General features: G+C 47.7%; 2 protein-coding genes and 1 pseudogene across 2 annotated transcripts; 2 read left to right on the forward strand and 1 right to left on the reverse strand.

Annotated features, from left to right (window-relative positions):
- Positions 1–17,785: 17,785 nt before the first annotated feature.
- On the forward strand, positions 17,786–61,442 carry Mapkapk2 (MAPK activated protein kinase 2). The gene is made up of 10 exons (XM_028876496.1): positions 17,786–18,349; positions 55,451–55,590; positions 55,783–55,847; positions 56,115–56,194; positions 56,621–56,747; positions 57,274–57,349; positions 57,734–57,858; positions 59,125–59,210; positions 59,327–59,407; positions 59,907–61,442. Exons 1-10 carry the CDS (start codon positions 18,101–18,103, stop codon positions 60,042–60,044), a joined length of 1,167 nt encoding a protein of 388 aa, XP_028732329.1. The 5' UTR covers positions 17,786–18,100; the 3' UTR covers positions 60,045–61,442.
- LOC114698140 lies at positions 42,442–42,540 on the forward strand (annotated as a pseudogene).
- A 30,986-nt stretch (positions 61,443–92,428) lies between the features above and the next one.
- On the reverse strand, positions 92,429–97,457 carry Il10 (interleukin 10). The gene is made up of 5 exons (XM_028876480.2): positions 96,614–97,457; positions 95,767–95,826; positions 95,335–95,487; positions 94,291–94,356; positions 92,429–93,234 (listed from the first exon to the last, which is right to left on the reverse strand). The coding sequence occupies exons 1-5, from the start codon at positions 96,776–96,778 to the stop codon at positions 93,142–93,144; spliced, it is 537 nt and encodes a 178-aa protein (XP_028732313.1). The 5' UTR covers positions 96,779–97,457; the 3' UTR covers positions 92,429–93,141.
- Positions 97,458–142,753: the final 45,296 nt, after the last annotated feature.

Raw genomic sequence — 142,753 nt, forward strand, 5'->3', positions numbered from 1 at the left:
AGTAGATATGAGGCGCTGGGGAGCTTGACCCATTTCTCTTTTAAACCCTAGAATTATGTGATCGGATTACCAATCAAATCAGTGTGAGAAAGGACTGGAAAGAGGTGAGCCAGAAGCCTATCAGGAGGGTCAATAGTTCACATGGAAACTGTGGGTGCCTGAAGAAGGGCAATGGCCAGTCATGGAAGCAATGGGAGGTAGGATTAGCTGGAACTGGCGATTGGCTGACTGTTAAAAGAGAGTAGGATCTAGACTGCTTGGCTGCTTCTGCTGGGGGCAATCAGATGGGGAGCCATACCGTCTTCTAGCAGCTGGCTGCATGGGCAAGAGAATCATCTGAATCATGTTTATCAATTTGGGGATGGTGGGTTAGCAGGAGTGGGAACTTTGGAATTAGTACAGTCAGTCGAGAGAGGAGTCTAAGGACATTTTAGAGGCCAGCGGGTGAGGGAGGAAGCTGAAGGAAGCGGAGAAGTGGGCAGGGCTACAGAAGTAGAATGCAGAGTGACAACCAGCAGTCAAGGGAGCCGAGGGTTCCGAGAGTGAAGGTTGGTGTCAGGTGTGAAACCCAGCAGGTGCAAACCCACGCAGTGAACTGAGCTGAGGAGAGGGAAGGACTGGCAGAAACGTGGAGCCACTCAGGCCAACGAGACGTAGTGGGGACAGTATGGATGGCTTGGAAAGTATGTTGCTTTCATAAATAAGCTGGGGACGGGAATCCGAAAGTTTTGTCTTCAGTTTTGAATAGCAGTGGGACGTGGCGACACATACCTATAATCTCAGGACTGGGAGACACAAGCAAGAGGATCAGAGAGGTTCTTGGACTAACCTGGGCTGCATGAGACCCTGGCTAGCCCCTTCCCCCACCAGACTTTTTTTTTTCTGTTTTACCCCAGTATCTTTCTTTTCTCTACTGAGCCAGGTCTCGAGGACATGAAGTTTGGAGCTGCTGTAGTCCCCTTAAAAGATGAGTCAGTGAGCTGAGTGGACACCGAGGTCCTGTCCACTGCGAATTTCAAGCCCTAGGTTCCAGGTGTCTCTTGATGGCTTGGTGGAGTTGCTGCTGATCTGAGAACACCTTTCTTTGGTCTTTCTTTCACTTCATATTCAGTCCCTGAAGTTACTCAGGTTACTCCCCAACCCTCCTCCAGACAGGGTTTCTCCATGTAGCCCTGGCTGTCCTAGAGCTCACTCGGTTGACCAGGCTGGCTTAGAACTCAAAGGTCCGCATCCCAAGTGCTGGGACTAGAAAGAAGCGTGTGCCACCATGGCTGGGCATCCAGGTTACTTTTCAAACAAGATCAGGGTACCCATAACCTTTTCAGGATGTTGACACGAGCCACCTGTCCAGTACTGTCCTGGGAAAGTTGTTTCTTCTCACATCATGTCTAATCTGTTTGCAGTTCTTCCCCACCCCCCATCCCCACCCCCGGAGCTGAGGACTGAACCCAGGGCCTTGCGCTTGCTAGGCAAGCGCTCTACCACTGAGCTAAATCCCCAACCCCTGTTTGCAGTTCTTGCCGCCTCTCTCTCAGCAGGGCTCTAATATTCTGCCCTCTTTTCTACTGCTTGCCAATCCTTTCCTTTCCCCTCCTCTAGAATATTACATTAACTTGATAATTAGACTTCTTGCTTCTACCCCCGCCCCGCCCCACACCCCCAATTTTCCAATCTGTTCATGATACTCATTGTATTTGGGCTTTTCTTGACTACTTTTTACAGCTTTTCCTTCTTAGGTTGCCCCTTGCACAGGCCGGGTACTTCATTCACAGTCACCTGGGGATGCCTCCGTTTGTGCCTGCTGGGTACTTATGCAATAGCTCCCTTGCAAATCTCTCTTTCCTTTCTAAAGCTTGCCAAATTCCAGAGAAAAGTGTGTGTAAATTCTAGGGGAAAGAATGCCATCTGGAGTCTTGTTTCATACTAATATCTGTTGCGGTAGTGCCCGCAACAAATACCAAAATGAGCAAACTGGAAAATCCTAGGGAGATTTGCTTCCTAGTAGATCAGTAGGGGTAGTAACCTTGGTGAAAAGCCATTGAGAGAGCTGATGGGTGTTTCTTGGTTGGGAGGCTTGCTTGGCTGGACTTCACCCAGAGAGATGGAGACTAGACTTCCCCAATCTTTACTTCCATGGAAAGTGACTAGTTTGTTTAAACACTCCAGATTAGTTTTTTGTTTGCTTTTGCAATACTGGAGACTAAACCTACAGTCTCACACATGCCAGGCAGGTCCTGTGTTGCTGAGACACACCTCTAGACCCCCTTTGACTTTTCAGTTTAGGAAAAGATCTAAGATGCCCAGACTGGCCTTGAACTCTCTCTTTACGCCAGGCAGGCCTTGAACTTCTAATCCTCCTGTTTTAGCCTCCAGAGTAGCTGGGATTAAAGGCCTGCAGTACCAGGGCCAGCTTTAAGATTCTTTGAAAGAGTGATGGCCATAGACTTCAAGGCTAGCCTGTGAACCTGGGCTACAGAACAAGGTGTGCGCGCACACACACGCGCGCGCGCGCACGCACACACACACACACACAACACACACACACACACACACACACACACAGAGGCCATGACTACTTCTCTTCGGGTAACAATTACAATCAAGGGTGCATTTTCATTGTTTTGTAGGTTACTGCTCCAAAGCAGACGGGAGGTGTAAGGAACGGAATCTTTGTATAGACTCATTCATGACAAGGCAGTGAATGAGTGGCTGACTATGGATTAGGAAAGGGCAGGAACAACACCAGCACTTTAGTAGTAGGCTCTATCAGAGTTGCTCAGTGAATTAGTGCCTGGAAAGTACTTAGAAACTTATCTGGTGTGTTGTGAACGCAATGGGAGAATTCACTATCACAGTGACTCCCTCCCTGCACTGATCGAACTCTGACAATACGAGGTTGATTGTTCATGGGGTCATAGCAAGCTTTTTACTTTCAGATTTTTAACCTGCCACCCACCATTCAGCCCCAGGCTTATGACTATCCTTTGAAGGAAACAAAATCCAACAATAATAATTACACCACAAACAAATGTGTAATTATCACATCCTCCCTGTCCCTTTGTGCAACTGGAGAGTGCTTCAAAGTGTCCGAGTGCTTGTGGCTGGACGTCGGTCGGTTGGAGGAGTGAGCGCTTGTTTGGTTTTTGTTCCTCAACTCAATTAGAAGCTCTTTCTTTTTTTTTTCTTTCTTTCTTTCTTTCTTTCTTTCTTTCTTTCTTTCTTTCTTTCTTCCTTCCTTCTTCCTTCCTTCCTTCCTTCCTTCCTTTCTTCCTTCCTTTCTTTCTTTTTTGATCTTAACCTGCTTATTTTATTCATTTCAAGAAGATCCTTAAGCCACTGCTTCTTCCATTTCTCCCCATCTCCTCAGATCCCTCAGAGGTGGGCAGGCTCTAAGGACTGTGTCACCATGGCTGCCAAGATGTCAAGCTAACGGCTGCTCCCGTTCCCAGAGCCCAGGAAGCCCTCAACCTTTGACCTTAGCCTCTACACCTTGGCTAACCTGTTCCCTTGGCCAGAACGTGGCGGCAGCTTTCTAACCTTTCATTGCTCACAGCACATTCCCACTGAGAGGGAAACCATTTTTTCCGAGGATGGCTCATGGCTAGCAATCACATTTTTTTCTTCTTGATAGAAATAGCTGTGGTTTCCCCTTACAACCGTGTAAGTTCCCCCTGGAGCTGGAAACTCCCTTCTTGGTTGTAGCTCTTTCTTCTGACCCAATATGCAACTTTGGGAAGTTAGCTTGAACTTCTGCACCTCCAGTCCCCCCCCCCCCAAAAAAAAAACCACCGTGGCAAGGGGCCAACTGGAGGATGTAAAGGTTTAGGGAAGGATTTCTTTTTGGAGGTACTTAGAGGCAGGGATTTACAAATGCCTCTGGAAAGAATAGTCATTTAGGGAACTACCGACTCATTTAGATGGTTGCTTTTTAAACTATGTATTCAAAGATAATCCTGTGACACCCACATCTCCACACCCCAACACTAAAATGTCTTTAAGTTTATGAGTTTATTCGTTTCCATTGCTAATGGCTGCCCTCAGCTTGGATCGACAAGGTAGCTATGCTGTGGCCCCTCTCCTCTTCTGACATGCCGTAGACTTTTGAGAGGCCTCAGGTAAACAAGGCAGAGGTATGCTATGGAGATGTCATCATTATGATGACTATGACTGTGCTTGCCATCTGAGGAAACAGGAAGTGAAACTGCCCACTGATAAATGTCTGATCCTATCTCCTCCAAAAGGTAAAGAAGCCAGCCAAAGCAAATGCAGCCCAACCACAGACTGTAGCAACTTCCAGTGCTGGGGTGTGGAGATGTGGGTGTCACGGGATTATCTTTAAACACATAGTTTTCAGAACCATTTGTGATCTTCCGACATCATCGTCATGCCCTCCCTTCCTCCTTCACGGGATATCTTGGGGGCACGTCCCTAATACTTCCGGCCCTATTTCCTAGAGAGCTTCTTGTGATTCTCCAGAAGCCCACGATTGATTTTCATGATTTGATTGGTTCCCCGGGCTCATACCTTACCTACCTAGGTCAGGACTGAACCATCCACCATTCTTGTATTCCCACAGCAGACATACTCCATCGGTCTGAGTCTTTCTTCCCTCTCCCTTCAGGAGGCCATGCTTTCTTCTGGCCTGGCTGCCTGACATTCCATCTGCTTGGGTGATCGCTTGTATCCTTTATCTCTTTCAGGAATAGATTGTGAATAAATAGTAGTCAGAAAATAGAGCATCTGGGCCATCGTAATCACCCAAGAGCCACAGTTCATAATCCCATTCTTACACTTATTACAGCAGTATTCATAATAGCCAGGATGTAGCAACAACCAAAATGTACACGATCCAATAAATAAAATTTAAAGACAGTGCTGTATACATAGGCTATTGTCTTAGTCAGAATTTATATTGCTGTGATAAAACACCATGACCCAAAGCGACTTGAGGAAGAAGTTTATTTGGCTTAAACTTTCATATCGCAGTCCGTCACTGAGGGAAGTCAGGGGAGGCACTTAAGGCAGGAACCTGGAGGTAGGAACTGAAGCAGAGGCCATGGAGAATGGCTGCTTACTAGCTTGCTTCCCATAGCTTGTCCAGCCTGCTTTCCTATAGAACCCAGGACCAAGGATCCAGGAATGGTACCACCCTCACTGGACTAGGCCCTCCCACATCAATCATTAATCAAGAAAATGTTTCACAAGCTTGCCTCAGGCTAATCTTAGAGAGGTGTTTTCTCAATTGAGGTTCCCTCTTCTCAGATGACTTGTGTTAAGCTGATATAGAATAAAAACAAAAACAAATAACAACAACAACAACAACAAACAAAAACTCCCACAAAATCTTTAGCAAGCTGAACTACAATTCAGCTTTTTTCTTAAAAGGGGAATTTGCAATACATACAACATGGGTGAAACTTGAGGGCATCATATAGAGTGAAACAAAAAAAGGAATATAAATTCTGCAGATTTCACATATATGGGGTATCTGAAAAAGCCAAATTCCTACCATCAAAAAAATTTGATGGTGATTCCCAGGGGTTGGTGGTGGGGGGAGAAAGAAGGAGAAAAGAGTGGGTATCAAGTTTCAGGCAAACGGTACCAACATGCTCTCGGGGCTGCTGTACAGTGGAATCTGTAGTCACCAATAAGGTACCGTAATAAACTTTGAAGTGTGTCAGGGGGTAGCTCTCATGTTAAGTGTTCTTACCACGATGGCATAATATGGCACGGCGTGGTACAACATAGCATATCGAAACTATCCTAGAACAGAACGGGACACAGTCCACATGGAATATGTGACTTGAACGACACTCGGTACACCTGAGAAAAAGTGACAGTCTTGTTCTTCCTACTATTTTTTATGAGCCTAGACTAGGAGTCCGGAAAAGCAACCTCGGAGGTTGAGGTGGGGGCAAGGCTCACGGAGGGGATCATCTGAGAAAGAAAAGCCACACTATGATGCTTTTGGCCACAAACTCTGGTAGCTGGATGGCACGCTCCTGGCTTTGGAGAACATGCTAACTAAGATGACGGGAGACAGGACTTCGAAGAGACTCACTGGGCCCGAATCTCTTCATCTGGGCCACTGGAAAGCTATGGGTGACAGCCACGTTGTGACGTTTTCTGGGGCACTGGATGAGTCAGCACGTGGAGCTACAATCATGTCAGACCACAGTGATTGCTCACTAAATGGGATCTATTATCATGACCTTTTAAATTTGTTTTTCTGTTGGCCATCAATCATCCTCCAGACTATTCACCCAGTAAAACTACAAGTGTCCCATTTTGTGACAGGCATTTGGCGAGTCACCAGGATGATACAACAGCAAAAATCTCAGGATAGTCTACTTCCCCAGGCTCCTGCCAGTTTACATTCCTATTATCTTCTGTCCCCCCTGGTGTTGGGGATGGAATCTAGGGTCTCTGCCATTGGCCTGTGTTCTGTTATACCCAGTCATTTCTTGACAGAAAGCAGAGCATACAGTAGGTGATATTTCATCCAATTCCACCCTACCCCCCATTCTGTGAGGAGCTGGGCTCCAGGTATCTTGATCAAGGAAGGACAGGGGAAGCCAAGATCTCTCCCAGCTCTCTGTCTTGGCGAGGGAGGTCTTGACTGGGCTAGTGTTAGGGAACTCACTGGTCCTCTTATTCAGCAGTTCTGTATAGGTTCCCCTTCCCAGGCCCCAGGCTCCTCCACAAGCTTTCTGGGAAGCTGAAGGAAGCCTGCTGTGTTAGGTAAACAAGAACCAGATTCCTGAGCAGTGATGTGGGTGGGCACACTGGTCCAGGCGGCTGTGATCACATGGAGGGATGAAGAAATACCTCTGGAGTCCTGACCTACCTGGGGAGGACCTGAGGGAGAGGCTGCCCATGGACCTGTTTTGCTCCCATTCAGTTTTCCTTGGCCCGAATTAGAGGGCCTTTCCACCAATAGGATCTTCAGATGCAAATAGCCAGCCAGCCTGTCATCCTCTGGTACTTCTCCTCTGCCTTCTCACCTCTCTCTCTGTCCCAGGTCCACCTCCCACCCTTGGTTGCTGCTCCTGTTCTTGTTCCTGGTGGGAGAATTCTGAAGAACATTGTTGTCCTGGGAGGACAAGCAGCTCCCAGGCCCCAGACTCGAGCTATGCTGGAGCTGGTACCTGTCCATAGGTGGCCAAAGCTGGCTGAGTCAGGAGGCTAGGTTTTCTTCTGAAATAGGTGACTTAGGGGATAGTTTCGGCTTCTCTGAGAGATTAAGGTAGAATCTTCTGGACCTTTGAACTATCAGAATGTATGAGAGAGAGAGAGAGAGAGAGAGAGAGAGAGAGAGAGAGAGAGAGGAGAAAGAAGGTAAGAAGGAAACCATTTCTGTGGTTTCCTATACTCTTAGTGCGACAATCTAGCGAACAGCCTTACCTTGGCCCTCATGGCAGAAAGCTATGAGACACCACACCAGAACGATGGCCAGGCTTCAGGCTCAGTAAGGATTGCTGAAGGCTGACTTGGTTGGAGAGCTTCCAAGTGTCTGTGCTCAGTACTGTAAACGGGGTCACTGCTGAGTGCGTTGGTTCAGGAAGGAGGAGGATGAGTCCACGGTCTTTGCAGGCCTGGGAGGCTATGATCTGTCGTGTAATGGCTAGGAGGGGCCCTGAAGACCTGGGAGGTTACAGGAGCAGCCCATCCTGGCTCTCTGTTGGCTGACTCTGTACTTGGAGTGGATAGGCCAGTGTCAGGACCCGGGAGACTCAGTGTCCTCCCGGGTGCCAGATGTTGCTACTGTTATCCACGCATGTGGAGGGACAAGAGAGAGCTACTGTTTAACAGGTGTAGGATCTCAGTTTTGGAAAACAAAAAAATGTTCTGCAGATGGATAGCAACAGTAGTCGCACAACAGTGTGGATGTACTCGATGTCACTGAACTGTGCATTGTAAAACACCTAAAACGGTGAAGTTTAGAGGCTAGGGAGATATCGTTCAGTGGGTAAAGTGACTGCCACAAAAACACAAGGACCTGAGTTCGGGTCTCCAGCACCTAGCCAAGAAAAAGGTGGGCATAGTGGTGTGTCTGTACTCCCTGGAGCTTACTGGTCAACCAGCTTAGCCAAACTGGTGAACTCCAGGTGAACAACCAGGACATGCCGAGAGGCCCTGTGTCCTGGTTGTTTTTTGTTGTTAACTTGACACATCCAACGGTTGCCTGGGAAGATGGAGTCTCAATGTCAGATTGCCTTATCAGACTGGCCTGTGGGCTGTGTTTTGTGGAATGTCTTGATTATTGAGATGGAGGGCACAGTGTGAGTGGTGTCATGTCTGGGAGGGTGGTCCTGGGTTGTGTGGGAAAGAAGGTGAGCACAGCCAGAGTCAGCAAGCCAATGAGCAGCATTCTTCCATGTCTCCTGCCTCCAGGTTCCTGCCTTGCGTTCCTGCCCTAACCTTCCTCGATGATGGACTGTAACCTGCAAATGAAATGAACCCTTTCCTCTTCTAGTTGCTTTTGGTCATGGTTTTTTATCAAAGCAACAGAAACCTCACTGGAATACCTTGTCTCAAAAAGTAAGTGAAGAACAACTGAGGAAGACATTTGATGGCCTCTGACCTCCACACATGCACACACGTACATGCACATCTATACACACATGAACACCTACCTACATACATACCACATACACATTAAATTTTACATTATGAGTCTCTTATTCTCTCTCTCTCTCTCTCTCTCTCTCTCTCTCTCTCTCTCTCTCTCTCTCTGTGTGTGTGTGTGTGTGTGTGTGTGTGTGTGTGTGTGTCATCCCTCTAAAGGCACTGGGAGTCATCTGGCTCCTCTATTTGATGATAAGTGCATCACACACTTGGTACTAACTGGTGCTCAGTCAACATTGGTTGCTTTGAAAGGGGTCATGGAGTCCACAGGAGACAAAGATAAAAGTATCAGGGTAAAACAATGTGCCCTGTCAGGACATTCCACTGTCACTTGCATCTGTGACTGCCCCAGTGGAGGAGGCCACCAGAATCATTGAATGCCCCTCTAGGAATGAGGGACTTGTCTGCAGCAAGAACTTCCACAAGAAGACTCCCTTTATGATGTATTAAGGCATCAGGAGTTTAGGGAACCTGGTTTGTAAAGTCATTCACCTGGGTGTATGGTGGCGTAGACATGGTCTTAGGACAAAGGGATGTATTAGGTCCTCAGACGTCTCTTTAATTGGGAAATATGCGGGGGAGGGAAACTTCTCTACCTCTGTCATTGGATGACTGCTGTGGGATGGTTTGTATGTCAAATTACTCTGATTGGTCAATAAATAAAACACTGATTGGCCAGTGGCTAGGCAGGAAGTATAGGCGGGACTAACAGAGAGGAGAAAAGAAAGAACAGGAAGGCAGAAGGAGTCACTGCCAGCCGCCACGACAAGCAGCATGTGAAGATGCCGGTAAGCCACAAGCCATGTGGCAAGGTATACATTTATGGAAATGGATTAATTTAAGCTATAAGAACAGTTAGCAAGAAGCCTGCCACGGCCATACAGTTTGTAAGCAATATAAGTCTCTGTGTTTACTTGGTTGGGTCTGAGTGGCTGTGGGACTGGCGGGTGACAGAGATTTGTCCTGACTGGACATGGCAGGAAAACTCTAGCTACAGATGACAGAAACAAAATAGCACATAGCACAGGTCCAGCAGCCCTGATCTGGAAACCCGAGACGTTTTGAGCAATGACAGGATGGTCTGAAGTATTAGGGTTTGGAATGTTTGGGATCTTTGGATTAGGCATGTTTAGTTAGTAAGTCTCAAGCATTTTGGATACGGCTATGCAGTCTGTTTGTCTATCTGTCCATCTGTCTCATATGTGCCTCTTGCATTAGGTCCTTCCTTCCTCACACACTTACAAATGCTCTAAGTTCATGTTCCTGACCCTCTTCTTCGCCTTTACTGCTGTTCTGGATGGAAAGGCTCTGGGCACTGAGTGCTTTCCAGCTTCAGACTGTGTTTCCTTCCCTTGAGTCACACAGGAGGCCAGCAAGTGTAAGGTGGCTGGACCACATGCATGAGCATCTGGATCGTGGGCTCTGACACAGGCAGAAATGGGGAGGGTGGGAAGGCTGGTCCTTCGCCCTCTGGTCGGCTGATGACGTTAACTACCTGGTGTATTAGTTACCGTTCCTTTAGTGTTATAAAATACCTCAGACAATGTAAAAGGAGGGAAGACTTATTTTGGCTCACAGTGTTGGGGTTTTGAGTCTGTTGTAGTTGGGACTGTTGCTTTGGGGTCTCTGTTAAGTACCTCATGTCAGGAGGACATTCATAGTGGAGACCCATTCACTACATGTCCAGAAGGAAGAGGAAGGAAAAAAGATCAGCACCCCACCAAGCCCTCTGAAATCACACCCCCAATGGCCTAACTCCCCCTATTAGGCTCTACCTCCTTTTAAAGGCCCAACACCTCCCACAATCTGATAACACATGGGGTTGGGGGTGCAGGGGACGGAGGTGGGGCGGGGATAGGGTGGGGGAATGACATTCAAGATCAAAACTGGTCACCAGTTTTTTTTGAGTGACAGTGTCTTCAGTGGTGAGAGTAGCAGAAATAGGTATTATTTTAGAGTGTAACTGAGAAGGTAGAACGAGACGATTCTTTTTATTGTTTTCATTGTTGAGACAGGGTCTTACCCTGTAGCCCATGCTGTCCTAGAACTCATTATGTAGCCCAGGATGACCTCAAATTTGTAGTAATTCTCCTACCTTGGCCTCCTGAGTGTGAAAATTACAGGCGTGAGTCACAATTTCTAAGGCTGTGTGTGTGCGCGAGGTGTGTGTGTGTGCGTGCAGCGTGTGCGTGCATGTGTGCACGTGCACGCTCTGACACTGAACTGCGTCCCCAGCAGAAAGAGATGATTCTTATGAAAGTATCTGTCATATCAACAACAGTTCATGTTGACAGAAGCCAATTACTATGTGCCAAGAACAGCTCAAACTATCGTTCTCGTACTGAATCAAGGCAATAACATCTCTTCATCATACAAGGCAACGCTGATGTGTGATTGGGATTCGAACCCCTGGATTTGATTCCACCATTTTCGGCTACCTCAAAAATATGTTCTGTGATGAAGCTGTTCATCATTGTATCTTTAGGAAACCTCCACCCGTACTCGCTCACACACATCCTCTCTAACCATTCTGCCCTCCTTCCTCCCTCTGTTTACAAGTAACAAAACACCAGGCACCACCTGGTCACCAGCAAAGACCCATGCATCCCTTTCATTGACCCGCCCTAGTTGTATTCCTGGACGGCGAGTTCCTTTTTCTTTTATTTCTTCCCCAACACATTATCCAGGCTGTACATTCACCTGAGTAGCAAGGGGTGTGCAAGGTACATGATAAATAGAGTGCAGAACCCTTGATGCCGGAGCCTGGGCTGGGTCTCCTGGAATGCAGGTAGACACTTGCCAGCCTGCGTGTCTGGGACTCTGAGTTTGGTCTCATTAGGCTGGACCTGGCTATGCTGTTGACTTGCAGAGGCAAAGTTTCTATTCCTCTTTGGGTTCTTCCTCTTTCTCTTTCCATTCCCATTCTTCACAGCTGCTCCAGCTGCTCCTCCTCGTTGTTGTGGCTTCAACTGACAAAGACTGGGGTGCAGATAAGGGTATACTGCCCGTGGGGGAGCACAGCACTTCCTCCGCTAGGAGGTTCTCAGGGAAGGCACTGCCAACAGCACTTGGTTTGGTAGAGTTTCTTTTCCTGAGATGGAAAGGGAGGATGGGAACCACCGGGGACTACTATTTTGAAGTCGCTTTTCTTTCTTTTTTTTTTTTTTTTTTTTTTTTTCGAGACATGGTTTCTCTGTGTAGCTTTGCGCCTTTCCTGGGACTCACTTGGTAGCCCAGGGTGGCCTTGAACTCGCAGAGATCCGCCTGGCTCTGCCTCCCGAGTGCTGGGATTAAAGGCATGCGCCACCACCGCCCGGCCTGAAGTCGCTTTCTGGGTCAGAAATTTCTGTTACTAATGATTCTTAGGTATTTGTTGCTGTTTTGCTTTGGAGAATTTCTCATTTTATCTATGAAACTTAGTCCTGTGGCTTGAAGGTGGCTTGGCTCCTTTTGTCATCCAGTCATGACAGGGGTGAGTCCACTGAGACCTGATCTGTCGTACTAGCCACGGACCCAAAGCTGCTTCATCTGTGTGCACCTCATTTCAGGCAGTCATGGGGGGGGGGCTCTATCTTGCCCGGAGAAGCTCTTTGAACATTCTAAGACACTGACCTCTGGATCTCCACTCTACATCATCCACTCTTCACACCACATCAGAATAAAATGGGAAACTTTTACTCCTTGGTGGTTTGAATTAGGGCTTAGGGGAGTTTGTTGGAAAGGGCTCCTGGATGGTTCCAGCTATGCAGATTGGCATCAACCTATGCTATAAAAACAGAATAGGCCAAGATGAAAAGAAGTCTGTGAGATTTAAAGTGGATCCAAAAATGGGGTTACAGCCAATACTTGTTTAGGGTAGTCTTGCTTAGGAATGGGAGAACCATGTCTTAGACATCAAGGGTATGTGGATGAACGTGAGGGCGATTCGGCTATGACACCTTGGTATTCATCACCAGAGCTGATTTTGTTAATCTGGATGGCTAAAGGGGTACCCCATTCCTCCCCCATCACTCCATGTGTATCTATCTCTCTAGGGCTGTATGCTCCATCAGAAAGGACAGTGTCTTCTATGGAGGAGGACCACTCTTTGGTTAGTGATACACAAGTAGCTGTACTTTCCTGCTGGAAGCTCCAAATGGCTCTCAAGAAGGCTGTGTGGGAATATGTCTATTCATGATTTACGTAGGAGCTGTGAGCGTGGACTGTGGGTCAGAAAGACTTGGTTCTGACCTTTTGCTGGAAGAACAACCCCAATGAAGTTATTTCTCTAGAGCTCAACGTTCTCATTTATATGACAGATACTTGTGAGTAACAGCATATGCCACAGAGGTCTGTGTAGTAGGGTAGATCTGGCTGTAATAGAAACCCCTAGAACACGAGGCTCTTCAACAAGAAGGACATTCGTTTGTCTTCTATATAAAGGTCTATGTCAGTGGTTTAAGACTAAAATGGTTGGTTCTGTGTTCACTAGGACTCAGGGTCTTTGTGTTTTTTACCTGTCACCTTTCGAACTACAGCTTTCATTTCCATGACGCAAGAGGGCCACCCAGCCTCCAGAGAGTTTCATTCTAGCTAGCAGGAAAGAGAAAAGAGGAGGGAATTTTTTTTTGTGACACTATTCTAGAGATACAACACTACTCTAGAGTGTAGTAACAAACCTCTCCTCACCGCAAACAGGGAACCAATGACAGACCAAAGTGAGGGCACCAGCTGAGTCCAACGTGGTGAATCATTGAGCTTTATTGGGGTTACACACAGAGATATGGGCAAGGGGTTACTACAGGAGCAGAAATGACTCAGACACAGCTGTGTCTCCAAAGCCCACCCCAGTACTGGTGGCAGCTCATGAAGCTGGAAACAGAGTTCATTTATCAGCCTGCAGGTAGCTCAACAGGCTGGAGAGCATCCTTCTCAGGTCGTTCAGTTGGTGTGGACTCCTTTCAGGCAGCTGGGCGGGTCTCTGTTTCTCCCGGGTAGCTTCAATGGCCTGAGCTTCTTTTAGGTAACTTAGCTTCTCTGATAGTGGTCACAATGGTCTTTATAGCTACCCATGCTTGGGGGCCTATTGCATCAGGGAAGTTTTAGGGACTTCCTGGAACCTTTGAATTGTTTACTTCCTGTCTTGAGGAGCTCCCCTGCATGATAGAATGTTTCACTTCCCTTTAAAACATCCTATTGTCTCATCCTCATGTTGACATCCTGTGTTTTAAGGAGAGCCCCTCCACATTGGGCGGTTTTAACCTCAGAGGGAACTCCTCCACAAGGAGTTACGTGGGTAAAACTAAATCTTACAAAGGAAGACCTATTACACAGACCTGTGTGGCATATGCTGTTACTCACAAGTATCTATCATATAAATGAGAACGTTGAGCTCTAGAGAAATAACTTCATTGGGGTTGTTCTTCCAGCAAAGGTCAGAACCAAGTCTTTCTGACCCACAGTCCACGCTCACAGCTCCTACGTAAATCATGAATAGACATATTCCCACACAGCCTTCTTGAGAGCCGTTTGGAGCTTCCAGCAGGAAAGTACAGCTACTTGTGTATCACTAACCAAAGAGTGGTCCTCCTCCATAGAAGACACTGTCCTTTCTGATGGAGCATACAGCCCTAGAGAGATACACATGGAGTGATGGGGGAGGAATGGGGTACCCCTTAAGCCATCCAGATTAACAAAATCAGCTCTGGTGATGAATATCAAGGTGTCATAGCCAAATCGCCCTCACGTCCATCCACATACCCTTGATGTCTCCAGCCTATTGAGCTACATGTCAGCTATAACAGAAGTGGATGAATTAGGAGATGAGATTTGTATTTAGACAGGCATGTGCTAACTAGTACATCTCTATCACTGTCAAAGAGGGGGAGAATAAAATGGTATTGAGTCGTTAAGACGACTAGCACCCTCAAATACAGACATTTGTGAGATTTAAACATGGCAATCCAAGTTGAGAGAAACCCGAACAATAGCTGGGTATAGAGTCATCACTCACCTGTTGTTCCCACTGCCATCTTCATCCTCTCTGAGAGAAGGTGGAGGATATTTCACAACTATGACGATGTGTTTCCTTATTTCAACTGCATCTTGCTGATACTGTAATCCCCGGCGGCTTCTCTTCTTTTAAAAGAAGTTTCACCTTTTATATCGTTTTTATTTCATTTTGGTTTGTTTGAGACAGAGTTATGCTTTGGAGCCCGGGCTGCCCCGAAACTCACGATGCAGCCTAGAGTAGCCTCAAACTTACGTCAATCCTCCTGCATCCTCCTCCTAAGTGCTGAGATGACAGGTTTCAATCTTGCCATCCAGCTTTTAAAGATCCCTTTAAACATTCCCTCATAAAGGGAAACCGTGTAAGCAGGAAAGCAAGGCAAAGGTGAATAGAGCATGCAGGTGATGGTTGTCTTGGGTAACACACACAGGGATGGGTTGAAGGGTGGTCTGGGAATCATCTCTTTAGATGCATGCTATTGTCCAAGTCCTAGCTGGTGTTTTGGGTAGCAGGTCCACAAGGTGCCTATGGCATTATTAAATAACTATAACCAAATAAAAACGGAAACACACAGACCAATGGTCCAATAACAAACCTGTGCCATGAATCTGGGACTACAACTGATGTAATTCTATATACTTTTGGTCCTTAAATTGCCTTCATGTACACTATATTACCTGATATATGCATTTGCATGTCAATACAAATCATACTTTTTTTTTTTTGTAAATAGATTTCCAACAACAATTTCTTTTTTTGTAATGCTTTGCTGGGGCTCATACTGAGGGCTTTGCACACGATCAGCATATACTTTCTTTCTGCCCTCCAGCCCAGCCTGACTTCCAGCTTCTGAAGTGCTTTTACACATCCTTAACAACGCTCGCTTGAGCAGCTCGCTGCAGATGACCGAAAGCTCAGTGGTTGACAAACAGGACTCTGGGTTTTATTTTGTCCTTATGATACCGCTACAATGTGGGTACAGCAGATGTTATTTCCACTACTTTCTAGACAGGAAGGAAGAAATTGAGGGACTTTTGTGAGGTCACATGGCTAGCCAGTGTTAGAATCGAAGGCTCTGGGTCTCTTTGTAGAGTGCCTTTCCTGTGGCTCATCCTACTGTCCGGCTGTTCATTGGTTACTCATTTACACTGTCCTGTGCCGGATGTCTTGTCCTTTTGAGCTGTGTTCATATGAGTGTACTTTTGGGGTGTGTATGTGGAATATGTGTCTTAGCTGTCCTGTGTGTTCCCTAGGTGCATCTGGCCTTTGTAACTCCAGCAGAAACACCCCCCACCCCGGGATTTCTGTGATCCGTTGGTCCCAGGACCTCAGGTTTAGGCACTGCCCCAGAATTCCCCTTGCACAGGAAGGCAGCTCAGTATCAGGAACAGGTTGCTAGGCAATGGGAATGGAGCAAGAAGCAAGGAAGCAACGCTTGAGGACCGGTGGTGTTTAATATCTCCTGAGAGCTGATGCTGTATGCCTTGTGAAGCGTTATCGTAGATGCCATCTCATTTAATTGTTACTCAGTTATGAATGGAAATGTTAAGATTTTTTTTCTCATTTTTCCAGATAGAGGTGCTTAAGCTACCTCGCTACGGCAACTGGATCTTGCTCGTTTCTATTTTGTCGTTTCCCACTGTGCCTTGGTGCCTCTGAAGAGCTCATTCTCTTCCCAGCCTCGTGGAAAGAAACAGGTGACCGCTGAATGCCAACAAGAAGTCCTGGAGACCCCACCCTGCCCTGTGGGTGGTGCAGGGCAACACAGAGCTGAGGGAGTTAGGATGGGAGCCCCTTCCACCTGAGCCCCTGAGGACTTCCTCCTCCTCATCCCTGTGTTCCTTTCTCCGGCCCTGCATCTTCGTGGTCTCAAGTAGTGCCTTTAAAAAGTCAGGGAAACCTGGAATTGTCTAGCTCCATTTTTAGGGGTAGAAGGAGGCTATGCAGCTGCAGACCGAAGTGAGTTAATCTGCCTTCTATCCCCAGGCCCCCTCTGCCACACTGCCGACCCAACCACTGTGTCTTCCCCATTAGACTAGGATTATCACCATCTGTCACCACAGGGCTGCTGAGCACAGAGCACTGAACACACACAGTACTGAAGGCAGTGCTACCTGGAAAGGGGACCAGTTGTCGCCTTGGTCCACAGTGAGTTTTGCTGGATCCTGAGAGGGTGACTGTAGTCCTTCACCTTTTTGTCTCTGCCTTCCTTGGGACAAGCATCGTCTGAAAATCCGAACAGGGAATAGACACCAGCAAAACAGCCTTACCCTCCTGGGCTATGTATCCCAGGCCCTTTGCTCAGGACACTGCCCCAGCTCCAGAGTTTTCCTGGGACACAGAATCTCACCATTTGTAGCCTCAGGGATGAATTCCCCCAACCCTAGAATCATTCCCCGGCCATTTCCCCTTGCTATATTAACTCCATGAATTCGAAACACAATGAAAAGGTATATATAGGAGAGGCGTGAGGTCTGTGGGTGTTTTGAGATAAAGCCTGCCTTTGCTGCTCAGGCTAGCCCTCTGACCTGTCATCCTCCCGTTTCAGCCTCCTGCATAGCTGGGATTACGGGGTCTACAGTGCCCCATTCCTTTCCCATCTTGGGTCATTTTGGATTTACATTAAAAATATGTTCAAAGCACAAATTACACAACAATACATTTTCACTGAAAAACACAATCCATGAGAAAAAGTGTAAAACACCAAGCATGTTTTGGAAATCGTGACTATTGCCTGGCACCTGATCCTAGGATGAATAGCCTCGGTAACCCCAGCACTATCCCAGTACCCCCCATACCCCAGGATCCATGTAGGTAAATTTTTACCAATCACCCGTTTCTTTCAAAATAGAGCCCCCTCTCCAAATTCTCCGATGACCTATCTTCTAGATCCGAGCAGCTGGGGAACTACAGATTTTGTTGGAATTATCCTGCTGCTTTTCTGTTGCGCTCCCCCTTCCCTTTGCCTGGCCCTGGTTAAGAACGAGGATTTCTCCTTGCTCTCTCCTTGACCGCCGGCTAGCAGTCCCGGCCAACCAGGTCCCACTGCTCTCCCGCCGCTGGACATCCTCCCCTTTAAGGCCCACCCCTCCCCCATGCCCACGCCTCCTCCCCCCCAAGCCCCACCCTCGATCCTCCCCTTTAAGGACTAGCCCAGGACGCCGAGCAGCCTGTGACGCGGCCGCCGCCCCCGGGCTGCTACTTCTCGGCGCGGCGATTCCCCCCCGGCCGGGCCCCGCCGTCCCGCGTTCCCCGGAGCGCACGTCTCCGGGGGGAGGGAGCAGGGCTGGTGGGCGCCCGCGGCGCACAGCGGGACCCACGGGGCCCCGCGACCCGCCGAGCCTGGAGCCGGGCCGGGGCGGGGCAGCCGGCTCCAGCCCGGAGCAAACTTCGCCGCCGGGCGGGGCGTGGCGGGGACCCGGGCCCGAGCCGGAGGAGGGGGCGGCCGCGGCCCCCGCCTCGGCGCGCGAGTCTCCCGGCACCATGCTGTCGGGCTCTCCCGGCCAGACCCCGCCGGCGCCCTTCCCCAGCCCGCCGCCGCCGCCCGCCCCGGCCCAGCCGCCGCCGCCGCCGCCGCCGTTCCCCCAGTTCCACGTCAAGTCGGGCCTGCAGATCCGAAAGAACGCCATCACCGACGACTACAAGGTCACCAGCCAGGTGCTGGGCCTGGGCATCAATGGGAAGGTGCTGCGGATCTTCGACAAGAGGACCCAGCAAAAATTCGCCCTGAAGGTAAAGTCTGGGCCGCCGTGGAACACGCTGGGATCCGGTGCAGCTTCCGGTCACCCCGCGAGTGGCCGGGACCCGAGGGGACTCACGGGGACTGCCATGTTGGGGTGTGAGTGGGATCCAGCCGGTGGCCACGCTTGGGTCCGTCCGGGACGGCCTCTACTCGCTTCACCCGGCGCCGAGGACACGGTGACCCCATTCTCCCTCCCTCCTTCCTTTCTGCGGGCACAAAAGGCCCTTTACTCATTGAGCTGGTTGGTGGGTCGGTTTGGAGAAGTTCGCTCTCGGAGCTTTACTTTAACCCTGCTCCTTATTTGGGAGCCGGAAAGTGACTTCGCTCTCGCTGGCCTCACGAGGTCGGCGCGCAGTGGTGGGGCGCGCCGGCGCGGCGCTGGAGACTGGGGACCCCGCCTCCGTGCCCCGCGATTGTCTGGAACCGCCAGCGCCTGGCCTGCGCTGCCGGGCAGGCAGTCTGCGCCGCGCTGTTTCCATTGCTCCATGCACCGTAGGAAACCTTATCTGTAAGCCAGGCTGGGCCCAGGGCTGGTTCTGCAAAGCCTACTTTGGTCTTGGTGGCTGGCGACTCGAGGCAGGAAACCTTACTCTTGTGTTTGGGAAACGCACTCCTAATCTCTCTAGGTCGAGCTGTCTCCTTCTGTGTCTCTCTCTGTTTCTTTGGTATCGGAGAGTGGAGATTTCAAAAGGTCTGTCATTCAGGGTCACCACAAAGTTTTCTTCTCCCGAGCGTTTCAAGTTACACCATATCTCTAAAGGTCACTTGTCAGGTTTCTTTCCCTTGGGGTGTCTCAATGATTGGAGGATCGGACTACTTCCTGTGTTATATTTTTCTCTTTCCTTTCAGCCCACACAGCTTGTTTTGTTTCCAGCTATTATATACTACACGAGTTATGGGTGAGACTGTTGTCTTGTACCGTCAACTGGACTATAGCCCTGGTACTTTGTAGGGAGCAAGTAAGTCTAGTTTCTATGGTAATGTTCTTGCTATTTTCATCCTCAACATCAGATTTAAAAATAAACAAAGCTATAAGCTCTTGCTGCAGGACCTTGGTTGTAGCTTGGTGTTGAGTGTTGGGGAGGAACTCTTATCCTTGCCTTGAATACTACAGTATTTGTACTCTTCACTTTTCTTTCTATCCATATTAATAGCTAAGTGAGGAAAAGACTTGATTGGGTTGATGTGGCTCTGACCTTGGGGACTGGAGGTAAGTGAACAGTTTGACCACAGTTAACTGTATTGTTGAGGACGTGACAGATGTTCTTTCCGGGAAAGACTTCTCCCTCCTCTGAGATGCCATCTGCCTTTACTGATCAGCAGGCTGGGGACACTGGCTGTTCATTCTCTTGGATAGTTGGAACACAATATAAAGACTTTTCAACAAAAACCCTTCTTCCTTCCTGTTCTCCTTAAACACACACACCATCCTGGGTTGTCAATTCAGATTTCTAGTATAATTAACACTAGAGGTATGTGTGTGTGTGTGTGTGTGTGTGTGTGTGTGTGTGTGTGTTTCTCCTTTGAATAGTTTTGAAAGGAAAAACCCTAGCAGCATATTAAATAATCCTCATGCTTATCCTTTCTCTAGTCAGAAGTGGGTGAAGACGGAAGATGGAGTCTGTTTTGACAGGCAGCCTGCTCCTAGATCTTAGAAGCTGACTCAACTGTTAGGTTTGCAGATTTCTCATACATCTATGTGTTAAGATTTAATAACAGAGGAAGGAGGGGAGCCAAGTTGTTTGGAGAATGGCACAGAGCAGTCAGCAGCACTTTCCTACCCAAATATTGGCTAAGACATCATCACAGCCGTGGGGAATCTGGTTAAAAGGCATCCCGTTTCAGTGACACTCACCACTGAGATTTCTACATTATATACTTTAAAAACTTTAGGCGCTGAATAGTGAAATGATTTGGAAATAAGGAGCCTTTTTATGCGACAGCAAGGGCAGAAGATATAGTAGAACAGGCTACGGTGATGACCCTTTGGATGCTAAGAGAAGGTGAGACCTGTGCTCTGTAGAGTGTACTGAGCCCATGCCTAGGGACTCAGCCTAGTGTGGCCCTGCATCCTGGCTCTCGTGGGGTTTTGGAAGGCTGCTGTCTTGTAGCCCCAAGATAGGATGGGAAATGAAGGCTGTTCATAGTCTCCGCTCTTTGTACTAGTAAGAAAAACCAGAGCTTTAAAAATGATCCAGAGATGGCTTAGCAGTTAGGAGCATTTGCTGTTCATATAGAGAACTGTCTGTAACTCCAGTTCCAGGGATTTGGACACCCTCTTCTGTGCTCATGTTTATATGCTTGCTGCACACACATACATGCAGCCAAAACACCCATACACATAAAGTAAAAATAAATAAAGGGCCCACCTAGTCCAGCTGCTTGCTTTATCTTCTTTGGGAAGCTGATGTTTAGATGCCCTTGGTGGGTGCTGTCACCTGGCTTCATCATCCTTCTGAGTCATGCATACACTTCCAGTCAGTGAGAAGCCAGTGGAGAGGGCATCGCCATCAACACATTCATTTTGTAGATGAGAAAACCAAGGCCCAGAATGCAGGCATAACTTGCCTAAGGCAAGTGGTAACTCTTGCTGTTCACTTGACAGAGGCAGGGACTGAGCTCAGTTCTTCTGTTTGCCAGTCTTGGGCCTTTCTCTACTTGTAACTGTAGTGGTGTTGACAGGCATGCAGCTGGTTGCTGTTTCGGAGTGCCTTGAGCCTCAAGAGCGGCTCTGACCTATTGGTCAGAGGACATTGGTGGGTGTATGTCACCTTCCAGCTGCAATTACTAAAGTTGGAGAGGCAGCGTCTAAACCATGCCAGCAGCTCCACAGGTTTTGGATCTGTAACAAGGCTGTTTCCCCCCCACCCTCCCACCCCCTCCCCAATTAGGGAGTTTGTGATAGAAATACTATTTATTATTCTTTGGAGAATCTGTTACTTCTTTGCTAGGGACACCTAGCCTCAGTCCATCTGTGTATGAGTTGGCTGTATTCCCCGTGGGTCACTTGACCGTGTTTGGCTTCACTGTATCATGGTGACGCTTAGGTATTAGCTGAACAAATTTAATTAAAGCCCGTACTATTGTCCCACTCTGCTGTTCAATGCTGATTAGGTGAAGCGTGTTATTGCTTTACAAAGTAGGGAATGTTGTCGTAACTTATCTCTGTTTATCTTTCCATTGCATAGACTAGAGGAAGCAAGGGCCTGTAGATCCTTCCCTTTCTCCAGTGTGCCCCCCTCACGAGGTCAGTCAGGTGCCACGGTGACGTAGCTGCTCTTGGTATCCCGATGAGGAGATTAGACCCTCTCACAGTTGGCCTGGACGTGGTTGCAGGGCAACACCGGCACCCTCGCCTGCCCTGCCCCCCTGGACAGGCCATGTCCTCATTCTGTGTCCTCACTGGAGAGATGACTGATAGCGTGGCTGGCAGGGGGGGGGGCAGTATCTCGGTTTGACGTTTGCTGGATGGCAACATGAGGTGAGGAAAGTCTCGTGATCATGCCACCCAGTTTGGTTCCAGGTCGTTGGCAGTTTGTGGAGCAGTCACCATACGTTTATTAGGACGGAGGGGAGTGGCATTAGTGCCCTGTAAAATGTGGGGGGTCAGGAAACCTATTTGGAGAAGGCAGGATTGACCCGTGTTGTCTAGGGCAGCAATGTCAGTGTGGCAGTCACTGTGTGTGTGTGTGTGTGTGTGTGTGTGTGTGTGTGTGTGTGTGGTTGTTAGTAGTAAAGGGAGCCGACACGAAGGCACCCAGCCAAGTGAACGGTGCAGCCGGCAGCCGCAGTGTGAATGCCGAGAGGATCCATCTCTGCCATCCTGGCGGAGAAGTCTACCGGACTCTCCTGGCCTGGGGGCTAAATTGTGTGACCAGGAATAGAGGGTACTGAAAGAGGGACGTCTGTGAGGATTGATGATGCCAAGGGAAGCCTTGGCTGGTGGCCGTGGGGACTCGCTGGGCCTCGGAGGAATGAGTGGGTCTGCTAGAAGTCATGACGCTGGCTGCAGCTAGAGCCGAGGGGACGAGCAGGAGACCAAGTAGGTCAGGAGCGGTGGGGCCAGAAGATCAGGACTGAACTTACCCACCTTTGGGTCAAATCAGCTTTTTTTTTTTTTTTTTTTTTTGAGTCGGGAGGACTTGTGAATGTTCTAAAGAAAGGCTAGGCCTCATTGAAGTTGGGGTTCGTGGACTTTTGGACGGAAGGGTTGAATTTCTGCCTTCAGAGAACATTTCCCACTTTTGGAAGTAGACTCCAGGCATGTCATCCTGGTATGGTCGTGACCTCTCTCTCTACTGCAGCAGGACTCTGGGCCTCTCTGATGCAGGATTAGAAGTAGGTTAGTTCATGGTCCTTTTTCATTTGTGAATTCTGGGCTTTCACAGAATTTGAAAACTCTATAGTTAAAATATGGTTAGATGAGCCGGGGTGTGTGTGTGTGTGTGTGTGTGTGTGTGTGTGGTGGTGTGTGTGTGGTAGCACACACCTTTAATCCCAGCACTTGGGAGGCAGAGGCAGGTGGATCTCAGTGAGTTTGAGGCCAGCCTGAGCTACAGAGTGAGATCCAGGACAGGCACCAAAGCTACACAAAGAAACCCTGTCTTGAAAATCATATATGTATATGTTTATTAATATATATATATATATATATATATATATATATATATATATAAAATAGGTTAGGTGGCTGAAAGGAGGGGTGAGGACAAGCCATTGTAGGGCCTCAGGGTCACATATTGGTGGGGATCTGGCAAACAGTGCTCTCTTTTGGGAGGAGGATGAAGGCATGGGTGTCTCTGGTGGGGAAGACAAGGGGGATGAAGGCATGGTGTCTCTGGTGATGAAGGCTCTGGTGGGGAAGACAAGGGGATGAAGGCATGGGTGTCTGGTGGAAAGACAGGGGGATGAAGGCATGGGTGCTTGGTGGGGAAGACAAGGGGATGAAGGCATGGGTGTCTGGTGGAAAGACAAGGGGGATGAAGGCATGGGTGTCTCTGGTGGGAAAGACAAGGGGGATGAAGGCATGGGTGTCTCTGGTGGGAAAGACAAGGGGATGAAGCATGCATGTCTCTGGTGGGAAAGACAAGGGGGATGAAGGCATGGGTGTCTCTGGTGGAAAGACAAGGGGGATGAAGGCATGGGTGTCTCTGGTGGGGAAGGCAAAGGGGTGTTACCAGCAGAGCAGGCATCAGAATGGCATCAGGAGTCAAATCCTAGTCTGGAGGCAGAGTCAAGCTCCTGTTACCCACTGGAAGCAAGATGTGAGGGCCTGTGTCAGAGGGCATGCCAGCTAAGGGGGAGGCGGCAGCATTTAGGGCTGTGTAGTTTTGATATGCAGAGCAGACCTGCTTTGCTTGGAATCATGGCTCCCCCTGGGTTTTTTCAGCACAGCAGCCCACACTGGCCTGCCTCCTGTGCTTCACACCCTCCAAAGGGTCATGTTGAGGTCTCATTCTCCCTCCCCCCTCCCCCCAAGCCTTTTGTGTGTTCTGTGCCTTGGGTGGAGGGGAGTGGACAGGGCAGAGTTGTTTGTAGGGACTGCATCTCCTCTTGAGAGTTGAGTAGTAATGGACACCCCTTGGTCATCTTTGTCACCTCCTCCATCCCACCAAGGAAGAAGAGGCTGGGCTGCTCGGAAAGGCTCAGTGGTGTGTTCCAGCGTCTTGCTTGCTTGTGGGCAGCAGGGCCATATGCAGTGGAACCTGCTCTTGGCGTAGGTTTCTTAGACTGCTGGTTATCAGCAGGAGTGGCGCTGGTACTGAAGACCGGTGATCCTCAAACTCGGGTCCCTGGTCTCCTCACAAGTAGCTTTTCACATGGCTCCCCTTGTAAATGGGGGCATTGGTAAGAAAAGAAGGCCATGTCAGAAGAGCTAGATAGTACGTGTACCAGTAAGACTGAAGTGTCTTTTCTAATCATTAGACTAGACTGATCCCCCTTAGGATCTTTAAGACTGACAGTTAATATTCTGAGGCTCAGACATAAATTCAAATATTAATAAACAGAGATGGGCCTGTTTGTAGGGATTATATGCTAGATTAAAAAAAGAAAAAAAAACTGAACTAAGCAGTAATAGCAACAAAAAACAACCCTAAACTCTCAAATGCCTTGCTAACTGTGTGACTTTGAGGAGGTTGTTCACCTTCCAGTGTCCAGCTGCCTACATCCGAGAGTCGGCCTCTAGCCATCACCAGGCAAACGCTGGTAGTGTGGGGTGGTAGACGAGGCCATGCAGGAGGCCCGAGGCCAAGGGTAAGACAGATGCTGACTAGTTCTGCATGGTCAGCAGTACCTGGGCCAGTGTGGATGCCCATTCGATGGGTGTGAGATGTCCAGCCAGCTAACAATCTTTACTGACAGGCTGCTCTTTTCCCATATGAAAGTGTAGAAAGTATTTCAGCCGGCTGCCCAGCGGAGAGGATGGGCTACGCTTATGCTTGCTCCTGCCTTGAAATTAGAAGAATCTTAGTGGCGTGGCAGTACAAGGTGGAAATGGGGCTCTGGCCAGACTCTTTGCCATTTGAAGTCCGAGGGGCCTTTGGAGGCCACTGTGATTGGCTGTGAAGGCTGTGCCCTACATTGAGGCATCTGACTTGGGGTAAGTATGGCTGACTTGTAGTCACAATATTCCTGCCAGCCAGCCTTTGTCTTGGCATGAGTTTCCATTCACTCGAAGGAGGGCCTTTTAATCCTTCCAGGCTCCCTTATGGGCAAAGTGCTGTTCTGAGCCTGTAGATGGGGCTGGTTCCCAGAGTTGATGAGGATGTGAGGATTTCTGTGTGGGTTCCCTGACCCTCAGAGAGGGCTGGGGTTTAAGGAAGCCAGTGGAGGGGGCACATCTGGGGGAGACTGCCTTTCCTCTCCTTCCTGTCTGTGCCAGGCAAGAGCAGTGGTTCAGCATGCATGGTGGGATCGTGTGTGCCAGGCTGGCCTGATGTTTTTGGAGGAGGAGTGACCATGAGGTTGGGCTTGGCCTCTGGCTTTGTCGTGTTCTTGGAGACTTTATTCTGTGGTCCAGTAAACACCTCCGCATGCCAGCTGGGAGGTGGTGGAGCCTGGGACGTAGCCTCAAGGTCAACCTCTATTTGTATGGGATGTTCTCCTTCAAGATGAGAAAAGCTGCATGTTGATTCCACTGGGAACTTGAGCTTCCCAGAAGGGTCATATGAAAGGGCATCTTTTTGAGGGATGTCTTCAGGCATCTCCCGACTCGTGTTGGTTGGACTCATCTGGGAGGTGAGCATGGTGACTGCAGGTGACGACAGCTCTGTGGCCGTCCGTGTAAGGTGGACAGGAGGGAGCTGTGCTGCTGATGCCTCTCTTCTAGTTTACCTCCAAGAGGGGTCTTTCTCTGACTGAAGCAAAGGGAAGGGAGGGAACCCAGAGGACTCTTCCCGGCTCATGCTTGTGCGGACTCCTGCTTCTCCCCTGGAGCTCCTCACCCTCCCTGTTCTCTGTGGCAGGTGTTTGAGTTGGTCCCTGCACGGGCATTGTGAGTATGCTGTTGTTACTAGGAGCCCCCCAGGCCATCCTGACCGTTCACAGCCTGGCCTCCTGCCTTGGGCCCAAGACTGATACCTAGGCCCCTGTCCTAGTGTCTAAAAATAAACGCGCCGCTGCTGCGCGACCCTGGTGTCCGTCCCAGGTCCTCTTGCCACACACTCAAAGGTTTGTCTCATTTTTCACCTGTGCCCTCTCCCCTTCCAGCCTGAGCTTGGTGGGTGGTTCGGGTCAAATCTCTGTCTGGAGTGCTAAGTGATGAGCCTTGGCTGTGGCTTCTGCAGGCATCTTAGACAAAGGCTGCGAGGAGCTGGCCTGCTCATTCCCCAGGCAGGGGAGGGCCAGACAGAGGAGGTGAGCAGGTTTTTAGATGGTTAGGCCTTCGGCTCTGTTTACCTCTGGCCCTCGCCAGTGGGTATGAATCTGCCCCCTGTGCCTGCCCTGGCCTGGGACTGGGTGTGCTGCCCCTTTGTCCTCTTGCCCTACTCCTAAGTTACACTCTCCACCCCACGGTGTGGGGCCTCATGTTACCACATCCTGAAGTATGACCTCATTATATTGACTTCCAGGAGTACTGGGCCCTGGCTTTCCGAGTACCTCCTTGCTGAGTTGGGCCAAGGCCCTTTAGGGCCTCCTATCTCAGCCACCTAGAAAGGGTACAAAGAACAGAAGGCCTTTACCCTCCCACTGTGGTGGCAGAGGCGTCGATGGTGTCCCTGGAGGTGCAGCCTCTCTCTCTAACTGCTGGGGTTCTGTGGAGCAAAGTGAGGAAGCTGTACATGGAGTGTCCCTTAGCTGGAGAGTCTGCGCAGGAGATCTCCTTGATGTCTGCCTGAGCATTTGTTCCAGTCCCTGGACAGGTGTTGGTACAAGGCAGCGCTCAGGTCCATGTTCTGTGTCTGTTTCCTGGAATTAAGGTGTATTTGGGGGCAGGGGTATGTGGGCTGAGTGATAGGAGCCAAGAAGTAGGACTTGGGGAGTCCTCAGCCTCCATGGAGTTAACCACCTGGACCATGTTTCACTGACTGTCGTCCTCTGTTCTCTGTCCTCAGGACTTCATTTGTCCTACACAATTTATCAGCCATGGCCCGTTGGCCTCTGGCTGGAGGAGTTGGGTGTAGTTGCTAAGAGTTTATTTTTAACTGTGACAGAAGGGGCCCCTGTCCTCAGAATAGCATGCGTTCTCGCTTTCTCACTGAAGCCTTCTTCCTTGGCCTCTGATTCTTAGGAGAAAGCTAGTAGACTTGTAAGGAGCAGGTTCTGAAAGAGTCTGAAGGTGGAACCTGCTGATTGCTTGCCATGCCCGGCTTCTGGAGAGCTCAGGGTATGCTGTGGGGGAGTGGAGGATGGCCAGGACCATGAGTGGTGGAAGGAACTCAGAGCATCCTAGGAATGCGGGCAGACTGGTGGAAACCACTCTTGCCCTGGTGTTGGAGAGGCTAGGCTAGCAAGGGGGTATCTCATGCCTTTCCCCGCCTCACTATTGGCATCTAGGCCATTGGCAGGCCAAGGGCCACAGTGAGAGAGAGCACACTGCTTCTTCCTGTGGAAAACTTTGTGGTGCCCTCCTCTCAGGATTACAAGCATCCATGCTGTCTCACAGAGCTGGTCAGGGATGCTCAGCGGCTTCCTCCCCTCTCCTTCCTCCTTCTGTGCTGTTAGAGGAGTGGCAGCATTCTAGATCTCTCTCCTGGATCTCACATTCTCCTCACGTCGTGGACTTGATTACCATGGCTCAGATTCATGAAAGAAAGTAAGAGCGAGTGGAGGCGTAAGTAGAAAAGGAAGCAATAGAGAGAGAAGATGCGGATGGGGGACAGTAACTCAGACAGTCAGCAGTGGACTGGAGGTCTTTCCCTTCTGCTCCTTGGTGTGCTCTGGGAATCAGTTTGCCTGAAGCCCAGCTCTGATCCTGTAGCTCCCCCATTGGGTTGCTTCTGCCTGCTAATTATAGTGATCTAGCCAGATGACGCCCAGGTCTGGTCATGGCCACCCCTCCCCCACGTTGGAATGTTGACTTGTTTTCTGCCACATTCCCATTCCTTTGCATTGATCTCTGTGTCTTCCTTGCCCCCTCCTTCCCATTCTAACTACATCAGCTTTTTCTGTCCCCACAAAGGCTCATCTTTTCTCAAGTCTTCAGGTCCAAATAAGTCCCGAAGTGGAGGCATAGCGTAGTAGTGGAGCATGTGCTTAACATGTACGCAAAGGCCCTGGGTTCAATCCCTGGAATTCTTTCTTACCTCTTCCTCCCCCAAAAGGAAGTAGGAAAAAATGTAACCTGTCAAACCCAAAAGACCCTTACCATCCCTGTTACTGTACTTCTTAAGTGCATTTCTCCATGGGCAAGATACTTGGTTCAGTATTAGACTAGATGGTTAATTCCTTGGAAAATTCCATCTTTGTTTCTTTCTTGTATTATCTTTTTTTCTTTTTAGAAAATTTATAAAGTACGTTATGATGTTTATTTTGTGGGAGTTCATGCATGTGTGTGTGGGCAGGTCTTCTTCCACCTTATGGGTTCTTTGGGGTGAACTTAAATTATCAGGTTTGTCAGCAAACACCTTTACCCATGGACCCCTCACCAACCATAGCTTCTTGTCTCAACACCGTGACTTGATGCTCTCATTCAAAACAAAAGTTCAGGATTGGATGCACGGTAGGGTAGCACTCAGAGCAGGACAGTGCTGGCTGGGCTCTGGGGTGTAGCTAGGGCTGTAGTAAAACCCTCCCTGTCAGTGTGTGTCCCTGACCTGTCTCCCGACAGCTGCTCCATCCACTCAGGTCTGACTCGAGGAGCTACCGTGTGTTTCTGTTCATGTAATTCTCATTAACGTAATTAATGCTTCTCTCTCTCCCCTTCCCTGCTCTAGGCCCCCTCCCCATTTTCCTCCCTTGAAGGAGACCCTCCCGTCACATGGAGTGTGCCAACTCTCCTCCAGTTCTTGGCTAGCTCTAGACCCACAGTGGGCATAGATACAGGCTGCTGTTTCTGTCTGCTGGCCTTGTGCCTGTGTGTTGCAAGGCAGACCAGTTTCGAGCGTCAGATTGCCGGATCTGAGGTCAGAGCTCTCAGGCTCATGGGGCCACTTATCTCCCATGTCCAGTAGCTTGCATAGGAAAGAGGACCTGGGCAACCTGGTTTCCAGCTCTGGGCCATGTTTGGATTTCCCTCAGTTTCTCCGTTTGTAAGGCAGAAGGCTCAGACTTGATTAGCAAAGCTTGTGCACTGAATGCCTCTCCTTCAGTTTTCCATGCTGGGAACAGACGATGCTGGGGAGAGGAGGGTCACCTGGCTCCAAGGGGAGGTGCTGTACAGGAGCCATCCTCCACCAGGTTTTTCTCCGTTTTTGTGGGCCAGTGTTATTTTATCCTCCTTGGCTGCAGTATTTTTATTCACTCACCCAGTGTTTGTAAATGTTTGTTTTCTCCCACCATGCCTCCTGTTTTCCCTGCTGACTGGCCATCAGGGTGCCCAGATGGCTGGATTAGCCTGGAATGGGAAAGTAGTCATTGTCATCCCCTTGGGTTTACCCCCCCCCCCCCCAGTCTCTGCTGTGTGAGACGGAGAAAGTCGGAGGCTTGGAGTGTTTATTTGTTCTTGTTGTTTTAGCAGTGTGGGCTAGACCCTGAATTGCTAAGCAGGATTTGCTTTACTGCGGTATCCTTCATCAACTCCGCAGATTCAGAATGACTTACTACTTAAGGAAATTAATTAGGTTTGGTAAGATGGCTCACCGGGTACCCTGCTGCCAAGCCTGACCTGAGTTTGATCCTCAGGACCCACGTGTGTGTTGTAGCATGTGTGTGTCTTACCCCCCACCTCCATAAGATGGAAGCAATAAGAAAATTAGCAGTGCTAAGAATGACTTTTGTAGAGCCACATGCTGGCTTTGATTCATACAGTACCCTTCTGTGATTCAGACCTCTGTTGGAAGCTCAGCTGCTCCCAGGTCTCTTGAATTAATAACAAGTTCTTATGGAACAGATGTGATGGATGAGGCATGCAGCTGATGCTGTGTGCACCCTGGTTAGTCCTTGCAGTGGGTGAGGCATGCAGCTGATGCTGTGTGTACCTGTGTTAGTCCTTGCAGTGGATAGGTGCAGTGGATGAGGCATGCAGCTGATGGATGCTGTGTGCACCTGTATTAGTCTTTGCAGTGGATGGGTGCAGTGGATGAGGCATGCAGCTGATGCTGTGTGCACCTGTGTTAGTCCTTGCAGTGGATAGGTGCAGTGGATGAGGCATGCACCAGATGCTGTGTGCACCTGTGTTAGTCCTTGCAGTTGTAGGTGCAGTGGATGAGGCATGCACTGATGATGCTGTGTGCACCTGTGTTAGTCCTTGCAGTGGATAGGTGCAGTGGATGAGGCATGCAGTTGATGCTGTGTGCACTGTGTTAGTCCTTGCAGTGGTGTGGGTGCAGTGGATGAGGCATGCAGCTGATGCTGTGTGCACCGTGTTAGTCCTTGCAGTGGTGTGGGTGCAGTGGATGAGGCATGCAGCTGATGCTGTGTGCACCGTGTTAGTCCTTGCAGTGGATGGGTGCAGTGGATGAGGCATGCAGCTCATGCTGTGTGCACTGTGTTAGTCCTTGCAGTGGTGTGGGTGCAGTGGATGAGGCATGCAGCTCATGCTGTGTGCACCGTGTTAGTCCTTGCAGTGATACTGCAAAGTAAAAGTCTTTTCTACAGAAGATGAAACATGTTCAGAGTAATTAATTCATTAGCAGTTATTGAACACCAAGTGCTAAGCGTTATTTTCGGTTCTGTAAACATATCAGCTTATAAAGCCGACAAAACTCAATCTCATCTGCAGAGGCTTGTGTTCCTGTAGGGGAAGACAGAACACAGTAATTAGATGATACAACTTGTAGATGGTAACAGGTACAAAGGAGAAAATAAAATGGGAAGAGGCTCTGAGATGCCAGGAGTCAGTCTCTGTCCCTGTACCCCTCTTCCTGTGTGTGTGTGTGTGTGTGTGTGTGTGTGTGTGTGTGTGTGTGTGTGTGTGTTTAGTTTTACCTGGCAGGTTAGGAAAGGTGACTCTGTCACCTTTCCTAACCTGCCACACTTGGTCGAAGAGGTATGTCAGGCAGGAGGAAGAGCCGAAGCGGCTTCTTTTTCCTTTGTGAGACAGGGTTTCACTATATAGCTTGAGCTGACTTTTCATCATCTGTAGCTTCTGGCCTCAGCTACTCCTTCTGCCTGATAACACCCTCTTCTACCAAGTGTGGCCGACCTTGCTGGGCTCTGAGAATGCCTGACTCTGAAACCTGGTCTTTTTGTAGTTCACAGTACTCTCTCCGAGTAGTTCTTCCATGGTCCCATTATAATTCAAACATAGGTGACCTAGCACCTAATGTTTTATTTTTCATATTTATGAAATGCTTTTTTTTTTTTTTTTTTTTTTTTTTTTTTTTAACAAATTGCTACAGTGGTAAGAATAGTAGGCCTTGTCTTTAGTTTTTTTTTTTTTTTTTTTTTTGTTGTTGTTGTTTTTCAAGACAAGGTTTCTCTGTGTAGCCCTGGCCATCCTGTAACTTGCTGTAACCAGGGTGGCCTCCAACTCGGAGTTTTGTCTTCTTTCGCCTCCTGAGTGCTGGGATTAAAGGCATGTACCACCACCACCCAGCTGGGAGCTTACAGTTTTATACAAAATGTATAAAATGAATGAAAACACGCATGGCTACTCCAGTCTGCACTCTAGTCTAGAACCTCCTCTGGTCTGGTACTGAGTTTTATTAATAGATCAATGGAAAGGCTCCGGGAGCTGGTGCTATATAAGTAGCAGAGAAAGAGCCACAGGTGGCCAGTAAAGAATACAGAGACACATGGGTGGGCTCCCCAAGACGGGGCGGGCAGAGGTGGGATCACAGAGACTCATGGATGGGCTCCCCAAGACGGGGCGGGTAGAGGTGGGATCACTGCATGGTGCAGCCCACACCCCATGGCCACACACCTGAGACCATCTGTGGAGGGTACGGGCAGAACTCTAGCCTGCAGCTGGCCTGTATTGAAGTGGGTGGGACTGCGGGCTGCTGCCTTTTGTTTGACCAAGGAGAGAAGGTTTCCTAAAGGACTCTTCTAAAGAGCTGGAGAGGAAGGATGGAAGCCGGCGAGGAGTGTGGGGCTGAAGTTGCAGCAATGGTTTTTTCTCCTCCCGGGGCCTCAGAGTACTCCCCATCCTTCATTGCCAGCCCCGCCACCCGGCTTCTGGCTTCCTGTCGAGGAGAGGGCAGGGCTGGGCTGGGGAAGGAAGGTCTGTCCGTTAGCCGTTGAGAAAGTGGAGCAATGGCTTAGGCCTCCTTTTTTTTTTTTTTTCCCTAAGCGTGTGCTGTGACGAAGGAAATTGCAACATTTTCTTTTACTTTTTATAGAGTAAGAAGGAAAAAACCCATCTTCCAGTAAACTTAAAAAAAAAAAAACAAGTGTGTAGTCTTGGACGGTTTGTTGTCTGCCCCCCCCCCCTTTCTTATGTCGTCTTTGTAGGACTTGGTCCCAGCTACACTTTCTGTCCTTCTCCTCAGGAGGCTGTCCTTGGAGCAGGCTGGCTGTGTCTCTAGAGAGGGAGGTAGCCATGACTTGGGCCGGGGATCCTGAGCAGGTGCCTGTCTGCAGCTCTCCATGTGTCTGCTCTCCGGCACATGCTTGGGAGGGTGCTGCGCTCCCTGGATGCTGAGGGCTGTTTGAATAGGTGCCCAGCCAGCCCTCTTCCTGGGCCTGCGTTCATGTGGCGTGACACAAGGTTGACGCAGCTTTTGTTTCTCAACTCAGACAAGCACCTTCTTGGTAGATTTGGACTGTGTATTTAGGCGGAAGCCATGTCTGTGAGGCAGAGATCAAAACTGGAACAATTACTCATGTTAATGTGGAGTTTGGGTCACGTCTGATTTTGGCCTCTGGGCCGGAGCTGGGCAGGAATCCAGTTAGTTGTGTTTGGAAATGTAGAGATGATATATTTTCAGAATGAAAACTTTGTGAGGTTTGGAAACGTCGTGGAACTTAACTGCCTTCCTGCATTTCTTTAGTCGGATTACTTTTCTTTGTCTTGGCCTTCTGTTCTTCAGCATAGCCCCAAATTCCAGTACAATCCAGCTTTGAGACTCCAGCTTTAGTCTTCTAAGGATGTTCTGGGTCATCCTTGGGAATGAGTCTCCTTGCCGGAAGATGTTGATCGCCCAGGGCAGGTGTAAGCTGCCTGTGTTAATTGTTGGTCCAGGCAGAGAAAGGTAAAGCTCTGTGGGTGAGAGACTTTGTTCCGGCTCTCTGTTCCCTGGTGGTGCTTCAGGTACTGGAAACACAAGACTTCTCCTGTCTTGCTGTTTTCTTTGGAGTTGAACTGCCCTGTCTTCCGGCTGGAGAGGAGCAGGAGGCTTGGGGCCAATATGAGAACCGCTCTCATGTTCTCACATGTAGTTATTTCAATTGCAGTGAAGGAAGCCCTGCCTAGGTCTCCAGTGCCCAGTGGTTGGCTGGTGGCCACTGTAGTATGCAGCGCAAGGGAGAGAACATCTTCTCAATGGAGATAGCCATTCTGGTCCAGATCAGCCAAACTTGGAGGGGACTGTGGAAGAACAACTTGAAAGCAATCATTAGAAAAAGGTCTTTTCAAAGCATTTCATTTGTCTGTTTCAGGCAGCATCCCATCATTGAGATGCTCATGTAGCCTTGTGGCCCATAACCCAAACTGACCATCAGACTCACATGGGGTTAGCATGTGAAGGTGTAGCTCTCTGTAGTTGTCCTGTGTTTTATGGAGTCCTAGACTTTGCAGTGGAGGTATTCCAAAGAGAGTATCTTTTAAAGTTAGCTTGCAGAGATGGGTTTCATTCTAGCATCTTCTTTTTAAGAAAAACTTTAATTTTTATTGTGGGAATGTATGTCTTCGTGCACATGTGTTCCGTGGTGCGCATGTTAGAGGTCAGAGGTTCTCCTTGTAGGATTGATTCTCTTCTTCCATCTTGGCATGGATTCCCGGGATTGAAGTCTGGTCATCAGGCTCGCATGGCAAATGTTTTTCCGTGCTCAGCCATCTTGCCAGCCTATATGATAGCATTTCCATACGGATATCATTATATATTGTTCTATATCATCCGCCTTCCTGACTAGGAATGTGTATTTTTAGTCAGAATTGGCCAAGTCTGGCATCTGTCTAGTCTATTTTTAAATTCTTTAGTGACAGGAGCTTTACTCTTTCTTAAGGAAACCTTTCATGTTAAAAAAAATGTTATAGCTCTGTTAAGTAACAATCCTTTGGTACACTTTATCTTCTTTAGACCCATGGCAAAACTTGTGACTTCATGACTTGTGTTTAGTCTCAGCAGACAGGCAAGAATGCTGTAGTGTGGACCCTGCCAGGCACATTTTCAGGGAGCCTCAGTAGCCAGGGGTTCTGGGGAGATGCGGAGAAGCAGCACCATTCCCAGGATCCTTTGGCTGTTAGGCCTGGTTGAGAGACTGAGCAGAGGTCTGGACGCCTGGAAGGACCCCGCTGGCATGGCTGCGGGTACCTTTTGCCTCACACTGTGTCCTCCTGCTGCTCTGTGTGGTTGGCACATGCCCTCTAGGATGCCCATCTGCTTCCTTCGGAGACCTTGAGGGACTCAGCCATCTGATGGCTACTGTTTAGAGAGCTTTAGTAGGACCCCCCCCCCCACGTCCTAAGCATACACCTCTAAATCTGGTATGCAGGCAGGTCGGGTTTGATCTCGTCACCCTCCCTCTTCAGGCATTTACTCCCTTCTCTGCTGCATATGTAGACACCCCCTTTTTTTTTTTTCTCTCGACACCTTCCATACGCTCATCTTTCTGCATCCTTTTTGCTGGGGTTTTAGTCATCCTCGGAGACTAATAGATCTCACCTGCCCACGTTCTACCATTCCAGGAAAACCAGCTGTGGATGGACCAGTGGCAGTTGATCTGCCTGCATGGTTGCACAAACCCTAATTGCTGTTACCTCCACTTCCTCTCCGCTAGCTCAGCTCCAGGATGACAAGTAGTGTGGCTCGTCGTTTGGTATTCCCACATGCAGGCCCAGGGCTCAGAGCTCTTCAAGGTGCAGTGGTATATGGCAGGAGTGGACCCGTAGTTTTGCCTCTTTGTTTTGGGGATTTTGAGGAGGCTCTCGGGAGAGCTGGAGCCCTTGGCTCACCCTCAGCTCCAGTGAGAAGAGCGCTGTGGAGGGGGCCGATAATTAGCAAGCAGCATCTGAGGCTTGTCTGCCTCAGAGGCAAACTGGTATTTAAACAATAAAGCGTTTTAAATCGAGTCTTTAAGCACCAGCTTCAGCGGCAGCTACTGCTGAGAACGCCCTGCCCAGCACAGTGACAGCAGGAATGGGTGGAGCCCCCGGATTCCCATAGCCTTGGGAAGAGTAGAGGGAAGGGGTCTGGCGGGTGTTGGAAGGAGCTGGCAGGGACTTGATTTTGCTGTCTGGGCTGGGGATGCTTGGGGAGTGGGGAAGTGTTTCCGAGAAAGGCTGTCAGCAATCACTCAAGTCCAGTGTCTCCCAGGTTGTATTGATTTTGCTGAGTGGGCAAGAAGAGAATTTGGAGAGAGAGGCAGGAATAAACTCAGACATCTATCCTAAGGTATAAAGCACATGAAAGTATTTTTATTTTAAAACTTTTATCATTGTTTATTATTATATAACATGTTGTTATATTATTATTATTTTATGTGCCTGTGAGTGTCAGATTCCCTGGAACTGGAGTTACAGGTGGTTCTGAGCTGTCATTTGGGTGCTGGGAATTAAACCTAGGCTCTGAAAGAGCAGCTGAGCCATCTCTCCAGCCCAGTATTTTTATTTTTAAATAGCACTCCTTCAGTACTGTTTGGTGATCCCTCATGAGGTTTTTTTCTTTTTCTTCTGATGCATCTGAGCTGGGAGGGAGGATTAACGCAGGGCTTCCTCCCTTCCAGGACGCACAGAGCTGGAGGAATTCCCCAGCCCCTTGATAGTGCCCAGACACTAACCACAACCAGCAACTCTGACAAAGGTGTTCTGAGAAACGCATGTGCCAGGAATAGTCTCAACTTTCAGAGAAGAGCAGCTAGCTTGTGAGAGGCTTCCTGTGTGTTGGGGAGTGTTTGAGAATGCTCTGCTCTCCCCACCGTGTGTGTGTGTGTGTGTGTGTGTGTGTGTGTGTGTGTGTGTGTGTGTGTGTGTGTTGCCTGCGCGCACATGCTCATGCGTGCATCTGTTTGTACTCAACCACACAGATCATTGGTGATACCTTTCAAGGTCAGCTTCATTGTGAACAATGTAGAAAGTCCACACCCCAAGAAGGCCAAGAGATTGCTAGAGGCTGATTTTCTGTAAGTTCATCCCAAGGTACAGGTGCTGATCCAGGTGCTGTGTTCTTCCCACCCAAAGTTGGGATCTATTTAACAAATAGTTTTCCTTGAGGAGTAAGGTGTGCTGTTTTCAGATTTGAAAGAAAATCTGAGATGTGTAATTGGAATATGAAATTTATGAGGATCTGTGTGATGTCAGAAAGTGTGTCACTGCCTGTGTGCCATGATTTATCTGGCTCTTGATAGGAAAGTTGGGCCAGAGTACCCAGGAATCCCTCGCTGTCAAGGTCTGCGGGTCTTCCTCCTGCTCCATTCAGGTTTTTCTGCTGGAGTCAGGGGTGCTGATGGCTGAGCTCACCTAGGTCATGTGTAATGGTTATTGTGTTGGTGACTTACCAACATAGGTGTGTACCTTGAGGGCAGCAACCCGGGGACTCTGACAGACAGTGTAAGATAGTTGGTGAGGGTAGAGGCAGGGAAGACTCCTTAAGAAAAGAAAACTAGTTGGCTCAGGCCTGGAGAGATGGCTCAGTGGTTAAGGTCACTTGTTCTTGTGGAGGACCAAGGTTTGTTTCCCAGCGGATCACAACTGTTTGCAACTCCAGTTCCAGGGCATCCAGTGTCCTCATACAGATATAGCATGCAGGAAAAATACCAATGCAAATGAAATAAAAATAAATACTTAAAAACACACACACACAAAAAAACTAGCTGACTCTTGGGGGGCATGGCCTTATTTCCTGTGGCATGTGCACAGTTGATTCATAGGCAGAGTTGGCTTTGAGTGATGTGCAAGTTCTGCCCCTCTTACTGGTTTCTTCCGGGAGAATTTCCATCACCACTGGACCCGAATAGCAGTGTGTGTGCATTCTTCTTCCTGTTGCTTTCCTCTTGCCAAAGCTCGTAGGAGAAACATACAAGCAAGGTGATTCTTCTCCACGCCAGGTGATGAAGAGCTAATCTGGAGGTTGGGTGACCCTGAAGGAAGGGGCTGTCATTTCTCCAAGCTCTGAAGCCAATCCTGAAGTGTTCTGTGACACCACATAGGTGGGGGACTGTCTAAATGTGTGTGTGTTGCCACATGAAAGGGCCTGCGAAGGTCTCACTAACGGAAGCTGTTACTCTGTGTGATTCGGACATAAAGGACCTTCTCACGCTCTTTCCCCTCTCTAATGTATGATTAGTGATCAGCATCCTGTGGCATACTATCTGAGAAGTAACAACACAATACTCCTTTTCTGAGAGAACTGCCCAGAGAGTCAGAGACAGTCACCTGACCTGAGCCAGCACCTGTTAGAGAGATTTGAAAAAGCTGTGCTTGGGTGTGCATGTGTAGCGTGTCTGTGTGTGCGCATGCGTGCTCTGGGGGCAGGCATGGTGGAAGAGGGATCCGGCAGGTGGCTTCTCTTAAAGGTGGCCCTGCCTGGAGCCCTTTGCTTTGTGTTTCTGGGGAAGCTTTGTCCTGCCTTGGGCGCAGTGAATAGCAGCTACATCTGTCGGGCCTGGGCAGTGCAGTTTGCAGGGTGGGGGTGAGGAGCAGTTGGCAGATACTCCTGCTGGAGGCTCAGGCTGCCCCCAGCTTCTGGGTATTAGGGGAAGGGGGGGGCTGGGGGTCCTTAGGCAGCTGCTTGCTAATCCTGGCAATGGGAGGGGCGAGGTTTAGTCTGCTTTTATCTCTCTGCATTCTTTTCTGACTACAATGCCAGGCTGCAGCGGCTCTGCTGACCCTTGAGGGGACAGCCAGGAAGAAGCAGGTGACTTAGAGGTTTTCTCCCCTCCTCCCTGGCCTGGGGGCTTTGGACAACAGACCAGAAGATAAAGACACTTACTTAACTCTCCATTTTCCAGAGTGAAATTCAGAATTGTGAAATAAATTGAGATAGGTTGACTAAGGCTTGTAGAGGTTTAAAAATACTTTTTAATTAAAATAAACTTTTTCCCATTTTTTTAATTTTATGTACATGGATATTTTGCCTGTGTGTATGTCTGAGCACCACATGCATACCTGTTGCTGTGGAGGTCAGAAGAGGGTGTCAGACTTCCTGGGACTGGAATTATAGACTGTTGTGAGGCAACATGTATGTGCTGGGACTTGAACCCAGATCCTCTGGAAGAGTAGCCACTAAGCCGTCTCTCCGGCCCTTTCTTGTATTTTTTCAGAGTCTTGCTTGGAATTGTTTTTAGAGCATTGGTGGTATTGGTTGAAGGTGAATGATTGGTCCCTAGATGTCAGGCTCCCTGAGAAATTTCTGGAAGGCCTTACCCAGAGCAAACCTAGGTCAAGGGGGTTTCCAGAGCCGGTTGATGGCCTCAATGCTCTTCTGGGGCAACTTGCAGGGAGTCTGGTTATTTCTAAGAAAATCCACACTGGGGACAAAAAGGAATCGGTCCCTTCCTGTGGAAAGCATTCTGGTACTGCTGGGAGGCCTCGGTGTGGTTCAGGCTTAGCCAGGTTTCCCTGATTTCATTGCTTTGAGTCCACTTTCTCCCTTCTGAGCTTTTACAGAGGCCTTCGTCTGCCCTCGGCAAGACTAGGTGTGGCGTCTTCATTTTTCAGCTTACTCTCTGGTCTCACACATAACCAGAGCCCCAGTTACTGAAATGGGGGAGGGTAAACCCAGTGGAGAAAGGGCTCATGCTGGTCCTGATTACTTGTCCCACTTGTCCCAGGACTGGGAAGCAGCAGTATTCAGTATTAGCCATCGCAGCCACTTGGGGTTGTACTTGCAGACTTCTAGCCTCCAGGGCATCTGCAGGGACCAGCAGCTTTGACTCCCCAAGACTGGCATAGTTCTCTTGTAGAGAAGGACCCTCTAGAGGTGGGTTGAGGGGTGGACAAGGCCTGAACACATGAGAAGAGTGTGGATGACTCCCTATCAGCTGGGCATGCATCACTGCTGATGGGAAGGCCTTTAACGTCTTCCAGACGAACTGGTCATGATGGAAACTTACCCCCCGCTGGAGCTTTATTTATTCAGAAATCTTAACTTTTTCCAGGTCGTGGTAGTGTCAGCTCTTTACCCACTGTCCCTGAAGGCTTGGATGCAGGGTGGTGGCAGAGCCTGATGCTGTCGTGGCCGTCTGTCCATCGTCTTCTGGTCAGTGCCTCTGGCTGACTTGGGGTTCTCGCCAGAATGCCGTGGGTTGCAGTTGGGGAAGAGTTGACATTGCGCCATCATTGCCTCTCCCAGACCCAAGTCAGCGCCCCAGCTGTGATCCATCTGGATTCAGATGCGGGGCTGCTGCTGTTCTGTGTGATAGGCGCTCAGGTCTCCTCCTGGTGACTGGCACAGTGATTCCCGGGTAGGAGCAGGCCCTGCAGACTCCTCCGTGCGCTTCAGGCTCCTTTTTGGGGGTCTTGACCTCTGTATTAGTTACTTGGTTGTTGCTATGATGAAGTACCGTGACCAAAGGCTATTAAAGGAAGAGAGTTGATTCGGGCCTCCAGTTTCAGAGGGATGGGAGTCCACCATGGCAAGCCTGAGGCATGGCGGTCAGCATGGCAGGAACTAAAAGAGTACATCTTGAAATGCAGAGGAGGAACTCCAAGTGGGGCTTTTAAACTCTCAAAGATCCCAGTGACTGTTTCCGCCCCCAGCCCTGCAATCTCTCTGAAACAGTGCTACCTACCATCTGGGGACCAAGCCTTGAAATGCCTGAGCCTACAGGGGGCATTCCTCATTTAAAGCACACAGCCTCTGAGCTGCCACCCATCCACACATCCACCCATCCTCACCCCCCCCCCCCAGCCCCTGGCCTAGAAGTTGTTTTGGTTTGTGAGATGGTTTTATTTGAAATGTATACGCCTCCTGTAAGACCTTGAGTCCAGAAGCTCCAGATGGTTCGGGGTCCCTGGAAACCAGAAAGGCCAGGTTGAGAAAGAGCAGACTAGTTGTAGGCACTGATAGCCAGAAGTTCTCTGTTGTCCTGTTCTTTTTGGGGAGATGCACAGGGCCCACTCAGGCCAGGCATGTCTTAGATTGTGTAGGGAAGAAAACATGAAAGTGACCTGACCATCACTTCTCGCTAAGTTGGTTGTAGTGCCTAAGTTGGAACCGACTTGTGCTACTTTCTGGCATATTCTTTGATCACATGACAGTCTATCACATGTTGTCTTATGCAGCCAGATTTAGATGATCTATCTCATTGGAGTCGGGGTGGGAACAGAGACAGTAGTCTTAAAATTATTGAAACTGGACTTTGAAAAATATGAGTGAATTTTTTTCCATCCAGAAAAATATATTCCTTTAATTCTCTTTGGCTTCCATGTTGTTGTTTGTTACACACACACACACACACACACACACACACACACACACACACACACAGAGACAGACTGACTGGGGCTAAGAGACAGGCCTTCTGCTTATTGGTTCAGAATTTTGCTGTGGATCATCTGCAAAGTGGAGCATCCATGTGCAGATGGTCGAGGGCTGCTTGGACCTCAGGCCGTTTCTCTGGGGAGCAGTTGGTGAAACAGCAGGCCTCCTGTTTTTGGCTTGTGTGGAACTGCTGGAGATGTGTGAGGCTTGGATTGGCATCTGTGTATTCGGTTTCTATCTAGAAAAGTGGCTTCTAGAGATGTTATAAATAGGGGTCTGTCAAAACTGGACAGCACATGTATTCTTACCCCCTCCCTGGGTGCTGGATCCCTTCAGCCAAGGCTAGAGTGGGTGGGACTTGTTTCTGACCACAGTCACATAATGATGCAGCTGGTCCATAGGAGCAGGAGGTGGCATTCAAGGTCTAAGCATTAACTTTACATTTACTCTGTGCTGGCCAGCATGGCCTGCCACCAGGTCAGCCTGGCCGAAACTAGCACTGCCTTACACTTCCTCCCATGACCTGCCAGCCACCTCCTGGTCCCCGAGCGCTGGGAACTGGCTGTTCTTTCTCCTTCCCATTTCAGATGTGCCGTTGGTGTCCATCTGCCCAGCCACCTAGGCTCTGCCATTAGCCACTGACGACACTGTTGGTCACACTTTCCATCCTTCAACTTAGCGACCATTCACATTGTATCTGGAGGATGCATTTCATAGTTAGTTTAGACGTCAGTGCGTTTCACCCCATACTTTCAGCATACGTACACATTTGAGTCTAGCATTTGCTAATGTGTTCCACATACAACCCAAGTCTGTATAATGAAAAGGTTATTCTTCTAGTAAATTCCCCCATGCTCTTCCCAGCCATACCCCTTTACAAGATGGACATACTCACACACAACCTTCCACTCGTGTGTGTATGTATGTGTGTGCCTGTGTGCATGAACTCTTGTCCGAGGTTCATTCACATGGTTGCATGTGTTGGCAGTCTGTTACTTTTGTGCGGAGTCCCGCGCCATGTGTGGGCATGATAATTTGCTTCTCTGGTCTTCTGTGTGTGGGCTTGGGTTGTTCCCAGTTTTGAGAACAGATGAGTAGTTCCATGTGCCTTTTTGCGCAGGTCTTTTTCTTACGAACCTAATGTTTTCATTTCTCTTGGGTGAGTAGCTGGCATGGGATTGCTTGGGGCCTGGAGATTGTTGCTTCTTGTTTCTGGCCAACTGCCCTGTCTTCTCACCGTCTGAGATTAGGGAGAGCCTACTCCTCAACTGAGTGACTCTCGCAGAGACCGTAGCTCCTCCTTGGAGCCCACCCAACTTTCTCAGGGAGAGGAAAGTGGCTGGCTTACAAGACTTTACCATTGTTAACCTGCTCACTGCCGCCAAGGAAAGTAGAATTTAGTACCTTTTGGTGACACCCCGTAGAATTTTAGGACTGTTACTGCTTTGACCCCTGGACTGCCTCTTGAGGGTTCTCTTTTTCAGGCCTGTTGCGCTGGTTTATTGGGCTGTGTCGTGGGTCTCAGATCTGTGACATCAGATGAGTTAATGTGAGTCAGAATGCTGTGGATATAAGTGCTATTAAGGTACTCAGCATGACGTCATGTCAAACTTTTGATACTAATAACATTAGCTGCATATGTTCTGCTTGCCATTGTCTCATTTAATCCTTGTTTCCGTCTGATGAAAAAGCTACTGTTAAAATTAGCTTAATCTGGACTCTTTGGTTTAAAGCAGCCTTTGTATTATTGACGAGATGCATCTTTGTGGTGGGGGCTGGGGAGAGTGGGGGTGAAGGTGGGAGTGGGGAGAGGGTGGTATTGATCTATGCTGTGTAGGAATTAGCAGCATTATGGCCTCTCCTCATTAGATGCAGTTGCAGTGTGTTTCCCGAAGCCATAATGATCAAAATATTTGCCAGACACTGCCAAGCGTGCCTTGGGGGCAAACATCAGTCTAGTTTGGTGGCAGCACATTCACTGAAATTGGAACTATACAGAGAAGACTAGCTTGGCACCTGCATGTGATGCACACAGTCGTGAAACATCCATGTCTTCCCATTTTGTTCCTCCTTTACTTTCTAGAGGGTGGGTCTGTGTTAGGGATGTGGGGCAATATTCCTCTTGGAGATCATCATGTAGAGCCACACTTGGAATAATTTATTCCTACCTATCAGAATGTAGAATGAAGTGATTTTGATCTTGTTGCAGAATAGTTGCTTAACTATGTAAAGATGTGTTACATTTGTTTATGTTGCAGAATATGTGTTTAACTGTGTAAAGATGTGTTACATTTGTTTATATTGCAGAATATTTGTTTAACTGTGTAAAGATGTGTTACATTTGTTTTATTGCATTTTTTTGTTAGATGTGTTACATTTGTTTATGCTGCATTTGTTAATTATATGAAGATGTGTTGCTGTTTTACCTTGTCTGCCTAAGGCACCTGATCAGTCTAATAAAAAGCTGAATGCTAATAGCCAGACTGAGGAGGGATAGGTGGACCCGGCAGACAGAGAGAGTAAGTAGGAGGAGGAATCTAGGCTTGAGAGAATCAGAGGGAGAGGGAGACATCCTTTTTTTCAGACAGGCAGCCTCCAACCAGCCAGACAAGGAGTAGGACACACAGAATGAAAGATGGTAGAAAGCCCTGAGGCAAAACATAGTTGAAGAGAAAAAGGTTAATTTAAATGATAAGATATAGTGGGACATAAACTAAGACTGAGCATTCATAACTAATAATAAGTCTCCATGTCATGATTTGGGAGCTGGTTGGTGGCCTAAGGAAAGCTTGCTGCAAGTATCTGAAGAACTTGTGGTTTCAGTATATCTATATCCACTTGATCTCCCCAGCAATTTCATATCATTCTGTGGTGTAGCTAGATCATGTACTTTTTAAACCAGTTTTCGATTAAGAGATACTAGTTTATTTTCAACGTTTCCCCACCCCAACCAACTGGAAGTAGGCAGTTAGTGAGTTAGTATCTTTGATAGATTCCATCATTGTCTCCATTTAATGGTTGAGGGCAGTGGAGACTTAGAAAGTGAAATAATTGGTTAAGGCCCAGCAAGCTCCCAAGCTTAAAGTTGGTATTTGAACTCTTAATTTCAGAGCTATGCTTTTAATCACAATTCTTTACATCCTTCATTATTCTTAGAAGTAGCCTAATAATAAACCAACAACAAATAAGTGTATTGAAGGAGGGCACAGCCCTAAGTACAGTTTTATTAACACTTCAGCAGATACATTGTTACCCCTAAGTTATGGCAAAGGGAACTGGAGGTCTGATGTTAGAAAACTTCTTTGGGCCACTGCTCAGATGATGGTAGACCAACTGGGTCCCGCCCCAGGCACTCAGAGCCTTTTCTTCCTGGTGTCTGGAGCTGACTCCTTGAGAGGGCTCTTTCCTCTTGAGAGGGCTCTTTGCTTTTGGAAATACTAACAGAACTTTTGGGAGGTGATTTTGGCCAGTATTTCTCCTATTACATCTTTAAAAACATCTGTTACCTAGAACACTTACTGATCTTTATTTACTTTCTTGTCACTTGCAAATATGATAAGCTGGTTGTCTGTGATATCTTCAGTCAGCTCATCGGTAAAATAGTAGACAAAGCCAAGAATGATGTTGTGCCTGTCCTGACCACCTGTTTGCAAATTCCCAGCAGCCACTTCCCAAATTACCACACAGAGGCTTATATTAATTGTAAATGCTTGCTCATTAGCTCAGACTTACTACTAACTAGCTCTTACGCTTAAATTAATTCATAATTCTTATCTGTGTTTAGCCACATGGCTTTTGGTACCTTTTCTCAGTATGACATTCTCATATTACTTCTCTATGTTTTCCGGTGACTCTCTGACTCTGCTCTTCCTCTTCCCAGAATCCCCCTGTCTGGCTCTCAAGCTCAATCTCTTCCTGCCCAGCTATCAGCCAATCAGCTTTTTATTAGCAAATGAGAGTAACACATATTCATAGTATAGAAAAAGATTGTTCCACAGCATGACATTCCCGAGTTAGTCATGGGGTATATTCTCTGAGTTAGTCAGCAGATTTTTAGGGAATATTCAAATGCCATGTAGTGGGGGCTTAAGACTTGGAGTCAAATGGCAAGACATTGCCTTGGCCTCCAAGGGGCCTGTGGTGGGAGGAGAGTCATGTTGTGAGTTACGCCAGTGTTTTAAGCTTTTGCTTTGTTCTGACCAAACAGCTGTCAGAAGCCGTCTGAGGAACAGTTTAGATTGACTCAAGTTTCAGAGGGTCCAGTCTGTGGTCACCTGGCCCCATGTGCGTGGAAGAATGCGGCAGAGAGAGCTGTGTACCTGTGGCAGACAGGAAATAGCAAGACAGGAGGAGCTGGAGACAGGATACATCTAAGGACTCACCTCCGGTGATCTGCTTTCTCCAGTCAGGTCTCAACCTCTTGACTATCCAGAACGTCCCAAATTAGCACCACCGACGGGGACCCAGGGGTTAATACATGAACCCTGGGGAACTTCTTAGACTCAAATCATAACAACTGTTAAGTGCTGTGACTTACAGGCTTATGGGAATGAGGAAGAAAGAGGGGCTGACTGGGCCGTGAAGTGGCTGGAGAAGTGTCACAGGAACGGAGGACACTGCGATGGTTTTGAAAGGTGCAAAGACAGGAAGTCCTGAAGTGCCTTGTGTCGTTACATGTCATGTCACTTCAATGTTGGGAATGTTGGGAGGTGACAGCAGGTAGGAAGGACCAAATTCCGAATTTAGATTTTGTCTTGTTATCTAGTGGAGGGACTTGTAGAGAAGAAGATGTCCTAGTTAGCATTGATTGTCAACTTGACACAGTCTAGAGTCAAATTGAGGGGAAAGCCTCCGTTGAGGAATTGCCTAGATCAGATTGGTCTGTGGGCGTGTCTGTGGGGGGTTGTCTTGATTATTTATTAATACAGGAGGGCCAGCCCACTGTGAGGCATCACCCTCTCTGAGCAGGTGGTCCTGGCCTGTCTAAGAAAGCCGGCTGGCTGGGTGGTGATGGTGCATGCCTTTGATCCCAGCACTGCAGGTCTCCTTATCCCTTCTCTCCTCTGTGGGTTTGAACACTTCCTCCCAGGGTGGCCTTCTTGCTCTTGCTCTTGCTAAGGGGTGTCTGTGTGTTTGAGCACCAGATACTCTCTGGTCAGCCAGTTCAGACAGCTCCTTGGCTTGTGTCTTCAGCTGGGTGAGGAATGAGTACAGTTATACAAGACATTACCCAGGGCCTTGTTCTTAGCAGAACAGAAGTTAACTTCTCTGTCATGTGTGCTCTTGTGTTAGGGGACTAGAGAACTGTCCCATATCTGGGTCATTTTTATTAACGATGTGGGAAAGAGTGGCTGACGTCTCTTCCTTCTCACCCATTCTCCCATGTGTTACACAGACTGCTTCTGCCTTCTGGTTCTTTCTCTCTTGACGCAGTGTGTGCATTTGTGTGCTCACGTGACCCTGAGTGTTGGCTCTCAATTTGTAGGAGCTGCTTTATCTTTCACCCTCCCCTCCCCCTCCCCATCTTCCCATCAGACCTGTTTGGGTTTATGAGCATGAACCTCATTCAGCTAAAGTGGAGGCTGGAAGATGGCATTGCACTTTGCCATTTGAATGAAAACTTGGCACTTGATGTGACAGGGCAAATTGAATGAGCTCCTGACCCCCTCTGCTGTAATGAAAAAAGATCTTGGGCTGGAGAGATGGCTCAGAGGTTAAGAACACTGGCTGTTCTTCCAGAGGTCCTGAGTTCAATTCCCAGCACCAACATGGTGGCTCACAACCATCTGTAATGAGATCTGGTGCCCTCTTCTGGCGTGCAGGCATACATGGAGGCAGAATGTTGTATACATAACAAATAAATAAATCTCTAAAAAAAAAAAGAAAAAGAAAAAGAAAAAAGATCTCTGCTGATTCTTACGAGTCTCACCCACTAAATACTACAAAGAATATGTCATTTTTCTTCCTGTCACTTGAACTTCAGTGCTAGGACCAACTTAAAGAGTTTGGTGTGTCTCCTTTTCACCTGGCTTTGTCTTGATTTCTGGGAAAGATGCCTTGTGATTCATTGGAAAACATGGCCTGTGGCAGCTACAGTCTGTCCATTTAGTTAGTGCTCGTTGAGACTCTTTTGATGTCAGGCTTTGCACTGGCCTCAGGAATGGAGTAGCTCGTGTGTGTGTGTGTGTGTGTGTGTGTGTGTGTGTGTGTGTGTGTGTGAGAGAGAGAGAGAGAGAGAGAGGGAGAGAGATATGAAGAACTGCAGAGGCCCAGGAATACAGCAGGGATGGGTATCTTTGGGTTTTTTATTGCTGTGATAAAACACCATGACCAAAGCATCTTGGGAAGGAAAGGGTTTATTTGGCTCACACTTCCACATCACTGTTCATCATTGAAGGAAGTCAGGGCAGGAACTTAAACAGGGCAGGAACCTGGAGGCAGGAGCTGATGCAGAGGCCATGGAGGGTTGTTGGCTTGCTCCCCTTGGCCTGCTTGTCCAGCTTTCTTATAGAACCCAGGACCACTAGCCTAGGGATATTCCCACCCACAATGGGCTGGGCCCTCCCCCACCAATCCCTAAGTAAGAAAACACCCTTTAGGCTTGTCTACAGCCCAGTCTTCTGGAGGCATTTTCTCAATTGAGGTTCCCTCCTCTCAGATGACTCCAACCTGTGTCAAGTTGACCTAAAATTAGCCAGCACAATGGGAGACATCTAGGATGGATGAGATAGTTTAGCAGCAAGTATTTGGGGCTCAAATGCCTTAAAAACTCATTTATGGAAAAAACAAATCACTACCACCATTAAGCCATATACCAAACAGACCAAAACACACCCAAAACCTAGAGGCTGGAGTGTGAATCTTAGATTTATCTTTTACTAGCGGGTTGGCCTTGGGCAAGTGGCTTCAGTAGTCGTCTTCATAAGGTGGAGTCGGCAATAGACTGTATCCTGTAGGCTCTCAGGCTTCAGTGTGGCAGTAATGTCTTGTGTGAAGTGTAACTGACACACGGTAGTTCCATATCTATGAAAATTGCTCTTTTTGTTTCTAAGTCCTAATTTGTCTGTTGGAATAGAAAGAAACATTAGTGTTCCCAGTCTCTCACCTTCTTACCTACATTAGTTATTTTTCTGTTGCTTCGATAAAATACCAGATCAAAAGCACTCGATCAAAAGCAACTAAGAGTTAATTTTGGCTTATCATTTCCAGAGGGCTAGAGTCATACTGGTGGGGAACGCATGACGTGCTTTCAGGAATAGCACGCTGACTGACCACATTTCTGTGGCACACAGGATGCAGAGAGAAGGAAGCAGGGAAGGCTGTAAACCCCCAAGCCCACCTCTGGTGATGAGTTCAGATGCTCCGGATTTCATTTTTTTGAAGCTCTGCCAATGGGGACCAAGTGTTCAAATACTCCGAGCCCTCTGGGCCATTTCTCACTCAAACCACTCTCCCGCTGAGGCCTCCTGAGAAGTACTGTCCCTACTATGTATGCACAGGGTTCATTTCCACACGGGTCAGAAGTTGTGAGCAGCGGTGTGGTTTGGACCTAGTTTGCCTTCGGTCATAGTTTGGCTCCGTTCTCCAGGAAGTTGTGATGCCTTCTTACTCTCCTGTGCACGTGCGCATCCTCCTGTCACCTGGCTGTCCCTCAGTTCTGCTCCTTTCCTCTGGAAGGAAGAAGACCAGGCCTGTGCAGTGCACATAACCCCACCCCAGTTCAAAGCTCCTCTGAATCATTTCCAAAAAAGAAATTCATGCAGCCGTTAAAGAATCAGACAAACATAAAAAGTAGAAAAAAGGGTGTGTGTGTGTGTGTGTGTGTGTGTGTGTGTGTGTGTGTGTGTGTGTGTGTGTGTGTAGAATATGTGCGTGTCTATAAGGTCTGCTTACTGGTGACCAGCACTGTTAACTCCTTTTTTGAGATTTTATTTTATGTAAACGAGTGTTTTGCCTGAATCTATGTTTGTGCATCATGTGTGTGCAGTGCCTGTGGAGGCCAGAAGAGGGTGTTGACTCTCCATGACTAGAGGTACCAATGGCTGTGAGCATCATGTGGGTGCTGGGAGTTGAACCCAAGTCCTCTGACTGGTGCTCTTACACACTGAACTATCTCTCCAGCCCAGCACTGTTAACTTAAAAGCAATTTCCTCCAAGAAAACCTTAGGCATTCATGAGGTCGCATGTTCTTTCTCTTCTGTCTTACACATATGCATGCACACACATGCACCCCCCCACACACACATCCCATATTCTTCTTATTTATGACTTATGGGAGTCTGTTCTCTCCTTCCACCATATGGGTCCTGGGGATTGAACTCAGGTACCCAGGCTTGTCAACATGTGCCTTTACCCATGGAGCTGGTTCACCAACCTCTTTCCTCTGTCTTAAGAAACAAAATAACAGCAGAAATACACAGGGAGTTATACATTCTGTTTAGTTTTCATTTCTTTCTTTTTTTAAAAAAAGAAATTTAAGAACTACACAAAAGAAGAAAAGTGTTGCCCGTAATCCTTCTCATTTATAGTAAACCTAAATTAACGCGTTGGTGAGTGTGCATCTTGTCTTGAGGGCTATTCTTTGAAAGTTACTTAGGAAATGTGAATGCAGTTCCATTAAAAAGGACATTAAACACAGCCAGAGCACCACCTGGCTCCTTGAGCGCTTTCCCAGCCACAGCACCCCGTTCTCCGTTCTCCCCGTGGTGACGGCCGAGAAGCCGCTTCATTCTCTCACTGAGGGCACCGTGTTCTGTGGTCTGCATCTGTGTGTACACATCTTGATCAGCTCCTTATTTGTAGACATCTGGGTGCTAGCAGGCTCCCTGCCGTTCAGTGCTGCAAGAAAAGAGTTTGCAGGGCCGTTACTGGATCGAAGATTTAAACACAGTTTTCATAGGTATGACCAGATTTCTCCAAAAGTAGAATTCTTTCAGTCGTGAGTGAGAATCTGTTCCCTGAATATCTGCCAGTCTAGGAGTTTGTTCAAATGTTAAAGTTTTGCCAGCCTGGCACAGTTATGGCCCTTTAATAAGTATTCCTCTTTATGAGTTGCAGTGGGCATTTTCACTTAGCAGTTGTGGTTCTTTTTCTTTGAACCTCCTTTCTTATCCTTTATCCAGTTTTACGTTGGGTTGGTGGTCTTTGCTAGAGTCCAGTTAGCATTTACCCACTGTGCATTGCAACTGTTTGGAAAATTTGTCATTTACAGTGTGACCTTCGGTTGAGCCTCAGTCTTTTGCAGCTGCCTTGCTGGTGCTTCTGGAGCATGAAGGGGCACAGCGGGGGTCACCTCAGTGGAGGTCACTTCGGGCAGCATGGCGAGGGTGTTCATGGCTTTTGGTACTAGGATTCCTCATGTCAGTTTAACTTTGGGTGGAGACGTTCCTTCATCGTAGTTATAAAATTCAGTAACAAATAGAGAATTGATTTTTGTTCTGACCAAATGTGTGGGAATACATGCACAGGGCCCTGGTACTCTACACCCATGTACCTATTTGTCTGCTTTCATGCTTTGGATCACAGGTAGATGAACAGTATGGCGTGTCTTTCAGGCCTGTTGGCAGCTGTCAGTGGTTTGGGAGTTGAGACTCTCTACCACGGTGGCTGCGTCTGTGGCAGCATCTTACCTACTGCATTTGCAGAACAGGTTACATACAATGTATAATCAGTTGATGTGCTTTTAGGGCCAGAGCTTGAAGTGTGTGTGTCTCCTTATAGTGTAATTAAGTCCCATGGCTTGGGGTCTCATGCTTATTTGTTAATGCCTTCTGTTGTCTCCTCATCCCCGGAGCCAGTGTGGGTACACGCTGGGCACTCTAGGTTTGGCAGAGTGAGGGCATTGAATGTGTGCCCCTCTCCAGCCCGAATCTTGACGGACCTGGCTGAGGTAGCAATGATGTAAGGATGGCATGTTCTGGTTGCCGAGCTCTGAGACGTCTTCATGCCTTTCATCTTTTACAGTTGTCTAACTGGGGCTGGGTTAGCTTCTCATGTTGTGTGGAGGCTCCACTCCCCAGGCTTCCTGTGGGAAGGCTCCCTAGACATTGTTGAGGAGACTTCTCCCTGGAAGAGCTGTATGTGGCGCTAAGGTAGGAGTGAGCAGAGCTGGGGCAGTTCAGAGAATGGCTGAGCAGGCTCAGTCCACTCCTTCCTGAGGTAGGACCACTGAGGGGGACTTGAGCCTGCACCGCTGGGCACAAGCTGTTTTCCTGTGGAGACTGAGCGCTCAGGAGGTAACCTAGCCCACAGATGTGGGTGTCTAGTTGCCTGGGTGGAGGCGTGCTACAGGGGCTTCACATTCCAGTCCTGCCTCAGCTGGCTGCAAGGTCCTGTGGAGGGATTTCTCCATACTGGATGATCTCATGTGTAAAACAGGATGTTCCCGCCCCGTGTGGGCGTCAGACAGGTGAGACGACATTGCACGGACTTGGCCGTTTTCCTTGGAGATACCCCTCCCCTGAGCTGTGCCTGCTGCTCACTCAGGAGGTTGATGAGGCCTGTCTACAGACCTGCCTCCAGCCAGGCCTTTCCAGGCCTGCTTTCCTTTTGCCTTGCATAGCATCTGGGGCAACCAGGCGGTACCAAAGAAGCGTTTGTGGTCCAGAGTGAAGAGACCGTGCCCTGGCCGCAGGGAGTGGTGAGGTGTTTCCTCCGACCCAGCTGCCTCCTGGGAACGTGGGGGTCGTGTTTAGCAGCACACCACACGGTCACACACTTGGCACCTGAAATGGACTTTTGCGTCACTCTTGGCACCAGGTCGGAATCAGCAACCGTCTCTGCTCCAGCTGTCCCTTTAAGTGGTGTGCGGAGGGAGAACTCAGGGCCGCCCTGTATCCTGGGTCCCCACTGCCTGGTGCCTGGAGCTGTGAATAACCCCCAAGTGAAGTGAGTGTGATTGGGATCCCAGCTGCCCACTTCAGGGGAGCTAATAGACTACTCCGTAGGGGCAGAATAGTAAGAGCAGATCACTGACGGGCCGCCAAGAACCCATCTTGGCAGTGTGCATGCTGTTCACATGGCAGACTTGTTTAGTACACCGGGTGACCCCATAGGTCTGTCACTGGGTGTTCAGGAGATGAGGAAATGGGAGGCACAAAGGGGTTAGGAGCCCCCTCCCCAGAGGTCACAGAGCTTGTAAGGTCTGTGGAGTTTGTGTGGGCAGCTTATCCGGTGCGCCTGTTGTCCTTGTCTGCTGTGGGTGGGGAGCGCCGCAGGCCCTGGCGCCTCTCTCTTTCTTTCCCATTGGGGATTCTGTCCCAAAGGGGAAAAAAAGGTGTGTGTGTGTGTGGGGGGGGGGTTAGTTTGATTTAGAGTGTCTTCTCAGGAGATCCCATGATGGAAGATCTGGAGGGAAGGTGAGGGACTCAGAGGTGTATGGCCAGCGTCCTGGGCCCATTTTCCACACCGGGCAGTCCTACACCTCCCTCACGGCTGCTGTCTTAGAACTTCCTTCCCGGGTTGTGGGCTCCATGACCTGATCCTGACCCCTGTCACACTTGGCAGGCAGCCCTGGCTCTGGCACCTTAGTTTAGAACACACATCTTTTGACCTTTCAGAATTTCAGACGCGCCATGTAGGGCTGAGTCTAGGCACAGAATCGACTCCAGGCTTAGCATGGGTACCTTAGATTTCGGAGTTCCTCTCAGGTGCGCCCTCTCTCGGGGCCTGGGTGTTTTTAGTGGAAAAGTCTATTTTCTGGTGCAGAGTTAGGGTCCTGGGTCCTTTGTTCTCCAGTGACTCCTGCTTCTGCTGCACCTGCTGCTCCAGCTTGCCCTGGCCAGGGTCCTCTGGCAGCTTCTTGTCCCGTCTGCCCGTGGGGTGGGGCTCCAGGTGCCTCTCTTGTCTCTCTTTACTTAGCCATGTATTCAGGTTTGCAGTTTTGGCTCCCTCTCCAGGTTTGATGTGTCCTGCACTTGAATAAAAGTGGCATTGGCACCTCATGGCCCTGCCTTGTGACGTCAGCCTGTCTGACGGATGTGAAGGTCTGTCATAGCTTCGCTTATTTTTCCAACTCAGTGAAGGTCTGATAAACACGTGACTGGGATATATAGGGAGACCCTATCTCAAATGAAACAAAGCAAAAGTGGAGCTCCACTATAAACTCTGTTCATTCTAAAAATGAACACTTTCATAGTTAAGCCTCGTCTCTGCAACCTAACCAGCTTTCTAGAGAATGAAACCTAATTTCATGTTGGTTACTTGTCTTCCTGGGAAATTTTAGGTTTCCCTAGGAATTGAGAATTCTCCTAATCCTGTTCCAGTTGACTTCATCTGGAGGAGAGAGGCCTGCCTGTAGCCCCTCACTCCTGGCTGCTGTGTGGGAGCAGAGAGGCCGCCTGCAGCCCCTCACTCCTGGCTGCTGTGTGGGAGCAGAGAGGCCGCCTGCAGCCCCTCACTCCTGGCTGCTGTGAGGGAGCAGAGAGGCATTCAGTCGTGATGTCCACCCCTCCACCCCCCAGCATCGTGTGTGAGTCCAGACTGTGGACACCAGTGCTTGGATCGTGTTTAATTAATCCTCAGACAGTTGTGTTCCTGGATCCCAAGCCAAGTGTCCAGCGTGAGGGTTGATTTTCCTAAGCACACTCTGCTGCGCTCTGCCCTCTTGAGGATTTCGTCTGCTTCGGCCTTGTGGCCTCCACAGAGGGCTGACACAAATGGACCTAGTGGTTAATCTGGCTCTGGAAAACACAGAAGCGTGGCCTGGAGCCTGCTCTGACGCCTTGGTTCCCTGGCCGTGCATCTCTGATATCCCCTGCCCCCAGATGTGGAGGCGAGTGTGAGGGTGTGAGCTCCCCCTTAGGATTCTTTCTACTTTCATTCTACAGTGTGAGGAGAATGGGAGAGAGAACTGAATCCTAAGTATTTCCAGTGCCCACCTCTTGTTCACTCTTCTCCACCAGCCTCAACATTCAGATCGTCGTTCTGTGTTGGTTTTGACGTTCAGTACCTTGTGTGACCTCTGGTAATTCAGTCAGTACTTGTTGAGTCGAATTACATGCACATGGGATTGGCCAGTGCCTCTCTGTTCCTCCTACAGCATGGGAAAGTCAAAATACCTGCCTCCCAAAACAACACACTCCACACAGAGCTTGTGCCGTGCCCTCGTTTGACCACACGGTGGCAGTGTGACACAGTGGGGAGCTTGCATCCTGTCTTCTGACGCCAGCAGATAGTGGGAGATAGTAATCGAGTTGTGGGCTTCTGCACGGGAAGTTGCTTCTTCAAAGCCACTCCGAGAAATTTCAGCCTCTAGCCTTCTCTTAGACTCTGAGATATAGGGTAGAGAGACTTGGAATTTGGAGTCAGACCATGGCTGTCCTTGGGCAGGCTACTTCTCTGTAGTGTGTCCGTTAGAAACAGTTCAGCACAGCGTGGAGCACAGCATGAAAGCACGTTCGTTTCTCGGTGGAGGTTCCTGTGCTTGCCTTTGGCTGCACCTCAGCTGTCTGAACCTCCTCACCGGGTGCTAGCTTCATGGACCTGAGCTATCCTCTCAGCCCCCTGCTTACCTCGGCCAGATAACTTCATTTTAGTCAGTGCCCAGTTCTCACCTTATCACGTGTCTGGATGCCTCCGCTGCCTGCCTGTCTGTCTGTCCACTGCCTGTCTGTCTGCTCCCTGGCCTGGCTGTTTGCCTGCCAGCTTGGCCTGCACAGTGTCCAGAGCCGTTGGAGTGTGTGATGTATTGGTAAGTCTGTGTGGGTCTGTGTCTTAAGGATTTTAGCATTTATGCCCCACACTCGGTAGGCACTCTGGTAACAATGATAGTTACTACTACTGAACACAATTCAACCTTCATAGCCTGTCTGTGGACAAGCTGTTATTCCATTTTACAAAGCAGAAGTGTGTTAGGATGCCTTTGGCTCCCAACAGAATTCTACTAAAAAAGTTTAAGCAGTCAGGAAATTATTCTTAGGTTTGTTTGTTTGTTTGTTTGTTTTGTTTTGTTTGGGGGATAGGGCCTCACATAGCCCAGGCTTGCCTTGGATTCATTATGGAGCCGGGATCAGCCTTGAAGTCTTTCTCTCTTGTCTGGTCTCCCAGTGGCTGGCATTGCAGGTATGCCTGGCGGGATATGGGATGCTTGGTGATATCACGAGGATTCGGGAAGCTGCTGTGTGTTTCACTTGCTTCCCTTCAACACACTACTCTGTGGTCTTAGGCCTTCTAACACTACGGTGTTCCATGGTGACAGCATGCTCCTAGCTGCTGGTGCAGGAGACGGTCTGGACCCTGGGCCTTTTTCTGTGGCTGCCTCCTGATAAATAGCCTTCAGAGTTCTGGGCCTTTTGGATCTTCGGCTTGTTCCTAAGCTAGAAATGACACTAACGAGCCTTTAAGGCTGGTGAGGGTCCAGTTTCACTTAATGCCCCTGGACACCTGGTCTAGGGAAGAGGCAGGAGTGTGAAGGAGGCTCACTGAGTTGTACAACTTGCTCAAGGCTGCAGATGTGGTTGACAGTAGGGTTCCGACCAGCACCCAGCTGACTCCAGAGGCCGTCTGTCTGGAGCTGCTGTAGGTTTGAGTGATCTTGTTCTGTTCCTGCTGATTCTGGAATCTCTCTCTTTCTTGTCCACCTTTCCTTGTAGTGGTTCTTTCAGTCTGTCTCCATGGGATGCTGTCCTCCGATACTTGACTGTTTCCTGCCTTCTACAGACTTCACTCTATTGATGGAAGGCCTTGGTGGCTATTGGCGATGAGGGTTGTCTCAGCCTTGCTGTTCAAGCTTTGGAGGGTCAAGTTAAAGTTTTGTGTAGAGTGGTTCAAGTTACTGCCGAGTGATCCTAGGATCCCAGAGGGAGAAAGACCGGGGAAGATGCCATGGAAGAGGCCTTAGGCCTTGAGAGAGCTCATCTGTGGTGGTCGTGGGAAAGCTGCCACATGGACATAGCTTCCAACAACGTGGGGGTGGGGCGCCAGCTCTCCCTGTGGGCTCATGTCACTCAGGAGGTGCTGTCCCTGCAGATGCTGCAGGACTGCCCGAAGGCACGCCGGGAGGTGGAGCTGCACTGGAGGGCTTCCCAGTGCCCACACATCGTGCACATCGTCGATGTCTACGAGAACCTGTACGCGGGGAGGAAGTGTCTGCTGATCGTCATGGAGTGGTGAGCAGCCTGCGGTGTCCTGTCCAGCTTCGCCCCGTCACACTGAGCTGCCTCTGCCTCTGGACGCAGCTCACTGGGGACCTTGAAGCTTGGAATATGGGCACTTGATTTCCTTCAGGGCAGTGGAGTGTGGTGGGGGTGGGGTGACTTGCTAGTTTCCAGATCTTTCACTGTGCCTTTTTTTTTTTTCAGTCTCGATGGTGGCGAGCTTTTTAGTCGAATCCAGGACCGAGGAGACCAGGCATTCACAGAAAGAGGTAGAGGGGGTCTGCTGTGGGCATAGCTTTGGGTGGACAGGGTAGTAGGCAACTGTAGGGCCTTTGCAGGACCTGCTCACGGGAGAGGCTGGGGTGCTGCCTTCTCAGGCTCACTGCTAGGAGCACCTCTCTCCCTCAGCTGTGGACCAGTTCCCAGCTTCTTTGTGTCTCTGATGAGTTGGTGGGTGTGGGAGACTAAGGCTGCATTGGTAGGTTGGTGTTTCGAGCTTTCAGACCTTACTATGTGTTTCTCTCTCTTCTCTGCAGAAGCATCAGAAATCATGAAGAGCATTGGTGAGGCCATCCAGTATTTGCACTCGATCAACATTGCTCACCGGGATGTCAAGGTACCACCTCTTTATAGCCCATGAGCTGGGAGAAGGGGACCAGGAGTGCCTTACACCCTGATTGCCTGGTTCCTCAGGGTAGGGTGGGTCTGCAGACCAGTCTGTGGCCTGTGGAGTTTGGTACAGCGGACCACACACTTAGTAGTAATTCCTCTTGGGCTGCGCTCAGCCCTGGGTCTCCTCATCAGTCCCTCACGGTCCCACACACAGCTCTCTGGCCCAGCAGTGTTCCTCACAGTTCCAGGCACTAGTCTCTGGTTTCCTGGCCCTCTGCAGCAGGGAGCTGATGTCCTCATGGTGTGCAGAGCAGGGGGACTGGATGGATGCACGGTTGGTTGAGCAGATGAAGGGAAGGCACAATCCTTGCCCTTGGGTTTCTCATAGTATTTCCACAGGGTTGTTACTTCATCATCTCTCTTTCTACAGCCCGAGAACCTCTTATATACTTCCAAAAGGCCCAATGCCATTCTGAAACTCACCGATTTTGGCTTTGCCAAGGAAACCACCAGTCACAACTCTCTGACCACTCCGTGTTACACACCATACTATGTAGGTGAGTTTAGGAGGCCCGAGGGCTGAGTCTTTACCTAGGCTGTGTCCCAGCCCCTTGTTCCGCTGGTCTCCGGAGACCATAGATCCTAGGAGTGCTGAGTCTTTATGTCCTCACTGGAACTGGCTGACAGGACTCCGTCACGAGTGGACTGCCAAAGTTAAGCTGTGACCAAGAGTTATGAAAATAGTTTGCTGGGCTTAGGGCACAGTTAGGTGTCTGTTTACTCTTCTGAAGAGCCATAGTTTCTGTCACATTCTCTGTGGAGCCAAAGCCCCAACTGACTCATTGAATAAGCTCCCAAAACATGTTTGTGAAGTTACGTGGGCAACGCGTGTTTGCAGGTCTTCAGCAGTTCGGGAATGTTTCACCCTAAGAGTCCAGCTGCAGAGTCCCTTCTGGGGCAGGGCCTTCTGTTTCCCCCCCACTCCAGCTGTCCTTCCATTATGATGGGATGAAAGACTCAGAAACAGGGGAGGTCTCAGTGTTCAAAGAGCCAGGACAACCCACAGTGATCTTTGCTTTACAGCTCCGGAAGTGCTGGGCCCAGAGAAATATGACAAATCCTGTGACATGTGGTCCTTGGGTGTCATCATGTATATTCTGTAAGTGGGCCGGGGTGTGGGCTGGGTGCTAGGCTGCAGTGCGTTAGGGAGCTGGAGAAGCTTGTACCTCCGCAGGACAAGAGGAAGAGACAGACATTTCCCCTTTGGATGGGGGAATTCCCTGGGAATCCCCTGTATCCCTGCTTCACTTGATGCTTAGCAGGTTCTGGCTGCTGAGTGGTGGTACAGACTAGCGACTGGGCTAGACTGTTGAGTTGACATCCTTGGCACATTAGATTCTTGGGTCCTGCTGGGTCTGTATCAGCAGTTTCCTGTTTCTCTGTGACGATTTCAAGAGACTGTTTCTCACCCTGATCTTGGTACAAGATCCTAACTAACTTGGTACAAGTTCCTAAATAACACCCACTTTGTCGTTCTCTTTAGGCTGTGTGGGTATCCCCCCTTCTATTCCAATCATGGCCTTGCCATCTCTCCGGGTATGAAGACTCGTATCCGAATGGGCCAGTATGAATTTCCTAACCCAGAATGGTCAGAAGTATCAGAAGAAGGTAGGAACCAGCCTTCGGGAACAAGGGAAAGAGTGTGTGAGCGAGTGTGTGCACATGGAGGTATAGGAATGAGTGTGTGAGTGAGTGTGTGCACATGGAGGTATAGGAAAGAGTATGTGAGCAAGTGTGTGCACATGGAGGTACAGGAAAGAGTGTGTGAGCGAGTGTGTGCACATGGAGGTATAGGAAAGAGTGTGTGAGTGAATGTGTGCACATGGAGGTATAGGAATGAGTGTGTGAGCGAGTGTGTGCACGTGGAGGTACAGGTGCTTGTCTCACGTGGGTGCTGGAACTGGAGCGTGTACTTGTTCCTGTGCCTTCTAGGTGTGTCTTGCCTCTGGGAAGTGCCTGAGGTGGGGTCAGAGCCATGGTCTGTGTAGGCTTGTCCGATGGTTTAGCGTGATGGTCCTTGGAGCCACTGATCTTGGGTAGCTGCCTCCATACAGTCTCCTTCAGAACCCGATTAATGCAGAAAAGTGCAGGGCAGAGAATAGCTCCTGAGCTGTCCTATCCCTGAGCTGTCTCTGTCCCCTAAGCTGTCCTATCCCTGAACTGTCTCTGTCCCCTCAGCTGTCCCGTCCTCTGAGCTGTCCTGTCCCCTGAACTATTTGTCCCCTGAGCTGTCCATCCCTGTTCGCTGAACCATCCCATCATCCCCTAAGCTGTCCTGTCCTGTAAGATGAATTGCTAACTGGTCTTATTAATAATAAACCCGGAGCCAGATATTGGGGTGAAAAGCTGAGAGGTCAGGGATGCAGAAAGAAGCCAGCCACATTCTTACCACTAGGAAATCCTCAGCCAAAGAGAGGCCTACTTCCTGTATACCCATGCCTATGTGCCTTTCTGTCCCTGCCCTCTTACTTCCTCTTTCCGCCCAGCTACATCACTTCCTGTCTGTCTCTACAGACATCCAGACCTCCAGACCTCCATCGTTAGTGCTGGGATTAAAGGCATGTGCCACCATACCTAGCTCTGTTCTCAGTGTGGTCTTGAGCTCACAGAGATCCAGATGGATCTCTGCCTCCTGAATGCTAGGATTAAAGGCGTGTGCTACTACTGTCCGACTTGTTTAATATAGTGGCTGGCTTTTTCCTGATCTTCAGATAAGCTTTATTGGGGTGCACAAATAAAATATCACCACACTGTCCCTGACCTGTCCCGCCCCCTGAGCCGTCCTGTCCCCTGACCTGTCCTGTCCCCTGAGCCGTCCTTTCCCCTGAGCCGTCCCATCCTCTGAGCTGCTGTGTCTTCTGTCTCGCCCCGTAGTGAAGATGCTTATCCGGAATCTGCTGAAAACAGAGCCTACCCAGAGAATGACCATCACAGAATTCATGAACCACCCCTGGATCATGGTAAGCTTTATGGGCTGGGGAGACCTGGCTGCAAGGGACTGTTGTTGCTCAGTATGGTGCCTTCATCAGGACTTACTGCTCCACACTGTCTCTTGACCCCATGTCTCTCTCCTCAGCAATCTACGAAGGTCCCTCAGACTCCACTGCACACCAGCCGTGTCCTGAAGGAGGACAAGGAACGGTGGGAGGACGTCAAGGTGAGGGACACCTGCCACGGAGTGAGGGGCGGTTTAGAGGATGTCCCCAGCATGAGTGCTGGCCCTGACCTAGGACAGTTTGGGTCTGTGTTCTTCATCCCGTAGCAACAAAAAGCTTTCTGTCTGTCTACCCAGACTCGGCCGGCTGCTTCCCATGAGCCCCCTTCTCCCTAGGGCTCTGATGGACCTGAAAGGGCATTGGGCACTATCTCCTCGGTCTTCAGATGGAGGTGCTAAAGCCCTGTCCAGGGAGTGGCCTGTGACAGATCCTACAGGATCCGTCCCGGAGATCCTGATGGCTGCCCAGGGCTTGTCAGAGGGTTCCCGGGAGAGTAGCTACACAGTCGCCTGTTTGTGGGACCCAAAGCTGGGGATGCTGCTCTCCGCAGTGTGGACCCAGGCTGGCCTCCGCCCTCCACCCTTGCTCCGCCTTGCCTGTGTCTCACTGCTTATGTCTCTGTCCTCTTTCCCCGCTGCACGATCCGGACCCCGCTCCCAGGAGGAGATGACCAGTGCCTTGGCCACGATGCGCGTTGACTATGAGCAGATCAAGATAAAGAAGATCGAAGACGCATCCAACCCTCTGCTTCTGAAGAGGCGGAAGAAAGCGCGTGCTGTGGAGGCCGCGGCCCACTGAGCCGCTCCGTTCCCGCCCCACCGGAGGACAAGCAATAACTCTACGCGAATATATTTTTGAAACAAAGAGACACAAGTTGCCCACTGCTGCCTCCTGTCCTGGGTTACGTGGAGCCCAGAAACGCCTCTGGCTGAGTCCTGCCCTTGGCTCTGGCCTCCCTCGAGAGGGGCTGGAGGAGGATGTGTGAGGAGGGGTGAGGTGCTCTCCAGCCCGCGCTCCTCTTGCATTCTATCTGTAATTTGACGTAGAATTTTTATGGAACCTCTTTTATTGTCCTTTTCCTGCTCCTCATCCTTTCCCTAAGTCCATTCCCGTCTGCAAAGGCTGGGTTCACCGAGGGTGTTGTGGAAGTTGTTACAGGGAATGTCCCTGGCTTGTCCCATCTGTCCCCTCTGGTCTCCTGCCGTAACCTGGGGTCCCCACTGGCTCTGGAATCTGGGAGCTCCAGGGAGAGGGGGGAGGAGCGTGCCTCTGGCCTCCTGCTGAAGCCCCCAGACATCCCAGTGCGCACAACAGGGGTAAGCGTGTGCATGTGTGTACGCCCAGGCCCGTGCCAGTGACTGGACGGGCATTGGAGGGTCTAGGGAAGCCAGGGCTGCAGGGACTCCTGCTTGAACTGAGCCTGCCTAAATGCCTACATAGCATGTCTAGATCCCGAGCCAGGTAGTCATGGCCTCTGTGTTAGTGGGCAGGGGAGGCGGCGAGGGGTGAGCGGGCACTAGCAAGCAGCCACCAGGAGGACTGGGCCCTCTCAGGATGCCCTGTCCAAAAGTAGTGCTGGTCCTAGGTCCCCGAGGCTCTGACCACTGAGCAGCCTCTGCTTGCCCTTCTTGCCGTTATTAACCCACCCTTGTTGAGTTCTCTGAAATTTTTAGCCATTTCTCAATAGGCTGTCTCTCCGCTCCCATGGGTGAGCCTGGGAAGGTTATACTGCAAGGCGTTTGTATTTCATGCATCTTCCCCGAGCTCTGGGGTACCTGCCAACCTCCCTTCTTTGGCAAGGGCAGGGCCATGTGTGGTCTTCCTGGATTTCCACCATATGGCCTGGTGGGCGGGACAGTCTTCACACCAAAGATGTCTTGACTCTGTCCCTGCCCACTAGCCACCTTACCCTCTAACTGCTCAGCCTGGGTGGGGGCTCCCCAGGATTGAGGAGGGCCAGGTGGGGAAGAGTCTTTGTGCCATGGTCCCCCATGCCCCTCCCCTCTCGCTGGAGGAGGGGTGGCTCCCTCAGGGGTTGGTGAGGAGGGCTCCTGGGCATCTCTGGGCTTGGAGGCAGGGCCCAGATGTCTGCAGCGCCTCCCTCGTCTTTGATGGTGTGTTCAGCACTCAGACTGTTGTAAACTGTTGTTTTGTATGAGCAAAATTGTCTTTACTAAACAAATTTAATAGTTGAAAGTCTTCATTCTCTTCCTTGCCGGGGCTCAGGCCTTGACCTCTTGCCCCTGCTCTTCCAGACTGTGGAAAGGGCCGTTTGTGGTGGGTGCAGAGCCCTGGAGGGGAGAAGAGGGCCTCCTTGATGGATCGGCACGGGAATGGCCCCTCTTAGATGAGGGCCTGTGACAGTGAGCGCTGATCTCTTTGGAGTCAGGGCAGCTGGGTGGGAGAAACCACTGAAGTGGGTTCCATGCATGAAGGGTTCTAATCTTAAAACCAGGGTGGTTGTAATACCTTAGATTTCCAGGAGGGAGCAGTACAGGCCAGGCCGAAACAAAAGTGCCTTGTGTTACAGTGGCCCAGCCGCCTCAGAAACCCTGTGATGAACTGTGTGTCCCTGCAGAGCGTAGAGTAGAAGCCAGTTTGCTGACTCCTCAGCTTCTGTCCCCAGTCAGGGGAGAAAGACGGGGCAGCGTGGTGAGTTGGCCCTACTTGGTGAGATGACCGATCCAGATGTGGAAGCCCAGTGCTTACAGTTGGTTTGGGCTAGAACTCAGGCCTCAGGATCTCAGGGCCTGGGGTGTTCACTGTCTTCCACCAGCCCTTCCTCTGGAGGACACACTTACCTGCTACCCTAGCCCTCAAAGGGCTCGAGTCTCGGCCACTCACCTGAGAGCACTCTCATGACCCCGAGAGTCATCCAGCAGGCACTCTTGCTTTAAAGGAACTCTGTCTACACTTACCAGGGGTGTCAGAATGAAGCCTGCCATCTGAAGGCGCCTCTGTAGCTGTGATCAGCGTAGAGGCACAGAATGTAGTTGTTACTTGATGGCCATGCGGGTGAGAAGCCTGATAGAGCCTCACTGTGCTTACAGGGCTCTGCAGGACCACATGCTGTTGTGCCTTTCCCAGCCACTTTGTATCTCTCCCATCCTGAAGGATTTCCCTGAGGACCAGTCTGATGAGATTGGGCTAGCCGAGGGCTAGCCAGGGAGCCCTTTACTGAGACTTTAACCTTCCTTCTCTCTGCACAGTCCTTTGTGCTGTGGATGGTGATATATCTGCTGGACCAGGAATAGCGTGGACTTCTTTGGGGGCCACTGTTCTGCTCCAGAGGACTGTCTCACAGTCTCCTCATCTCAGGGCACTGGGACTATTTGCCCCTGAGTTTTGCTTTTTCCCAGGACAGCTGACAAGGTCTGATACTGCCTTCCAAGGAAGAAGACTACAAAAAGGCAGGAGATCTGGCCACGCCTCTGTTACCCCCTCCCCCCCACTTCCAGATCTTCAGATTCCCGGTCTCTAACTTGAGGGAAGAGGATTAAAAAACTTCTTTGGTGTGACTGTGTTAATGTATGCCACGTGTGTACAGATGCCCAGGGCGCTAGAAGAAGGTGTCGGGACTCTTGAAGCTGGAGTTGCAGGTGATTGTGAACCACTCCACGTGGGTCCCCTGGGGTAGCAGGAAACAGTCTGTTGGCCCCAGTGCCAGCTCTGGGGCACCCCCTTTCTCTAATTCAGCTAACCCCGATGAGCTGGGTCAAAAGGCATTGGGAACTTGTCTCTAAGGGCAGATGTTAGCTTTCATGGGGGTGAGGTTGTCGGGTGAATGGGCTGGATATACTTCTTGAAGATACCGAGAGGAATTCTTGACGTTCTTGGGTACTTATTGAGGGAAGTGCTGATGCAGGGTTCATCCTCATTAACCTCGGGGTTAGGTCCTCTGAGGGAGCAGTCGGGTTTTCATTATGGAGAGATTCAGGCTCAGAGGCGGACTCTGATCCAAGATCACACTGGTTAGGTGACTGTAGGCTGGGTTTTCTGCTGTTACTATTCGGGCTCCTTCAAAATACACAGGAAGTAAGACTTCTGGGTGGGAGGGAGAAACTGACTGGACCCTGTCCCCTGAGGATGGGCTATGTGGGTGTTGTGAGGGGTTCAGGAAACCACAGGTTTAATGTCTCCTGTAGTGCCCCTCCAGGGTGCTTTTGTGTGCACAGAGCTGCTCCTTCTAGGGATTAGCTCTGCTAAGCGGGGCCAGAGTTCTAGGCTGGGCCTGTGGCCTGCTGCTCTGGTCCCTCCCTGCTCAGGAGTCAGTCTGCCATGGGGTTGGCTTGGTAGGCAGTTCACTAGGGTTTTCCTTTGCCTGGGTTGGAGACAGGAAGACAGAGCTGTGAATGACAGGAGCAGGTGTGTGGGCCTGAGTGGGTGAGTTGTAGGTGGAGCCTTTGCAAAGTGTGAAAATTCAGTTATTCGAGGGAGGAGGTTAGGGAAAGTGGCCGCACCGCGCCACTGTGAGTGTAAACAAACCGCTGGATCCTGTTATGTGTGGGGTTGGGTGAAGGCACAGACTTTTGGGGAGCAGCCTCCGTCCTCAGCCCCTTCCTGGATCTGCCTCACAAAAGCCTACATTTAGGCCCCTGGCTGCCTTGGGTGAGCCTGACGGAGTTTGGGAGCAGCCGCTTTTGACAGGGGACCTCAGGCTTCAGTTCTTGGCCCTCTCCCTGCATGGAGTCAGGCCGGCATGGAGAGAGTTCCCACTCTAGCACTCCATTTAATATCCTGGTACGTCAGTGTGCCCTAAGTGAGAAGGAGTGTGAAGCCAGACTCCGCCCTGGCCTGGGGAGCTGTGCAGAGCCGCTGTGCATGCCGATCTCACAGGTCTGGACACTTGGAAACTGTTGCCATGGGTGAAGGCTGTGATGTCCACTTCTGCATGCTCCCCGGCTCTTAGACGTTTTGAGACAGGAGAGCAAGAGCAAGTGGAAGGAAGCTGACACCGGCCCTCCGGTGCCCCGTTAAAGCCTCCACATCCTTGCTTTGGCGTGTCGGGGTTCAGAGCCTTGAAGGTGGGGAGCAGTCTTCCGGTTTGACGATTCGGGACATTTGCTGTAGGCCAGCCACATGCTGCTCAGTGGAGAGGTGGAGACTTCCAGCCACCCCTGAATAAAGATGCTACCTTCGGGCCCCTCGCTGCCCATACCTCGTGTGTGTCATGGAAAGATGCAGATGATCTGGCCGTGGGTCCAGCCCCTGTGACAGTGCGTTCTGAGGAGTGGCCAGGTGTCACCAAGGCAGAGGGAGAACCATGCTGCCCTCCGAGAAGCAGCTGTTGTTACCAGAGCCCCAGGAGGGCTTCCCTGTAGCCCTGGGGGTTGACCCTCATAGACACTCTGGTAGAAATACAGGGCTAGTGTAGTCGTGAGTTCTCACTCGGCTCTTGTCTCTCTCCTGAGCCAGGCCCTCCCTTTGGGCAGGCACAACTCTCTTTTTTTATTTTTTATTTTTCTCAAAAGCTCTTCACTCAGCATTTTTGTTTGATGGCCGGTCCTATGGGCTTTGCCCACCTCGCCCCCTTCAGTGGGGATGCTCTGGACTTTCTTTCCTACTTCTTCAGCCGGGACTCTTCATTCTCCAGTGTGTGCCCTCCTCAACCAGAATTTGGGAACATACTCTGATAGGGATTTCCCCATTAGTTTCTCAGTTCATTAATAGTAAGAAGCTGCATGAAGTGATACCTTCATCTGAGATCACTTTTAGTTAGACAGTTGGTGACTCACTAGAAAAAGCTGGCTTTGCATGAAACTGAACCACTTTAGAAAGCTGGGAAGGATGGTCCTGAGGATCTTAACAACCATTTAAAGGCATGGCTCCCCTGATGTGGAAATCCCCTTTTCAATAAATACTAAACATTTGGGAGCCTCCTTGGAACAAGTAATAAAATTAACGCGTAAGTGTCCACCTTTCATATTTTTTAACACCAGCATCTCAAAGCTAAGCTTACCTTGGCATTCACACGTGCTCTGTGGAGAATTGTTACTATGAGGTAAGTTGCCATCCATAGCCTTTGACTTGGAGATCTTACACCTGTCAGTCAAGCCTGTAGGATTTCAGGCGGGGGGGGGGGGTCCTGGGACAGTGGAGCCTGTGCATGGTAAATTATCATTAGAGACCAGGACTGTCATGCAAATGCATTCATTTGCTTAACTTTCATGATGGCAGGGACAGCAGAGTTTCTTGTTTATTCTTAACTCATACCCCTGCTAGGATTTGCAAGTGAAATAACAGAACTAATTTCCCCCCTTTGGCAACTATGAGGCCCTCCCTGTGTGGCCAAATATGAACGTGTCTCCGCCTCACTAATCCTAAGGGAGTCAGGTTCCAGGGGCTTCAGAGTATCCACAAGGGTTGTGAGAGTGAGTCCCTGCCTGGCGAGGCTGTGGCCAGAGCCCGAGGCAGGCGACTTTAGACCCCGGGAAACATGGTTTCGCTTATTGCTCAAGCCCAACAGCTGTGAGCCTCTGGTTCCTCAATTGGCTCATCTCTTGAGGTTACCAGGCCTCATGTCTCAGAGAGAGGTGAGTTCTGCCAACCTCGTCCTCTGATTTGTAAACCTGTGGTTCTGAATTCACCAGTCAAAGGTTTACTCTTCAAAAAAACCATGACCTCTTCTGGGCTTGAGGCCTAGACTTTGGTTAGCCAAAGTCTGTGGGGCAGAGTACTTGCTTTTGCAGAAAGTGGAGGGGCCTCTGGGTTTCTGGCACTCAGTTGCCTCCTTTTCTGGTCATAAACCCTTCTAAAGAGACAGTCCTCATAGTGAGACAGGAACCCCGCCTCCTACTCCACCCACGACAGGCTAGGCTAGGCTCTCAGTCTGCAGGGAAGAGGGCTGCAGGTGAGAAAGCCAGTCTGACCTGCTTATTCAAGGTTCCAAAAAAAGAGGGGTGCTTGGTTTCTGTTGCATGGATACTCATCTGAGCAAAGCCAAACACAAGCTGAAGCATGGTGGACATGATACGGGGTTGCTTGGCTGTGCAGGGTGAAGTGACAGCCACCTGAAGATTGTCCCATGACACCAGTCCCTTCTCCAGCTTGGTCTTATCCTTTGATTTGTATTCAAAGAATTTATTCTCCATAAGCTTATAAACACAGCGGGCAAACTGCGTGGAAGGTGTCATGAGGCATTTTCTGCAATTTGCCTTTGAAAGTTGTGAGAACACAAAACTTAACCATTTCCACCATTCAAAAAGAATTTAAAAGATTTATGTATGATTTGTGTATGTATCTGTGTGCATGCACATGTGTGTGCAGTGTGCATGAACAGATGGGTGTGTTCATGCTCGTGTGGAGGCCAGAAGAGGGTGTTGGGTTTTCTCTATCACTTCCCTAGACCTTTGAGGCATGATCTCTCCCTGAAACTGGGGGTCATAATTTCTCAGCTGTACTGGAAGCCTGCAAGCCTCAGTGATCCTCCTGTCTCTGCACCCACCAGGAGCTGGGGTTTCAGGTGTTGGCTGGGTGTCCAGCTCGCTGTGTTTGTGTTAGGATATGAACCCTGGTCCTCAGGATCCCTCAGTAAGCCTCGCAGTGCCTGAACCATCTCTTCAGCTCCCATCTTGACTTTTTTTTTTTTTTTTTTTTTTTTTTTTGGACAGGGTCTTAACTATGTAGCCCTGACTGGCTAGGAGCTCAGACTGGCCTCCAAATCACAGACACCCACCTGTCTCTGGGGAGCTGAGATCAAAGGCCACTCCCCATTGTCTCCAGCATTTTGAGTGTCATTTTATAGCTTATTTTGGTGTTGCATAACCATCCTTCAGACCTTTCTCCTGCTCATTAAATAACACACAACTTAGTTTTAAAGCTACAGTCCCAGCTGATACCATGGCTTCTTAGCATATTTTAGGAATTTCTCACAGTTCTATCATAATTATTATTATTTATTTTTTAGTGCAAATGCTTTAACCTTGGCCTATACCCTGGCCCTCAATTTTTTTATTTTTGTATATAAATGTGTAGTATTCATTCATGTGTGTATGCATGTCTATGTGTGTGTATGTGTGTGTGTGTGTGTGTATGTGTGCATGCAGGTGTGTGTATATGCATATGTCTGTGTAGGCTTGAAGTTGATACTGAGTGCCCTCCCCAACCGCTCTCTATTGAGTAGGATCCTTTGAACCTGGAGCTGTGGATTCTGGGTAGCCTAGCTAGCTGGGTTGCTGTGGAAGCTCTTTGTCTCTGCTTCCTGAGTCCTGGCATTACAGGAAGCCGCCATGCAGGTTCTGGAACCTGAACTTCAGTCCTGTATCCACTGAGGCATCTCCCTAGTCTCTCTTTTTTGAAATCTTTAAGCAAACAGACAAATGAACGACATAGTTGTAATTTCATGGTCTGGATGGCCATAATTATTTAACCTATGTGTTAATGGGTATTTTGTTTCTACCTCAGCCCCCTTTAAAATCGTTATCATTTGTTTGTGTCTGCACAAACCTGTGTGGTTGGTGCATTCTGCATGTGTGGAGGTAAGAGAAGAACTTAAGAGACAGGGTCAGTTCTCTCCTTCCACCGTGTGGATATCAGGCACTGAACTCTTCAGACTTGGGAGATAACGGGGAAAGGGGGCTAGATAATGGGATAATTCCATGGAGTCTAAGGAATTTATTCAGAGTTCAACTCACAACAAGAATCACTGAGTTGGTCTCGGAATCCAGGAGTGCTGGGGCACGGTCCAACTCGGTTCTCAGGAGAGCTCTGCCTGGGTCGGCAGCACCAGCATCCAAGACCATGAGGTAGTGAGGAAGGGGCGAGCACGGACCTGTAGTGGGTAGCTGTATTAAATACAGCAATACGTACCCTCCCAGGTCTTGAGGGGTCCCTGTCTGGGCCACGCCCTGGCAGGGGTTGGGGAGGGCTGGTACCTAGCAGTTACCTGCTGCCTCACTAGGGGCGCTGCTTCGGGGTAAAGCCCAGGCCACCACCCCTGCAGGGAGCAACTGCCTCTGCCAGCTGAGCCATCGGGCCGGAGCCCTCCCACCACCAGCTTTAATAGTCATAGGTGCTTTGAATGTCTTGTGCAGTGGTTTTGAGGGCAGCTGTAAGATTTCTGTAGGATCCATTCCTAAAAGTGGAGAAGTTTGGTCTGAGGCTGGGTGTATACACTTTAGGCTTGATGGACACTAACTACCAGAAAGACAGTATGGACCCATTCAGTGATGAGCGTACTTTGCATGTTGCTCTATGAGAGAGGGGTCTGTGAAAGGACTTTCCCTCAGCAATGGAGCAATCCAGACCTAGAATAAGCCTTCTGAGAATGAGAGGGCATTTGAGGCACTTCCCCAAATGCATAGATGCGTAGAGTTGTGGGCGACTGGAAAAATCAGGGCAAGGGGATTCCTCGAGCATCTCCCTGCACCAGAGGCTTTGGCTTGGTCTGTCGTGGCTATTTGCATATACTTGGGGCACGCAGGCAGAATGCTCGGACTGAAGCTTTCGTTTTGGTCTTGTTCAGCCCGGACTAGCATTTGTCTCAACTGGGCTTCCGCGCTTGCTTCTTAGACTGTAGCACACGGAGAAAGTAGCAAATAAAAATGACAGACTGCAGGTAACAGGCAGGCTTTTGTAAAGGGGATTGGATTGTAAAGGACACCTGGAGTGTTGTGGGAGCGTTTGGGGCAGGCTAGGGATATTCAGGAAAGGCTTGTGGCAGAGGAGTTGACCCTTGCTCAGGGCTTTAGATTCAGAACAGATGCAGGTATTCTTTCCTTCAGTACAGAAGCTCAGGCTCTTTGCCTGTAAGAAACCTTGGTAGGACATTCATCATGCCCCCAGTCCTCTGTGACCATTGTGGAATCAGGATTGTCATTCAGTAAATAGTTTTAGATACAGGAGAAAGCTCAGGGCTTGTGAGTAGGTGACTGGACCTCCATGGGCCTCCATTTATCAGCTGATGGTGTGGAGACAATTAGGGCAGCCATGAGACTTTGTGCTGGGAATTTACATGTCCACAGCCTACCCTGCTGTGCTCAAGTCCATGGTAGCATCTGTGTGGAGGATGTCCTTCTCTACCTTGCTCCTAGCCATTGAGCTAGGCATGCTCTTCTGGAAGAATCATGACGCCACTGATGGTTGAAATTATCCATTGGTGTCCCTGGAGCTTGTGGAGGCTTCTAGACTATGAAGTAGGCAGGATACTGGAACCCTGTTCTTCTCTCAGGGATAGATGTGGTCTGGTGGTTTATCTAGTTTCACTTCACACTCCTGATTTTCTTTTTTAAAATATGTGTGTGTGTGTGTGTGTGTGTGTGTGTGTGTGTGTGTGTATAAAATTCATTTTTATTTTGTGTATATTGGTGTTTTGTCTGTATGTATGTCTGTGTCAGAAGCCCTGGAACTGGAGTTACAGATAGTTGTGAGTTGCCATATGGGTGCTGGGAATTGAACCCGGGTCCCCTGGAAGAGCAGCCAATGTTCTTAACTGCCATCTCTCCAGCCCCTGATTTTCTTATATAAATGAATACATACATTTACCCTGGGAACCTTGCGTAGTTTGGCATTTGTTTCTTGGCAAGTGCAGGCTATCATGTCTTACTCCCTGGGCTTAAAAGCTTTGTGAAAGCACTGTTAGCCTAGCTAAACCATTAGAATACCGTGGAGATGACTCAGCCTGGCATGTGATACTTGTTATTCTTCGGTCATGCACTTCATTATTACTTTTTAAAATCTTTATTGGGAATTTCATATCGCATATGATAAAATATCGTTATCTGTGCCCCTCCCCCTCCAAATGTCTAACATGTCTCTCTTCCAACTTCATGTCTTTTGATAACCCACCAAGTCTAGTTAGTACTGCCCATAGGTGTATGGGTGTGGAGCCAAACACCGGAGCATGAGAACCTTACCAGTGAGTGGCCACAGCCTCCTACAACAATGGCTCTTCCTCTCCCAACAACTGTCAACTCCAGGTAGCTTCTCAGTAAGGGGAGGGGCCTGGAGATCATTGCCGCCATCTGTGCCAGAATTTTGGCTGGCTTTACCCTGTGCAGGGTCTGCTGCGGGACTCGGGGCTCTTGAGCCCAGTGAAGAGGAATCTTGACCATGCTTACGTGTGAACTTTCTGGGGCACAGCTTGGTTGGTAGGTGGGTCACTGGGGAGTCTCAGTGGAGGGGCGAGAGTCGTGGATGGTAGGAACTAGGGTAGACACTGGGAAGAGTGGGTTTTGGGAGTGAGTCACAGAGTTCCCCTCCAAACCCTCATCCCATGGTCTCTAGAATGTGCTGAATGAGCTCCACAGCCGGTTCTCAGCACTGTTCCTCCCATGCCTCCCACAGCTGGCAAGATTAATCAGGCTTGGGAAGAAGTCACTGTTTCCTTACAAGCATTTGGCAGAGAAAACTGGGCTGTGTCCCGGCAAAGAGGGGCACAGACATTAGCACAGATCTGGAGGGAGGAGACTGTTTGAGGAGCTGGGTCAGGTTTGAGTTTCTGAACCTGGTTCTTTCAGATCATTATATGGAGAGGTGGGAGAGTGAGAGACGCAACAGGATGAGTGTGGCTCTGGAGTGGGCTCCCGTTCAGATGCTGCAACTTGCCAGTTCAGAGCCTAGAACTCTAAAAACTGCAATGTCTTCCTGAGAAGGTGGCCATGTAGGGACATTTTGTTATAGTGTGTGAAAACCATGTAGCCTGCTGGCATCAACCCTTGGCCCAATTCCAGACACCCGGAACCCAGTGAATAGACTGCAAGGTTGTTTTTAAAGACTTCCTTTTAGCTCACCTTTGTGAATTCTTGGATCTTTGACTTCCAACATCCCAAAGGATTTACTCTATAGACTTGTAAACAGAGACTCAGTTTAACTAAGTTCTTTGGAGGAAGCCTTCCTAGTACTGGCCCTGGAGACCTGGGAGAGGTTTACAGCATCCTTGGGACCCTCACAGGCAAACAAGGCATCGGAGAGCTGATAAGCCAGTTTAGGGCTTACAGTGTTCATGGACTGGAGGCCCTGGTGTGAGCCATTTTGTCTACTCCTAGTCTCCGAGATGGAGAATTCTTTCAGAGAAGGAAACAGCTTATTTCCTTGGCTTTGGTTGTGACACTTTTCAGGGAAGCCCACCCTTATTGTCTGACTAGAAACTAAAATCATCCCTCGCTCTCAGGTTAGGATCTGCAGCGTCCCTAAAGGCCGTGTGCTGGGAGGTTGTTCTCCGCTCTATGGTGCCTCCTTTAGGAGGTGGGATCTAGTAGAGAGAAGTTAGGTCCTTGGTGGCCTTGCAGGGGACATTGGGACCCCAGAACCTCCTGTGTCTTTTGCTTTCTGGATGTTAGAAGGTAAGCAGGCTTGTATACCGTGTGCACCCTGCTGTGACATTCAGCCTTGTCACAGGTCCACAGCAATGGATCCAAGTGACAGTGAGCCAAAATAAATCTTAATTATCCCAGTGTCAGAAAGCTGATCAACACGCTTCCCTAACTCTGCATTGCCACCCACCTAAGCCACTGGGACTCGGTTTTAAAAGCCATTTTACGAGTTACAACATGAAGATATATATATATATATATTTTTTTTTTAATATATATATATATAATTATACCATAGCTTACTCTCTCCATAGACCTGATAAGTCTAAAAATATATGAGGCTGGACTGTTAGCTCCCCGGGCAAGGCTTTGTACCACCTTCATTTCCCAGTGTCCAGCAGTGCAGGTCTCTGATAAACACGGGTTGGTGAGCATCAGTCAGTCTGCAGAGCATGCTGATATGTGAGGACACAAGGTACTATGTGAGTGCGTACCAAAATGTGTAGTAGGGCCAGTAGTGCCTGCTCAAGGGCCAGCAGCAGATCCCCAGACCTGAGAGGTCAATAAAATCTCTTGGAGGATTATTTTAGTGCCTCTGCGACCCTAGACAGCTCCTTCCTGGGGAGAAAGCTTTTCTGTCAAGTTCTAGCGCCTCTGGCTGCCGTTCAACCCATTCCCTCTTGCTCCGCTCTCAAGTGGGCGCTGCAGCAGCAACACCACCATTCATCTGAGTCCATCTTGTCTTGCAAACCTGTGTCCACTCCTGATTCGCCATGCGTGGCTGCTCTATGCAGAAGGCCCTCAGGCTCTGGAACCCAGACGAGGCCCACACAAGACAGTATGCCCTTGGGGTAAGGTCAGACTCAGGAAGCCCGGCATGGATAACTGGTTGGGTGTATGAGTGAAGCCGAGGGTTAGATTACCTGGCCTCATCTAGACACAGCAGCGGAACCATCAAACAAGTTTGGCTGCTTTTTTTTTTTCCTTTGTTATGTATTTGTTTTTAGCATTGTGTTCCTAGGTGGACGCTTACAGACTTGGGTTCCGTATGTTACAAACACCAAGAGTGAGAATTAAGGAAATAAGAAAATGCAAACGAGACTGTAAGGAGAGCCATGACTTTTGAAACAGAAACAGACCACAGCCCTGTTCTTGTCCCAGAGGGTGGGCGTGCTGGGCGTCTCAGACTCAGAGCTGGAGCCCCACCGAAGACTACTGGGCCGATCCCTCGGTGGGAAGCCACACTGCAATAGAGAACGGCAGTTAAGCTTGCTTCTCCCCTGCAGGCCTTCTGCTTACAGAATTTCTGCCTCCAACCCCTGGGCGAGTCCTTTAGAGCAAAAACGAAGGGGCCACAATTTCTTTAGGTGCTGAGGTCACACAGAGGTAACGATCGTTTTTGTCTGTTTCCACTGACGGAAGAGAGGCGGCAGCACCTAGTTTTCCATCCTCAACATCCTGCGATTGTTCTCGTGGGCTCTAGGGTGCCGTCCATAAACTCTGCAGCTGAAGTCACCCATCCCAGGGTCTACTCCCTCCCAGGAAAGAATTCTGAGGCTGTATCATGAAGCACACCTTTTCGATTGCTCCTTGGTGGGCATGAAAGGTTCTCTTTAGAGTCATTCATGGTAGAGCACAGTGAGAGGCCACCACGGGGAAGCTGATAAATTATGCCTTTCAGAGCCTTGAAAGGACCACATGTGAATTTGGTATCTGTATTCTTGTTGCTATGAAAATATCCACCTAAGGAAGGGTTTCTTTTGCCTCAGTTGATCGTGGTGGGGGAGGTCCCACAGCAGGAGTGTGAGGCAGCCATTTATTCCTTTAACATCCTCACAAAGCGGAGAGATGGAAGACTGCTCAGCTTGCTTTCTAAAAGTCATTCCATGACCTTGGCCCATGCATCTGTGAATGAACCCAATCTACAAACCTCACAGGCATGCCCTGAGGCTGGTCATTCCAGCCCATATCAGGTTGTGACGTCACTTTAAACCTCGCAAAGTCCACCTGAAGAAGTTCCCAGAGACTTCAACAGTCCCAACACTCCAGAATTCCACTCTCTCCTGAGACTCAAGACAATCCTTTAGCTGTGAGTTCCTATAAAATCAAAAAGTCTAGTTCTAACTCGGCATATAACGGCACAGAGTGAGCATTCCCATTCAAAAGAGGGAGGGATGAGAGAATAGCAGGAAAAGATCGGACCAAAGCCTACAACCCAGCAGGGAAACACCAAATCCTGCAGCTCCATGTCATGTACCCGAGGAGGAATCATCTGGACACAAAAGGGTTTTAGTCTGTAGTTGTTTGACCCAAAGGGCTAAGGTAAGGCTGGATATCACGGAGAAGCACACAGTGAACCAGAGCTTCTTACCTCAGAGCAGCAAGGAAAGAGAAAGGGAGTGAAGGGGAGAGGGACAGGAAGAGGGATAACCAGAGACAAGATATAACCTTTAAGAGTACACCCCCAGTAACCTTCCTCCAGAAAGCCCCGCCCACCGAATACACCCCCAGTAACCATCCCCAGCCCCCCCACCAACACCCCACCTCCTCCAGCAAGCCCCGCCCACCAAATACACCTCCAGAATCCTTCCTCCAGCAAGCTCCGCCCACCGAATACACCCCCAGTAACCATCCTCCAGCAAACTCCGCCCACCGAATACACCCCCAGTAACCATCCTCCAGCAAACTCCGCCCACCGAATACACCTCCAGAATCCTTCCTCCAGAGAGCCCCACCTACCGAATCACCTCCAGTAACCTTCCTCCAGCAAGCCCCGCCCACCGAATACACCTCCAGTAACCTTCCTCCTCAGCAAGCCCCACCCATTTCCTTCCAGGGTTTACTTAAATCTAAATACACCAATGGATTCATTAATGAGGTCAGACCCCAGTGACCATTTTCCTAAGCCCCACCTGGAAGCAGGAACTGATGTAGAAGCCATGGAGGAGCATTGCTTACATACTTCCCATGGCCTGAACAGCATGCTTACTTGCCTGCCTGCCTGCCTGCTTCCTCCCTCCCTCCCTCCTCCTTTCCTTTTCTTTCTTCCTTTCTTGCTTGCTTTCTCTTTCTCTCATTCTTAAGTTGTTTTCATGTAATATATTTCTGATCATGTTTTTCCTTCTCCCTCCCCCGACTTCTCCCAGATTTTCCCTCCCTCCCTCCCTCCCAACCCTGTTCTTTTCTCTCTCTCTCTAAAACAAAACAAAACAAAAACAAGAAAAAGCCCCTACAAAAATGAAAGTAAAAACAAACAAAAGACCAATAAGAGGGGGAAAAAGCCAAAACAAAGACAAATGAAACAAAAGTCCCCAGAAATGCCACTGTTTGTTTTGTCTGGGGCCTGCCCTGGAGTGTGGTTGATACACCAATGGCCTCCATTGAAGAAAACCAATTTTTCCTTTGCCAATGGGTGTCTATTGCAGATAGACTTTCGGCTGTTGTGCGCTGTGACACCCCCCCTCCCCCTCCACCCCGTGTCCACTTCTCCCTCTCAGTGCTGAGATCTCATCTGGCTTGAACCTTTTCAGGGACTGTGAGTGCTATCCGTCTCTGTGAGTTCAGTTCCTATGTGCATCAATCTGGTTGTGTCTGGAAGACGCTGTTTCCTTAGAGTCCCCCATCCCCTCTGGCTCTTAAATATTTCTACCTCCTCATCCACGCATCTCCCTGAGCCTTGAGGGGAGGGGTTTGATGAAGACATTCCATTAAGGACTGAATGCTCTGAAGTGTCTCACTCTGCACACCATCCATTTGTGGGACTCTGTGTTAATTCCCATCTACTGCAAGAAGATGAGGAATTCTCTGATGAGGTCTATAAGCACAGCAAATGTCATTAGGAGTCATTTTATTGCTGTTTCTTTAGCAGAATAATAGTTCGTAGCTTTTCCCCTTGGCCCACGGTCTCTCTAGTTTCAGGTTCTTGGCCACTTTAGCAGTGTCAGGGGTGAGTTCCAGCTCACAGAGTGAGCCTTGAATCTAGTCAAAAAGTGGCTGGGCACTCTCATACATTTGGGTCACTATTACACCAGTATATCTTGCTGCTGTAGGTTGTAGGGTTGTCACTGATGATTACCTTCTCCTCCTGTATGTGTAGAGAACCTTCCAGCACCATGAATGCCAGTTAATAGTTAGACACCAGATCAACTTCTCTGTGTTCCACAGACATAAATCAATCTTATCTTCAACAATAGGGCCTTACCATCAGGTAGTGGTGAGCAACAACAACAACAACAACAACAACAAAATAGCCTTGGCAATAGCCTGTAATGTTTGTTTGTTTTTTTTTTTAATGGGGTCTTTTTGGTCAACAACTCAACAAGATGTAACCCATTCCTGGCATTGGAGGTTTTAGTTGGTAGCATCAGATGTCTAGTAGGGGCTTTGTTTCCCTATTATTTGGTGACTATTTAGATTCTTTTCATATCTGTATATATTGTAAGAGTATATATAGTAGGTTTCCATATAGTTTTTCAAATTCATCCTGCTTTCTTATACAGCACAGAATGCCTGCCCTGGGGCCACTCACAGTGGGCTGAGTACTCCCACATCAATCATTCATGAAAGAAAATGCCCCACATACTATCTATGGGCACTCTGACAGGGACATTGTTTTCTACTGAGGTTCCCTCTTCTAAGATGACCCCAGCTTGTGACAAGTTGACAAAGAATTCCCAGCACAGAGAAAAATAGCTAATTGAAATGCAAAAAAAATGAATAGGAAAAATATAGAAGCTATGTGTTTTATGAACAATTTAGTGGAAAGTAACTTGAAGAAATGAAGCGTTGCAATGATAGCTGATGTGATGTATTAGCGCTATCATGTGAGTTCGGGGAACACTTTGTCTTCTGTTTTATCTTGGGGAGGCAGGTAAAGCTACAGAAGACAAGCCATAAGGAAGCAGATTTGGGCCCGATAGTAAAATTGAAAGAACTTTGCATAATGAGAGTTGTCTGGAAATTAAGCAGGTGGTTCACCAAGTGATGAGGGCTGTTTTTTTTGCAAACACTGAAGTGTAAACCAGATGGCCACCTGTCGGGCCCCTGTGGGCAGCAGTTAGTCAAGAAGGCTGGTAGTGGAGCCTGTGAGAGAATCAGCAACACTTAGGTGCTTACCAGAGCTTTCACTCATGCCTCAAGTCTACACTTATCTTTGTACCTCTGGTTTTTGTCCGCTTGACTATTGAGGACGACAGGATGGAGGATGGCCTGAGAATGTGCTAAAGCCCTGTTTCTACCATGTCTTGTGGTAAAAGCAAAGGGACTCCATGCCTCCTGAACTCCTTCAAATATTTGGGGCTCATGGGTGAGTCAGAGGTGACTCAGCTGCTGAGAAGGAGGAAGGGAAGAGGGGAAGCCCCTGAGTTAAGTCCTCTGCTGTTGATACCCAAGAGTTCACGTAGCTCTTTTGTACATATTTCTGGTTACAAGTAACCAGAAACCCAATTAACAATGACTCAATCAAGAGGAAAATCATTACCTCACACCTAATGGAAAGGTGGACGTTGTTCTGATTTAGGATGGGTAAAGTCACAAGTTCAACGAAGTCACAGCCTCCCGGCTTGTTTCCAGTTCTGGTTTGTTGTTTTGTACTTGTTCATTTTCTTGTGCTTAGTTTCCGCGGCCTCCCCGCCCCCCCCCACCCACCCACCCCCCCCCCCCCCCCCCCCCCCCCCCCCCCCCCCCCCCCCCCCCCCCCCCCCCCCCCGCCCCCGCCACTTGCCAAAGTCTTCACTGATTTTTGTCTCAAATATGTTCAACATTCAAATGCAGGAAACAAACCAACCAAACAACCCAGTGTCCGTGCTTTTAAAACAAAAAACAAAAAACAAAACCCCCAAAACTGTATTAAAACATGCAGATGGGGTGGCACACTCTTTTAAACCCAGCATGTGGGAGGCAAAGGCAGGTGGGTCTCTGTGAATTCAAGGCCAACCTGGTCTATACAGTGAGTTCTAAGCCAGCCAGATTTACATGGTGAGACCCTATCTCAAAACATATATTAAATCAGCACACAAACAGGTTTCATTATGGCATTTTCCATCATTTTTTCTGTGTCATTGTAACTTTAGGTTACTTTAGCTAGGAGGTTTTTTCGTCTTTTCAAACAAGTCTTTGTTTCTCTTCATTTATTATCCTTGTATTCTGTATTTCATTGACATCTGTCCTGATCCTCATTATTTCTTGCCATCAGCCACATTTTCCTCTGGCTTCTTTTTTTTTTTTTTTTTTTTTCTGGAGCCTCGAGATGTGTTATTCGGTCATTTATTTGAGATGTGTCTGCTTTTTAAGTGTGAACACTTGCAGCTTTCCTCTTAGAACTGCCTCGGCTGTGTCCTAGAGGATCTGAAAACTGTATGTTTCTTCTCTGCTTTCTCCAACGACCCATTGTGATTCAAAAGTATTGTCAGCTTCTACGTATTTGTGTAGTTTCTGAAATGTCTCTTGCTGTTGACTTCTATTTTTATTGCACTATGCTCTGATAGGATACAAGGAATTATCTCAAATTTTAAATTAAGGCTTGCTTCGTGCCTGTGATGTGAGCCATCTGAGGTAAGTTTCCATGTGCTTTGAGAAGTGTGTTCCCTATCAGAACATGGATGGATAGGCTGTAGCTATAGATGATAGAATATGGCTGTAGAGATCTGTTAAATCCAGGTGATTCATCTTATCATTTCCCTATGAAATTCCTTTGTTGGCATTTTTAGTTTGGAAGACATATCTGGATATGAGTGGGTTATAGAAGTCTCTCACTATTATTGTGTCAGGATCTATGCCCTTTTATACCTTCAGTATTTGTTCTATAAAATTGGGTGGATTGCCCTAATTTGGTACATAAATGTTTGCAATTGTCATAGTTTCTTGAGTAAATGTTCCCTTTTCAAATATGCAGTTTGCTAGCAAAAGATATGAAAAAGTGAGTGTCAAAGGATGGAAATCAATCCACCAAGCAAATGGAAGCCATGAACAAGGGGCTGTAGTGCCTCCTCCTAACTTTTTAGAAGCCCTAGCCTTGCCTCTCTGTAGGCAAAGCTTGTGTATTTGTGTGCTTTGTGAACTTGACACGTGTCTCTCTTAAGGCTCAGAGGCAGCTATTTTGAGGCACTGGTGGGAGAAGATATAGTTTATTGATTTTTTTTTCTTAAAGTAAAGGGTATTTATATTTAAGTCATGAAATGAGGAAATACACGAAGAATGTTTTTGTAGGTGTAGAAAAGTAAGACACCATCACAAAGGCCTTTTTTGGTGAGATAGGAGGTAAAACACAATGATATAAAATTGTAAATAACAATGGAAATAAATTTATAAAAAATTAAAATTATTAATTAAAAAAGAAAAAATTTTAAAAAGTCTAAAATTTAATAAAATACAAAAAGGGGGCAATAACACAAAATAGAAGATACTATGCTTTTAATTCTATTTTCCCTCATGGGAATGAAGTGATTTCTCCTTCCCATGGGATTGTATTTTTATCTCTATCTACAGGTCAGGAGAACTGTTGACCAGCAGTTTAGATAAATTAAGTCCACATACCCTTCTGGATGAGCAGGGCTTCTGTAAGTGTATTAGTCAGGGTTCTTTAGAGTTACAGAGTTTATGGAATGAATCTCTCTCTCTCTCTCTCTCTCTCTCTCTCTCTCTCTCTCTCTCTCTCTCTCTGGGAATTTATTGGAATGACTTACAGTCTGCAGTCCAGCTAATCCAACAATGGCTAGCTGTGAACAGACAGCCCAAGAATCTAGTAGTTACTCAGTTCCACGAGGCTGGATGTACTAGCTGGTCTTCTGTATAGGCTGGATTCCCAAAGAAGCAGGCTACAATGCCAAGGAAGGAATGGATGTGCTAGCAAGGCCAGGGCAAGCAGACAAAGAGTAAAACCTTCCTTCTCCCATGTCCTTATATAGGCTGCCAGCAGAAGGTGTGGCCCAGATGAAAGGTGTGTCTTTCCTACCTCAAGATCTGGATTAAAGACGTGTGTCTTCTTAACCCAAATGTCGGGCTAGAAGTGGATTCACCCAAGCAGAATATCTCTTAGAGGTGTGCCCTCCATTCCTGGATTGTAGTTCATTCCAGATATACAAGCTGACAACCAAGAACAGCCTTCATAGTAAGCATGGTTACTTTCTGACGGAGTTCCTTGGCTTGGGTCCCTCCACCTTTTCTAGCAGTTGGAGTGTCCAGCCTGTGACTTGCAGCCGCACATGCCCCAGGACAGCCATGAATGCATTCAACACAAAGTGGGAAACTAATGTAAAACATTGAGATTTTGCTTTTGTAACTCAGTTATGTGGTTCTCAAGTATGAACTTTGTAGATGACGCTATTGTATCATCACAAGGGCAAAAGGCTGGACATGCTTGCCTAGCCTCTAGCCTCTTATGAGTTAGGGAATCAAACTTTCCACAGACAGGCTTGCTGTGATTGCCACTCTGAAGGCGTGTGGAAGACCCTTGTGTGCAGCCAATGACCGGTAAGTAGTCCATTGTGTTGTGCTCCCTTCCCTCGAAGCTCAACTTGAACTTGGCAGTGGTCATGTGTAGGGTCAGTGTAGGGCAGTGGTCATATAAAGGTCATGCTTTATATTCTCATGCCCCCATGCTCATCCTGCTCTGGTCTCCTCTCCATGTTTTTGAGATTCCTGTGCCACAAACTGATGCTGCTGTGTGTGGGTGGTGTGGGGGGCTGAGTTGGGTGTGGGCCTGCCGTGGGAATGGCGGCTGTAGTCATGCTGGGAGCCATGGCAGCGGTGGTATGGTAGCAGCGCTGGTGTTAGTGGTTGCTGGGGACTCTTTCGTGGTAGAATTCCACTGGCGGTGCTCATTCCGGCAGTTTGCTGGCAAGGTCAGCTGAGGCTCATCTACAGAGTGCCTGTGGCGGCTGTGGCTCCGGTTACTGTACCAGCAGTGGTACTGGGGGTAGGGGCAGATGCCCAGTTCATTCCCGGGAGAACCTGGTGTGCAGTGCAAAAGCTGGCCAGCCAGCTAGTGGAGTAGCCTGGTGCAATGGCTCTGCAGCGCTAGTCCTGCTTCCTTTAACTACGGTCCAGGACTTGCTTACCTGGATGCCTCGTGTTTGCTTCTTTGAGGCAGGCTAGCCTCAGACTTATTATGTAGCTGAAGATGACCTTGAACTCCCAATCCTTCTGCTTCTACCTCCCAAGTGCTGGGATTTCAGGCCATTCTTCCAGCCCAGTGTCTTTGAGAGATACATATTGTCTTGCCGTCTTTCAGTCCTAGAGAAAGGCAGATGATGCTTCTTCTCGCTGGCTAAGTGATAGCGCAAACCCTTCCCCAGTTAGTGATGGAGCAGAAGAAATGCAAACGGTCATGTGCGTTTGTTACTCTTTGCTGTGACAGACACAGACGACGGAAGCAACTTTGAGGAGAAGGGATTTATTCGGCTCCTGATGTTAGAGAGATAGCTGCTCATCATGGTGGGGGAGTTCATGGCAGTGGGAGCACGTGACACAGAGAGACTCCATCTCATCATGGTGGGGGAATTCGGAGCCTTGTGACAAGGCTTCTCGAATCGCAGTCACTGGGAAGCAGAGACAGCTGGGTTAAAAACAAAAAACAAAAAACAAAAAACTTTTAAAGGTCTACCGCTAGTGACCTTTACCAGCCAGGCTGACCTGAGAAACACTCTACAGCAGTCAAAATGTCAAATGCCGCAGACCAAGCATTCAAAACGTGAGCCCGTGGCTGCTGTTTCAGAATTAGATCATTATACCCTCGAAGGGGCCTGCCCCTCTCAAGCACGTGTGCTTACTATAGGCACAAAATGAAGGCTCTTTATTATGAGGGATGAGGGGAACGGCAGACAACGGTGGTGTCCACATTCTTTCCTAGTTAGGTCAGTGGGTTCTTTAGGTATGCTGGAGGGCAGGGTAGGGAGGATGGGACTACATTGCTAGGCTGCCTGAAGCTGGGAGTCAGGCAATTCACCAGGTCATTGGTGGGGCCTGAGGGTCTCACTGAGTTACTGGGTTGTAAGTTCAACTATATGACCTTCAAGAACTAATAGCCTTCACCGTGGGCCCATGGCATGGTACCTCATGTAGACCTCCCCTCAGATGGGCAGGTCAAGGATTGGTATTTCCACCTTCAGATAAGGAATTGAGATTTGGACTGGTTTGTGGATAGGCATTTTGCACATTTGTATCTCATTATTTCTTTTGCCCGTTTAAAGAGTTTCTGTGCATCCCAGAACAGGGTAAAGAGTATGATTTAGTCCTGTGCTTCTCAAGCTGTTTTTGGCTAAGAACTTGACTTTGAAAATTTCAATGTATTTGGGATCAACATTTTCATAACATGAAATAAAAAGAATAATTAGGAACATGGGATGAAAATACTACTGAGATATACAAAGCATGCCTGGCAGTAGCAGCACATGCCTTTGATCCCAGCACTCGGAGGTAGAGTGGATTTTAGTGAGTTCAAGGCCAGCCTGATCTACAGAACGAGTTCCAGGACAGCCAGGACTGTTATACTGAGAAACCCTGTCTTGAAAAACAACAACAACAACAACAACAACAACAAAAAGGCATAAGTTCCATTTTCAAGTAATTATTAAAAAACACAATGCCGGGCGGTGGTGGCACACGCCTTTAATCCCAGCACTCGGGAGGCAGAGGCAGGTGGATCTCTGTGAGTTCGAGGCCAGCCTGGTTTCCAAAGCGAGTTCCAGGAAAGGCACAAAGCAACACAGAGAAACCCTGTCTCGAAAAACAAAACAAAACGAAACAAAATAAAACAAAAAAAAACAAAAAACCCACAAAAAATATCCTAGAAGCTTTTACATAGTTATTATACCTACCTTGTATTATGGTCATCTCCCTGCCAGGCTTCATATGATGAGAGTTTGTCTCCAGGGTAGCCGCATGTGGAGAAGGCTTCAGGACATGGTTGGATTATGAGGGTTCTAATCTCAAGAACATACTAATTCACTTATAGATTCCTGGACTAATGGGTTTGGAGGAGGGACCAGTATACATTCGATTTCTCTTTGCTCCCTGGCCACCAGAAAGTGAGCAGATCGGCTCCAGTACTCACCTCCTGACACGCCGTTCTCTGCTTCGTCACAGGCCCAGAAACAATGGAGCCAAGTGACCATGGATGAAAACTTCTGAAACTGTGAACCCCCAAATAAACCTTCCTTTCTTTAAGTCAGTTTTCTCAGGGTTTCTGTAAAGTAATGAAATGCTGGCACCCTGCCACACACCGGTGACAGACGTTTTGTGAATCAGCAGTGGTCCTCAGCCCACACCTTGTAGCAGCACTGACAGAGACAGCTTCTGACCTCTGTTACCCTCTCTAGGCTGCATCTCATGGCGGTCGAGGTTTGAATACCTCAGTTGAGATGACGGTGGGAAAATGGCTGGTTGCTGTGTGGAGCCAGATGTCAGAGCCCTCTGTTTTCAGATGGACTTCTGAGTTCACCAAGAGATTTGTATTTGATTTGAGGAAATAATTTCTTATGGTGACTTTTTTCTTTCATCTACCCATGGCGGGGAAGAGACCAAGCTTAATGGTGATATATCAGCTGGAAGAGGCTTGGGGTCAGGGGTCAAGTAAGGTCTGTGCTTGAAATCTTACTCTAGGCTCTCAGTTGGATATGCCATTGGATGATGATTCATCTTGGTTCTAAGTATAAGCTTCTTGAATTGAGTGACTCTAGGGTTAATGCTGGGAAATTTGTTACTTTTATGGTTTAAAAGTGACTTGAATGTGGATATATATATATATATTACTAAATAGGTCCTGTTTATTAGGAAATTCTACTAGGGAGTCCTCCCAAGGAATCTAAAATTGTTCTCTGATGTTTAGGAGATCTGAAATGCCCATTTGCTGATTGTATGCAACTCTGAGAACTTGATATATATGGAAACCGAAATCTACAGACATCCCAGGATGCTCAAAATTCTTCTTCCTCTTGCTCTTGTTCACAAGCTATTTAAACACCTCCTTCCTTCTCCCGAATCCTACTGACCTCCCTTCTACAGCTGTGAGCCTGATAGACTTGCAGATGACTCATTCAAATTGCGGCTTTCAATTCCGCGACTTCCATATTTCCTGTGATCTTCTCCTCTGCCTCTACTCAGCCGTTTATTGTAGTGACGATGCCCGGACTTCCAAAATCTCCTCATACATGCATTATCACTCTCTGTCCACAGTCTCTTTAGTGGTTAAGGTTCTCCCTCACAACTGTTTCTTGACCTTAGGGCCAAGGACTTCTAGATGTGAGCTCAACGACACTGTCCTTTTGTATCAGCTCTCTTCCGTCCTTACTTCCCTTGTTATTCGACTTTCAACTTCCCTTTGTCATCCTTTGGTTACACTCGTGGAGGCACAATGAGCCTGACTTTTATGTGTTCATACAAGGCCATGACAAGACTCCCAAGTGCTGTGGGATGTTCTGTATGTCAAATTGCTCTGATTGGTCAATAAATAAAACACTGATTGGCCAGTGGCTAGGCAGGAAGTATAGGCGGGACTAACAGAGAGGAGAAAAAGAACAGGAAGGCAGAAGGAGTCACTGCCAGCCACCACCCTGACAAGCAGCATGAAAAGATGCCGGTAAGCCATGAGCCACGTGGCAAGGTATAGATTTATGGAAATGGATTAATTTAAGCTATAAGAACAGTTAGTAAGAAGCCTGCCACGGCCATACATTTTGTAAGCAATATAAGTCTCTGTGTTTACTTGGTTGGGTCTGAGCAGCTGTGGGACTGGCTGGTGACAAAGATTCGTCCTGACTGTGGGCCAGGCAGGAAAACTCTAGCTACACCCAAGAGAGCTGATACAATCCACAGACCACTTCAACCTACAACTGCCTCCTTCTACCGGACTGACTTATTAAAGTTTCTATTGTTGTGACTTGGGGAGTAAAGGGTTTATTCCATATTATAACTCTCAGGTCATATGGAGGGAAGTCAGGACAGGAACTCAAGGCAGGAACCTGGAAGCAAGAGCTGAAGCAGAGACTCTGGAGGAACACTGCCTACTGGCTTGAACCTCTCAGATGGTTCTAGCTGTGTCGAGCTGACGGAGAACTAGCCAGCACTTGGGCACACCGATGCATGGACACCAGCACGTGGGCACACCAATGCATGGATGTCCACATGTCTCTGGCATTGATTGCTTCCCATGTCTCTGCTAACCTCACCTCAAATTTGTATTTCCTCTCAGATGTCCTTGCATTATTCCCTCCATGATCACTGTTTAAAGGGGAGTAGAAGGCATGCCATAGAAACAACTCCAATTTCTGTCAATAGCGCTCCAAACCAACCTGCTTCTGTCCCTGTCTCCCCTACATCCTTCACGTAGTTGCTCAGTGACATCTCCTTCAATTCTCCCTTCTTCCTGCAACCCATCCGCCCCTACTTCTCAGGAACCCGATTTCATCGGTTTCCTCATCTCCCTCATGACCTTTGGTTGGCACTTTTGGCCTGACCCCAAAGCAGCTGTCAACACTCATCCTCTTCCTCCTCTCCTCCTCCCACTTCATGTCCATCCATCTGTTTCCTCCATCCGGTCATGCTGAATGTCTCTACTGTCTTAGTGACACCTCAGTCACCGTGGTGTCAATGTAAATATGTGTGTCGTGCTCTGAAGCCTGCCTCTTCTCTACTCAGTTGCTCAGGCCAGAACTCTGTGAGTCATCTTTGTTATCACCCACTCTCACCCCAACATGGCTGAATGTGGGAAATCCGTCAGTTCCTATGAGCACCTTAGTCCTGGACTGTAGCACCCTAGGACTGGATGGCCCGGGGTGGTCTTGTACAGAGGAGAACTATTTTTTCTTCCCTCCTTAACAGCCTGTGATGGCTTCCCTTTGCCAGGGAAGTTTAATATTTTTTAGGAACAGCTTGCCATCCCTGATTGATCAGACTAGGCTCATCACAAATCTCCCTTTAATGTTCAATATCCATCCCTGTTTGTGGTTTGTCTTTTAGTGATTCAAACTATTTGTGTCACTTTCTGATCGAGGATCTCAGCATCACACAGGTGGAGAAGCCAGAGAGTCCACCTATGTTGGCAACCAATTTGAACCCTGTCATTTCAAAGAGGACGCCTTCCCTCTTTTCTTCTCGTACTGCCAAGGAGTCTTTATGCTTGTTTATCCGCTGAACTTCTTCATTTGGCCAATTACCCCTCATCCTTCATCTGGCTAAATGTCATCTTCTCACCAAAGCCTGGAAGACCAATCTAGCTTGATTGCTTTGTTAAATCCCCCACTTCTCATTACTATGAACATCTATTCAACGTGGTGGCACAAGCCTGTACTTTTGGCATTTGGGGAGTAGAGGAAAGCAGGCCAAGAGTTCAAGACCACCTTGGGCTCCCTCGTTAGATCCTGTCTCAAAGACCAAAAATGAGTAAATAAGTAGAAGTCACCACAATTAGCCGGGCATAATGGCTGAAGTAAGATTGCTTGAGCCTAGTAGTTTAAAGGCAACAATGACTCTGTCTCAAATCTGCGTGCGTGCGTGTGTGCGTGCGTGCGTGTATGAAAAGTAATTATAACAAACTTAGTGTTGTAGCAGTTGTTGAGTCGATGAGGACAGGTGCTAGGCCTGTCTTATTTTCAGCTTTTACCCAACCACCCCACAGAGTTCCTAGATCACAATAAGTTCTGAAAGAATAAACACATATCTCATAAAATCTTTGATTTGAACAGAATGTCAGCGAGAAGCTAGCACTTCTCTCTTCTGGTTTGGGGTTCATCAGCGGTAGATATGAGGGTAGAGATTATTATGACAGATGGTTAGATTAGCTGTTAGTGCTGAGTACTAGTCAGGGTTACTAATGCTGCCTTGGTGGAGGGGATTTGGTGGGGTCATGTTGGGGAAGTGACATCTTGCTGTTTTAAATAACCGAGGAACATTGTAATCGGGCATGTGATTCTGGGAGGTGTACTGGGCAAACTGGACCGTGTCAGGCCGGGACTGTATGACCTTGCAAAAATCTCCAGTAGTGGTAAGGGAAAAACCACAGCCGTGGGGCCGAGTTCTGGTATTTCAAAGTGCAGGTCAGCAGCGGTGATGGAGGTTGAATGTACACAACAAAGCCCAGTATTGAAATCAAAGAAAACTGGACACATGGTTAGACCAGCCTGCATTTAATTGTAATGTTTATTGCTCCCAGTGGCAATTAGGCACACATGTTAGACAGTTCACTGAACATATGACCCTTCTCATGTTACAATCCACACATGGTTTTTTACTTCGTCAACCCCAAACCATCTTTGGGATTGATTTCAGGAAACTGAAAGTAGACACTCAAAAATTCAGTTTCCTTTTTTCCATCCCAGGTGCAAGGCTGAGGCTGTTTTGCTCTCTACCCATGAATGAACTTTTGACAGAAATGCAAGAGGTGGCCAGCTATTTTCTCAGAATGTTAGCACCTGTCTCTCCATCTAATTCCCCATGGCCATTTTCCAAAATGTGTAAGGGGTAGATATTTTTGTTTTTATTTTACTAATTCTTTGCTGTATGCCGGGAGCATTACATTCACCCATACATTTCTTTCTTAGAACGACACTTTGGAAAAAAAAAAATGCTTGTTTCGTATTTCAGAAAATACCGAGGAAGGCAGTATCTCAACGTCACGCCTCTGGTAGGTAAGAGGCAGCCGTGGGCTTAGAGCTCCGGCCTCCAGACCTCAGAATCTGTGCTGTGGGGCAAGCGGTAAGCTGCATTATGTTCTTCGTTTTTCTCCCCGTCCATGTCTTCCCCGGAAGTTCAAGCCTGGGTGGTTGCCCAGCGCTGCTGGGAGAGGGGAGCTGCTGCTGATACGTGGATGACCGGAAGCTCTCTGGAAAACTGCCAGTGCGGGGATGTGTCCTGGAGGAGGGCAGAGTGGGAAGGGGCTTGGCCGAACGAAGAGCTCGGAAGCTAGAGTGGGGGCCGAGGCTTGAGCAGAGCTCAGAGGTCAACTACCTGGGTGCCAGTGAGACTTGGCCCTGCAGAGGAACACAGCTCTCCCTTCCCCCAGGAGGGCGCCATCTTAAACCGTTTTATCTGCTGAACAACTTTAAGAAAGTTAATACCGTTTCTAACTGCTAGTCAAAGATACAGCAGAGGACTAGTGAGTGGACCTTGACCAGCATGCAACAACCAGTTGTTCCTTCTCCCCAGAGTGCCTTGGACTCCTGCCACTCAGGGAGGAACGCTTCCGAATTCGCCTGTGCAGGCTTATGGAGGGGTTGCTGGTGATTTCAAGTCGGGGAACTTGCTCCGTACCTGCCTTCCCACCCCTCAAGTGCCCCTGTTCATGGCCCCTGGATAAAAACCACCAATTTAGACCTTGTTCTGTGTTTTACTATTGAGTAATTCTAGTTCCAGATAGGCTAAGTAAATCTCCGAAGTTGCCACCTGAGTATCGTGGGAAAGGGAACATTGAATAATGAAACCTGTACACAGGGGGCCCATGGTGCCCTCAGAGACACAGATTTGACCGGTTCTTTTTAGAGACAGCTCTGTAGCTCACAGAAGAGGTCAAAGGTCATCCTCTCACTTTAAATTCTGGCTTTATGACTCAGTTTCCATTTATACTTTGGTTAAATCTTATCACAATTAAACCCCAAATTAAGTTTGAGGGAGAAATATGGCACAGCATGGAGCGCTTCTGCCATTGGGCTGGCTCTTAGCTCTTCCTTTTCATCGGATGTGGTCATCCCATCCTTTACAGTATGCCCCATCCCCAGAACGGAGGAGCCTGTTTGCCTGATTCCTGCCAGATCTATGCAGAGCAATCACTTGGTCGTCTAGATTCCAGGAACTTCTCTTGCTGGGTTCCATCCTCTTCATCTCAGCAGCCAGGATCACAGTTGGATGGAGAGTCTCACTATCGACTGTCACCCTAGGCCTGGCACGTGAGACTGAGTAGGTTTGGGAGATGAGATCTCTGGTCTTCTTAGGGAATAAAGGCTTTTCGCTCTCTTCCCAAGCCCTCACCCACGCATCATTTGTATGCCACTGCTTCCAAACACATATATGCTTTCACACCTGAGATGCCTTCCTGCCAACCTCATGAGTTTGGTAGTGGGCTTGGGCTGCCACGGAAAGATTTTGCAGGTGGCCTTGCTTAACCAGTAGGAACTTATCTTCTTAAAGTTCTGGAGGCTGAGACGTTCAAGATCAAGGTGCCAGAGAGGCAGTTTTATCCTGAGGCCTCTTCTCTTGCTTGAAGAGAGATGCTATCTCACTGTGCATGCATAAGACCTCTTCTTTGATCGTTCCTAAAATGTGGTAAGGAAATAGAACCAACTCTTCAGGGCTAGCACTAAGTCCAACGTGAAGACTCTACTCTCATCATCCCGTCTAACCCTGGTCATCATTTCCCAAAGGCCTTGTCTTTAAATGTTATCATTTTGGGAGTCAAGCCTCTACTACGAGTTTGGATAGGGATAGGGAGAAGAGGAACACAAACAATCAACCTAGCCATCTAGGAAGAGATAGTTGCTGGTTTTCCAAAGGAGAAACCGAGACTAAGTGAAATAAATATGCTGCCTTAAGTCTGCGGGAGGGAGCCCTAGGGATGGCAATGTCCGTGCTGACAGCCCAACTATGCAGACGGTTCCCAGGCAGCTCTTCGCTCCACACACCAGCCAAGGGCACAGAGTTACTATCTCTTAAAGCTTTGCAGGGTGCAGAAGTTTTAAAATATGTGCACAGATCATTTAATATGCTTCCTTCAAAAGATGAAACCCACCTCCCCCTCACGTGTATATGGTCTATACGTGTTCCCTTCTAACAGGCAGAATGTGGCAGAAGCAGTGGGATGAGACTTCCTGGATTAGGCCAGAGAAGATGCTGTACCTACCTTCTTCTTAGTTCTCTTTCAGATCATTGGTCCTCAGGAAGATCTAGCCTGTGCTGTGGACACTTGTGAAGGAGCCACAGCCATGTGATGGGCTACATTAGACATGTGAACATGTCTTACGCTCCTGAAGAACCAGATAGTCAAAGAGTAACTAGGAGAGAAATTAAAAATATCTCAAGACAAATAAGAATGGAGACACATAATACCAAAATGTACATTTTTATCTTTTCTATAAGGTCACTCTATGTTGCCCAGGCCGGCCTTGAACACCTAGACTCAGTGACCCTCCTTCTTCAGCCTCTTGAGCATGTGGGGGTATAAGTGTATGCTATTTTATTGTTTTTGAGGCAGGCTCTTGCAGTGTAGCCCAGGCTGCCTTCAAATGATCAATTTCCCCATTTCAGTTTTTCAAATCCTAGGATTATAGGTGTATACCACCAGTTTGGCAAATATCTATGTCTTTTAACGAGGCAGAACAATATGGGAAAAAAGAATTATTCAGTAATTTATGTATGAAAATGATATATAAGAGTTTGATACAATCATTAAGATCACAAACTCTGCCATTAGTAGGTGGATGACCTGAGGTAGATGATATAACTTATCTGTATTTCATTTTCCTGTGTAAGAAATTGAGATGTTGGCTAGGTGTGGTGGCACACACCTTTAATTCCAGCACTTGGGAGGCAGAGGCAGGTGAATCCCTGTGAGTTTGAGGCCACCTGGTCTATATAGTGAGTTACAAGCCAGTCAGGGATATACAGTGAGACTCTGTTTCAAAAGAAAACAAAAAGATAAATTGAGACATTAACTTAATAGTATCTCATAGAATCACATGATAACAAATGAGTTAATACATACCAAGTGTGTAGTCAAGCAGCCAGCAAATGGCCTCAATTAATGTCCACATTATTATTAATGTAAATATTAGGTATAAAGCTATAGGGATAAATACATACAGAGTTTAGGTATCAAGCACAGACCCTAGATATTTCTTAGGATTAATTTATGATCAACACATGGTTGAGAGAGTGCTGGATTAATAAAGTAATTTAAAAAACCTTGAACTTCCAACATGGTCATTAGAACATTGAATTATTAGCCGGATGGTGGTGGCATGTACCTTTAATCCCAGCACTCGGAAGGCAGAGGCAGGTGGATCTCTGTGAGTTCAAGGCCAGCCTGGGCTACAGAGTGAGTTCCAGGACAGGCTCCAAAGCTACACAGAGAAACCCTGTCTCGAAAAACCAAAAAAAGCATATTGAATTGTTGACGGCAGCACAGCGAACTGAATAGTGAAAAAGCACTGCATTTCTGGGTCTGTAGGAAACAGCAATACCGAAAGCCTACAGCATGCCTGATAAACTTAGGCGTGTGGTACTGACACACCCGTGAGACGTGCCGGTAAAATCATAGCACTGCTGAGATCAGCTCCATTGATCTTTCAGATGTGTTTCTAGTGTTTCAGATGCCCAATCTCTTGAATGCGATACCGCTTCCTGCTAGTTAGCATGGGCTGGCTGCCACTGAGCCCTCGCTGCTGGAGTTGTTCTGGCTAGGGGCTCAGAACCTCTCTAGCTCAGGATGAGAGCTTTGGGCACTCTGCTCCTCTTCTGCTAGCCCCCCTTCTTCTTTTCTTCCCCCCTTCCATTTAGATGTGGGTGTGTGCATGCATTCTTGGTATGTGTGTGGGTACCCGTGTGTGGGTGCACATGTGTGGGCATGCATGTGCAGGCCTGACGTTGATGTCAGGAATCATCCTCAATTCCTTTTCCACCTCTTCACCGAGGTAGAGTCCCAGAGCTCTCTAAAATGAGTCGTCTTGCTAGCCACCTCGCTCTGGGGATCCCCTGTCTCTGCCTTCCCGGGCCGCCATGCCCACTGGCATTTGCTTGGGTTCTGAGGATCTGAACTCCTGTTCTCACCCTTGCTCGACAAACACTCTAACCACTGAGCCGTCCCCGCCGCCCCTAGCTCCCATTCTTAACCCCAAGCTTTCATCTCAGAACTTCAGCTGTGATACTTCCCACTTCCTTCCGATGGTTACTTTAACCGAAGTGAGTCAGGGCTTACTGAAAAGATGACCACAGCCTATCCGATCCCACCCGCCCTGTCCCAGGGCTGCCTGGCCAGCACGTGTGTGTGTGTGTGTGTGTGTGTGTGTGTGTGTGTGTGTGTGTGTGGTGTCAGGGTTACTCAGCCCGTTGTTTCCCCTTATCCTCGAAGTCACGAGACATTCAGCAGGGCTTCCCCAGCCGCTGCCTCCCTCCCTCCAATGTCAGTCTGACGTTTCTCTGGTGGCTCCGGAGCCGGGGAGTGGGGTGGGGGTGGGGGAGAAAGAGTGACCGATTGGTTGCATCCAGTGGGAGCCTGTTGAGTAGGCCAGTTTACCTGTCCTCTACTCGTGGCTCAACTCGATTGCCTCTGACCTCAACCGGAAGAAGAATCCCAGTACTTGGACAGCTGAGGCTGGAGGAGCTGAGTTCAAAGCCACCTTGAATTTTAGTTGAGACCCTGTCTCCAAGCACCAAGGGCTGGGGATTTGGTTCAGCAGCAGATGTTTGCTCAGCCTGTGAAAGGCCTCCGGGTTTAGATCACCAGCGTTGTGGGAGGTGGGGTTGGTGGGAGTTTTCAATTGTGATTGCCAGCAGTAACCAAAGTGGTGAGTGGGACTATCTTTCAGCTTCAGGAGCTAGTTATGACTTTCTGTTAGCCTCCAGAGTGCCCCCCCCCAGACAAATCTAAATTCACCCCAGGACCTCTGGAGCTTGAAGGAATCGACACATTATGCTTCTCCTGCTTAGTATTGGTTGTGTGTGCGCAGAATGACCCTTCTCAACTTTGGAAGCTATCATGCCCTTTAAAGATTTCAGGGTGTATCTTAACGGGCCAAGCTTGGAGATTTCAGTGGTTTATGCTGATGCTTTGAAAGTGAAGCAAGATTTTCCCCTGATGGGATCTGGGCTCCATCCCTTCCTAGAGAGGCTGCCGGTATCCTTTCTTTGGAATACAGAATTCGTTCACCCTTTGGCCCTCTGGAGCTTTGAGGGACATAGTCGTATTTTAATCAGACAGGACTCAATAGACAGTACAACATGATTTGAATAAGATCCATTTATTTAAAATTAGAATCTGCTATAAAAACAGACAAACCATACACCATTCCCAGAGGAATTGAATTACTTCTAGTTAAAAATGAGTTCTATTAGAACTAATTTTAGGTGGTTATAAATAAACTGGCCACAGCTTTCAAGAACAAAATGGTTGGAGAATGAGGTCAGGGGAATCCCTCTGAGCTGTTGGAAGGATAATCACCAAGGGAGCTCTCTAGTTTCTTTGCCTAAGTCCTGTAAGAGTCTTCACAACTACGTCAGGAGCTCTGAACCCAGGAAGGAAAGAAATTAGAGAACACCACAGTAAACACGTCGGTAGCTATAAAGTGTGGCCAGCCTTAGAACGGAAGCTTCAGTTGGCTTCCCAAAGAAGACCCCCTCCCCCACCCCATTATAGAATATAATTTCCCTTAGAACACTCAATGACCACAAAAAAGTGTCCCCTGTGGAAATAGCTTAAACACAGGTTAAAAACAATAAATACTGTGAAATTATAATATTGGGCTTCTTTCTAAATAGTTCACAGAGAAGCTCAGTGAATAAATAGGAAGGGAACCGAGGTATTATCAGAGGTAATAAATATTTTGGAGAGAGGTACAATGAGGTTTTCCAAGGAGTTGCTTGCGCTCGCTAAGAGTCCCTGGATCAGATTCAGAGAGCTCTGGCTAAGCCCTGGCATCGTAGATTCATCACACACCCTGGATGTTTCAGTTTTTCATTCTGATGGTGATGTACGCTTCTATGCAGTTGATGAAGATGTCAAACTCACTCATGGCCTTGTAGACGCCGTTCTCTTGGAGCTGTGGAGGGAGAGAAACACCTGGTTAAGACCTCTTAGAGGGCCGAGGAGATCCCTGCACTAGGCTGGGCAGGAGATTGACTTGCAGAAAGCTCATTGCTTTCTTGCGTTGGGAACTGTCAGACCTCGGGGAACCCAAGGATTCGCCCCGGTGCCTGAGGAGGGGGCTGTGCCTTCGGCTGCACCATCTCCCAGCTTTGAGCTCTGCCAGTAGTCCGTGAGGGAAGCTCCTTCGCAAAGCACTGTCTTCAGAGTGGTATCTGTTGAACATTTTTAGAGGCCTGGGCTCACATAACGCTTATGCAGATTGTTAAGCAAAGTCGTTAAGAGGAAGCAGTTTGAAAGCAGGACAGTGGTAGATAGATAAAGAAATAGTTTTGTTTTTTTATTTTATTTCATGTTTTGGGCACTTAGGCAGTGCCCGCCCTGCTGTTCTGGCCTCCAGTCAAGGGATTCATTCATGCTCACTGATGCTGGAACCCTGCCAGGTGTCTCTGCCTAGCCCACGAAGATGATGTAGGCCACATGGCTTCTGGGAACTCGGGTTTCATGGGTTCACAGGCAGTTGGAAGTGTGAAACCTCATTTTGTTTGCCAGGTGGAAAGAGCGCCGGGACAAATAAGAATTCTGCTTCCTGCTCATTCTGATTTTTGGGGGAGCATCTAGGCTGAGCCCTGAGATGTGCGCCTGTGTGCCTGTGTTCATGTCTGCTCTCTGCACTTGTGGGTTCAGCCCATTTCCCAACAAGGTACTTTCTGTTCTTTCTGTTTCCTTTATCACTCTCCCCAGCACCTAGCGCTCCGTGCTCATAGGTTGTCTGGTCAGTCTAAGCTGAGAGCCTGCGAAGGTGAAGCAGTCATTTAGAAACTGCCAGACACGCTTTGCAGAAAACAAATGTCACGGAGGAGGTGGTGGCTCCTAACTGGCAGAGGAGGCCACATGATGTGCCAGGTTCCCACACTCCAGGTGCAGACAGAACAGGTCCCTCCCTCCTGCCCTTTGGTGAGTGGACAGGGGTCACGTGATGCACACCCTCTTTGTTACCAGCCAAGCTTACCTTATTAAAATCACTCTTCACCTGCTCCACAGCCTTGCTCTTATTTTCACAGGGGAGAAATCGATGCTGTAGGAGAAAAAGAGGGGGTTAATCATCCTAGCTCCAGTCCTGTGTCTATGGCGAAGGGGCCAGATTCCTCTTCTAGGCCCACCTCTTAGCTCCTAGAATGAACTGAGCCCTGCTTGGTCCTTAGCTCTCATAGTAGGGGCAGAGGAGAACAACCCAGGAAGAAACAATGTATGTCTTTGGATGTTTGCAAAGATGTTTGCAAAGCCTGGGTGTGAACTCAGGTCTTGGGCTTTGGCTCTCAGAACCCCAAAACATGTATTGTGTTTTTAATGTCTCCTCTTGTCTATCTCCAATCTCAACTGCCAGGAGCTGTGTCTTAGGTGTCTGAGAGTGGAGATAAAGTCTCAGCTACTGGGGCCAAATCACTGGCTTAGAACTGCTGCACAAATAGACACCAACTGATTTCCCAGTATCAGTGAGAGAAGAGAGCAAACCACCAGTGTGGCAAATGCACCACTTCAGTTAGAGACATAGATGTTCTGGGCGTATTATTCATAGATCCTGGTTTAGGGACAGTAGTCTTCTGGCCCTGCTGAAATGCCAGGGGGAGTTCTATCAGCCCAGTTGTGTGTTGCTGTGTTTGCTTTCCAAACAATGAGATGAAGAGGTGAATGCCTTCCTCTGCTTGGGAGCCTCAGCTGGCAACCAGGGGCCCAGGTCCAAAGAGACGAGGGAGCCGTAACGAAAGCCCTGGCCTTCCCATGAAGAGAGAGGGGAGTAGCTAATAACCCATGATGACTCACAAATAACAGGAAGGCTATGAGCGAATCTTCACGTGTAATGCCTCAAAGCCACCCCCACGCTCGCTCGCTCGGAGACAGACGAACCAGAGAGCTGACTCGCAGCGCCTCTGTAGATTTACCTAGTCCTCAGTCTGTCTAGTCTGTGTGTGCCTGGATGCATGTGGTCTGGCTGGGCTGTAGAAGATGGCATTTGTTGGGTGGCCCCAAGGGAAAGATCTCATCTGTTACTCACACAGCGCTGCAGCCGCCTCCTGAGGGTCTTCAGCTTCTCTCCCAGGAAATTCAAATGCTCCTTGATTTCTGGGCCATGGTTCTCTGCCTGGGGCATCACTTCTACCAGGTAAAACTGGATCATTTCTGATAAGGCTTGGCAACCCAGGTAACCCTAGGGGCAGGAATCAAAGGTTGGGGCTTACCAGAATGATGGCCCAAACTTGGTGGACAGTTTTGTCCCCAGGGACCCTCTCTTTCTCCAGTTACATTCTCTCCCTTCACCACAGAATGAGCGCCTCATAACCCTTGACTGCTGGCAATATGCTGAGTTAAGATCTTCCCACTTCTCCTTTTGAAAGTCACGACATCAGACTCCGCTCCTGCTGGCTGTCACAACAGCTCCCCCCTTCCCCAACCTCTGGCTTGCTCCCCAGCACCCACTCAATTGTACCTTAAAGTCCTTCATTAAGGAATCGGTTAGCAGTATGCTGTCCAGCTGGTCCTTCTTTTGCTGCAAAGAAGAAGAAGAAGAACAACAACAAATCGTGAATACAAGGGCTGGGGGTGGTGGTGGTACCTGACATGCATGTCTTCTGAACACCTCTCCATTTGTGGAGTTTTGAATTAGTAATCAATGTAGCCCTGGCAAATATTGAGAGTTTTAAAACCAGGATTTGATAGTGCTAGAGCCTGGAGTTAAATCAAAGTCCTTCCTCTTAGAATTGCATTATCTAAAAGCTTCTGACTGACTTGCACAGCCCGGGAGAAGTTTGACCAGGCCTGGTCTTCTTTCAGATGAGCCACATCAGGTTTCAAAAGCACCTGTGTCAACCCTTTCTGGAGTCCCTTATGGAGAGTGTCTCAGTTGCGTGGCTGTCTGCCTTCTCTGGAAGGGAAATCCTCTTGTAACGCAAGCTCTCCATGCCAGGTGCTGCCTCAGATCTGGAGACTAAGCAGAGGCAGTATGTGCCCCCTACATCAGACTTCTGTCCCAGCCAACAAAATATAGAGCTTTGTTGGAAGAAAGTTAACAGAAAGTTCTTGAGCATGGGAGAGACAACGCATTCACCTTCTGGGTAGCTTTCCCTGTGTGCCTGGGTTTAGTTTAACCCCTCACCCATGGCTTAGCCCAGGACTCTCTGGATTTAATTTTAAGGGGAATAGATGCTGGGGATGGAGGAGGAGCAGGAGGTGGGAGCAGGAGAGGAGGAGGAGGAGGAGGAGGAGAAGGGTTATTTCCACAGTTCCATGGACTTCAGGCCATCCCAGGAAGAAAGACAGGCAGGCGGCATACTCACAAAGAAAGTCTTCACCTGGTCGAAGGCAGCCCGCAGCTCTCGAAGCGTGTAGGTCTGGCTGTCCGGGAAGTGGGTGCAATTAATTCCCTCCTGGGTGTTGTGGCCTCTGCTGGTCCCCACCTCAGCCAGTAAGAGCAGGCAGCAGAGCAGTGCTGAGCCGGGCATGGTGGAACTCTGTCTTCTGCGAGGCTGCCTTGTGGCTTTGGTGCTGGGAGAGCAAGCCCCTAACGTGCAGACCTCCTCCTCTGTGTCCCCCTTTTATACCGAAGGCCCGGGGCCTCTCCTTTTGCAGACTTCCTGGCAAAGGTTATTCAAGCTCCTCCTCCCCCTTTTAAACCATGAAGTATTTTAGCTTAATTTTTTTTTTCTTTTCTTTTTTTTTGCATTGTAAGCAAGAGCTGGTAAATGAACTTCTGCAATGTAGCTATATTTAGCACGGGCTACCTCTCTTTAAAAAAAAAAATTTTTTTAAACTTCTCAATACAAAAAGTTGTATTTCCTAGGGACATGACAGCTGTTCTATGTACAGAGGTCTACAACTGTGCGTTCCATTCACACACTCTTAGGTCACAATGACGTGGATAAATGGGTCATTCCAGAACATACTAGGATTGAGAAATAATTGGTTTCCCTACCTAACCTGGGTTGGATAACGGATATTTCTTTCTGACTAGGAATTCACCTTAGCACGCAGTTACCTGAGGAAACATGTGTGTGCTGATTATCCTTAAAACTCACTCTCTTCCAGTTCCTCCATCTCCTGGTCAAGACTATCCCTTGAAGAGATGTGTGTGTGTCGTGGGACAGATAGTCAGAGTAGAGTTCCGGGGCTTGCTCTGGCCCTTGCTTCATTGAGAGTTTCAGATCCCAGCACGGGAAGTTAGGAGAAGGAGCTTAGACTTCTGGGAGTCTTGCTCTACCTGTCAGGTAGACCTCACCATGGCCCTGTTTTACAGTGTCCCAGGCTTGGAGATGTGTAACCTGTCCAACTACCTGTCCTTGCTGAAGGACAGAGCTGGTGACATTAGTGCTTCCCCAGATCCCTGGGAAGTCTCGGGTACATGTCCTATTGGCTAAGGGGCTTTCTGCTTAGATAACAGTAGACCCAGGAGGAGGGCGCTTCCCAGGTTCTCCGATTTCTTTATCTTCTTACATCCTGTTGGTACAGGGCTCCAAGTCTGCCCACTGGAGAGGGTTGTTTACTACACCAGAGCTGGTGGGCTAGGCACTTGGGCCTAGATAGTCTTACCTGACGCCTAGTGACGAGTGGATCGGGAACAGGGGCTGTGGCCGCTCCTCCCAACACGCTGGCAAGTGTCATCGCAGAAATGTACAAACTGTAGAGAGGGAAGAAGAACCTTCTAAAAGTTGGAGTGGAGTTGGCTCAAGAGCTGCCGCTCCTATTTATTCCAGGCTGAGTTCTACCAACCACTCCTATTTATTCCAGGCTGAGTTCTACCAACCACTCCTATTTATTCCAGGCTGAGTTCTACCAACCACAGGGGCAGAGCAAGGGGCCAGGCGGGGCTCCATTCCTTCCACTTTCCTCTTCCCTTTTGACTCGTGGGTGTTCTAGGATGTCTGTTTCTGTGTGCAGAAGCCACCCTCTCTCTGAGCTGCACGTTTGAGGTGTAGACACAGCGTTGGGGGTCCGAATCCCAGAGGAGGCTTGAGGTCCTCCTTGACCCACACAGCATGGACCCTCACCACCCTTTCTCCCAGCTCTGTCCTGTCCTCAGTTCACTGGGACAGCCACTGCCCCCTTGCTGCCAATCCTGCACCCCCTTTGTCTTCCCGAGCAAGTTGTGTTTTTCTTTGTGTGTCCGACCCCCAGCACGAAGTCTGGACTACAGAAGGTAGCAGCTGTCCTTGGGACTGGCATTGCACAGCTCCATGAGTCTGACGCAGGGCTAGAGGATGAAACATCAGGAAGCAGAGGGGTGGGGGGCCAGCTCAGGGGGAGAGGCAGCACCTCTTACATCTTCTTATAATCATTTCTTCTTCTATAATCTTCTTTACCTATGCAATCCAACTATTTCATAATATATTAACATAAAACACAAATATATTGGCGTGTACTTAACTATAGTATATAATTTATATTAATGTCATTTATACATCACATTTACACGTTAATATCTTAATAGTGTCTGAGCATATACTATTACTATAATATAATTAGTTTCATGAATATGCTATTACTATATTATTATCCTACATGTGTGTATACTTCATACTCTCACAATGATAGGAAGAAGAGAGATGTATGAAAGCTATATATATTTCTTTTTTAATACATATTCAGCTAACTGGGGTTAAGGTTGGAATCTGAATTCTTTATTTGTCCTCAGCCATTTGTCCAGTAGTTGATCCTTCCTTTCCCCATTGATTTCAAATTGTTGCTCAGTCTCTCCTCAACATTTCAGCCTCTTAGTGGTCCTCAGCAACCTCAGATGGGTTCCTTGGTCCATGTTTAGCCAAGTAAGGACCTTGCTGAGAGCTCCTATATCTCAAGTCTGGGAGGACATCTGCTCAGCTGAGAAGCCTTTGGCACACACTGGGAAAAGCCCCAAACCCACAGTGACATCGGAGACATAAATGCCAAGAATTGCATGGTAGTGGGTTTGGGGACAAGGGAAGTGCCCATGAGGAGGAAGTGAGAGCGGATGCCTGGGCAGAGATGGGCACAGTGTCAGCCTGGCTGATGTTTGGGGCTGTGAATTCCAAAAGACATGACTGTTACACATCAATCTGCATTCCTTGGGGACAAATAGCCTGAGTCAGTTCAGAACCTAGGGAAGTTGAATTTAAATAAAATTCTCCACCGGGAGATCAGATGGCGGCTGTGGGAGGTGGAGTGTGGAGGGCAATGTCTCTTCTATTGCCCTTGTTCCAAAGTATCCCCTATTTCTAGTCAGCTGCCAACGAAAGAAAATTTTATTACGCATGGCTTAAAAAGAAAATATTCATTGTTCCTTTGTCTGACAAGATTCGCCCATGTAGCTGAGGACAGCCTTGGGCACACATCTTCCTGTCTTAACCTCCAGAGGGCGAAGATGACAGGCGTGCCTTCACACCCAGCTTGAGATTTTATTATTATTTTTTTCTTCTCACCAAATAAGCACAGAGGCCACGGTCTTTATTATCTTCTGTCTTCTTTCCCACCCTACACTGCAAGATGTCAAGGAGCTGAGAAGTGGTGAGGTCCAAGTTCAGGGGCTCGTTGGTGCAGGACATCCTGATGCTTTGGGAAGCTCTGCTGGGTAAAGTTCACCATTTTAGCTGCAGGATGGAAAAGAGATGTGTATGCGCGCGCGTCTGTGCACACATGTACACACGAGTAGATTTTAGAGTCTTATGCATAGTGTACAAGATCTTATGAGGAATCTGCTCATGTCCAACAGAAATGGCATCTTTCTTGATATAGTTGCCCCACGCCTTTCTGCAATTCTAGGGAACAGTCTGGGAGCCCTGTGTGGCACACTGGAGCTGTCAAGGGAAAGGGCGAGGGACCCAGGTTGCTGGACTCAGGGATTAGCCAGATGGTCTGGCAATGGAGTCACCATGGGGAACAGATGTGTGATACGGGTAGAGAGAGTAGGATTGTTCAGACCAGATAAAAAGTCTTTCAAAGATCTTGATCCGATGTGCTGTTAGTAGTTGTTTTGGGGGAACTAGGGAGATGTCTAGTATGTGTGCTGCTCTCTCTAAGGACTGGAGTTTGGTTCCCAGCTCCCAACCACAACTCCCTGCAATGCCAGCCCTAAGGGATCTGATGGACTTTTTTGGTCTACGTGGGCATTCTTATGCATTCAGGAATTGGCACTCACATGCACATGTAATACACACACACACACACACACACACACACACACACACACACACATGCTCTCTCTCTCTCTCATTCACACACAGAATTAAATAAATAATAAAATCTTAAAAATTCTCTTTAAAAGGCTGATAATGGGAGTTTCATTTCTTCTTATCTAGCATGTAAAATAGTTTCACTTTAATTTTAAGTGAAACTATTTTAAGTGTTTTACATTTCTAGTGTTTCCCGAACACACTTCTTTAGTGACCTGGACAGTTTCCTTGCATCCACTTGTACCACATATACACAGTATGACTGAGCAGGAGCCCAGGGGATGGCTCTACCAGCCACGGCTTCCTCAGAACAACCCCTCTGACTTTGGCCTTGTGTTCTTTAGGAATCTTTTGGAATGAAGATCTGGATGGTTAAAAATTTAGGAGGGGCCCAGAGTTAAGGCTAGTCTCAGGGCAAATCAAGCCAGGGTTATGCAAACCGGATTGGATGACCTGATAATTGTGGCCAGCAGATGTTGCAAAGCACAGCGGAAGGGCAGATCACTGGACAGCCAACATGGAATTCCCCTTTGTGTAACCTGGTTACACAAAGAGAGCAATTTGGATTTTACTCAGGGACCAACACCTTGTTCTCTAACTTCTCACATGAGAAATTTGTGTCCTATCAGGGGCACCCAGTGTTATTTCTGGCTATTCAAAGGTGACAGCCATTGGGCTGTCTCTGTGACCACCCAGGATAACAAGGTACCTGAGCCTGGGGCACCAGCGGCATCTCTCAGCTACAGAACTTGTCCTTTGATGGGATTTGGTGTATGCAAATCTTCTCTCTATGGCTGATACGCTACAGACAGGTCTCAGCTGGGGTGGCTTCTAGGACTGTGACTTTGGCCGTCACTCAGGGGTCCATGATTAAAAGGATCCTGCTCTCACTGTCTTGAAATTTTTAGTGACTGTTCAGCAGGGGACCCTGTTTCTGCATTTTGCACTGGGTCCTCAATTTATGTGGTCCAGTGTTTCTCAGCTTCCCAAATGCTGCGACTTTTTAATACAGTTCCTCATGTTGTGGTGACCCCTGACCATAATATTATTTTTGTTGCTACTTCATAACTGTGACTTTGCTATTGTTATGCATTGTGATGTAAACATCTGTGTTCCTGATGATGGTCTTAGGCTACCTCTATGAAAAGGTCGTTTAACCCCCAAAGGGGTCACAACCCACAGGTTGAGAACCTCTGATGTAGTATCTTAATTAAAGTGTTCTTCCTCTGATGTCATCCTTGTCTGGCACAGTAAACAGAGCCACCATCCACCTCAAAAGATAACTTACTGGTTCCTTCCTTCCCAATCTGCATCCAGTTGATCACTAGATCCTCTGGATTTCTCTTCATCAACATTTCTCTCATTTGTTCTGCCTTTTGATCTCTAATTCATTTGCAGACACCAACAAGACCTCCACTGGCTCCCAGCTTTTCTTCTTTTGGTAAAATAAAGACTGGCCTGGAGCTCACAATATGCAGTAGGTTGGCTTTGAACTTGTGATGCTACCCCTGCCTCTACCTCCCAGAACACTCATCTTATTCTTTTAATTTATTTTATTTTTTAATTATATATATATATATATATGGGATTTAACAAAGCAACTCTACGTAGTTAAAAGGAGGTTTATTTTGGGGTAACTTACAGCCAGTAAAGGGGTTGGTTACAGGATCCGGGAGAGGTGAGGTGCAGCCCAGCGGGGTTCTCTGGAGAACTCTGACTAGGTCTGCCATCCAGCACCCAGGATCACGAGGAATCAAGAGGCCGGCACTTCCGGATGGTTTTAAGGGCTCCTGTCCTGGCCACACCCCAGAGGCAAGTCCTAGGTAGGCGTGGCAGTTACCAGCTGCCTCACTGAGGCGGTGCTTCAAGGTCAAAGCTGGAACAGCTACCCACTACATCTATATGAGTATGGGAATGTGTACATGTGAATGCAAATGCCCATGGAATCCAGAAGAGGGTGCTGGATCCCTTAGAACTAGAGTTCCAGGTGGTTGTGAGCCTGCTGATGTGGATGCGGGGTACCGAACTCAGGTCCTTTGCGAAAGCACCATTTGTTCTTAACCACTGAGCCTTCGCGTTAGCCCAAGATTCACATCCTTAACACTTATGGAAACTTACTTACCATTTGACCCTATCCATGACTTCTACTTCAGTTTTCAACTGCCCTCTATAATTCAGCTTCTTTGGTTTTTGTTCTTTTTTTTTTTTTTTCTTTCAAATGATCCATACTTTCTCTCCCACAAGCCTTGGCATATTTAGTTCTTCATGCACTCTCTCTCTCTCTCTCTCTCTCTCTCTCTCTCTCTCTCTCTCTCTCTCTCTCTCTCCCTATCTCTCCTGAGTTCTTCCACCTTAGATACCACTTCTTTATATGATTTTTTTTTTATTTCCCAGTCCAGGACAGATCCTCTGGGTGTCTTGTACTTTTCCTCTATATGACGCATGTCAGTAATTGTACATGGGATGATAAGATTATTTGCCCTCTACCTCATTACTGTGATCATCACAGGTCAGGACTGGTGTCTATGTTGGATCATCATTATTCTCCCATCAAATAGCTCTGGACATAGTGAGAACTTAGGGTGGTTGACAACAGGGTAGTTGCACTTACAAACTTACATTAATTGTAATAGCATACACAAGACCCACACAAACTCAAGCCAGACAAAATCCCAACATGGAGATGGAGGGTAAAGGGGCAGGAAGCCCCACCTCCTGCTGAGGAGCAATTGATAGCTGCTGAGTGAGGGTCAGTTAGTTTTCTTTAAAGGTGCAAGCCCTGGTAGGTCAACTAGTCTCCAGGACAGTAACCATACCCAAGAGTATTTGGGTAGCGCAAATTGGCCTCAATGGGTTTACAAAAAGAGAGCATGAAGTTGGGTGGATAGGGAGGTAGGGGTGGATCTGGGAGGAGTTGGAGGGATTAATATAATTAAATATATTACATGAATTTCTCAAAGAATTAATACAAATATTTCTTAAATATTTGGTGGTTGGTTGGCTGACTTCTTGAAAAATATGCTCAGGTTGGCCTCAAACTCCTGAGCTGCTAGAATTATGGACATGTCCCTCTACACCTAGCATGGCTTCCTAGGGTTTTGTAGCTCCAAGTGCCTCTCCATGTCTGTTGCTATTGTTTCATATAGAGGACGGATTCATCTGGAGAAATAGCTGTCATTACAAATGACATGCTTAGTCCCATAATTACCTTTCAGTTAAAAAAGAATTGATCTGCTTACTAACCAGCCTCTTCCAGGGGGGTGTTAACTAAATCTTCCCTGATTGTTGGACTGTAAACAATGCCTAATATGTAGGAGGTCAGAAAAGGTGGGTTAGGTATTATCTAATCCATACTTCTTAGTTTTCACACAGGTAGAAAGGTGTAGAGAAGGAAATGATGTTTCCAGGCGCTCCAAAGGTTAACTTCAAAGGTGGGATCTAAGCCCAATCCTCATTCGTTTATTAGTAGCTAATTCCTGACTAAGTACTAAGACAGAGGGTTCTTGGGGCCCACCAACATCTGGGGGATATTCTGGGATTTGTGCGGTGTGTGGGTTTTGTGGTAATGAGGTGAAACTAGAGGTCTGAAATTACGTTTTCTCCCACTAAACAATATGACTCTTCTGCACTTGTTACGCTCAGTCTGGTGTTTAGGAACTGGCTTTGAGGTGAAGGCTGCTGAGTTATTTTTGTCTCAGGAAAATGGTCAGGCCTTGACTGCAGGAATGTTCAAAGCATGGCATGTGTTTTCTCACTATGGCATCTCAACACACCATCTCCTTCCAGAAACTCTAACTCATCCTAGTTCTTGGATCAGGAGCTTCAAGACAAGATCTTTGCTATTCCAGAACCTCCTTTCTCCCCCTGGGAGTTGGAGGGCTGTCAGAGCCATTTTTCTAAGTCACTTTCCGGGTCTAGAATTTTGTGCCCCCCTCCCTTCGCCCCTTTCCCCCGGTCTACTCCCCTGGCAGAAATTAGTTGGCACTCAAGGTTCCGATGGGTATTTTCCCTGCCAAAACCCCAGGTCAGCACAAGACCAGGCCCTTTGGTTTCTGCTGCTGTGTGCTCCTGCTCAGCTCTGGAAGTGCCATTCTGTAAGAGCAACAAGCCTTTTCCTGGGGGCAGCTCTTGCGTGTTCACCTGTGTTTCCTTCTCGCCATCCTGGCCCCCAGTGCTTTGAGGTTGCAGTTTCGTTGTGAGTCAAGCATGCTGAGAGCAGTGGAAACCAGAGAGGCCTTCACTGAGTGGTAGGACATGATGCTGCCTTTTCCTCAAGAGCATGGCCAGGGTGGCGACCAGGGTGTGGGAGGAAGGAGTCAGGTTTCTCGGATTGACTGTGTCAGGGAGAAATTACTGGAAAACCCTCGAGAGCACCACATCTATTCGGAAGGGCAGACACTTTCTTAAGAAATAATCTATACACAGTAGGGTTTGGTGGAGCCTACCTATGATCCTAACACTCAGGATCTGAGGCAGGAGAATTCCCTAGATAAGATCAATCTGGACTACAGAACGAGACCCTGTCTTAACAAACATAGCCTCCAAACAAAAACCAAGCAGTTAACCAACCAAACAGGAAAGTCTGAAGTGGCCTGCATCGTGCTGGAACACATCCATGACAGTTCAGTATCTGCTGAGAAGCAGGCCTGGTCCAGATCAAAGCCTTTGGGTGTGACTGGCTCGGCAGAGGATTCAGCTGACAGATTTTCTTAGCAAAGGTGATTTGGGGATCACACTGGGTTCTTCTGACAATGAGGCTAACTTGAGTGCTGGCTTAGTCTTGGTGGGGCTGCCAGAGGCTGTAGGCTTTGAGACATTAAGGTCCCCCAACCCTTCCATCATATCCTAATGAGAAAAAGAAGCAAAACAACATTGAAAGTCCGGTACTAGAGCCAGGCTGTTTGACAGTGGGTGAATCTCTCATCATGCAGGCTTTATGTCACCTTTCTCATAGGTCTGTGAAGGAATCACCATGGAGCAGGTGGGCTAGAAGTTCACAAAACAGAAACCGAGAGTTGGCACAGAAGAAGACGCTGGCCGCCTCCAGTGTAGAAGTGCTCCATTTCTATAGACTTGAATGGCGATCTTTCTGGTCCTTCCTTATGCTTGGTGTGATGTATTTTTTTTAAGTGATCAGCAGTTTCTAGAGAGCCAGGGTCAAGTTCAGAGAGGGAAGAAGCATGAAAAAGAAACAACAACTGATTCAGAGTTTGGAAATGGTTGCAGAGCGCACAGGGTTGGATGGGAAGCTGGGATGGTGAGCAGATCCTCTGGGAGCCCCTGGCTAGACAGAGTGGAAGATAGGGTGCGATTCCATGAGTGACTGAGAGCCTCTCAGAGAGGTGGAGGTGTGGGAGCCTTCCCAAGTACGTTATCAGGGAGAGAGTACAGAATGATAGGAGGTGACAGCATGGTCTATTCAAATGCCACCTAAGCTAGTTAGAGAAAGAAAGTCTCCTAATGCAAATCTCATAGAACCCAGCTCCTGAGAACCTAACTGAGACTGGGCTGTAATCCAGTTACACCATAGACCAAGAGCAACCAGCTTTAATAGACTTTTCAGAGATGTTGTTCTAGGTCCTAAAAGACTAACTTACAAACATTTGTGGAAAAGCACAAAATGACCCCCACTGCAGCGTATGAACATGTGCCTGGCCTGCAGGGCCTCCAGGCGTTCACCCGTGTGTTATCAAGCAGTGATAATGGGGTCTTGGGGTTGAGAAGGTGGAAGAGCAGAGATGATAAGATAGCTGTGGAGTCAAGAACCTTAATATGCTTCTTCCAAGAAAACTTCATTGCATCTTCAAGGTGAGAAAATGATAATACCCTTCCCACATCTGGCCCTGATGGCCTATGGCCTATGCTTTATCTGCCGGAACTACACGGTGCTTATCAGAACGTCTATGGCGGTTGGTACCACTTCAACTGGGCTTTTTCTTCTCAGCCTCCTGAAATGGCTCTGAACATCCAAAGGCTGAGGAAGAGGAACTATTCCACTGGCTGAGACCTGTCTGTGGGAGCAGATGCTGGGAGAGTCTAACCAGGTAGTAGGGTCTTTGGTAGAGGCCCATGACAGGTGGTGGGCCTCTACTCATGATGGCAATGGCTGAAACTTCCGTTTCATTTCATGTAAAGTCAGAAGACTTTAGAGTAAGCCTTGGGGTGGTGGTGGGGGGGGAGAGGGCTGGGTGGAAGAGGCTGGTGCCTCTCAGACCACACAGAGCCTGAGTTTGTTCTCATGGCTGCAGTGGTGGGAAAAATGGAGTTTCAGGGTACAGGGCTGGGGTAACCATGATCTGAGTCAGAGAAAGGATGTGAGGGATGCTGAACACTTCACACTGACCCCACCATGGTCCCCTGCACTTTCCACCTCTGCTGAGCCAAAGGCCATGCATGAGTTCAACTGCAGCTGGTCCTTCTTACTGTTAAAGTTTTGAGGTTAACCAGCTAACGCTGCACATACCGTCCCCTCCAGCTCCTGGGCCACGAGAGAGCAGAATGAATTCTGAAGTCATTTTAGATTTCTGAGTATCACAAGCCAGGCTCATCTTTTCAGTGCATGAATTTCATCACCAAATCCCTGTTCTCACAAACCTTCATGCCCAATGCCTTCAGCTTGGCCCCACATACCTGAATGCTTTGTAGTCTTTTTCTTATATGTTCTTCTTGCAGGCCTCTGGACAAGATCAGAAAGTTCCTGCTGCTGTTGGGGGGAACTTGCGGGTCTCTAAGCATGGCCTTATGGGTCAGCAATGACTTTCCCACCCATTTCTGCCCCGCCAACCCCTGTCTACCTCATCTTCCATGAGATTTTCTTCAATAATGTGACTTCACTGGAATTCCATTAAGAAAAACCACGCTTGGTTCTGCTTCTCGTTCACTGTGAGGAGATGAGCTTTGCTCCATCATGCTTGTGCTGCCGCATCATTCTGCCTCGTCTGAGGCACAAAGCAATAGAGTCGCCTGATTCCGACTGTGGTTAGAAACCTTTGAAAGCATTGAATGAAAACACATATTCCCTCCTTTAAGTTGTATTCCTCAGGTATTTGTACAGAGTGATGAAAAATTTGCCTATCATAATGGAATTTAGAAGGATGAGGAGGACAGCAGTTACCCTAAAACAAGAAAACAGCCGGCTTGACTCCTCATCCTCATTTCTGAAAGACAGACAGTCAGACAGACAGACACAAACACACATGCATGTATGAATGCAGACTGAACATTTAGAGCTGTGGTCTTCTTGGTCCACCAACATCCTTAAGACGGGTAGGAAAGAGTATTTCAACATCTCATTAGCATAAGAACCTTTGTGAATCTGTTTTTTTTTTTTTTAAAGAAATATCATAATCATTTGCAATTTGGAGAAGGTCAGCTACATTGGAAAGTTATATAAATTACCTTTATCAAGAATTATTTTAAATTTACTTTTGTGTCTCTGTGTGGGTATGTGCTTGTGAGGGCAGGCCTCCATGGAGGCCAGAAGAGGGCATAGTGGTTCCTGGAGCTGGAGTTACAAATGTAAGCTACATAATTGGATGCTGGGACCCAAACTCCAGTCCTCTGTGAGCAGGCCTTCTCAGCTGCTAAGCCATCTTCCAGCCTTGAGTCGTCTGAATTCTAAACAATACCTTCTCAATCCTCAAAATTTCATACAATAAAATAAATGTGTGACAAGTGGATTTCCAATAGAAGCCTAGCTGGGTCTGTTCATGGTTAGACACAACAGTGTTAATAGCAACCCTTTTGAGGGGGGCATAATTTGTAAGTGCCAAGTGCCACACAAAGGGCTTTAAAAAAAGAAAGCAAACTTTGTCATTAGCAAAAGAAAAAATCCTCTAGCACTCATGACAAATTTGATCATCTTTGCACACTATCTAGGAAGTGTTTTTTTTCTTGTACTTTACAGTGTGTGTGTGTGTGTGTGTGTGTGTGTGTGTGTGTGTGTGTGTACGTTTTGTCCTTTGAACCAAGATCCATGCTTCATGTGTGCCAATAAAAGAAAGGAGACACAGTGTGGCTTACTTGGTGTGACTGTTGGGACATTTTATTTAGGATATGCCCTTAAGATGATTTTGGCCCAGAAAAAAAAAAAAAAGAGAGAGAGAGCTGGCGTAGTGGTTTGAATGAGGAAGGCCGCCATAGGCTCATATATTTGAGTGCTTGGTCCCCAGTTAGTGGAACTGTTTGGGAAGACCAGGAGGTGTGGCCTTGCTGGAGTAGCTGTGGCCTTGTGGCTTCGAAGAGGTGTGTCACTGGGGGTGGGCTTTCAAAAGCCCATACCAAGCCTGGTCTCTCTCTCTCTTTTCTCTCTCTCTCTCTCTCTCTCTCTGCCTCATGTCTGTGGATCAGGAAGTAAGCCCTTAACTATTGGCCCAGTGCCATGCCTCCATGCCTTTCTCTATGCTTCCCACCTGATAGCCATGGACTCACCCTCTGAAACTGTAAACAAGCCCCAGTTAAATGCTTTCTTTTATCAGTTGCCTTGATCCTGGTGTACAGCAATGGACAGTAACTAAAACAGCTGGCTTTTAGTCTTTTGTGTGTGGCTATGGCAAAGGTCATCCAACCTCGATGGCCCTCAGTTTCTATCTGTGTGAAATAAGGAGATGTCTCTCTGCTTTCTCCTCCCTTGTAGAGGATCAGGGGCCTACCAAGGCTAAACACGTGAAAGAGCTCCTCTGTGGTCCTACCATTCACTCAGTGATGGGGCGACCTTAGCAGCTTTTCTTAGAACAAGAGACCCAGATTAGGATCCAGGGGTTTCTCCTGTGCAGATGTGCCCCAGCACATCAGACCTCCTGGCTTTTCCAGTACCACGTGATGCAGCCTAGTAGGTAATACTTTCTTTTTTTTTCCAGCAGCAACGATTGCATCTACGGGAATCTGTCCTTTTCATGAATCTTCTCTCTGAAACCTCCCTCTGTCCAGGATTTTTGGTCCCCCAGGGACATAGCTGGGGAAACACGCTGGCCAATAGAACTCTTAGTTACCTTCTCAGTCACGGAGATGCCAGCGTAGGCAATCACATGTGGCCATCGCAGTGTGTACTCATGTGTGTGTGTGCTGGGCAGCTGCTTGGAACAGTCCTGTGACTAACAGTAGTCAGCCACCTGACACTATCCAGTGTGTGATGCGCTCTGAGCTGGGCCCTGGAACCTCTGCTGGAGGGGTTCTCCCTGTCTCAGATGCTTCTCCTTCTTCACTCTCCAATTTCCTATTCTTTGTGTCATTTTACTTTGTTTGACGAAAGCCCCCAGATTTACCCCACTGTTAATACCACTTAGAGCAGGGACTCTTTTTCTTTTTTTCCATTTGTTTTTGCTTTTTGAGACAGGGTTTCTTTGTGTAGCTTTGGAGTAGACCAGACTGGCCTCCAACTCAGAGATCACCGCCTCTGCCTCCTGAGTACTGGGATTAAAGGGTGCACACACCAGTGCCAGGAACTTTTAATTTGTGATTAAGGCAGACATGTGGGCTCAGATTTGATCAGATGCACTGCTCTGTCAGAGTACTGGCGGCTGACACCCAGTGAGACTTTTATTTGTTAAGGCACATGTGGCTCGATTTTCCCAGATGCTTTAAACGTCATTCAGTTGTGCTGAGCAAGTGCTTTGTCTGAGAGGCTACCCCTGAGCACCCGAGTGTTCCTTCTTTTTTTTTTTTTTTCTTTGTTTGTGTGTTTGTGTTTTTTTTTTTTTTTTTTTTTTTTTTTTTTTTTTTTTTTTTTTCGACACAGGATTTCTCTGTATAGTTTTGGTGCCTGTCCTGGATCTCGCTCTGTAGACCAGGCTGGCCTCAAAATCACAGAGATCCATGTGGCTCTGCCTCCCGAGTGCTGGGATTAAAGGCGTGTGCCACCACCGCCTGGCTCCAAGTGTTCCTTCTTGACAACTACCAAACTACTCTTTTTTCTTCCTTCCAGCCCCATGTGCTCCCCAGGTCACCCATTCTCCCAATATAGTGTTTTGGAAAAACTGTCATGAGCTCATGGCCCCTGAAAGCATTCTCCAGGAAGCCACCCCCAGATTCCAGGAAGCCTTGGAGGCTGGAAAGAGGCCCGCTTAAACCCCAAACCATCCACACAGCTTATTCCCCTCTTCAGCCTGTATACGAGACACCCGAGGAGTTCTGTAAAGTAGAAGGGAACTAAGTTTGGACACGTCTTTAAGACTTGACCGTCCCGCTGACAGTCCGTATCTGCTCTTCGGTGAAGCTTTCCAGTACAGGCTCCACTGAGACCAGTGATGCCAAAGGTCAGGAAGTTCCTTCCATCCAGGAAAACCACCTCTGGCTTCACTGTTGGCAGCCTGGTAGAGCGACAGAACTCAGACATCATCGACACTCCCTTCTGTTCACATTTTCCTTGGGGGGTAGAAACGATCCAAATGCTTCCTGTGTGACTGGTGCCTCAAGATTTGCAAAGACCTTTTGTGGGCATTAGGCCATTCATTCCCTGCCACCACAAAGCAGGGTTACTACTGCACTTTTACAGAGTGGATGAAACAGGCTAGCTGATATGCGCAGGCCAGGATGTACAAGTTAAGACTCAATCACAGATCAAATGCTTGGAGCTATTAGAGTTGGGGGGTGGAATGTGGGTTTCTTTTCTGGTTTATTTCCATAGCATACCCCTCTTTTGTTCAGATGAGGACGCTGGGGTCCAGACCATTGAGAGGAGTTGCCCTGATGGCAGAATAGGAATTCAAATTTTAATGTCTTGATAATGACTTCGGGCTGGAGAGATGGCTCAGTGGTTAAGAGCCCTGGATGCTTTTCCAGAGGTCCTGAGTTCAATTCCCAGCAACCACACGGTAGCTCACAACCATCTATAGTGGGATCTGATGCCCTCTTCTGGCATGCAGGTGTACATGCAGATAATGACTCCATTGCTTTTGAGACTGTGGACCCAGTGATTTCTAAAAGGCTACAAAATGTCCTCGTCTCTCATTATGCTGTAAGAAAACCCCAGCTCCGTGGTGTTCCATCTCCCTCTGACTGCAGCCTGCTGGGTGCATGCCACACCTCCCCTGCCTCGCAATGACGCAAAACAGTATCTACTACCTCCCAGGTCGAAAAAGGGGAAAGAAAACCAAGCCAATAAACAAATAAAAACCCCCGGACCCCAGACTCAGCAACCACAGGAGGTAAACAGCATTGTTTCCCCAGAGCCAGCAGCCCTCACAGAGCTGTATTTTCCACCCTGGCTGTTACTATTGGGTTGCCTCACTTGCGACTTTCGTTCTTGTCAATGGAGTCATACCCTGGCATGGGGGTAGGGCGCTGGCAGGTGTCGCGTCGGGGAGGTTTACAAATTCATCTCCGGCATCTGGCGTCTGAGATCCTGCCCCAGTGCCCACTTCTGATAGGTCAGGGAGCTGTGGGCAGAAGGGGCCAGAGATGCACGATGGGCTTCTTGGATTTGTCTTCTCCAGAACCGAACCCCTGAGCTTGGAGGCCGTGCAGGCAGGCCAGAGAGCAAGGGCTGGGCTTTCTCTTGAGCTCTGATCTAAGTGATGGACGGCTGGAGGCATCTTGGAGATCTTTTTCTGTGCTCTTTTCCCCCCTCTGGTGTGTTGCTTATGTATGTAAGCCATGTCTGGACAGGGGGCTTTCCCAGGCCTGGTCATACTTACCATGTCCTTAGCTGACGGTGGCGGGGAGGAAGCTCAGTGCCCGTGACACTCACTAGTAATCAGATTCTAATCAGAGTGCCAAAGTGGTTACCTCTGCTTCTTCCCTGGTAAGCAAGGTAGTCCCAAGGTTGGATGGAGAGAACTGACCTGTGACCTTTTTTAAATTCTTTAGGACAAGGCTGGGACAGTTCCGTGGTCCTGGTGCTAGTGTTGGCCAGGGCGTCTTTAGATTTTCATTATAATTCTCTGCATACCGACCCCAGCTCCATTTCTTCCTGTATCCAGCCTCAGGCCCTCCAATACCCCTTGTCAGGTCTCCAATTATCAAAGCCTCCAAGGGGTTTTCTTTACTCAGAACCCTTACCAGATGTCCCCTACCCCACCTCTTAACCCCCCCAGCACCCCATTTTCATAAAGATAACTGCTCAACTAAACACTTCCAAAATAGATCGTAATGGCAACATCTTACCCTCCCAGGAAAATACCTGTACTTTAAACTGGTACTGTTTAAACCAATGAACATTCCTGGTTGTGTGTTTGTGTGCTCATGCATCTGACTGGAGGGCGGGGCCTTCCCCAGCTGCTTGGATTTAGTACCCTTGCTGATGTGAAAGGTTCTAGTCATAGACAGATGTTCAGAAATTGCCTCATCTTGGGAATATCTGTGGCTTCTTCAGACTGAGTCTGAGATGCCTTTTCTTCTGAGAAAGTCTGGGAAAGAGTGTGGAGCATGACCTTGGAAATAACATACAACCAGTCTATCAACTGCCTACCCACTTACGTAGGAAGAGACGGCTAATGGGGTTTCTGAACCAGAAGTCCCTAGACCATCTCCTCCTCCTCCTCCTCCTCCTCCCCTCCTCCTCCCCCTCCCCCCCCATCTCACACTGAGAATGGCCTCTTCCATCTTAGTTAGCAGTGATGTATGAGCTCAAATCGGACAATGGGAATGAAATAATCCCTGTGGGGGTTAGTGCATTCATCTTCCCTCTCTTTTAAGAGCTGTTTCCAGGACTGAACCTTATGTGTCAGATGTGATTTAGAATAAATAGTAAAAACAAAATGAGAGCTAACCCTCAAAACTCCTCAGGCATCGTTCTAAATGGTATATGTATATTGATCCTTTTATGGTCACCATATTTCTAACGGTGATGTGAGTGCCTATAGTTGGCCCATAATACAGCTGGAGAAACTGAGCTCAGGAAATGATGTGCATGACCTAAGTACATACATCTAGCAAGTGTCAGAGTCAAGATGTGAACTTGAGCAGGGTGGCTGTAGATACTCTGCTGTCCCTTAAGAGAGTGGATGGAAGGGACAGCCGAGGCATGTCACTAGCTGTAATAAAGTACTCCCTGACATCCCGTGTGCAAAGCACATGGTGAATGTTAGTTGCCTTATACCAGGAATGCTTTGTGCTTTCACAATATCGGGGTGATGGGTCTTCAGACTCAGGTAGAGTTCAAAGGATTTGAGCTTGTGGATGGGGATGTATTTGCGGGGTACACATAGGCCACTGGTGACTGCCTGGCCTGGCTGGCCTTTCCTTCGGGTCCGGCAAGCACTCTCCTTCAGTACTTCTACAGCTTGTCCTTGACTAGACCTTCTGCAGACGATGTCTATGGTTTCTGGAACTCGAGTCTCTCCACCTCAGGTAAAATCTGTTCTCTCAGGGATTTAGGGGACAATTGTTATTTTTTTTTTTTTAAACAATATGAGGTAGTTGGGGACAGCTATGAGGCAGGCCCTAGAAGGAGAAAGCCATGAATCAGGAGTCATGTAGCAACACAGGGTTTTCCTTCAGGGTGCTTTGGTCAGCGTGGGTCCGTGGTTCTCTTGAGGGATTCCCCGATGGTTCCCTGGCAGTGGCATTCTGGTAGAAGCTTCTGATTCCCCTCGTTGCCTGATTCACCCCAGCCCCCAATTACTTAGACCCTGTCAGGGTGCTACTGGAGAATTTGATTGGGTCACTACAAGGATGGGTGGGAAACTGGGCAAAAATACTGCATCCTTCAACTCTGGAAAGACAGGACATTGGTCCACCCTTCTCTTCACATCTGGAACACAAGGTCAGGAAGATAAAAATAACTAAAGTAATTATCAGTATTTTTTGAATCTCAAGCTCTATTCAATTAGTCATAGCTGCAGCTTGGGTTCTTCAGATAACACCTCCCTGGCCTCCCTAACAGGGTTAACTAATCACATTAGCCAATCACACAGACCTCAGAGGAACATGCTGAGAATGGGAAAGTGGTTGAACACCAGCAAAAACAGCAGGGGCAGGCTGGGCACCAGGTGTGGATAAAGGTCCTTGAGGCAAAGGCGAATGTGAGTCATGGTGCTGAACTTCCAGGTCAGACTTCTGGGGAGTGGGTGTGGTTCTCGAGTCTCAGAAAGTTGATGAACAGCGCCTTGGAAACCGGGGCCCAGCCAAGCAAACTCCACCACCGTTGCCAACAGGTTATTTCCCAGTTTGCCATGGACCGCTTTTCATTGGCTGCCATGTCAAGTCTAGATTCATATGATCATTTTGCTTTCCCCAGTGGTCATAGGGAAGATATAAAGATCCTGCCGTTCTAGTTGGGAGGATAAACCGAAATGGCAGATGGCAAAGGCTTGGCATAGTGACCGATAACCACTTAATAATGGCAGCTCATCTCACTTCCGCTTATCTCTGCAGTTTACCATATTCTATCTATACTTCAAAGTTCTGCCCCTTGTTTCTCAATCCCCACTGCCTCCTACCCATATAACCACTGATTCCAGTGCCACTGTGTAGTGCCAATCCTTTTACATGAAGCTCTGGTGGTCACTGATGGACCTTCCCTGAGCCTCTGACACTGTGGTTTGGCCCCAATCATTTTATAGCATCTTAGGGCCTCCCTTGGAGTAGGAATGTGAGTTGTGTTTTCCTACAAAGACTGTAGCTTCTCGAGTTCGGGAGCTGGGCTCCTTGCTTCTTACCCCATGCCTCACAAGGCCACCAAGGGAACAATAGGTTTTTGAGAAGAGACCTGGAGGGCGGGCAGGGTGTGTGTGGCAATGCAAAGTTGCCCAAAGTGATGGGGAAACCAGATGGGGTGCTTCTGTTTGGGGATTTCCCTGCGCCATGTTTCATGACTTGTATCAAGCCCCATGCTTTGTCAAGCAGTAATCCCATCGTCTTCTCCATTTTCCAGACTTATTTCTGCACCTGGTACTCATTTTAACGGACAAAAGTGCTATCAGATGGAGAATATTGGACTCCCAGGTCGGGAGAATATTGGACTCCCGGGTTGGGAGAATATTGGACTCCCAGGTCGGGATAAAGGGCCTCCCCAATGCCTTGAGCTCTATCAGATGACTCGGGGTCTCCTAAATTGCACTTACTCCCCACCCTGTGTCAGTTTCAGTGCTGTGGGCTATTCTACTGTGGCCGGGCTTCCCTTACAGCATCTTCCTCTCTGTGTAACATGCTCAGGCATGGACTATGTCTGGATCAAGACCATAAAGCCAGCGGAAGAACGGGAGAGCACACCGACGCTGGTACTGTCTTCCCTGGCAACAGCCTGTGGGTAGTGGTCTATTGTTAGAGGAGGGAGTGTGAGTCTCAAGGCTGTTCCCTACCCTGCTTTCTACAGATGTGCTTCTCTGTATCCAGCTGGGTTTCTTCTATCCTGTTCACAGACAGATGGCCTTCTGCTCTGTGGCTTCTTTGCGGAGACTGATCCTGGATGATGTTCGGTCCTGGCTGGAGTTTGAGTCTACTTAGTCCAGGCTGACATACCCGAGTCACCCAAGACTGGATGTCTCAAGACCCTGGCCTACTCCTCACCCACTTTCCACTTGTTTCTCTGCCCAAGCCAATCCATCCTTGGACTCTTTCCTACACTTTTAGAATCACCCAGTGTTGGGTGCTGGAGAGGAAGGAGTCCTAGAGACTAGTTTACTGTCTCCCTTTTTATGGATGGGAGAGACTCTGGGCTAGGGAAGACCTTGCTGTGAGGTCATACAGTCTCTGCAAGGGACATCAGTTTCCCTTCCCGCTCCCAGATCAATGTCTGTCTTCTGCTTGTACACTTAAAACCCATCATCCGTCCTACTGTTTGTGTTTCTCTTTCTTCTTCTAGTATCAATATTACCTTCTCAGTGGAGGTTCCCTTGATTAATTCTCTTTATTTGCATTGGAGTTCTTCAGAATCAACAGAATGAACACACACACACACACACACACACACACACACACACACACATTCTGTAAGTGGTTGGCACAGTTTTGGAAGCTGAAAATTCCCATGTGCAGCTAGCTGTCAGTTGGAGAGCTAGAAAGTCAGTGTGGTTCCAAAGCCCAGGATGCCGGACAGGTCTGAAGGGCTGAGAGTCAGGCGTATTCAGAGATGATGAGGAATACTTTAGCTCAGAGGGGGTGTTCTCTCTTCACTCTTTTGTTCTATCAGGGTGTTAGCACATTGGATGATACCCACCCACACTGAGAAGGCAATCAACTTTACACAGTCCTCAGATTCCAATGCTAATCTCTTTCAGAAGTGCCCTCATGGATGCACTCAGAAGAAATGCTGGTCTAGACATCTATCTTGGTATCCTGTGATCAATCCAATTAATTCGACACATAAAATTAACGACCACCATCTTGCATTCTTTAATAGATGGGTGGCCCGTGCTGTGTTAATTGACATTTTTTTCCTCTCCACGAGCTCCTTGGTTGTATTTCAGTGTGTTCTTTATCATCCCCATTAACCTGGCAGCTTCATCCATCATTTTAAGTGCCTTGGAGGCAAAGGCTGTTGTCAGCATCTTCGTCTGGATCCTCACTCTATGTCCATCCCGGGGCTACAAACCCCTGGATGTCTACAGTCCAGCAGGTGGGTAACATATCTTGACAACCAAGTCATAAATCCTCCTTGTCTGAGGCTTGGGTAAGACTTTAGGGAAGAGAATGTTCCCTGAATGCTCCACTTGGGTCAATTTAAGGGTCAGGACTCTCCCTTGCTTTGGGGAGACTGGCTGGACAGGATGTGAATGTCCTTGATTTTTGCATGGTCAGGTCACTTGTTTGGGGTCACACTGTGACACATTCATTGCCAAACCTACCCATTTCACCAGGGCCCCTTGGGATTTTGTCAAGTCAGTCTTTGTCCTTTGTACTTTCTTGCTCAACTCATGTAGAGTTCTAGAATTCTCAGGCAGGAGGAGTAACCTATGGTGAGGCAAGTGGAGGGTTATGTCATTCATTCTCAAACAGGACACATGAGAATCAGAGGCACCAAATTGTTTCCACACTGACTGTGGTGACCCCTTTCAGTACTTCACAAAGTTCAGAGGTCCTTGCAAATGTGTAAGTTTCTGCTACTTTACCCTAGCCCCTCACCTGCTGTTTACCTGAGAGACCACCAGACTTTCTGCTGCCTCCTCCATACTCGTTTCGATCACTCAGAAAAGCTAGAGATTCCATGGCCAAAGTGCCATGGAAATTGACATTCTGGCCATGGTTTTTCATCAAAGGTCAAGGCTCTCCAGGACTTAGAAGGAGGCAAGAGGTGTTGCTGTTGGTAGAAAGTGCCACTTTCTGGGATATGGGCTTCTGACTCAAGAACCTTGGATATCACCTTGTCTAACCTATGATTTTATTAATAGGAGTGACTCTTTTTTTATTTTTCTCTCTTTTTTTTATTTTATTTTACAATACCATTCAGTTCTACATATCAGCCATGGGTTCCCCTATTCTCCCCACTCCCACACCCTCCCCTTACCCCCAGCCTACCCCCCATTCCCACCTCCTCCAGGACAAATCCTCCCCCGAGGACTGCAATCAACCTGGTAGACTCAATCCAGGCAGGTCCAGTCCCTTCCTCCCAGACTGAGCCAAGTATCCCTGCATAAGCTCCAGGCTTCAAACAGCCAACTCATGTAATAAGCACAGGACTTGGTCCCACTGCCTAGTTGCCTCCCAAACTGATCATGCCAATCAACTGTCTCACCTATTCAGAGGGCCTGATCCAGCTGGGGGCCCCTCAGCCTTTGGTTCATAGTTCATGTGTTTCCATTCATTTGGCTATTTTTTTCAATAATTGAGTAGAACCGAAATTTATTATAAGCCACAGTCATCCTAGGGACCTCCATGCTATATATATAGCCTCTATGGTTCTATGGGTTGTGGTCTGATTGTTCTTTATTTTATATCTAGAATCCACTTATGAGTGAGTACATACCATGACTGTCTTTCTGGGTTTGGGTTACCTCACTCAGGATGATTTTTTCTAGTTCCATCCATTTGCCTGCAAATTTCATGCTTTCATTGTTTTTCTCTGCTGAGTAGTACTCCATTGTGTATATGTACCACATTTTTTCCATCCATTCTTCCGTTGACGTGCATCTAGGTTGTTTCTAGGTTCTGGCTATTACAAATAGTGCTGCTATGAACATAGCTGAGCATATATCCTTAATCATCAGAGAAATGCAAATCAAAATGACTCTGAGATACCACCTTACACCTGTCAGAATGGCTACAATCAAAAACACCAATGACAACCAATGTTGGAGAGGATGTGGAGCAAAGGGAACACTCCTCCACTGTTGGTGGGAATGTAAACTTGTACAACCACTGTGGAAATCAGTATGGCGGTTTCTCAGAAAATTAGGAATCCAACTACCTCAAGACCCAGCCATCCCACTCTTGGGCATATACCCAAGGAAAGGAGTGACTCTTAATGGTAGTGGCAGAGCTGGGAATAGACCGAGCCACAGACTTTCTGGCATTCCTTAGAGCACACAGAGCCTCCTGAATTTGGCTGCATTGAGTTGGAGTTATAAGAAAGCGGAATAGACACATCACTGTAAGTAGTAGGGACAGGTGACTTTCTGTGGACCACTTATTTTCTGCATCTCCTCCTCACCAGGGTCCCAGTCAGAGTCAAGATGTTTCATGGGTAGCCCGAGATCTTCTAGGCTGGAGAATGGTAATAAGAGAAAAGGAGAACTTATCCTCACTTTTATACCTGATTTTGTTTTTCACTGAGGCATTGGCTCACCCCTTAACAGCTCTGGACTTTATCTTGTTGGCTACAGAATGGGGGAAAGTTGTGCAAATTCTTTATCTACTGCTCCAGGGTCATCAATGTGATAAAAGCTTTAGTTTTTCAGACAGAAGGTAGGAGGAAGGAATTCTCCAAGAAGAGGACACTGTCCTCATGAGGATGGGGAAACCAGGATGCCAAAATCCATAGTGGATGGCTGGTAAAGACGGCGGGAGTTATGACCCACAAGTGTCAACCTTACATCTTCTTGCCATCTGAGACTTTGTTTGTGAGTTTTACCACTTCAACTGCATGATATACGGGCTGAGTTTATGACAGTTTTGCAAAGAGGAAATGGAAACCTAAAGTAACTTTCCCAGTGTCAAGTTAATAAGGGGCAGAGTTGAGCGTCACATCTAGGTATCCTGCCTCAAGCTTGTACTGAGCTCCGTTGCAAGGTGGATGAAGCTTTCCTCCTGCCTTCCCAAAGGAAGAGGCTGCATGGCCTGCAGAAAGGATGCTGTTCATGAAGCAGAGAAGCACAAGAACAAGGGAGAAAGTTGGAGCGCTTCTGGGGCACAGGAGCGGCAAGGATTGGAGGGAAATCAATTGCTTATTTCTCCCTGCCAAGCTGCTAGCTCCCTGTTGTCTGTTGACTATGTGTTTTTTTTTTCCCTCCAGTGTTGCTCTTTCCAGTTTATGCCAGCTTGTAGATGACCGCACTATATCCCAGTCAGTATTTCTACAAGGGAACAGGCACATTTTGGGAGCTGCAATTCTTTATTATTATTATTTTTTTTCACTTAGAATACAAAGTAATGGGTTTCAACACAACATCTTCTCATGTGTGTAACAAAGCCTGGACATACTTGGTTCTCATTTGTTTCCCCCCATAGCCTTCCTCTTGACATCCTTCTCCACTTTCAGCAGGTGGAGCACAGTTCTCAAGGGATTCAGCCAGTGTAGTATGGGGACAGAGAAAAGGGTAGTTGAAGTACAAGCTCTCATCTCCCCATTCTCCCAGTCTATTTCTTCTGATCCCAGTGCAACTAAAGCATTAAGATAGCTTTGATATACTGGCTCTTTCCAAGGCCCTGTACCTAATACATACCTTATATATCACCCCTAAAGAGAGCTTTTCCTCTAACTGCATATGCCATTAGTGACCCATTAAATCTGGCTGCTCCCCGCCTCCCCCCGACCCCACCTGCTTAGCCGTGTATCACAGCCCCACAAGTCTCTGAGAAAGATTGTTGATTCCTCCACTCTGGAATCCTCCCACACAGTCAGAACCTTGATTGAGGGTGTGATTCAGCTCGAAGTCGCTGGGTTAAGTTTTTGTAAAGAGGTTGCCATGTGTGCACTTTTGCAGACCTCAAAGCCACCCAAACGTGGGGAGCTTAGTGCGCTTTTTGTAATGATGACTACATCTCCCCTTCATAGAGAAGGACTTACACATACCAACACAGTTCAAGGTGGATCGAGAGAGCACTCATACAAATTGGTGAGGTCTTTCATATCCATGTGGATGTGCATGTATGTAGACACACATGGGCTCTGTTCTGCTTGCAGAGTTAGTCACCTGTTACAGTCATTCCCTGGGGCCAGAGATACCCAGTTTGTTCCCAGGCTCTACAAGACTGAGCTTCCAGACACCCACAAATGCCCGAGATTGTATTTGCCTGGCCATGAGGTTTCTTACTATAAGGATGCTGGCTCAGTTTGGGCAGGGGAGGATGGAGAGACTCCTGGCTGAGGGTGAGTGAGGGATGGTAGGGTGGAAAGGTAGATAGACAGTCTGCCTGCCTTTCCCTCCATCAGCCTTCTTCCTGGCCATGGCTATTTCTTTATGCTAATGGTCTTTGCCAAGGTAAGTCCAGGTAGTTGAACAAAAGAAAGTGTGCATCCTTAAAGCCTGAGGTGCTTTAAGAATATCCTTGTGTAGAAGTTGCTGTGGGTCGCAGATTACAACGAGAGTGGAAGAACTCAGAAAGTCAGCTTCCGGCCACTCATTTCCAGAAGCCACATCGTCATTCTTTTTTTTTTTTTCTTTTTCTTGATACTCGTGGGCCCTGTTTTCTCCCCAGATCCGCATGCTCCTTATAGCCAGCACACCAACATGGCTCTGGAGGGAACTTGCTTTTGGTTCAACGGTCCAGGAAAGATGAGTTCCTGCTTATAAGCGTACAGTCCCAAGTCCAGATAGCTTGGAGACAGGGACAAACAGTGCAGCCCAGATCAGGTATCTGTGCTGTGGTAAGCCACAACCAAGGGCCAGTACCATGCGGCTGCCTGGATCACAGTGGGGGATGCATGATAAAACAATGTCCCAAGTCAAATGTCTTGTCCCCCCTGAAGACCCCTGAACAATCCCTGAAGAGGAAGTCCTCCCTAACTCCCACAGCGCCTTGTCTCCTGTTCTTGGTGCTCACTGCTCACTGCCTTGTGCTAGTGCTTCTGTAAACATCCCGTTTCCTGCCTGTCTGCGAGCTACGCTGTCCCTCCTCCCATATCTTACAGCTTATGTCAGAGGAACTGAAAAAAACACCTAAAAAGTATCTGGTCAAAATGGTCTCTAAATACATTTTCAGGAAACTTAAGCAACTTGTGAATTATTTTTCTTAAATGTATTTCCTATCTACTTATTTACTTTTTCAGCGCGCGCGCACGTGTGTGTGTGTGTGTGTGTGTGTGTGTGTGTGTGTGTGTGTCATGTGCAGTCATTCACAAGTGCACATGTCCTAACTGTATTGAATTAAGTGTTGTCACCCGTGATTCTCCTACTGAACATCTGAAGCCAGTCTTCCCTTTGATCTGTACCCGTATGTCTCATGACTTTCCTCACCTCATGCCTCTCCCTCAGACTTTGCAAGATCTGGTAAGCTAGTGTTCTGCCATCCACTTCCACGTAGAAACTTCTACATTTCAGGAAGCATTCTTTCTGTTGAGGATCTGACACTCAACATGACCAAAAAAAAAAAAAAAAAAAAAAAGTCCTTACCCCACTGAGCTTCCAGTCCCGTGATGGAGGCTGTCAGTCAAAACAAGGGTTGCTACAAACTGGACTGTATGCTGGGTGCTGAAGATAGCGAATGCAAAAGTCTCCATCACGGTCCTGGAAGTTGCCCTGGGGGAGGGGCACAGGTAGATGGGGAGATGCACTGTTGTACAAGAGCACAGTGTTCTGGGATGTGGGAGAAGTGTTGGAGTGATTTCCCGGGGGAGGAAAGGGGTAGTCAAAGGAGGCTTGTCTCAGAGCAGTGACGTGTGACTGTGCCTACAGGGCAAGTAGGAGTGTGCCAGGGAGAGTGATGGTTAGGGGTGTGTGTATGAGTGTTTGTGTGTGTGTGTGTGTGTGTGTGTGTGTGTGTGTTGAGAGAGAGAGAGAGAGAGAGAGAAGGGGAAAGTAGATATTAATGTTGATGATCAGACCCTTCCAGATAGAGTGGTTTATCTTGAAGTAGAGTTTGAGTATGAAAAATGGACTTGACATGTTTGGGGCACAAGGACCGAGAGGAAATTAAGGGGAGATTGGATCTTCCTGATCTTATATACGAAGTCCAAGAATAATAATAAATAAAAATATATAAACAAATATAAGCATGATGGGTGAGTGTCCAGAGCTGGCTGCTCTGGGGTCAGCTAGGCACCAGGACTAGGCTGAACCTAGGAAACAACACTCTGGCCAAGACCGTATTCTGGAATGCTATAATCTGAGGCATTGCTTAAGCTGAGTAGATGCTTTCCATGGCTTTCAGACAGGTGGCAGATAAGGCACTGGTGAAATTTTCACTCCCAAATTGCAACCTTCTTCAGAGAGCACTGGGACTTTTGTCCCTTTGTGAGTTAAGTGGATTTTTTTCTTTATTTTAACAAATTGCAACTTCAGAAAATGAATTTAAGAAAGTCTGCTAACTTGTAGTGGGAAGGTCAGCAGAAATGGACCACTATACTCCATGCCTTTGAATTCTAAGCCTGCGGTCTGTTAGCCAATGATATGAGGAAGACCAGGAATAAGGAGTTTCTAGAGATTGTTCCTACAAGATGTTCCTCATGAGTCTACTCTCCATTTCTTCCTGTACCTGGGAAGGGGTGGACTGGAGTCCCTTCCTGGGGACCTTCCTGGCCAGAGTCTAGACCATTCATTCTGGTTCCTTCTTTGCTTTCCAGCTGCAACTTGATCCCCTACCCACTCAGTGTCCATTCCTGCTGGCTCACATCTGGCTCCTACCTAGGCAGATGCTCCCCCTTTCCATGCCTCTCAAATATTGCTCACTCTTTCAGAGCAGATACCAAAGCCGTTGTCTCTGTGTAGGAGTTGCCAGTACTCCTCCAGGCCAGACCCTAGAGCCCTCTAATCTAGAGTGTGTCCTGCACTCAAGAGTGACTTCTGTCTTTCATCTTTTATCATATTATAACCTCAGAGCATGACTGCACGTCTGGAGCTCAGGCTGAGAATGTGGTCATTGCTGTACCCCCTGCTTACCTGCAGCAGTGACTAACACAGCAACGTGTCGAGCATATTTCACTGTGTAGTGAGAGAAGGCTCATCTGGACATCTTGTCTACCGGGGTTGGATAAGATGAAGATGGCTTTGGGAAGAGTTCCACTGAGCAGAAAATGGGGAAGGACATTTTGGGTAGAATGCTGAGAGTCTATGGTACGAAGGAATGGCAGGGGAAGGCAGGGACAAACATGGGGGGTCTGGAGGGAGGATGAGTAAAGATGGAGGCAGCATTTTAAGTGCCAAGATGATGCGAGCTCCTTCTGTGTGTCACTTCACTACTCAAAAAACCCAGTAAGGATGCAAGAGAAAGAAAAGGAAACTGAGGCTCATGAAGTGATAATGGATGATCGAGGGTACCCCCTCTCCTCCTTTTGAGTCAGGGTTTTGCTATATAGTCCAGTCTGGTCTTGAACTCACAATCCTCCTGTCTGCCTCCAGAGTCCTGGGATTATAGGCATATGCCATCACAACGGGCGCTGAACATTGCTTGAGTGTAAAAGGGAGCTGGGGATGCCGGGAACTCAGAGCTGGGTGTCTTCCAGGTCTCTGTCCTGATAGAGGCTCTGACCCAGAGGCTGTGTGTAGGAGTCCCCGTCTTTCAGAATTAGTAGTGTGGTTAGAGTAGCAACGTGACTCTCTGTGGACGGAAGAAGGTAGGTCGGATATGAGAGTCTCCCTCCGTGAACGTTGTGTGCGTCATCTGACTCCTAGCCTGGATCTTTACTCTCAAAAACAAGTGACTTTTGTTCCTGTCAGCATGTTGGCTGGCCCACAACAAAGAGAGTAAGGTGAATTGGGCTGAGCGTGTGGGGCCCGCTGGAGGCTTCCAGGGCCTTCCAGGGCCGCCTAGGTTGGGACAGAGCAGAGAAAGCATTATTCCTCTGAGGACTGACTGAGTACAAAGCACTACTTACCCAAAAACTGCCAGAGATCAGAAGAGCCATCCTTCATGAGTTTTTAAAGTTGTGGTAATCTAGTTCAGGGATCCTGAGGAAGTGAATTGCAACCTGGATGTACTTTGAAATAACCTGAAACTTAAACAAAACAAAACAAACTACTGTTCAGGCCTTATCTTATATACTAATTTGCTTTACAGGGAGTGGGCTCTGGGAATCTGTATAAAGCTCCTTAGGGATTTTGGAACAATTAATCTGACATCACTCCAGGGAATGGGGGTTTGAGACTGGTCACTAATGAGAGAGAAAATCATTCCAGCTCAGTCCCTCTACCTTTCTTCCTTCGATTGTTAGCTCCCTGCCTCCCCCAATCCCTCCCCCCCCCCCCACCATACACTGATTCCCTTCTACACTATAAAGGCGAGAAGCCCAGAAAACTTCTTCTCTTATTTCTCTTCTCTGGGGGTGGGTGGGAGTTCAGGACAGGGTCTTATTATGAAGCTCTGGCTGTCCTGGAACTCACTATGTAGACCAGGCTGGCCTTGAACTCACAGAGATCCGCTTCTGCCTCCTGAGTGTTGGGATTAAAGGGGTGCTACCACTATGCCTGGCCCTCATTTCTCTTTGGAGGGCAACATTCAAGGATATTTAAATATGAGTTATTAGTCACTAACACTTGCCAAATTTGCATTTGATAGCTATAAGCTGGGGTAGATATAGGTTATAACTCCCAGACCTTGAAAGCAGAGTTGGATGACATCTGTCTAGGTCATAGTGATGAGAGTCTCTGCACTGGGAGTGGAAGAGACTGGTAAATTCTGGGGTCTTTTCCAGCACAGACCATTCATTCCTAGCTTCAGTGTTAAGCTTCCTTGATTTTCTTTTTTAGTTCTTTCTTTCTTCCTTTGTTCCTTCCTTTCTTCCCCTCCCTCCTTCCTTCCTCCCTTCTTTCTTTTGAGACAGGGTTTCTCTACATAGTCCTGCCTGTTCTGGCGTTTGCTATGTAGACCAGGCTGGCCCCAAACTCACAGAGATCCCCCTGCCTCTGTCTCTTGAACAAATACTGGGATTAAAAGCGCGTACCACCACACCCAGTGATTATTTCATTGATTTTTGTCAGTTTTCTGCACCTCTTCAGGTTCGGTACCCGGGGATAACCCCCAGGTAAGGTGCTCTGGAATAATCTGTGTAGTGAAAAGCCGAAAGTAACCAGAAATGGAAGGAATCCGCGTCTGCAGCCTCCTCTGGGCACCGTTTGAGTCAGAGCGTGCGTCTTTGCTCTTAACAACAAGCTTTTACTGATGTCAACATCCTTCCAGACAGGAGGGAAGCCCCGCAAGACGGAGACTGGGCACTGGAACGTGTCCTGACCAGAGACGCCAGACAGCACCCTGCAAATTACCTGGCTCGCCCTGCATCCCGCAAACACCCAGTTCAGATGTGTGTTTTTTTTTTTTTACGTGTTTGTCTGGGCTGGAAAAGATGATGGGCTGACTCTGAATTTTCAATCTAATATTCTGTTTTTAGCTCAGGCTCTGAAGTTCAAGTTCTCTGATGTTGCAGCTGTGCCTTTCAGGGAAGGAAGGGTGTTGTGTGACTAGTGATGGGAATCTGAGGGGAATACTCCTGGGAAGAAGGACCCATCGCCCCTGTTCCTTTACTCCAGATTCCTTCAAAGTTCCCACTTGATCCTTGGCTCTTTCATGGACACTCTGGTCATCATTCAAGCACGAGGTGACCTGCCCACGCCCGTTGTGGTTTTGTCCATTCAGATGGTCATTTCTGTTCCTGTTAGCGTGGGCTGGACCATGTGCACCTGTACAACTCACAGAGTTCTTGATCAGCTCCGTGTTTCCGATTGCTTTCAGTTAATAGCATTAGACGTGTGTGTGTGTGTGTGTGTGTGTGTGTGTGTGTGTGTGTGTATGTGTGTGTTAGCTTTACCTTCTCAAGGAGACTTTAAGTACATTAAGGATAGGAACTCATTCCTATCTGGCCATGTCTCTGTATATTTTTCTTGAATGGCGGCTTGTATCAGACATTGGTCTAGGTCTTATGCATTTATTATCATTTTTTCTTTATTCTTGAGAATTTTACACGTTTATAATGAGATGTTATCATAATAACCCCCATTTCTTATCTTCAGCTCCTCCCACAACCTTCTCCAACACCACTACTTACTTTCCTCCTCCTCTTCCTCCCCCTCTCCCTCCTCCTCCTCCTCTTTGTCCTCCTCCTTCAACTCAGTAAGTCCAATTTGTACTGCCCATATGTGCCTGGGTGTGGGCCATCCTCTGGAGCGTGGGAAAGCTATCAGTGATAATACTCTAAAAGCATGATTCTTTCTCCCCCAGCAGCTATCAGTTACCAAAAGTTCTTTAGTGAGAGGTGGATCCTTGAGAGCACCTCCTCCGTCTCTGGTGGCATTTTGGTTTGATTTGAGTTTGTGAGTGTGATTGCTATGTCATGTCCAGAAGACAGCATTTCTCAGACATCCTCCCATATTTGACTCTTAAATTCTTTCCACCTCCTTTTCCACAATGTTCTCTGAACCCTGGGGAGATATAGGGAGAGGTTGATATAGGTGTCCTATTAGGACTTACTCTCAGCACTTTGACCAGTTGTACACGTCTGCATTGATTGTGGACCACTGCAAAAAGAAGCTCCTATTACCAATGTTGAGATCGCTCATATCCTTTCTTCCCTAGCAGCCTGCACAGCACCTGCTGGCACTATGAGAACTAGTCAGCAGGGAGGAAGCTTCCTGGTTAGTTTGAGAATCATTGCTCAAATGAGAATCATGTCCTGCAGCCAAAGTGTGTGGTATCTTCAGTGATAAAACTTTGCTATGTCTTCTTTATATGTGTGTAGATATCAGGTAATAGGTTTTAAGAAGACCATGTAGGGCTGGTTGTGGGAGCCCACAGAGGCTTCCTGGTGAGAACTTACTCAGGGTCAGAGAATCTGAGCTTGCTTTACCCAGCAGGACTGCATAATGGATGATTTGGCTACAAGTGTGTTTACCAAGTGTTTGGAAGGGTCTACACTTGGCTGTAGGGTGTGCTTTGATATTGCAAGGGGGAGGTCTTTTGCCTCTCCTCTTGGTATATTATAAGAAGCCCTCTTCAATAAGGGATGAGGCCGTTGGGTACTGGCCCAGGCCCTCCCGAAGCTATCCTGTATTTTTGTCTCTCTTCTCATCAGCTAGGTCTCTCTTTCTATCTAATATTTTCTTATCTCTCTCTCCTCCTAAGAAACCTTCGGAAAGTGGGAGCTGGACTCCCACAGCTGGTGAGATGGCTCAGTGGATAAAGGCACCTGCCACCAAGCCTGAGTTTGATCTGTGAACTCACATGGTAGAAGGAAAGAACCAACTTCTTCAAGCTGTTTTCTGACCTATAAACCCATGCCATAGCATTCGTGTATGCATGTACAGACATGCGCATGCATGTGTGTGCGCACACACACAGACACACACCAAGTAAAATGTAAAAAAAGAAAATGCCAATGAAGAGGCGTTAATATGACTAAGAAAATCATTTATCAGGAAAGGAATGACAACTTATTTTTGTTTATCTGAAAGTGTCATATACTACCACATACTGGAAACTTTTTACTTGTGTGAGTAGAAAATAATATATTACAAAAGTGACAATCCAAGCAGAAGGAAATTTTATTAGGCCAAAATACGAGGTTATTGGATTAAAGTTTAAAATGAAATCATGACTCACCAATGGACATGGGAGCAAACCAACCACATGAGTAAAAAACAAACTGAAGATAGAGTTCCTAGAACACTAAATCAAAAGATAAAGAAATGAAAATGAAATACTAGAACAAATATGAATGACAGATATCAAAGAGACACCCCACAAATAACGGTTCCTAAAATCAATTTGCAGAATTACGTGAAGCAAAAAGCTTTGTGCAGAAAATGTATTCACTTGAAGAAAAATCTTTTATAAAGAAATGAATGTCTCCTCTCTCTCTCTCTCTCTCTCTCTCTCTCTCTCTCTCTCTCTCTCTCTCTCTCTCTCTCACACACACACACACACACACACACACACTCTATTAACCAAGAACTGGGTTGTGTCCAGAAACTAAGATCAAGGGATCACCAGAAACCTGTCTCCCGGTCTCTGGCTTCCCGATTGGGTTGCCTGGCTTCATGCATGGGTAGCAGATTCCCACAGGGAGCCAGGGTCTCTGGGTTCATGCTCTTCTAGCTCCAGAGGGGAACAGAGACTTCCTGTTCTGCTTACCTGAAACTTGTGTTCATCTTCATTGATTGTTCCAGTTTCGTTTTTGTTGGTATTATAAGATCTTGATAAAAAGAAGCGTGAGGAAGAGCCAGTTCATTTCGGCTCACTCGGTTATAATCCACCATCGTGTGACAGTTACAGCAGTAGGAGTTTGAAGTAGCTGGTTACATCACACACGTAGTCAAGAGCAGAGGAAAAGGAATGCATACATGTTCATTTGCTTGCTTATGCTCAGCTTGATTTCTCTACTCTTACACAGTTCAGGACCCCCTGCCTAAGGAATGATGCTGCCCACAGTAGGCTGGGTCTTCCTACATCAGTTAACAAAGACAGTTCCTCACAGATATGTTCACAGGCAGACCTAATGTTGATAGTCCCTCACTCAGACTCTCTTCCCATGTAATGTAGGTTGTGTCAATGACGATTAAAGCTAATTGCGACACTGACCTTGACTAGCCATATCCCAAGCCCTGTATCAGTCTACATGTGACTGAGAAGTGCTGTTGCCCCAAATGCATTGGCAACAGGAATGAGGAGTGGGTTAGCGCTATCCATGCTTGTGTGGGTTATAAGTCAGAGAGAAACAGCTTCTCAGAGGAAAGTGAGGCCACCGATTCCAGAAGGAAGGAGAATGGAGGCTGGGTGGATAGGTAACGGCATGTTGGGCAGGTTAATAAAAGATCTACTTTCAGACCTATCCGGGCAGAACTTTTAAATCTAAAAGATTAAAAAAATAAGCCTATAGAGTTTATAGGTATATATACTTTTCTTATATTTATTTATTTATTTATTTATTTAATTTCCTGACTGTACTTCCCTTCCCTCCTCTCCTCCTAATCCCTCCCCCGACCTCCCCTCCCACCCTATGCCCCCCCCATCCTCTCATCCTCCTGTTTCTCTTCAGAAAAGGGCAGGCATCCATGGATATTAATCAGCCATGGTATATCAAGTTGCAGTGAGACTAGGCACCTCCTCTGCTATTAAGGCTGGATGAGGTAACCCGGTAGAGGGAAGGGTCATAAAAGCAACCAGCAGATACAGGGACAGCCCCTGCTCCCACTGTTAGGAGTCCCACGGGAAGACCAAGCTACACAACTGTAACATATATGTGGTACATTTACACAATGGAGTATTACTCAGCTGTTAAAAACAAGGACATTGGGAAATTTACTGGCAAATGGAGGGACCTCTAGGTTGTTTCTAGGATCTGGCTATTATGAATAAAGCTGCTGTGAACATAGTTGAGCAAGTGTCCTTGTGGTAAGGTAGAGCATCCTTTGAGTATATGCCCAGGAATGATATAGCTGGGTCTTGAGGTAGATCCATTCCCAATTTTCTGAGACTGTCATATTGATCTCCAAAGTGGCTGTACAAGTTTGCATTCCCACCAGCAATGGAAGAGTGTTCCCCTTGCTCCATAAAGTATTAACTTATGTGTGTGTGTGTGTGTGGGGGGGGATGGAGTGGGATGGAGGAGGTAGCAGGCATGCTTTAGATTTCTCCTCCACGTTTGAGCGGCACAATAAAGACATATAGCACAGAATTCTATAAGTAAGCAAATTGTCACTTACAATATATGTACTCAGAAAGTACAAGTTTCAGGACTGTCCTTGAACAAACTGGGAACAAACTGTGCTCCTGAATAACAAGACTAAACCAGGTACAGATCATCACTAAGCATGCTATCCCCAACCGTTCTGGTTATTTGCCACGCTATGGTCACACAGCCACTCATCAGTTCTTTCTGTGAATGTGCCAAGCCCTTATTCTCCTCGTGGTTGTTCACACTATTTCCCACATCTGGAACTCTCTTCAACCCTCTCTTGCTGGCTGCTGCTTCATTATACTGCAACGTACTCGCCTCTTCTCCCAGGTGTTAACTGGTTCCATGATCTAAACACAGGCCCCATTCTGTATTCTTGGGGGCAACGCTACTTCAGGCCATGAGTCACTATTTTTAATTTGCATATATAAATTCAGGCAAGCGTTACATAAATGTGGAGGCCAGGCCTGAATGTATTCTGGCCACCTCTGAATTCCTAGGTTTTAGCACTATGCGGGGCACATAATTGACTTAGCCATAACTTACAAGGTGAAAGGCAAATATGTTTTTTCCCTATTGAAAGCATGAACTATGACATTAAAAAGAGGCATATAGGGCAAACTTGAAATCTCTCAATGAGACGAAAGACAAAACAACCCAAACAGCACATTGTCCTTCCTGTTTCTAATCAGGCCTACAAACTGATGCCAGGTGTGATGCAGAAGCTGAGCGTGGGATAGCTGTGTTTGTAGAGTGCCTGTAGCCTCCAGGGAGGGCTCCCCTCCGTGGATCGGAGAGGCGGGGCCAGAGCAATTGTGCGCCTGCGTGGAAGGGAAAGTTAAGTGAACAGAGCTCTCAAACCGGGAAGGAGTCAACAGAGTGACGCTGGAAGGGAGCATCCAAGACCTCTGTGTGTCTGGGGACTCCCCGTGGGCTGAGAATATTGCCATAGAGACAGCTTTGGCCTGGGAGGGCACACGCACCTGGGTGGCAGGTGCGTTTGTCCACCGCTGACACAAACTCCAGCAGGTGTAACCAGGAAAAAGCTTGTAATCCATTCAGCCTGCGGGCTACAAGGACCTCTTGTGGCGTAATCAAGAAAGGGCAATTGATTCAGCCCAGAGGCTTGCGGGATGGGCACGGTGCAGGAAAGGATAGTCAAGGTGGGGCACCAGGAGTGTGTGTGGATGGGTGCAAGACGCTGTGCGTGGTGGCAATGGGTGGCAGAAGGTTCTAGATACGAATTTGTACTACTCCGGTGATAACAGGAGTAGTAATGGGCAGGGAGAGCAAGCAGGGATGCCCTCTGTTCCTGGAACAGTCTGTCTGTGTTTTAATAAGGATGTTCCCCGGGGCAGCCTGCCCACAGATCTGGGCACCCAGGAACCAGAAAGGGAGGCAGAGGGTGGTGCTCTGCTTTTCACTGCCTATAACCCCAAGCTAGTTCATTGTCATTTTGTAAACAATGGAAACGATTTCTGATCATTTGCCACTACTTCATTAAATATATTATGTTGCAGTATCTCATGTTGAAGTTGAAATGTCAGAAACACACACTAATATTTACAATTCTTTTGAACAACATACTGTAATGAACACATCAAGGCATACATTATATTTAAGGTTTATTTATTTTCATTTTTATGTGTATCAGGTTTGCTTGCCTGCATATATGTGACGCATGTGTGTGCCTGGTGTCTGCAGAGGCCATAAAAATCTCCTGGGTCCCTTGCAACTGGAGTTATGGGTGATTGTGAGCCACCATGCGGGGAGTGAGAATTGAACCCGGGTCCTCTGCAAGAGCAGCACGTGCTCTTAACTGCTGATCCACCTCTTCAGCCCCATACATTCTTTTTGAGAAACAGAATATCGGTTATATATTTTTGACAATGTCATACATGTAAACGATGCCTCTGGATTGGGGATAGCCCTATCTCCTCCCTCCCACTCACCCCAGGCACCCCAACAGCTCTCCCTTTCTACTTCATATCTTTTTGTTGTTAATAACTCACAGCTTCCAATTAACGCTGCTTGTTAGAATGCTGTCTGATCTTGGTTGACTTGACCTTGTGCGGGTAACCGTAGCTGCAGTGAGTTCATGGGTGTCAGGGCCAGCGGACTGCGTTTCTCAGCACTCTTTCCCATCCTCTGGCTGACTCTTACGTTATTTCTACCCATCTTATTCCTTGAGCCTTGGAGGTGTGTGTGTGTGTGTGTGTGTGTGTGTGTGTGTGTGTGTGTGTGTGTGTGTGTGTGTGTGTGTGTGTGTGTGTTACCGTTTAGGGATGAACCTTAGCAGGCACTTATTCTCAGTACTTTCACCAGTCCTGAGTCTGCATTAACTGCTGTTCACTGCAGGAAGAAGCTTTTCTGGCCGAGGCTGAAGACAGCACTAATCTATGGGGATACTAATAAATATTTAGAAGACAGTTTGACAACATGTTGTTTAGCGAAACAACAGCAGTAATACTCCTCCCTAGGGCCTGGGAGATCCAGAGGCTCGGGCTATTGACGTGGGCAGGTTTATAACTCTAGACTTGAATTTCTTCTGTGGAGCAGGCCTCGAATCAAACCCCAAAGTAGTTGTTTACACCGTAATCCTCCAGCCTCTATTGCTCTGTTAGGCGTATCTTGAGGCCATGCATTCTTGTGGTTTATAACTTTTAAAAGAATGAAAATATAAAGAATGGCATGAAGTCTTCAATGCAAGGTTATGATTAAACTATATTTTAAAAAAAATATAGTATAAGACAGTAAAAATCCCCTTCCATAGCGTGGTTAGAGCCCTTCAGGAGGAGCTGGTAATTTACACAAACTTTAAAATGTACATATAAAAGAAGTTTGATACATTTCTTAACATATGCATCGCACAGGCCACAGGCTGAAGGTCTGATTGTCAAGTCTGTTTGATAAATCAGCTGGTTGGGGCATTGTTTGCCACCTTAAAATATTTTCAGAGTATCACTGAACTTTTGGAGTGTCCTATGAATTCTTTTGGTTTCAAGTGCCCTGTGGTTCAGGTACTGACTTTTAATTTTTCATTTTTGCACAGACATTATCTTCCGTAGCAAGTGGTTCTTTTATTGTACTAATCACACCCTTGATTGTTGCAGAATCCTCATTCAGCCATTCACCTCATCCGGAATCTTCTTTTACAAAATGAAAAAACTTAATTATGTGTATTAGTGAATGTATGTATGGGTATGTGCACATTAATATATGTGCCTGAGGAGTCCAGAAGAGGGCATCGGATCCCCTGAGATGGAGTTACAGGCAGTTGTGAACCACCCGATGTGGGTGCTGGGAATTGAACTTGGGTCCTCTGCAAGAACAGTACATGTTCTTAATGGATGAGCCATCTCTCCAGCCTCGACATTTGGGATCTTATGGTAATTTTTAAAAGGTGCATGTGCCTGTTCATGTAGGTCTTGAAATTCCAGCTCTGGCTGTTCAATTGTGTGCTCTTCTATGACATCAGCTGGTGTTTGAGACGTTAACTGTAAAACATCTACACCTTTTCTCTAAAAGTTTCCTAATAATGTCTTTTGTGAATTCCTTTTTCACACTTAATGTAAGACACTCAATGTCTAAGCTACAGATAAAAGTTCTCCTTGTAGCTTTTTTGAAACATGGGCTGCACAGATAGGCATAGAAGCCGCAGGCATGGTCTAGATGCGTTTATCATGACTTCCTCTGTCATTCCTGTTCAAAAGCCAACAACAAAGGAGGTCTGGAAGGCCAAGGAATCTTCGTTATTGCAACACTCCTTTTCTTTAAGTGTGTTAAAGAGTAGGGCCCATGATGTACGCTGATTGGCACCTGAGGCACAGAACTCACTTCCCACCCATGGGACTCTCCTTACCTCCCGGATCAATCCACTCTGTGACACAGGGAGCCACGGAGAGGGAGACTTGTTCCGTACCTTGAGACTGCGGTGTCATCTGAAAGGGAAAGATGATAATTCATGATCCCCAGTCTTCACGTGTGACCTCATCGGTGAGCTTTTGTTGTCTGTCTGGGACAACGGTGAGTCTGAATGGGTACGAGGCAGTGGGCCTACACTCTCCTGGCCTTGAGGTGATTCCTCACTTTAGCCTTAAAGGCAGATTCTGTCGGCTTACTGAGAGCAATACCCTCTGTCCCGCCTGTAACTCTGGCAGAGACTTTAAAATATGGCCTTATCCTTCACCTAGACTCTGAGAAAGTCTGCACTGCATGCTACCCAACCTTTGAGCATCCATCTAATTTTAGGAGAATCACCAGGAAAAGTGCATACAAAAGGTGGTGAAATACATATTGTAAAGACATCCGATCTTTCTGTTTATTGCAGCATTAATCACAATAGCCAAAATGTGAAGACAACACATTGGTGGATGAATATATAAAGAGAAGTTTATACACACATGTGCATTTGCATGTATGCATAGGCATAAATGACAGAATATGGCTTAGCCTTGGAAAAGAAGGAAACACTGCTGTTTGCCATAGCATTGATGGACCTGTAGAACAGCGTGCTAAGCTTTAAAAAGTGGGTGAAGCAAAAGTGTTGCAGATATCACTCAGTTAAATGTGCGATATCAGAGATCAAGTGCACAGAGACAGAATGGGAGCCACGAGGGGAGGGTGGGAAGTGGAGAGATGCAGGCCAAAGGTCATAAAGTAGCAGATATATGGGAAGAACAAGTCTAGAGAGCTGATGTTCAACATGAGGACAGATGTTAATAAGATAGGATTTTTGTTTAATAAGTGGATTTGAGCTATTTTGTCACATAACTGTGTGAAATAATAGTCATGTTGACCTATTTCTATATATAATCGTATATATTTATATGTATCTACACAGCACACACTTCAAAGTACCATGAGAAAAATGAGGTTCCATGGCCACTAGGTGGCACCATAGCAGCCCTTGTGCATCAGATGAAATGGACTTCAAACAGCAACTATTATAGTTGTGGGATGGGGTGGGGATGCTCGTGGGCTGAGGCTGGTGACAAAGGAGATTTCCATTAAGTGACTGTCCTTGATGGGTGGTGGTGATGATGGCACATGCCTTTAATCTCAGCACTCCGGAGGTAGAGCCAGGCAGATCTCTGTGAGTTCCAGGCCAGCCTGGTCTACAGAGAAAGATCCAGGACAGGCTCCAAAACTACATAGAGAAACCCTGTCTCGAAAAACAAAACAAACAAAAAAGTGACTGTTCTTTAGCTACACTGAAGTTGGCAGGAACTTAAGATAACTGGTGGGAAGCATGACCGGACTCGGCTACAGCAGGTGTAGCGTCGACCATGCCACCCTCATCTTACAGCAGCGTTACCTGGGTCGCTGCCTTCCAGAGACTGGCTGCTAATTTTTCCCTAGACTTACCTCAACCTTTCTCAGTTGCCACTGGCTTATAATTCAGGTCTGATTGCAGCATCCACTCAGGTTTGGGGAGCAAAAGCCAAAACGGACTCAGGAGAAAACAGTTTATATTCCAAAGATGAGCATGTGGACGGATGCAGATGGAAGCCTGGGAAAGACGTGTGGAGCAGATTCAAGTGGCACTAGACCAAGAAGAGCGGGAGGAAGATCAGAGTGGATTTATTCTGTGTGTTTATTAGATACCATGGGCTCACTGGGTTATTAACAACTAGAAATGGTTGCAAACATTTCTTGGTTGACTGACTGAATGTTGTGTTTGGTACAGCTAGACTACCTGTCATCCTGTGGACAAGGGACTGGTGAAGTGAGTCATGTGAGATCTGTGTACCCATCCCCACACATGTCTTCCGGAAAGCCCAGAGGACACTTTCCTCATTAAAGACATTGAGAAGGCTATCCATGAAGGTACACTTGCATCTCTGAAGAAGGCTGGGTAGCTCTACACCAGGAATGGTAGGGACACACACCTTCATTGAGCTGGGCTCTCTGGTTTCAACAGGAATGATGGTACTGCAGAGGCCAAATGCTGTACCTCAGCTCTCATGGGCACTAGACTAACCACAGACAACAGAAGGAACCTGCCAATGGTCACATTGTTTTGAAACAGAATCTTGCATTGAGATGAATTGATCACAGGGTACAGATGAATGAAAAAGACTGAGAGCTTGCTAACAGTGTTTCTCAACAATTGGGTTGCGACTCCGAGGATCTAATGACCCTTCACATCAGAAAACAGATGTTTACATTATGATTCAAAACAGTAGCAAGATTATAGTTACGAAGCAGCAATGAAAATAAATTTATGGTCGGGGATCACCACACACAAGGAACTGTGTTGAAGGGTCGCAGCGTTAGGAAGGTTGAGAACCGCTGATATGAACGGTCTAGTCAACCAAAGGGACTTGTGTGGCTTCTCACCTACTTTCCAGGCCTATAGTCTCATGATTGAAGGGGACAAGTGACTCACATAGGCTTCAGTTGGCATCTTTTCTGACTCATTTGTGTGCTTGCTCAAAGACCTTGTGTATAAGTGGTCATACTTACAGGGATCAGGGCTCTGCATGGTCTCAACAACATAGACTAACCCTAACGGATTCTTTTTTGACTAAGACTACTGCCTGACTTGTCAGCCGAACTAAGCCTCTGGCCTATTCCCTAAGGGACAGCTCTGGGGGGGAGGGCAAGATTCATTACAACCATTCCACCAGGGAGGGGAACACATGTTTTTCTGAACTGCGGTACACACATGTATTTTGACTACACATTTGCTTCCCTGCCTAAAAAATCCTCTGCCAGCATCACCATCTGTGATTACAAAATATGGTATCCACTGGATACCACTTCTGATCAAGACAGTCATTTCAACGGAAGAGCAATAACGAGCTCACACCCACAGATTGATGAGTACAAGCATATACCCCACCAGAGGCAACTGGCTTAATAGGAATATGTAATGGCCTGCTGAAGATCCAGCTGTGATAGGAGCTAGTTAATTACACCCCAAAAGGATGTTGGGCCCTACATCAAAGGTATTGGTAGTCTCTGAATCAGAAATAATTACATGATTTCCATGGCTTTGGGCTACATGGCTTTGGGCCTCAGGGACAGAAGCAAGGCTGGTTCTTCACTCAATCTTCTGGCCTACTCACAGAACTTTGTTTCCCCTCTGAATACTTTTGGTTTGTGCGTGGAAACTTGATGCTGAAGGATCCAAAGCCTCTACTGGGAAACACACTGTTGTCCATTGATTTGGAAAAGACTTCCATTTGGTCATTTTGGGCTTTTCACATCCCTGAAATCAACAGATAGAAGAGGGAGCCTTTGGCTGTGATAACTGGTCTTCATTACTAAAGGGAATGGTACCAACTCCATGGGAGGATCACATCTAGAACCCAGGTGGATTTTCTGGGGTACCTTTGTAGTTAGAGTTTTCCTGCCTTGCCCACAGTCAGGACAAATCTTTATCACCCGCCAGTCCCACAGCCACTCAGACCCAACCAAGTAAACACAGAGACTTATATTGGTTACAAACTGTATGGCCATGGCAGGCTTCTTGCTAACTGTTCTTATAGCTTAAATTAATCCATTTCCATAAAATCTATACCTTGCCATGTGGCTCATGGCTCACCGGCATCTTCACATGCTTCTTAACATGGCAGCGGCTGCAGTGACTCTTTCTGCCTTCCTGTTCTTTCTTTTCTCCTCTCTCTTAGTCCCGCCTATGCTTCCTGCCTAGCCACTGGCCAATCAGTGTTTTATTTATTGACCAATCAGAGCAATTTGACATACAGACTATCCCACAGCATACCTTCTAGGAATCCATATCTAATAGTAAAAGTTAACACAAGACAAATAACTTCCTCACCCTCTGACTAAACGTGCAGCCACAGGTGACTCAGATCCTCCAGGGAAAATATTGTCCCACCATATAAAACCCTACCATCTGAGATCTGGTTGAAGACTAAGGACATGGAAGAACCAGATAGTAGAAGAGGGGAGTTATAAGTGTTAATTATGGCTGCATGACCAGTGGCTTGGACTGTGTGTGTAAACAGGTATGCCCGTTTTCTCTCTTCTTCTGACCCATATTATTTTTGTCATATTTATGTTTATATTTTTGAGACAGGGTCTCTCTATGTAGCCTTGGCTGTCCTGGAACTTACTATGTAGATCAAGCTGGCTTCAAACTCACAGAGATCTGCCTGTCTCTGCCTCCTGAGTGCTGGGATTAAAGGTATGTGCCGCTCGGCTTGGCTTTTGTCATGATTGTTATTAACACATATTAAGTGTTCTTACTGATCAGTGTTTCACAGGGACATTTCTGCATCGACATATCACGCTTTCATTAGCTCTCCCCTACCTCCTGTCTTTTCTTGCCTCCACCTTCGCCTTTTTTCCCTCCCTTAACAGTCCCACTTCTATGCCAGCTCTTTAAAAAAATGTACCTCCATTATTTTGGGGGAAGACACCTGTTCTCTCTCACTTTCCACAGTGACTTCCAACTCCATCTGTTTTCCTGCCAATGATGAAATCCATCCATCTTCACAGCTACATGGTCTTCTATTGCCCACATCTTCTTTATCCAGGGACCAGCCAATGGGCACACAGGCTGGCTGTATATCCTGACTATTAGTGCAAGCATCTCCTTCAGAATCTTATGTCATTTCTTTGAAATATGTAAATAGGCCTGATATTGCTGCATTACAGGGTAGATCTAGTTTTAGGGTTTTTTTTTTATTTGTTGTTGTTATTTTGAGGAAACTACACTCTGATCTCACTAGTGACTGCATGAATTTATATTCCCATGAACAGCAATGTTTAAGGGTTCCATCTTGATGTAGTTTAAAAAATATTTTACTTATTCTTTGACAATTTAATATATGTATACATTGATCATATCCACCCCCAGTTTACCCCGTTCACTGTCTCTGGGTACTTCCAGGACACCCCCCCTCAACACAACCCCCTTGCACCTTCATGTCTTCTGCATTTTTTGGGGGGGATGACCCACTGCTGGGATGTTGACTGATCTTGTTGGCTTGATCATGGACAGGTCTTAACTTTAGTGAGCTGTGAATGCAATCACTATGGCATGTCCAGAAGAAATATCTCAGAGTACTTACCCCTGTCTGCTGGGTTAATTCCACTTCCTTTTCCCTCAATGTTTCTTGAGCCTTGGGGGTGGCGGTATAGATGTTTCATTTAGGGCCAAGAATCACTTCTTCATTCTCAGCATGTTGACCAGTTATGAATCTTTGCATTAACTGCTTCCCACTGTAGAAGAACCGTCTCTGGCTGAGGTTGAAAGAAGCACTAGATTGTGGATATAAATAAATATTTAGGAGGTGGTTTGACAATATGTTCATTTAACACTCCAACAGTGGCAGATCCCTCCTTATGGCCTGTGACTTCCCAAGCCATGGCCTTTTGGTCATATTTACGGTATCAGACATGAATTCTCTCTGGTGGGGTAGGCCTCAGACCTATTAGAAAGCAGTTGCTGGGGCTGGAGAGATGGCTCAGTGGTTAAGAGTACTGACTGCTCTTCCTGAGGACAGGGGTTCAATGCCCAGCACCCACATGGCAGCTCATAACTGTCTGTAACTCCAAGACCTGACACCCTCACATAGACATACATGTAGGCAAAAGCACCAGTGCAAATAAAATAAATAAATTATTTTAAAAAAGAAAGCAGTTGTTTATCCCCATAAACTTCATGTCACCATCGAGCCACGGGGTCCACCTTGCATGTTAGGTTGGTGTTATAGCATTGACGACTCTTCTCTCCTGGTGTCATCTGCACAGCACCCTCTGGCTCCATGAAAGCTAGCTGGCAGGGAGGAAGTTGAACATCAGCTCCAGTTGGAGTTCTCTGTGTCTTCAACAATAGTTACTATTTAGTTACTGTGGCCAAACAGAGCATTGTCAGTGGGATGTGTGGTTTTGGGTGGGGGGACTTTAAGGATTTTTTCACCATTAACTTGTAAGGAGATATTCCACATCTGCACTTTTGTTTAGTATCATGTTGCTTCTGGGAACATTATCCACATGTAGGGTACATCCATTCAAACTTTTATTTTTAAAAAATGATGTTTTAAAATTAGCCTACAAAGTAGTGGGTTTCCATAAAAGCTTTTAATATCTCTTTAGTTTTGGCTAATTCACTTCCAACCTTTCTTCTTTCCCATCACCCCCTGGGGCATACTCACTTAAACTTATAACCCCTTAGGAGTTGCCTCCATCTCTACTCTTTGGTTTTAATTATTAATTATTTGAGAACTCTATGCAATCAATGCATCTGGGTCCTGTTAACCCCAACGCCTCCCCCTAACCCTTCACAGATCCACTTCCACCTCCCCACCCCCACCCCAGCTCCATGTGCTCTTTTAAAAAAATTAACCCATTGACTCCAATTTTTGCTATCTGTATTTCTGGGAGTGGGGCCATCCATTGGTGAGCGATTGACCTACAAAGAGCCAAAACCTTAAAGAAAGCTGACACTTCCTCCTCCAGAATCCATCAACTGTCCATAGATCCTTAGTTAGTGGTGAGGACCCAGGGAATCATTTCCATTCCATGCTAGGATGTTGATCGGCTTGATCTTGTGCAGGTCTTGTGCAGGCAACCACAGGGCAGCCTGTTATGTCCAGAATACACTGTTTGCTCTGATCTGTCCTTGTCTCTGGCTCTTACAGTCTTTTCCATTGGGCATGCCACTGACAGTTTTTCTCTGCAATTATGAGTTTCTGCGTTAACCACCATCCAGCACACAAAGAAACTTTTCTGATGAGGTCTGAGAACTGCATTAATCTATAGGTAGAGAGATGATATTTTAAATGGCAGTTTGATACCATATTCATTTAGCATAATAATATTAGTAGGTTCATCCTTGGTGCTTCGGAGCTACCGAATGATGGGTTCTTGGCTAGATTTATAGTTCTAGGCATATGTTTCCTCCTGTGGGATGAACTTTAAATCTAACTAGAAAGAGGTTGGTTACTTCAGTAACATTTATGCCACTATTACGCCCTTGGGCATATCTTGTCATGCTGGCCATTGTTGTAGTTCACAGGTACATAAGACTGTTGACAACTTTCTTCTCTCTAGCATCCTTCATAGCACCTTCTAGTACTATGAGAGTTAGCGAGCAGAGGGAAAGCTTCCTGGCCAGTGCGAATTTGATTTCTTGATGTCTTGTGACCAATTTGTGTGGTGTCTTTGACAATAGATACTTGCCATCAAGTTCTGGGAACAGCCAAGAGAAATGGCAATAGCATATATATTGTTTTGGAAGTCTCTGGGACACCTCTGACCTATGGCTTTAGGAGAGTTATCCCACACTTGGCATTGGAATTTTTCTTTGTCATCCTATGGCTTCTGGGGTGAGTATAATACGCTACGTAGGGTAACTCCAATTAATCAAACTTACATTATGGCTAAGGATGGTGAACATTTTAAAAATATTTCTGGACAGGTGTGGTGGCGCATGCCTTTAATCCCAGCACTCAGGAGGTAGAGGCAGGTGGATCTCTGTGAGTTCGAGGCCAGTCTAGTCTACAAAGCGAGTTCCAAGACAACTAGGGCTATTACACAGAGAAACCCTGTCTTGAAACCAACCGACCAACTAACCCTGTGGGTTAGTACTGCCGTTCTCCAGACTCTGTTATCTGATAGTAGAGTAACAGGTGACTACAGAACAGGCTTTGTTAAGTCTGGATTAGTTCAGGGAGTAAATCGACTTCAGTGCTTCTCTGTATACTAATGCGTTAGTGTGAATGCAAAAGGAAAGGCCAGCATTATGGGAGATGAGCGGGCTTTGTAGATGAGTAGTTAAGAGGGATGCACACAGGAGTGGGAATGGTTAAAAAGGGGGAGATGAGCTGACTATAGAGGAGTTTGTTAACACTAGATGAAAGAGACAAACGTGCGCAGGTATGGTAAACCAGGTTTGTGCGCAGATGTGGTAAGCCAGGTTTGTCTCTGGGTTTTGGGAGATGGAGCAGTGAGAGAAGTGGGTAAGGGAAAGGAGAAAAGAAGCGGGGAAGGGAAAGGAAAAAGAGTGGGAGAGCGCAGAGGGTCCGAAACAGTAAAAGGCACCGGCAGCAGGGAACAGCCTGTCCTGCTACAATGTTTCTTGTATTATGCAGAGAAGACGTAGCTGTAGCGGAGGGAGGAGATGTTTGGAGCTGTGAGACTACAGAATCTCTGGGAGATAAACAACAGCGGTGAAAGGGCCAGGGGTGGAAATACAAGAAAAAGATTGCTGGCCTCAAAGTTGATCTCCTCATCCTGGCTGTTTGGCTGCTGTTTCCTGGGCTGGGTTGCCTTTAAAGGTATGGTTCTCATGTGGGTTCCCAGCATCCCTGTGCCTGTGCGGATGGTTTTCTTGACGCTGTTCTACCAGGCTATGGAGAGTGGGATAGCCAAGGTAAACTCCTCCCAGCCAGGGCTGCTGTGTTCCTTCCTACAGGGTGGGGAGCAGCTGGTGTGGCTGTGTG

This window comes from Peromyscus leucopus, chromosome 15 (assembly GCF_004664715.2).
Source record: "Peromyscus leucopus breed LL Stock chromosome 15, UCI_PerLeu_2.1, whole genome shotgun sequence".
Taxonomy (NCBI): Eukaryota; Metazoa; Chordata; class Mammalia; order Rodentia; family Cricetidae; genus Peromyscus; species Peromyscus leucopus.

Excerpts from the sequence above, each read along its gene's own strand:
- Mapkapk2 (XM_028876496.1), top strand. The coding sequence starts at position 18,101 with ATGCTGTCGGGCTCTCCCGGCCAGACCCCGCCGGCGCCCTTCCCCAGC. Across the intron at positions 57,859-59,124 it reads GTCAGAAGTATCAGAAGAAG|TGAAGATGCTTATCCGGAAT; the intron begins GTAGGAACCAGC and ends CTCGCCCCGTAG. Across the intron at positions 59,211-59,326 it reads TGAACCACCCCTGGATCATG|CAATCTACGAAGGTCCCTCA; the intron begins GTAAGCTTTATG and ends CTCTCTCCTCAG.
- Il10 (XM_028876480.2), bottom strand. The coding sequence starts at position 96,778 with ATGCCCGGCTCAGCACTGCTCTGCTGCCTGCTCTTACTGGCTGAGGTG. Across the intron at positions 95,488-95,766 it reads CCTTAATGAAGGACTTTAAG|GGTTACCTGGGTTGCCAAGC; the intron begins GTACAATTGAGT and ends TCCTGCCCCTAG. Across the intron at positions 93,235-94,290 it reads TGAAGAGTGATTTTAATAAG|CTCCAAGAGAACGGCGTCTA; the intron begins GTAAGCTTGGCT and ends CTCCCTCCACAG.